Consider the following 144,179-nt stretch of genomic DNA (forward strand, 5'->3'; position numbering starts at 1 on the left):
TCTTTGGGATGATTTTATCTACATTAATGACCAAGTGTGAAGGTCCTGTATTGAGAGTAGTGACCGATGCTATGAGCCAAAATTTAGATTGGGATACCTTTAGACAAATTATGTTTAGTAAATTTGTAACGCCTATAACTGCTCATATGCTAATTAGCGAAAGGGTTTATAGAAAGCAAAGGCTAAATGAATATGTAGATAACTATGTGAAATCAACGATGATCGCGATGAAAATTTTAGGATTAACTTATGAGGAATCTCAATTAACCAAGATCATTTTAGATGGGATTAACCCTAGTGTGAAATTTAAAATGCTGAATTATTATCTTCCTTCTACTAGAGTAGAACTGTTAAATATCTCTGAAAACTTTGTTCAAAGGCATCGGGAGGAAGTAGAGTATTATAAACTAGTTGGGACTTCTAAGGGAAAACAATTTTCAGCATTGACCAGTAAGGGATCAGAACTTAAGAATGCCTTTGAAAATACTAAGGAATCAGGATATGTTAATTGTAATTGTAAATCGGGCTTAATGAACGAAGCATGTAGGGACTCGTTATTTCCAAGGAGTAATTTTAAATCTAACGATCGTCCGGTCGAGAAAAATAAACAACGTTTCAAAAAAATTCCTTCGGAGTTGGACGGCATAGTGGCAACCTTTGTGTCCGGGAAAGTTAATGACGTTTTTGCTAACATCTGTGTCGATGGTGGTTCTAGTTTCAATCTAGTGGCGAATGATTTGGTGCAACGCTGTAATGTGGAACGATTTATTCGGAAAGTTGATGAGAGGTTAGTGAAGGCTACGTCGGGGCATGAATTCATTACGAACGAAGAAACAGTTTTGAACGTGAATTTATCTGGATATTTCCAGGTAATAACTTTTCGAGTAGTGTCCAAGTTGCCATGTGATTGCTTACTGGGAATGCCTTTTCTTAAATCCAATCAAATAGTTTTGGACTATCATAACCGAATCATGATTTTGAATCAGGGTAAGAAGAGAGTTCGGCTTTTCTTTCAGCAATATTCTGTTGGAGGAAATGAAAGTAGATTAAGGTCGGGAGTTAAGGCTAACCAGCAAAGATCTCAGGACAAGAAATTAAGGATGAATCAGAATGACAAAAGAGGTGAATTTGGACAAACATCTTTATATTTTCGAGCCGATATTAATTCGTCGGGATCTTCAAGTAAAGGAGTGCAATGTGACTTCGACTTAAATCAACTAGAGGAGCAACTTTTAACGATTAACGTGCCAAGTTCAGAACAGCTTTTGGAACTTAAAAATCTAATAGAGTGTGCACCATCTAACAGTGATAGACGTAATTCCGCTCTTTCTTTCGAGAATCAAAATGAGACTTTGAATACTTCCGGTGCTCTATCCGAGATGGGGAAGAAGATAGATGATAAGGAACTCATTGTGAACAGTGGAAAATCTCATCCATCAGTAGACTTGGCCATGGTGTCAGCAATCAACTTGGATTCCCTGGAGTCGAAGGATGATGTTATCTGTAGAAGTGATCCGGTACTGGAAGAAGAATTTACTAAATCTTCAACAGATAAACCGTTACCACAGAGGAAAAGAAAGAAGAAGAATAGAACCAAGAGGGCTACAAAGGACTGCAATATTGTCGGTGTTAAAGAAGATACTAACGATGGGGCTAAGACTTTATAGAAGATACAGCATGAAAATGAAGAGAAGAAACCAATTATGAGTTGGAAAGACAGTGCTTCCGACTTAGATATTGAATCCGAGACTTGCTTCCGAGAATCCGAAGCTTCTGACGTAGATATTGAATTAGCCGAGAATTTTGATTCGTTGGTGAATAAGAACAAAAAGTATTTTGCCGTAGACTTTGCCATGCAGGAGAGCCTACAGGCAGTGATGAAAATTTTCCGGAAAATTTTCCGATTCATAAAAACTAGACTTTTTCCTACATCGTTGTTTAGTCGAGATGTAAGGTGGAATATTTTCTTCTATATTTTCCCGGAAAATTTTCCGTTCTTAACAAATATCAGTGATTAGGTAACAATTCGTCAGTATTCATAAAATTAATTGAATTCATATATAAAAACGTTAAAAAGTGAAAGATCGTCTAAAGAATTGAAAATTTTCGATTAAAAAATGATATCACTTGATTTTCACTACAACTTCTCTAGAATTTTTCAGGACCCACTGTTGCGCCATCTAAATGCTCTATAAAATGCTTTAGAATATACTATAAAAACTGCAAATTTTCAGACTCTTGCGGGGAATGAAGATGCAAATTATTTTAAAAATCATGAATGGTGTAGTCAATCTAGTCATAATGCAACTTTTGTCACCTAGTTCTATATCATTGGGGAGTTTTAAAAAAATCAGTATTTTCAAAGACAAAAAAAAATCAAATTTTCATCAAAATTGAAAACATTTAAGGCTCTTGCGGGGAATGAAGATGAAGTTCAAAAATTATGAAATAATTCACGAACTTTCAGCACCTAGTGCTATTTGATTGCACAATTTTGATTTTTTCGCTCCACCCTATTATAGTGCGCTGCTGTACGTGGAGACATTTAGACTCAGAAGCTTAGAGGGATGAAATTAGGACAAAGATAATGCAGTAAGCCATAGCAATTTAAATACTTTTTAAATGTCACCGTTCCTCAGATATAGGGTTCAATATTTTCCATACATGAATTTTTAAATTTAAACCAAATAAAGTGACTTTAACTTAAATCAACCGTGCTCGTGGGTTTTCTCGGGGTACTCCCGTTTCCTCCCACTTTCTTCATTCCACCATTTCACTCATCTCTCATTATCACCGTCTCCTTTAGCCTAACCGGCATAACCGTGGGACGTAAAACTTACAGATTTCATTTCATTTCATTTCATTTAACTTAAATCAGTGTAAATAAATGCTTTCCAGGAATCCTGGATACATCCGGTTGCTATCTTGAACAACGAATATTCCACTATATCTCGGGTATTTCTTGGAATGTTTTAACTAAACTACGGTTCGGCTCACATTGATGTCCGACTTATAATGACGGTTTTCGTGTTTTTTTGAGGAGAGAGTTACTTTGCGGCCCCATCTGGAAAAGTGAATACAGACTCATAAATTTCTTGGAAAATTTTAATACAATGAAGTCGTAGTAGTAGTAGTAGTAGTAATAGTAAGTTGACCATGTCTCTATTTTCGGGCACTGTCTCCGAAAGAACACTTTTGTAGTGGGTTGCTAATGTCCCAGTTAGTCGCCGATTTCCAGATAATAATAATAATAATAATAATAATAATAATAATAATAATAATAATAATAATAATAATAATAATAATAATGGAACTCCTTAGCTAAGGAGTTAGCTTAACCGTCTCTTGCTTGGGAGTTCCGGGTTCGATTGCCGACGGGAGTTCATGTGGTTCGAATTCCATGTTAATCAGTAGCTCCAGGTCTCATATAGCCTCGGTATTGAAGGGGACGTTAAACTCAAATCAAAATAAAACACAAAATGAAACAGAAGGCAAACTAAATTTCGGTGTTACATCATGGCGTTGCAGGATGTCTGACATCTTACAGTTTTCCGTATATCACATGCATACACTTACGTTACCTTCGTCAGCTTCCATTTGTATGTGAGATTATGACCGCCTATATTGTTTCATACGAAAAGTACGTATTGATGGAACACTTATACAGGAAGTATTATAAAACATGCGTTTTCAGTTATACGTCTGGTATACGTTCAGTCCAAAAACTACAGGAATTACGCATGTAACCTATCTTTTTAAGTACGCCACCTATGTTTTTTTTCTCAGTGTATAACCTACAAATTCTGAACGAATTGCATACCATGACTTCTGTAAATAAATTACAAAAAAAAAAAAAAATGCCCAGCTTTCAACTGAGGAAAAACTTGCAATTAAGGCTTAGAGAAAACAAGCAAAGTGCAATTCAGGAAAGTGTTCGAAAAAAAATGTTTAAATTTACAGGACATCTTATGGCAGTAATTTTGTATTCACTAGATACATTTCCACAATTTATTTTAAATCTTCCTAGATAAATTGCGAATAAAGCGTGTTCAATTTACATTTTTTTTTTATATAACACTAATCTCTGCTACGACTGAAGAGGAATTCGGATCACTGTCAGGGACTGAGCTTGCTAGAATGAATTGTTCGCAATAATCTAGAAAAAAATATTTAGTAAGCCTACAAAGCTTCTGAAATTAATATTAACTGTACCTATGGCGTCTGCAAAAGAAGAAAAGTTTTTTTTTTTTCACATCAAAAAGAATTGACCCTTTCAAGGAATTGAATGTTCCAAGAAAGGTTATCACCATTGGTTATGCTTCCCATCGAAAAAGACCTCTGTTCTTTCTCTCTCTCTTTCTCTCTCTCTCACAATGAACTACAAATTTCAATTTTTTCTTTTATGTGGAATTATTCAAAAAGTATCTCTTTTAGTTCTCACGATTTTCCAACAGAAGGAAGGTGTTGGAAAACAATACCAAACAGTAGGCCTATATATACTGTGTAATTCAATTCAAATTATACAATATATATATATATATATATATATATATATATATATATATATATATATATATATATATATATATATATATATATATATATATATTTGCTGCGAGTGCAGCACGTCTCTTGAACTAAGTCATCGAGCGGGCAGGAAGGGGGAGAGCAGTTGTGGAGCTGAAGTCCATAATTCTGTGTTGTCTTAACTGACATGCCGTCACGCTAGGACCAAACATATAATTTAACGCCTTCTGCTCAGCTGGATAAACAGAGCAATCACGTGGATTCGAAAGAAGTCGCAGATGGTGGGAGTGAATATAATGCATTTTATTAAACGTACATCGTAGATTGTTTTAGAAAGCTAAATATTGCAGAGATCTTCATGCACTAGCGGATGCAGAATGATCGTTTGCGGAAAGGAAGTCATTAGCTTCCTGGAGGATGAGCGTCACCTCAATATGACCAGAATTTTAATTTGCAAGAATAGGACGCATTTGAATCCGAGGCTGGAGTGAGGTATAAACCTGATTCCCAGTTTCCATTTTGGGACCCGAAATTTTGTGTGTGTGTGTGTGTTTCATTAAAATGAAATTATATACTTTCTGTAGATTTAAACTAAATACGTAATTCTGTTTCGGAGGCGTAGCGGTCATGATTCACTTCACTCATAGTCACCGCGATATATCAGACGCACTGTCTTGCACAATACTTGAACAAAAGAAAATACTATATTGACGATGGCGTTCATTTTAATCTACAATTTTAATCTACATTTTAATCTACAATTTATATTTTGAATAACAATTGCGGAACAACACTTGAAAAAACATGACAGGCTCGGTCTACGCAAAAACAGATAACAAAAGTATGCATGCATAAAGAATAATACCCAACGTCAAGAAAAAAAATATATATTATGACTTTCTATGTACATTTGTTGATAGCTTAAAAATATCATAATATATAAAAATATATAAAAATAAAATATAAAAATATTAAATATAATATATAATTAGTTATAATTATAAATGATGTTTAATAGTATATGGCACACAATGTTCAAGTGGGCCAAAATATAGGTAAGCAATCCTTTCATATTGCTTTCTCTTTATAACAGGACATAATTCAGCAAATTGAAAATTGAAAAAAAAAATATAATATTCAAACTGAACTACAAGGATGTTTTAGTGACTCCGTAATTATTCCCTGTAATAGTGATTACACGAATATGAATTTCGTGACTTTCCCCCGAAATAAGAATATTATGATTTTTCCCCTAAAAAAATAAAAAAAAACGCCTCTTCACTCAAGGACATAGATCTTGTACAGAAGAGTGAAATGAATACAGCTTCTAATGCATAATACTAATCATCTCTGTATTTAAACCTTGTACTGTACTACTAAGAGGAACCCGGAGCGACGAGCGGTTCGAAGATAACCTACAATAGTAACGTATAAACGCTAGCAGCACAGATAACTTGAAAACCGCTTGCTGTAAGCCTGCATTGCAAGTCGACCAAGCTTGCATCGAGTTAGATTGGAAAGCGTGCAAGCATGCTGTAAGCTGGATTCCAGTAACGAAGTTACATGGGCGCAACCTTGCATTCAGTTTTCCATTCAACCTTGACGCAAACATTTTACGCTGGCGTGATATGACGCTCTGCGAAGTGTCTAAAGCATCGTTTGCAAGTACAACAAAAGGCAGATTGTACGAAAGCATGCGTTGAAAGTGCAAGCATAGAAAGTCAAAAGCCAAACTAGCCGAAAGCTTTCTTGCTACTTAGGAAGAAATGAATTAAGAATATAAATCCTGTATGAATATAATATTTGCAGTACTCCTTATCCATATAAATCACTGGTCACTGTGAGGGTAAATGCACAATTTATTCAATAAAATACGGCAAATAATGTAATAACAAAAATATCAATACTATACTTTCTGTTACACAAATTCAATAGAAATATTGTACATGAATTAAAATTATATAGTATCAAATATAAGCCATTATAATGCATAAAGAATTAAAAAGAAAATGAAATCCACTGAACGATTAGCAAAGCATGCAATAAAATGAACGAAATATCAGACACGTAAAACCAAAGTGATGTTTGCGTTCATTACTGCACACAAACTATTTTTCCTTTAACACACCGACTGGCAATATTATTTGATAATATCAGATGTTTGCGAAAAAAAATGCTAATTAAAATTTAATTTTAAAAAATTCACATCTTTCAACGAAATTACAAATTGAGAAAAATGTACGTTCAACTAGTTTTTATTTTCATCTCAGATATAATATGGACCCTCGTTTGGCCCACTGGCTAACATACTTTGCCTTTGGTGCGCGTGATCCCGCGTTTCGATTCCCAATTGGGGTTCAGTTGAACGAAAAAAGTGGTTCAGATTCCACCATAATCTGTGGGTCCACGTCTCCTTTCGCCATCCTGGCAAAATCGTTTGACGTTAAACAAACATATCAAATATCATGTATAATAGAGTATATAACTTTAAAAAAGAAATTAAAAAAACTTTTTTGTGTTCGTCTTTCTTGATTTTGAATTCCATTTATATATCCATTTATTAGGACACAATTTTAAAATATACAATTTTAGTTCAAAGAGTGAGCCAACTTGTCCTCCTTCCTACAGCTATTCATTCAACGAATGAATCATATTATTGCTCCTTTGAGGCTTGTGGTGGCTACCTCAAAGAACTAGGGACAGAGGTATTCACAATTCAAATATGTCTGTATTAAGTACTATTAAGTACCACATATCTTATTAGACTCTGTTAGACATGTCACACAGATTGGATCGGTCGCTAAAAGACCATATTTGTATTTTCCAAAGATAAATGCTGGATGTTAAAAAAAATAGACAAATAGATCTTCGGGGAGGAGGGTTCCCGTCGGCCTCCCACGTGGATCCGCCAGGTCCTTCATGTAAGAAATTCCGGAAAGTTTCTATGTAATATATCCGATCAACTTCTTCTGACACAAACCACCTTCATTTCGTATGTTTATATATGAAAGTATCATACCACGTATGAAAATATCTTGTCAACAACCCCATGAGTAAAACTACAGGTCCTAACGACGAGCCTCTACATATGGCCGCGTACAGTTTGTGGTGCCAGCTTTGGCGGCCGAGGCGAGTCTAACTCGTTTTTGGAACAGAAACCATTTGGGAGCAAATGATTGGTTGAAATGAAATGAAACGAAATCTTTAAGTTATACGTCCCACGCTTATGCCGGCTAAGCTAAAGGAGACAGAGATGAGAAACGATTGATATGTTGGAATGAAGAAAGTGGGAGGAAATGGGAGAACCCCGAGAAAACCCACGCACACGAAGTGTCTACCACAGAGTTCACTTGGTGTGAGCTCGGATCGAACCAAGTACCTCATGCACCAGAGTTGAATGCTCTACCACTAAGCCACCGTGCCCCTTCCGATGATTGGTTGAGTGATGGTTGCTGTCACAGTGCCAACGTGGAGCTGTCCATGCCATTGCCCTGCCCTCTTGTAGTCGCCGACTTTCTCATGACACATTATGCTCTTCCAAAAATAAAGGTGAAATAAACAGTTTTCTTAGGTATAATGCCATGTCATCTGTAACCCACTGAAGCAAATGAAACTTAAAAACTACACGAAAAATGTTGCCTCCATGCCGGGCCAAGAAGCACCCACCCCAACTTCTTTCTTATTTCTAAGTTCTGCCTTACCTCTCTAACATTTTCGCAGTGAGGCAATTGAAGGACAGTGCAAACTAGTACAGCGGCATTTCAGTACAACAGGATGAAAATACTGCATTTAATGAAACAAATTCATTTGCCCACAAGTAGCTATCCAAATGCCAGTCAAAAGTAGAAAGAAGCCACCTGGATTTCTCACTAGAAATCCAATAGGACCGCCAGTTCCAAAATGGCCTCCTCTTCCAGATTTTTTTTCAGACATTTATTCAAATACCTAATTTATATCAAAATTTTAAAACTTTTTTTTCTTTATGTATTGGTAGAGAATGAAAAAAGCTCTCCAACGAATATAAATCCATGCAGATCTTTGTATACGTAACAATTATTGCCACCATTTTCTAATCCAAAGGAATAAAAACCTTTTATGAAGATTGTACATATCCAGACAGCTTCTGTAATCACATATTTGTTAATAAACACGACTAGTTTCCTTCTTCACTTTCCGCATACATTACGCACAGTCTGATACTTCCTCATTTATTGAACTCCCAAGTCATCATTTTGCAGCCAGACAAAACCACGGAGGACACATCAACTAGGGGTATTCGCCACGAAGTTTAGGAAGGTACAGGATTATCGGAGGCAAGCAGATCCTACCATTGGAGGACGACCCACTCCATGTCCCGAGAATACCATTCTGCCGGTTCATCGCCGCAGACACATTTTGAGTTTGACATCTAAGCAGTGACATAAAGGTGTAGAAGAGTATCATCGTAAAAGGTGCATCATCGCAGAGAGAACTCGACGCCCCTAGCAGTCCAGCAGGATTAAGGTCCAATTGTTGGCTGATTCCAGAACATCCAGGCTCCTTCGGGGAAAACCATCATCCAGATGACCAGAACGACACCAGTCTAATTGGCTAGTGCTCATCCTTTATCTTTTAATCATAACCTATCTCTCTCTCTCACCTATTTCCCCAACTAGTCATTTTTCAAAATTAAAACATTTGAATTTCATTTAAATTTAATCATAATTTGACAGTTAAGTATCGTGTTGTGCTTAAATCTTTTCACATATAAGTAGGTATCCAAACATGTCGTTCAAAAATTGAAATAAAGCCACTCGAATTTCTTACTAGAAATCCAAAATGGCCAGTATTTTCAAAATGACCTCCTTCCTGAGACTTCCTTCACACATTTTTGCATATAAACTAATTTACGTCAGAGTTCTCTAACGTTTCTCTCTAAGTATTGGCAAAGAATAAAAATGGCTTTCCAACGACTTGAAATCTACGTATGTATAGCCGCCATTTTCTAATATGGAGATTTAATAGAGCGGCATTCTCATATGAGAATGATAAAATACAACACTTAATAAAGCAAATACATCCTTTTGCACATAAGCAGGTAAAAAAACTCATAAGAAGTCACTCGAATTTCTCGATAGAACTGAAATATGATCGCCATTTGCAAAATGGCCCTCGACATAAGGTTGTCTTTTTCTTCTGCTGCAATTGGTTAAGAATAAAATAACGTTTCAAACGTAAACAAACCCACATATATAAGACCACGATTTCTTAAAATGGCAGTTGTTGAACTTCTTCTTTGCATACGGTTCAGACTTTAATAATTCAATCTATATGGGAATTTTGTAGAATTTTATTTTCATCATTGATAAATCATCAAATAAACTTTTAGCAAATCGAAGCGCTTAAGAGTTCTGTTAACTTTGCAAATATGGCCGTCATGTATTAAAATTGAGTCTTCATACAGCACTTACCTTTACATATTGTGAGACAATGTAACAGCTAGCCTACTTCTCTTGATTTCCAATATATTATTCAACAATAAGGAAGGGGAATGATTTTCATTTCCAAAAATATTGATATCGAGATGTCTGTCGAAGAGATAGCCGACTGTTTTGCAGACTATTTTAGTTGGATGTACATAAGAAGGAGTACAAAGAATGCATACCTATGGAAATGGGAATTAGTAATTTTGATAACTGCGTGGATAGCCTATCGGTTTCTCAGATAGATATCAGAGAGAACAGGCAATAAATAAGTCAGCGAAAAAGGTAACTGGCCCAGATTGTATACTACCGTAAGTAGTGAAAGGACCCACGAAGCTGTAAAATATCCATTACAGTAGACCAACCAAACACATTTTTTAACTTCGTGTTAATGCTTAGTGTCCGTGTTTTTCTGTATTGTTGAAATCGGTTGAATAGTTTTTTTAAAATCATATATACCTAGGTATATCATAAATCAAAAATTGCGCTTCCAGTGCCCGAGAACCCATTTTCCGGCAAAAATGTAGCTTATCATCACTGGTGTTAGACAAGTTTTCCAACAGCGAAAGAATTTTCGAAAATGGTTCATTAGTTTATGAAAATTTCTTTTATATATATTGAAACAAAAACAACGCCCCCAGCGTTAGTGGCTCATTTTTCGGAATAAAATATAGCGTATCATTACTATCATTAGGTAGGTTTTCCTTCAGCGAAACAATTTTTGAAATACGTTCAGTAGTTTCTGAAAATTTCTTACATATAACAAGCTGAAATACTCATTCTTCGCATTGGTCAGATACAATATCTATATAAACAAACTACACGACGAAAGGAAAAAAATATCGGTAATTTCCTACTGCTCTTACATATCCTGGTAAACGCTCCATGAGACCCTTGACGCATCTGGCCCCCAGCTGTTGGGAGCTATATTTGGAAGTCATCGCCTGTGGGAGTATCACCATTCACGTCAGCGACCCCTAAAACTATGGATTTGACACTAGTATCGGTCATTTTTGATTTTTACATTGTCTCGGTATCTCCCTCCTCCGGTGATCCGCGGCCCGAAGCCGAATGCAGTTAATTTGAAAGTTAATGCGGTCAGAGTTTCACGATTGATCTCAGCGACCGCGAAAACTATGTATTTGACACTAATATTCGTCATTTTGGATTATCTTTACAAGTCTCGATGACCCCTCTATTGTTGCCCCCGTTCCTTAACTGATGGAGTCTAAATTTCAAAATAAACGCGATCTTGAGTTTCACCATTGTAAGACGCTCCTTACGAGCCCCCAGTTTGTAAGTGGTGTCAACGCGTCCACTGTATTGCTAAGGCTCCCTCTACGAGCCCTCAACTGTAAAGGTTATGGACGTACCTCTCTGCGTGCGAGTGCTATTACCAGACTCCCTGTATCTAAAGTTATTACCTCACCCACCAGCTAACAGCTATCTTTTCAAAAGAATATTCCTCTGGAGGAGGATCAATAGAACCACTAATTACAAATAATTAACTTCACCAAAGGTTGTTTACGACCAGATCGGTTTAAGATTTTCCTCCCTCCCTTATTTCCTTTAACTTACTCAAGGGAGGCAGAGAGAAAAGATGGGTTAAATATCTCTTAATCCTTTAAATATCCTCGTTCAACCTTTACTGTCGACCAATTCTAAATTAACCAATTTATTCACTCTGTTTGCAAGAATCTGGGGGAGTTCTTACTACAACTAGCATACAGATTCAAATTTTTATGAAACTCATGAAATTTCCTCTTTTAGATATCTTTATTTCAATAAAGTACGAACGATAGTTGAGAAAATAGTCTACGATCTCTAGACAAAATATTTCTGTCTCTATTTGCCCTCCCGGAGACTGTGAGGGACTTAAGTATATCTTTATCCTAATCCCTAAAGAATAGGGAATTAGTCCCTACTATAATGGATCTAAGATTCCTACTTCAGTCATTAACACAAGATTACACAAATTAATACTCTAAATAATCAGGGTTCACACAGGAACCATTGTCTTACAAGCTAATGAAGTGAACCAGTTTACTGTTCTAAAGGTGCCTTCACCACTTATCCAGCACCTGGCCTAAACCTAAGCGAGAAAAAGTCCGGAACCAGACCTTCCTCAAGTAGGATTCTATCTAACAAAATTTACTAAGATTAGGTTCAGTGAGAATATAGGAATAGACCCCGATAAGAGGCCTTTCTAGATCAGCACTCAGATCTATAGGTATAGGTTAAGTTTCACCCCGTTCCAGTCCCCTAGCACTCTAGAGCGGAACTAAATGTGTTTTTCAAAATCAATCTATCGGCCTGGCCTTAAATAGCCAGACGTCGGCCGGACTCGAACCCGGAGCCCTCCAATTCAAAATCAATAAGCCTATCCAATGGACCCAATCTAGGAGCCCAGGCAAACTCTAATGTAAACTACAAACACAAAGGGTGGCGAGCACCAACCAAGAGTAAGTGAAACTAAAGTAGTAATTTATTAAAAGAGATGGAAATCGGCGACTTCTAGTCGAGAGTACTGAACTAAAGGAGTAAATTACTACAGGAGTAATTTTTTCATTTACTACAGAAGTAAATTTATTTACTCCATAACTAGTGGAGAGCACCATCAAAGAATACGCTACTAAATTAGTAACTTAAGGAGGAAATAAGGCCAAAATTTACTCCTAAGCAGTAGTAGGAGTAAAGTTAGAGAGTAAGGTGTGTTCTTTGGTTTCTGCGTGTTAATATCGAATTCGATGGATTACCTGGACTACGAAGAATATATGGAGATGGAGGAAGAGGTAGACATCCCAAGAATGAGGGTTTTAATGGAGAGAAGAGACCCATTTTCGATGTATAGCGACAATGATTTCAAAGAGCGGTTTGGGTTTCGTAAGGAATGTTTTGAGTCGCTGCTTGGTATGTTAGAGCCGTTACTGCAGCATAATTCTGACAGGAACCGTGCTTTGTCTCCTAAGCTGCAACTTCTTTGTTTATTGCGAATCTTTCGCACTGGTGCTTATCAAAGCGTAGCAGGGGATCTCATTAACATACATCGTACTACTGCTGGAAGAGCTTTCAACAGTGTTATAAACAGTTTAATTGCCTTAAAGCCACTGTATGTGTCCATGCCACAGAACCAGGAAAATATATCAAGGAACAAAAAGGGAGTTCTATCGAATTGGTAGATTCCCAAATGTCATAGGGGCCATAGATTGTGTACATATACCCATACTTTGTCCTTCTGGAGCACATGCAGAACTATACAGAAATCGTAAAAAATTCTTTTCTATCAATACACAAATCATTTGTGATGCCAATATGAAGATTTTGAACGTGGTAAGCCGTTGGCCGGGGTCTACGCATGATGCACGCATTTGGGACAATAGTAGAGTTGCTGCAGAATTCGAAAATGGACAATATGATGGGTTGCTTGTTGGAGATAGTGGATATGCTCTCTCCAAGCATCTTATGACTCCTGTGTTTCGACCCCACACGGGAGCTGAACGACGCTACAATAGAGCCCATGTTGCTACAAGGTGTGTAATTGAGCGTACATTTGGAGTTTGGAAGAAACGTTTTCAAATTCTCACTAAAACAATGCGATATAAACCAAACAAGTGCGGGAATGTTATTGTGGCTGCTGCAATTCTGCACAACTTTGGAATAGAAGTTGGAGATGTTTCACCCTGATGCTGTAGATGTGAATGACATCGACCAATATGCACTTCAGCTAGAACCAGATACTGCAGGGCAAGCTGTCAGAAGATCTATAATACTTAATTATTTTAATTAAAATTGCACCTAATTTCCTAATAAAATAACAAGTTAGTGTAAAGACCTTTCCTTTTTAAATGGATAAATAAGGCACTGGATTGTCACTTCTGCAGTGAAATGTGACCCATTTTATTTATACATAATTTTATGTATAGTTTTTTTTAAGATTTGAGTTATACTCTCTTTTTAGTTTTTTTTTTTTTTTTTTTTTTTTTGCAATTAATGGATTAACATTTAAATTTTATTTTTTTACTTCAGTACACAAGGTTACACAATAAACATGTTTTGATTATTTACAATAAAAATGTTTTGATTATTTCTAATAAAAATAAGATGTCTACTTTTATAATTTTGCAAATACAAATGAATATTATAATGTGGTAATTAGAAAAAATATATGTACTTATGCTGAAATAATAAACACAAATGTTTTGTCATGTGAAAAACAAAAACATATTAACCATTGGAAAAATATCGACAAAATAAAATATGTTTATACATATAAAAATATTTATTCACAAAAACATAAATTTCTCGAACACATTGCCTGAAGAACTGGAACCTAAAATTTGCTGCATTTCGTTCTTCAACTTATTCAAAATTTCCATTTTAAGGTTATGCTCTTCTTCCATTATTTCTCTTTGTCTTTCAATTAACAACATTTTTGCATTATATTCCTCTCGTATTAGGCGCATTTTTAATGAATGAAGCTCGCCTGCTTTCTCCAACAACTTCTTGTTCTTTTCAACAGTCGCATGTTCTCTGCCTTTCTTCATGGGTTCATCTTCTGATAAGCTTCCACCAGAGAATGCAAGCCGAGGTTCATGACTATGGGATAAAGTTTCACCTTCAGCAGTTTCATTGTCTTCTTCAGAGTATTTATCATCATCGATGCTGCTTGAAAGGACCACATTATCTTCAATTGCATCGTTGTCGTTAGCTCCAGTTATCCCCTCGAAAACTTGTGGGATCATACCAACTACCATTTGGCTTATATTGTCCATCTTCGTCTCAGCTAGTCCACCGCCAGTTTGGAATTGTTCTCGATGACATTTAGCTTTCAGTTTCTTAGCTTTCGCTTTCATGTCCTTCCAAATTACTTTAAGCTGCTCTTGTGATCTTTGTGTAATAGCTTCTGCGTTATATTCAATGTGTATTTTTTCCCAGACATCCTTTCTCCTTTTTAGGATGTTGACATCGTGCTTTCTAGACTCAATAATAGTTATGTACTTTTTCATTATTTCAGCAAACCGCTCTTTTTCAGTTTCTGGTATGTTTTTTGAACGTTTCTTAACACTTAAATTGTCCTTGACTACCTCCATGTTGCTGTTAGCTCGTATCTCAAGTTTCAAATGATGCCGCTTAAATTAACACGTGTCACCCACCAATAATGAACAGTGGTAGCTGTAGGTGGTGGGTTAAGCATTGAACAATAGATTCATACATATATTAATACCACTTTTCTTTTTATAATACACCGATCTTATAATTAATACAACAGCATTTAATTTCTCTAAATATTAATCCTTTCTAGCATAAATTACGGTAACCCGATATTATTGTCAAAAGGTGATGCAATAATGTCTGCCGACAATCAATATTTTTCGACAGGAAACGAAATGCATGTACCTGCAGTGTGCAGAAATGGCTTACTTCTTTAGTAAAAAGGCGTTACTACTTTAGTTACAACTAAAGAAGTAAATAGAAATTGAGCTCTCCAACAGTTACTAAAAGAGTATATTACTACGGAAGTAATTTATTAAAGTAGTCCAGACTAAAGAAGTAAGAGTTACTACAAGAGTAATTTATACTAGTTTGGTGTTCGCCATCCTAAATATCCTAATTAAAATGCTTAAGGAGAAATCGCAAGCTAAACATTTTCCAAAATAAAAATATAATTATTTTCTTAGATTGAGAAGTTAAACAAATAAAGCTTGAAGCTACCCCGTGGACTCCCTTGCCCATTCGCTATACTATACATGAACTTTTTGGCTTATTTCGAAGCACCGCCCGCTGGAGTCACTCTTCTCTCGCTCGCTCTCTATAAGGAGCGAGCGAGAGGAGTGACTCCAGCGGGCGGTGTTTCGAAGATACACGAACGACAGTCATCATTTAGACTGTTTTAACGAAGGAATTCCAATCCCCTGAAATGGAACCAGAGAAGGTCAAAACTGTCTCTCCCGCTATTCGAAGCACTAAATGGTTCCCCGCCTCAAGAGAATGCCTTCTATATATATATATATATATATATATATATATATATATATATATATATATATATATATATATATATATGAGAGGTTCGGAAAGATACCCAACTGTTTTCTAGCAAAACTACCTATTGACCCATATAGATGGCATAGGCGGAATAAAAGAAAACGAAAGTAAAATAAGGTCCCTGCTCCCCTCTATTTGTATCCTAAACGTTGCTGGCAACGGACAATGTTTCCAACTAACATTCATTATCTATTTAAAAGAATTTTTTTTTTTCATTTATTTGCTGCAGAAAAGTATATGCAAGATTAATATATGGATTATACATGATAAATACAATATATCTTACATGAAATACTAATAATATTAATAATATATATCACATAACCTTTTACCTTTGAAACCAGCGCTGGTTTATCTTATACCGGTACCTATATTGTAATTACAAATATACAACAATATATTCATGTTTATGTATATATATATATAGTTACCTTTAAAATATATATGAATAATAATAATTATAATAGAAATATATAAGAAACTAGCAAGTGGCCCTGAAGGGGCCCCTTGCACAATTGAACTCAGCGACTCGACGACTATGGATTTGACATTAATATAGGTCATTTTGGATTATTTTTACATGTCTCGGTATCCTGCCCGATAACCCCGCCTGCAGCCGAATGGAGTGAATTTAGAAGTTAATGCGATCGGAGTATCAGCATTTATTTCAGCAACCTCAAAAACTATGGATTTGACAATAATATCGGTCATTTTTTATTATTTTTACACGTCTCGGTATGTGCCCCCCCCAATAACCCTCTGTATGTAGCCCAATCGGGTGAATTTGGAAGTTAATGCAATCCCAGTTTTACCATTGATCTCAATCACCGCGAAAACTATGGATTTGACACTAATATCGGTCAGTTTGGATTATTTTTACATGTCTCAATATCCTCTCGGTAACCGCGTCCCGCAGCCGAATGAGATAATTGTAGAAGTTAATGCGACAGAAAAAAATGAAATCTTTAAGTTTTATGTCCCACGTTTATGCCGGTTAGGCTAAAGGAGACAATGACGATGAGAGATGAATGAAAGTGGTGGAATGAAGTAAGAGGAAGGAAACGTGAGAACTCCGAGAAAACCCACTTGCACGGTGTTTGTCCACCACAAAATCCACACGGCGCGAGGTGGGGTCGAAACAGGGACCCCAAGCACCGAGGGTAAACGCTCTACGACTGACCCACTGCGGCCCCCTTTTAATGAGATCGGAGTATCAGCATTGATCTCAGCGACCGCGAAAACTATGGACTTGAAACTAATAACGTCCATTTAGACAGGTCCCCCCCACCCAGCTTTTCAGACTCAATCGGAAATGGTCTAAATCGTTTGTACATCGTTTGTACAGAAATGTGCAGGCGAAATTTTCGTTTGTATATAATTAGGGACGCCGCCAGAACGAAAACAAAGTGGGAAGGCTCTCTAAATGGTAGCCCCCACCCCATGTCCAATTCAATCACAAATTGTTGCAATCGTTTGTACATCGTTTGTACAGTAATGCTCAGGCGAAAGTTTTGTTTCTACGCTGTCAGAGGCATCGACAGAACGAAAACGAAGGGGAGCTGTCTAAGTGGTAGCCCTACCATGTTCGATTGAACCAGAAATTTTTGCGATCTTGTATACATCGTTTGTGCATTAATGTGCAGGTGGAATTTTTGTGTGTACTAAATAATATATGGAGGTGAGTATTTTTAATATTTTACCTAGAATTGAAGAAAAGGGGTAGGGATTGCAATTATTGTAATTATGTATATATCTCGGAATTGCTCAAAGTTAGAGATATAAAAGTTGTTATTTCGACATCTCACTTCAAATGTTAAACCAGTGTATCGTGTTTTAACGTTTTCTGATACTTAACCTGGAAAGTAAGAAAGGGGGTTTACAAAAATGCTCACGAAATTCTCCATTTTGGATTTCGGATTAGTTCTATATTAAAGACTCAGGATGAAGGCAAAATATTGCGCACAGTAGCACGTTGGACCATCTGCTAGTCCTAATTATTATTATTATTATTATTATTATTATTATTATTATTATTATTATTATTATTATTATTATTATTATTATTATTATTATTATATAGTAAAAACAATCAACTTTGAAAAGTACCGGTTAGTGGAACATTAAAGAAATATGTCACATACTATGCAGTATTTACTAACAAGACTTTGTAGACACTATTGCGTCGATTGGTATGTTCACACTATCGTGTGATACATTACATTGATTTTATTCTAACGATGTTGGAATCTAAAGTTTTTTTTTGTTTTTATATTTATTTTTATACTTACAATCATTATTGCTGAGTTAATTTATCACTCCTCGGCTCTTATTATTAAACTTATTCATTATTTCTTACGAGAGCTGAATTCTTATGAGAAAAATGCAATTTTTTTCTTTCTAACTTGCACAGAAACCGTTATCCTCGTCTCGTACAGGAAATTGATAAGTGTAAGATATAACATATTCACAAAGTACACTGTTAAAGGGAAAATTATAACACAGTATCTTGTTTTATGGGAACAGCTTCATTAAACTCATTTCGCAAAAACTTGAATGCATAGTGAAGTATTTTGGTGCATTCAGCACTGTGATTTACGAGTAGCATGGCCAACTGGCCGGTATTTCACCGGCCTGGCCGGGAATATTGTTGTGATTTTGATTAAGGCCGGTGACCGGCACAAACTTATTAGCCCCCTTCTGACCGGTATTTTGGAATATGCAATCCTGAAATATAACATTGAACATCGAAAGTTTCCAACAGTGCTTTTACAAACAAATTTCCGTTGTATTATACATTATCTATATTTTTTCTAATCTATGGTACTTTGTTTATTTATTTATTTAACATAAGAAATTTGATAACACTTAGATTCCATTGTAAAATAATTTTATACATTTATTAAGAGTAGAAATTGACTTTTTAAAGCATTTTCCTTTGGTTGAAGTGTAAGTCTATAGAGTAAGTTTCATTTTCTGAATCAACAATTGTTACGTAAAGATTAATATACAGTATTATTCATCTGTTTCTATAATTTTAAAGAAGTGTCAATTGCTGGTAAATACAATAATGATCAACAGTCTTCAATTTCTCATTTGTACAGAGAATTTTGAGGGTATGCCGGTAATTTTGTTTTCCTGATTTGGCAACCTATTTACGATGTTTTGTTTCAACTCTGCTACGTAGTGGCTCCGTACTGACACTCCGCATGCAAATAGATATATAAGGCTATCATACGTCACGGTTTCTTAAAATTTGTCCCGGTGTCCAGAAAGTTTCCTTCTTGTCCTGTTTTTTTTTTAAATTTCTTTTATTAATTATATATCAAAAGCTCTGAAAAGATAATGAAATCGACTTATTCCTTTTGCTTTCGATTCCGACAATACTATAGGAACAATTTCATTGTAATCTTTATTATTATTCCAATCGCTGCTTTCCCGGATATAACATGCAAAGTTTAAATCCTCTTAACTGGCACTCTTATCACCAAAAGTAAGAATGTATACCCCGAGGTGGCGACAAATTCTTCTGACGTTGCAAACCAGCCCCGAAAACACATTTTTTTCTGCTTTAGAAAAACAGTTATGCAAATTATTTTCTTTTATTTCGCCTTATTTTAGGTTAACAAAAATAAGTCAGTCCATTGAAATTTGAAAACAACTTCATAAATCTGGATCTTTTTCTTTATACAGATGTAAAGAGCATATGAGGTGTTATGTGTAATAATATTAAAAATATAATTTTTGCCTAAATAGTGTATTTTGTATAACACTTTGTTGCGCATTGATTGCGTTTGTTGTATAACACTTCTATAATAATTTTTAGCACTGTTGATTAAGTATGGACTGTACTAATACATTATTTTAAGTTGTGTAGTAAAATTCGAGATGCAGTAGTAAAATTCGAAAGATAAAATTAATACAAAATGCAATATTTACTACTAATTTTTAAGATGTCCAGTTTTTTCTGTTTTCAAAAATATGGTAGCCCTAAAGTATGCTAAACCAAACAAAATAAATCGTACTATAAATTGTACCCTCTCTGACCCTCCTATAGGTGCTGATATGTGTGTATGCGATACTCTATTTTTTGGTAACTTCTGCTCAGATCTAAATCAAATTCGGTGAATAAGTAGCCTATCGTCTAATTAATAAAGATCGCTACATTTTGCGAACCCTCTCTGACCTCCTAGGAGTGATGGGGGTTACATGTAAAAGTAATGTGTCGAATCCGTAGTTCATTGGGTCTGAGAAGAAGAATAATACTTTTGATGCCATTTAAATACCATTTGGCCCCATCATCATGCGGGTTCAGAGGGAGAAATAATCGGAAACAGACGATATTAGTGTCTAAGGAATAGTTTCCGGGATGAGTCAGATAAATAGTGACAATATCAATGGCATTTTAATTCCAAGTTCAGCCCTTATCGACATACAGTGGCATATACAAATATTCAAATTAATGTTAAAATAGGTATAATGAGGACCCACACAGTTTGTTTAACGCTTTGTAAATCGAAAGCTTCTGAGTTCGGTTCACAGACTGTACCTCGGTTTCTACTCTTCCCAACTACGGTATCTTTTAAGTCCGTACATGTTTCACCCACTCCATTTAATACATTGACAGTAGATTCAATATTATCGGAATAGAAGACAGTGAGGACTGATGTTTTGCAATCGATTTAGCGTTCTAATAATAGGTACCATTTTCGATCTCAGCAACCGTTATTCAAACAGGTTAACGTTGATCGCTAAACAGCAAAAACAGCAGCTTTAGCCCCGCCCCTTCTTACTTTCTAGATTAAGTTTCAGAAAACGTTAAAACACGATACGCTGGTTTAACATTTGAAATGAAAAGTCGAAATAACAACTTTCATATCTCTAACTTTGAGCAAATCCTGAGATATATACATAATTATAATAATTGCAATCCCCACCCCTTTCCTTCAATTCTAGGTCAAGGGGGCGCGGTGGCTCAGTGGTAGAGCGTTCACCTCTGGTGCTTGGGGTTCCGGGTTCGATCCCAGCCCCCGCTAAGTGAACTTTGTGGTGGACAAACACCGTGCTCGTGGGTTTTCTCGGGGTTCTCCCGTTTCCTCCCACTTTCTTCATTCCACCATTTCACTCATCTCTCATTATCACCGTCTCCTTTAGCCTAACCGGCATAACCGTGGGACGTAAAACTCAAAGATTTCATTTCATTTCAATTCTAGGTCAAATATTAAAAATACTCACCTAAATATATTATTTAGTACAGACGAAAATTTCGCCTGCCCATTTCTGTACAAACGATCTACAAACGATTGGAACAATTTGTGATTGAATTGGACATGTTGGGGGCTACCATTTAGACAGCCCCCACTTTGTTTTCGTTCTAGCGGCGCCCCTAATTGGGTACAAACGAAAATTTCCACTGCACATTTCTGTAGAAAAGATTGCGACAATTTGTGCTTGACTTGAACATGGTGTGGGACCTATAATTTAGAGAGCCTCCCCACTTTGTTTTCATTCTGGCGGCGCCCCTAATTGTGTACAAACAAAATTTTCACTTGCAGATTTCTGTACAAACGATGTACAAATGATTGAGACCATTTCCGATTGAGTCTGAAAAGTTGGGGGGGGGGGGCTGTCTAAATGGACGTACACTAATATCGGTAATTTTTTGAAATTATTTTTACATTTCTTGATCCCTCTATTATGGTCCGTTTTCTTAGAAGATGGAAACTAAATTTCAAAGTACACGAGATTTTAAGTTTCACCATTGAGTTCAGCAACCTCGAAAACTTTGTCTTTCTTTATCGCGGAAGATGTCTCTCGTTAGCCTCCATTTTTGACGGCATGACGTCACGAATAACTATTAACCAACTACTTCCTGTGGAATGAGATCACAGACACGGGCTAAGGCAGATGAAGAGCGAAAAAGAAAGAAAGTAAGAAGGAGAGAAAGAGAGAGAGAGAGAATTATAGAGCACTTGTGCCTGGACAGGCTTTTATTTGGCTCTCGCTATTCCCTCCTATGAAATAATTAAATGCCGTTTCAAGCAGACAGGCAAGAGTACCAACAGTCGCATTGGTTGCCATAATGCCGCTACTATGGATTCGCTGTCTGCTATATACGTATACAGTTTCCGATCGAAACGCTACAAGCGGAATGTACTCGAACTAAAAATTTATACGTTTTTCATATTTCGTATGTTTTATGGTTACCAGTGCAATTTTTTCAAGTAAGTTTTTCTTGATAACTTGACACATGAGGAGCATGAGGAACAGAATTTAAACTGACGACCGTATAAGTTCACTGTAGACAAGCGGTGGCTGCAGTCTGAAAGATGAAGAGTAGAAAAAGCATGGATAATAATACGACGACCGTATAAAGTCGTCATAAACGGGTGGATGCCACATTAAATGTAATTTTTAAATATATGGGTTCAACAAGAATAACGGGTTGAAATATATATATATATATATATATATATATATATATATATATATATATATATATATATATATATATATATATATATATATATATTGTTTATATTTATTTGGAATATGGTTATAAGGAACGAGATGCATTTCTTTTTTGTTTTAGGTTAAATACAAATAAACAAAGATACATGTAGATTGTTATCCGTACCGTTATTAATAATTTTATTCTTTTTAAATAATTTTATATATATCCCCTTTTTTACATTCCCATACATTCTTTTAAGGTACTTTTAGCTTTTTTAAATATATATATTCCGTTTTAGGTAAATACTTATATATCGTGTATAAATAGTTGCATATACATACATATAGGAATATATCCTTTTTCAATTACATATATACATCTAGGGGAATAAAAAATGGAAAACAAGAAGAGTACACAAAAATTATTAAAAGAGATTACGGCCTTTATTGTTGACAGAGAAGAAGAAGAAGAGACGTAGTAAATAATGAGACCTAAGTTCTTTTAAGGGAAATATATGACGTAATCGGGATATAAGAAGGAGATGATCATCATAAGAGAAGGGAACGAGTCCATATGGAAGAAGATGATGACGAAAGGAAGAAGAAGAAAGGAACACATAAGGAAGAAGTAAGATTACAACGGATGCAATTGCTCAAGAAGAAGAAGAAGGAACAGATGTAGTTAATGAAATGGAAATAGCAGAAGAAGAAGAGATGATCACCAGTGCCAAAGAAGAAGAAGAAGAAGAAGAAGAAAGACATGCAGTTAATGAAATTCAAATTGCAGAAGTAGAAGAAGATGATGATGAAGAAGAACAAATAGAAATATTAGAAAGTGGATGTAATAGAATCATGACACAAGAAGAGGAAGAGGAAGCTTCAGCCTGTAATGAAGAAATTAAAAAACTGTTTCAAGAGGAACCAGAAGAAGGAGCCGTCGAAGAAAGGACAGATGAAGAAGAAAAGGAGTTGCTAAATCTTACATTTTCACAGATAATAGAAGAGATTTAGAATGAGGAAGAAAAAATAGAGAAGAAGAGTTTTGCGAAAATGAGCTACAAAATTGGCTTAACAATTTATTGCCCAATCCTATTAATGAATAGGAAGAAGAACAAGACGTCAAAGAAATGACAAATTAAGAAGAAGAGTTGCTAAATCTGATGTTTTTGCAAATAATAGAAGAAGCTTACAGTGAGGAAGAGAAGAATACAGAAGAAGAAGAGTTTTACGAAAATGAGCTACAAAATTGGCTTAATAATTCATTTCCCAATCCTGAAAAAGAAGACGAAGAAGAAGACGTCGAGGAAAGGACAAATGAGGAAGAGTTGCTAAATCTCTTTTTCGTAGATAATATGATAGTCTTAAATGAAGGAGAGAAGAAGACAGAATAAGAAGAAATTTACGAAAATGAGCTTCAAATTTGGCTTAACAATTTGTTTCCCACTCTTGGAAAAGATGAAGAGGAAAAAATATATCCATTATTTGTAGAAATATTAGGACAGACTAACACTGAACATGAAGAAATAGAAGTGGATTTAGACGAAATAGAAGAATGGATGAATTCGTGTCTGTATTTCAAGCAGAACGAAACACAAATGTACAAGTGGGATTTGAAAATAACAGCCGTAATCATGATAACAATAGATTTCATATAATACAAGAACGTAGAAGACAATACACAAGATACAACATGGAAGATAAAATGCTAAGATTCCATCTAGGCCCCGGGCGTCAAGATGAAAATCCTTGTACTGCATTTGAAACAAGTCTACGAGCTCTAATAGATTATTTGCTACGTAATGTGGATCAACAAGATTACGTAGGAATGACAATCACAAATGAGAAAGAAAAGCATGGCCCTTTTTTGTTGTCGTTCAGAGAAGCAAGAAATCTCTCAGCAGAAGTTCTATGGACAAGTTTTGAGAAAGTACTGTAAAATAATGCACCTTTTCTTATAAATGAAGATTGTATGGTGAATTATCATCATGTACGTATGCCACGAGGGCAAGCTCGTTTGAAACATGTTATGAATACCGATTAAGATATAATGGCGAAACATGGTATTGCCACAATTAAGAACACAGGTACAAGATGTTTAGAGCACGCAAACGTCGTTGGCATAGGATTAAAAAAAACTACAAGGGAGGAAATCAAATCAAATACAAAAGATATGTAAACCAATATAAATATATAATAGAAAAAGAAGCCGAAGATCTGTATGAGGCATCCGATGTAGATCTTAGTAATTTTGATGGAATTCTTCAAATTCGTAAATTTCAGGAATATTTAAAGGACTATAAAATCACAGTGTATAGGGGATTCTCAGGAAGTGGTGTCATGTTTGAAGCACCACCAAGTGATATCGAGAGAGCACCTTTAAATTTACTTTACATAGATAATTATTACAACGTAATTGAAAGCTTAACAGCACGTTTTAACTGTGGATAATATTGCCAATGCTGTCGTAAGAAATATACAACAAAGCATGAACATTTGAAAGATTGTACAGCTGTATGTTATCGTTGTCATCAGAAGCCACCATGTGACTTTAAATAAGCCCATATTACGTGCAGTGATTGTAATGGCCAGTCATGCTACGATTATTACGAGTCAGCTCCTTATCAAAATGAAAATCCTTTATGTTCCATTGTGAAATGTTGTGCCCAGTGTTTCGAAATTTATGTAGTGAAAGAAGAAGGATCTCATGTATGTGGACAAATGTGTTGCAATATTTGCTATAATACAGTACAACCTAATCATGAATGAAAGAAGAGTAAAATTAAAAACCCAACGAAAAAATCATGGAGAAGAAAGCTATGATTGTATTTTATGATATTGAATGTACACAAGATACGAAAATAAAAGAGAATGACACAAATATATATGAGCATACCTATTGTCTTGGTTAGTCAGCATGTACGTAACAGTTGTTATGAAGACAACGACATAAAAGATGATTGTATTGTTTGTGGAAAACGAGAAAAAATATTTGATGAAGAAAATATAATAGAGAACTTTCTAAACATTTACAAAAAAACACGTCAAACATTAAATCAGTAACATGCATTGCACACAACTCGAAGGGTTATAATGCACATTTCATCATTAAGGCCATGGTTGAGAAGATGAATTGAACTCCAGAAGTGATGAATGGGGCGAAAATTCTATCTCTTAAAGTAGGGAACGTAACCTTCACTGATACACTAAGTTTTCTTCTAATATCTTCCTCAATTCTTCTTCAGACGTAACGCTATACCTCCCTTACAAAATATTAGCAATTTATATCGAAAGAACGGAAAATTGTAAAGTGATGGGAGCAACGTTGGACAGTATGCACGCATAGTACTCACAAAAATAAACGATTTCAATGCAAAATAAACGAAGAGTCATTATCATGGGGAGTCATGGGGCCACGGCAGAGCCCTCTTTAGGCAAAGTGTCGATAACTTATATCGAGAGAATAGGAGGTGATAGTGGGATGGGACGAACGTTGGACACCGTGGGTCCATAAAGCGCATCGAAAAAATTAGGGGGCGGGGCGCCAGCCAGCTTTACTTATTTCCACATAATAATATAAAATTATATTGTCGAAATACACACACGAGTTAGCAAGTAATATTTCATATTATTATTATTATTATTATTATTATTATTAACAGCGTCTTTTCATTACGTGTGCATGTTTGACATGAAACCAAAGAGAAGATCCATCATTCGTAGGAAGAATAAGAATAGCCAGTTACTGTGAAGGACGGCGAAAAATACGAAAGGAGTGACTACCTATAGCGAAAAGAAACAATACTTTCTCTCAAATGGATAAAAAATCAAGCCGAAATAGATTCGAACTCGCATGGACAGCGCGAAAAGCCAGTGCTTTGTCCATTTTTTAACTGACTCACCGAACGTGTTTCAGTGACTTACTTATTGCTAATTTTACTTGCTTCACTCGTTTAACTTGCTTTTTCTAATAACTTACAAGAACAAGAACACAGAAACATCGAGGACAGATAAAAATCACAAATACTCTCACGCCGGGAATCGAACCCGGGACACCATACACCAAAGGCGTACGTGCTAGCCTCTAGACCAGCGGGGAGAGCACCGCTCAACCCCTGTGTCGTTAGGGATTACAACCACTGTATTGCCACCTATCACTTCTGTGGGTTGTATACTATTATCACATGCTCCTTCTTTGCTGGAAGAGCTAAACCTACATTCTATGTAATACATAAGGTATTTAGACCTACATGCTCTTCATGTAATGTAATAAAAGGGTAACGCTGGGAATAAGAAAAAGAACATTCCTTGGACAAAACGGAAACTATTGGCATCAGAAATATTTATCTACTAGGCATGCGCAGTAGTATAATTCAGAATAGTTACTGTTTAGTTCAGTAAAGGAAGAAAGGGGTATAAAAAAGCAAATATGTCGCATCAAGAAGATCGACCAGAGTTGAGGGAGGCGGAAGCAGATGTGTAGTAATACAACAATAAATTGATAATTCGTTGATAAATTGGTTAAATTGATAATTCGTTCTGTATCCTGTAGTAAATCGTATCGCAACTTTACGGGAGATCAGAGAAAGACTTACTAACGCTGTCATATAGTAAGCTTTCGTAACACGATCATATAGACACAAGTGGATGTAACTGTGAGTAGTACAACTTGGATTTAACGAAAGCCGTTTAGATATTCAGTTGTTTGCAGGGTTGTATAAGACACAAAGTGATAATGCACATTACAGTTCTTCATACCTCAGCTTCCGGTAGCTAGATGCATGCAATTTCTGGTTAGATACTGAAACTCCTGTCGATTTTCATACATGACGTATTGCAGGACACAAAATGCTTTGCATTACTTCGTTCTTTGTAGACAACTACTAGCTTAGTGTTCTGAAAGGTTGTGTATAAACTAGGGATGGCCAATTCCTGAAGTTTTACTTTCCGGACTCCCGAAAGTAAAACTGGACAAATTCCGGAATTGGGAAAATTCCGTTTTTTTTTCGAAATCCGGAGTTTTTCACAATTCCGGAATTTTGTAAATTCCGGATTTTTTCCGAGTTCCGGAATTCTTCTGAATTCTGGAGTTTAACTGAATTCCATAATTTTCCGAAATCCGGAAAGTGCAAGTTCCGCTTTCGAAAAATAGATTTATTTTGTTTAATATGAATCATGGCGGAAATAAGTCTTTGACCAGGTAATGGCGACTGCTTTGAAAGAAATGGAGAGTATGAGAATTCCATTTTTCATATCTGTAGTTTCGTGTGTAGGAAAAACAAACTTGTGAACCAACGGCTTAAGAACAACTCAAGTTATTAATGAAAACTTTTCCGACATCATAAGAGAAATACGAAAGACATTTTGAATCGAAGAAATATAACACACAAGTTTGCAAGCGGAAACAAAGAAACCTAACGTAACCAGACTAAAGACGAATCATTTACCGCGTAGCGATCGCGGTTCAGTGGTCAAGGTGCTTGTGCGAATCCACGTCGCATTTTTTTACTTTAGGATTTTTGATGGCAATTGATCGGCGATGACATACGTTTTATTATATTCAGATATTTGAATACTCGGATCTTTCAATACTTGAAGTATCAAATCTTCAGGAATAATAATAGTAATAATAATAAACTAATAATAATTATTATTATTAGTAGATTAAAAGCTAGGAGGTAATTGTCGCTCCGGTCCGGTAAGAAAAATTCTTGAATTCGGAAAAATCCGGAATTCAGAAAAATTCCCGGAATTCGGAAAAATTATTTTTTCTTTTTGTAATCCTAAGAATTTTGTTCAAATGCAAACGAACAAATTTTCTTTTTGTAATCCTAAGAATGTATGATGCAAGTTAAGCTGAAACTTACATCCTAAAGTATACACTACTCAATCTTCCCATGGTTAATGAGATGTAGTCCAAAAGTACGATGTACTCCTAATATTTAATTTTTGTTTTATTCTGATATTGTCCAGAGATAAGACATATATCACACTGAGATAAACAACTTGACATAATGAAGATGTTATCATACGTAGTTTTTCAGAAATTCGTGAGAAACCAATTTTTATGAAGTTAAAATATGCTTCGCTTGTTGCCAGTGTGATGCAATTAATAACTTTTATGCTGGAATATTCTTCTTCTTCTTCTTCTTCTTCTTCTTATTATTATTATTATTATTATTATTATTATTATTATTATTATTATTATTATTATTATTAATCGTTTATGTACTGTAAAAGAAAAATATGAACCGTTAAGTAGTAGATTTTAGCTGTTGTTTTTTGATATCTTCTAATAACAAACTGCTTGTAAATACGCAATGATTCAAGGACAATGGCATATAATTGTAAGGACTACTCTGCAGATTAGCAATAAACAATAAACAATAACAGATAAACAATAGTTGCAAAAAAAAAGTAACTAACTTGGGCATGTCAGAATGTTCGCGAGAATATAGGGACGCATTGAGACTAGCAAAAAGCGTGGTGTTATTATTACTCAAAGGGCCGTACGATTTAGGCATTAACGTTAATGTTAATGGCACTAATGAGCACTTACTTGCTCTAACGGTTAACCTCATGTTTGAGATGATTCTTAGAAGTGGGTGTGTTGGCATGCCGTTAGAAGACTTATATCTATTATTTAAAAAGCACACCTTATCTATGGAGTACTAACGATTTGCGTCACTATCGAAAACTAACGTAGCACTAGCGACGTTTAAAGTCGAAATTGGAGTCTGACATAAATGGCTTGTCAACTTCACGGACATTATATTTTCCTTGAATGCGAGAATTTTGCGCCCGAGAAATTTGCGCCGTATCACAAAAATAGGAAAAAATGCGCTCGCAATATACTTGCATTGGAATGTTTGCGCCCTACCTCCAAAAGAGGGGAAAATGTGCCGGCTATATATTTGCACTGGGATGTTAGCGCCCTACAATTCAACTTATTTTTGTATTGTGTAAAGTAACTTCCACTCACACTTGAACTAGGCTTGCCTCTCGTCGTCTCAGTGAGTTACTCCATCCGTTATAATATTCCGAACAAATGAAAAAAATACAATTTTAGTTCACTAAAGGGCAATCCATACAAATACAATTTTTCATTATACTACAAAATTTACAATAAAAGTATAAATGACTGATATATAATTATTAATTAATATAATCAAAGAGTATAATTTAATCTACAAAAGGCTGTTTGGCTCTACCCAGATATCTCTGTTCACAATCCTTGCGAGTTGTTTGGCTTTTCAGGACACAAAATATAGAAAAGAAAATGTAAAGTGAATGTAAAATCAGTTCAGTAATATTATCAAGAAAACTATGTACAGTGTGTTTACTTGCTGGAGTTACACTTCAAACACACAATTGCGTTCAGTCGTTCTTTCAGAAAAAATGTTCCGGGGGTCACACTTAGTATTCCGGAGGAGGGTCACTGCTGGTACTGTTCTATTCATTATTATATTGTAGACGTATTATTTTGGTCTCCTCCGAGGGGGCACTCTGAGAGCTCTGGGAGGCCAGTGTTCCCCCAAAATCATCTCTGGAAGAAGCAGTGATTGCGTTGATCCGTTGTGTTCTTTTGGCTTATATTGAAGTTTATTCTCCCCTTATATAGCCACAATGAAAATAAATCACAAATGGCATGGTTGTGGGGGGAGGATTGTTTATGCTGTAATATCAGTCCTTCCGAGCAAATACGTAAGCTCCAATAGGTTCTTTTATTTCGCAGGGCTCAAACTTCCCGGTGGAAGCACATCGCAGGCGCAATTTTCCCTGTTCTAGAGATAGGGTGCAAATTACCCAGACGCAAAATTCTCGACACCGTTCGAATGACCTCGGAAGACTATCTTTTTCAATATTTTTTATATTCTTTTACTCGAGATTTCTTCATAGCTTCTTATTAAAATAATTACTAATATATCCTCATTTTATTGTCCTAACCAATCAATATGGGTATGTTGTCAGTAAAATATTTAGATTGATCGAGCCTCTGGTGTGTAACCACAGTATTTCATATCATCCCCCCATTAGAAATCTTGGCTAAACGAACCAATATATGTTGCCAATAAAATAGTTTAGAATGATTGAGCCTCTGGTAAATAACCACAGTATTTCGTGACAGACCCCCCTTCCTATTACCATATTCTAGCTACGTGCCTGACTCAGCTAATTTTCTACACTCTTTACCAAGCACACATTTTCTAAAGCGGAAAATGCTCTCTAAATACCTAAGCTCATTATTTTCAGCAGATGCACAAATTGGGTAACATTCTATCTACATGAATGTTATATATGCCGATTACTGGAAACCGCTTCTCGCTATCTATTACCATATTTACTATATAATAATTAACGTGAAAACCGGAAACGGTTGATTTGTACCGCTTCCGGTTTGAATATTACATTCATCAGGGAACTCGATTCTTAACTATTGACTCTGTACATCATGGCCAAAATTGATTGGTAATCCATCAGATAGTTCTTGAAACTGTTTGTTTCACTGACGGACAGAATGAATAAAATTTTTGATAAACTAAATTCGTTAATGAGTGATGATGGAACAAATATAAGAAAGGGAACCAAGAGTAGGCCTACCACCGGGAAAATTTTCGAACACAAAATTAGTCATCGAAAACCCACATGTCCTGGGTTAGAATACCATAGATGAAAACTCTACCACTGAGTCATCAATCACCCGCTTATTAGTTTTATTAATTATTATATTAATATAAATTAATGAATGCCTGCTTATGTTAATTATTGAACAATTACATTGTATACTTCGTAAAGTCAAAAATTATAAATTTGTATTTACTGTACATACAGTGAGCGCAGAAAGTGTTCGTACACCTATGCTATTGAAACGAGAATGCCTGCGAAAAAGAAACAGAAAATTTAAGAAGTGTAATAACACACACAATATGAATAATGAAAACTAAGCTTTATGAATATATCAATAAAGAACCACAAAGACAAGTTTAATGGTCAGAAAGTAAATAAATTCCGTAGAAAGTGTATAGAGTAGACGCAAAAAGTGATCGTACACCTGACGTACGAATACGAAACAAAAATACCACAACTGGGGTTCACTAGTATTCACCTGAGTATACACCTCTGCATAGCATGACGAGTAACAGAATGAGTTTAGTTGTGAATAGGAGTGAAAAAACTGCACGATGGGCTGTCAAAATGGGAAGCAACCGAACAGAGAAACAAATGAGGAGACAAGAAAAGTAATTATTAAATTGTATAAGAAGGTGAAGTCTTTGAAAAAGATAGCAAACCTTGCAGACGGGCCTCGTTCAACAGTACAAACAGTAATTGCGATGTATAATGTTTGTATCACTGTGCGAAACAAAATAATAATAATAAATAAATAAATAAAAACCTGGAAGACCAAGAGTGTTGAGTGAACAAGATAAACGTTACATTATTGGGGAAAGAAAAAAGGTTCCAAAAAGTAGTGCTGTGCAATTGGCAACGGATCTGGAAACACGCGGTGTTAAAGTATCAGCCAGTACAGTGCGGAATATTTGCAGGGTGTCATGGTCGGATAGCCAGGAAAATGTTCTGGATGAACAAGACAAATCGTATAAAGAGACTAAAGTTTGAAAAAGAGTATAAAGATAAGGGATCAGGCTTCTTTATGGAATAGGGTCATATTTTCGGACGAAAGTAAATTTAATTTTGTCGAGTCCAATGGGAGGCGTATGGTATGGCGCAAGGTGAATACAGAGATGAATCCTCAAAATCTCGTCCCTAAAGTAAGACACGGAGGAGGGTCCGTGCTCGTCTGGGGTTGTATGAGTGCCTCAGGAGTGGGTCGTCTCCACCTTATCGATGGAGTGATGATTCACAAAGTGTATATTAACATATTAAAGGAAAATCTCCATACTAGTGCGCAGAAGATGGTTCTTGAAAACAATTTATTGTTCAGCAAGACAACGACTCCAAACATACAGCGGAAAATACTCGATGGTGACTACTCTATAATACAGCCTTTCTCAACCTTTTTCAACTTGCGGCACACTATAGGTGTTACTTATATTCTCGCGGCACACTTAGGCCTATAGATATTATTATTTGTAAATATAAAATACAGTGGTATTTTTTCTGTGATTATTGATCTTCTCAGAGAAGAAAGCTCTATCACTGTTTTTTTCTGTGGTAAATCATTATACTTCTTTTTCATTCTAATTTTAAAATAGAAAGTAATTGCAATGGAATATTGGACTCGGTTTTCTAACGAAACTTAAAATTGTAGATTCATAGTAGAGGTTCATAGTAATGTGAAATACAAATATGCATTTTTCGCTATGTTTTGCAATTTGATTACTATAAAATTAATAATTTTGTTAGATTGCTTCGCGGCTCACCAGTGACCCATTCACGGCACACCAGTGTGCCGCGTCACACCTGTTGGGAAACGCTGCTATAATACCTTGAAACAGCTTCGCACACCTCCCCAATCCCCAGACATGAACCCCATAGAACATGTATGGTCTGTTCTGGAGACAAGAATCAGAAGGCACAGATTCTCTACTGAAGAAGGTCTGAGAAGAGCTTTCAAGAAGAATGGGACATAATCAGTCCCGAAGCTACAGAACTACGAACTACTACAGGTGAAATCAATGCCACGAAGACTACAGACAATCATTACCGCACAGGGTAATCCCACAAAATATTAAATAACGTAATATACTTTATAAGCATTACTTCAAGCATAAGTGTACGGTGACTTTTTGCGTTTACAAAAAAGGAATTCTCTCTTTTCTTCTGAACAAAACAGTGATTGTATTTGTTTGGCCTTTCTCTTGTATATAGAAATAAAATGTATGAATGTGTAGTCTTAATTCTGGTTATATATTATATATATTTTCCACCGTTCTCATGCTAGCTATTTTCAATATAAAGTATGCACGGTGTACGAACACTTTCTGCGCTCACTGTAGGTATGTTGACAATAAGCGAATGTTATTAGAATATTTGTTGAGATTTCTTTTCCTTCACTGCCTTTCGCCTGGTTAAAAAGTAGTTTGCAGTGCTTTGGAGCAGCTGCAGGTGGGAACGCGATAATGTTTGAGACATACCGGCGACTTTTTTGTGTGTGAAAATAAGACCTTTCTCATAAAGCAATAAATAACTGCAGTAGCAATTCTCTACGTAAGTGATAAAAACATATCCAACTACAAGAAACTAATACAGTATATATATTCATTATTGTGTTTCTCTTTTAACAGCTACTAGCTAGGGATGGCCAATTCCAGAATTTTTACTTTCCGGAATCCGGAAAGTAAAATCGGAAGAATTCCGATTTTTCTGAATTCCGGATTTTTTCCGAATTCCGGAATTTTTCTGAATTCCGGAATTTTTCTGAATTCCGGAATTTTTCTGAATTCGGAATTTTTCTGAATTCCGGAATTTTTCTGAATTCCGGAAAATTTTGGCCATCCCTAGTATATACTTATAATGGTGATTACGACATCTGAGGCTGTCTCGTAATAAAAAAAAAACTCTTGTCTTCTCGTTATCCAGACGAAACGAGATACACTAAAATTGCCCCACGAGATGCACTAAAATTACGAGACGAGCCTCGAAAACAGCGACTTGGCTCGGAACTCAACTTAAGAAAATTACCTTTGACTCGACTCGAATTGAACTCGAGTCGAGTCGAATTTTGGCTCGAATCGTGCACATCCCTATTCGTATTTGTATTTTATGTTTCCACTTCAACAATGTTTACTCTTTTTCTCCGTTTACCTGCTGTTTCTGGATTTCTCTTTCGGTGTCGTCCTTTATTTACACCATGCGCTATTCTTATTTACAGCTTGTGACCCGCTTCAATGTCTTATTCAGTTTAGGCTTTTCTCCTTATCGTGACTACACATGTGATTGGTTTAATTTTCACTTTTCGCGCAGGATCAATGAAAAATTATTATTATTATTATTATTATACTATTGAACTTGCACGGCCAAATTACTGTATAATACGATATCATTTCTTTAATTTTACTCCATTGTATGTTATTTAGTTTATTAATGGGCACTAAATTGTCTCCAGATCATCGAATAAATTAACCTAGGCATGCACTTTGGTGGAAATATCATTACAGGAACATCACCGGTTCGTTCCAAACATCAGAGCTGAACTTAGCAATATTTAGCTTAGGGTGTTGCATGAGAAGACCAGAATTGAAGTGGGTCTTGTGTCAAGTGAGACATGTGGATCAAGATGTGTAAGTCGGTTACTGGGTCGTGGGTCAACAGGATGCACTAAGTAGAGTGTGTCGGTGGGTCGTAGTGGGTATGTAGGTTATGGTGGGTCACGGCGGATGGTGGGTTGCAGTGGACCATGTTCTGTTGACCCACGGCCCACGATCTACTTCATCTCTGGTGAGAGGCTTCCAATTCAGCATGGACAAGACAATATAGGCTTTGTTAAATCCGAGACGAGACGAGACGAGACAAAGCGTCTGCCTCATCTCGTTTTCCTAGACGAGACGTGACAGGTCCATGTGTGGACTCGTCGTGTTTTAAATGTTTTGGAAGCATTCCATAGCCCTCTCTTGTACGATTATCAATTCTAACTTGTAAACTTCGTTATACTTCGAAGCCGCATGGCCTCCAATTTTACTTCTATTATTATGAGGTTTACGAAAGAAAATTAGACGAAAGGAGACTAGATAACAATTTTTCTCGTTTCGGAAACACGAGATGACACCGGGATAGCCACGAGACCACTGGCGGATCTAGAATATTAAAACTTGGGGCTTCCTGAATTTATACTATATCATGACCTTACTATAAATTTTCAAAACTATATAAATAATAGCTTAAATTATTTTCATCAATTTGCAGGTGAGGGGCCTAGGCCCCCCGCCCCGGAGCTAGATCCGCCACTGCACAAGACGAAACACATGATTTTTTTTCGCTTCTCTTTAACATGACGAGACGAAACAGGCAACCATGTTGTGTCTAGCGCACAATAACCATTCCTTTTAATAAATTCTGTTTTCAACTCATTATCAAGTTATTTCTCGAAATACGACCTCGGATCATCTTTTAGTTGGCCGTCATTGTTCCCTTCACTAACTTGTGTTTATAATTGTAATTTTTTAAAAAATCATTCTATTTTCTACAGTTTTCATTCCACGGTCAGTCTACGGTTTTCATTCTACCACTTGTGAAGTGGAATTAACATATGATAGGTTATAATGGTGTTGTGAATGTTTGTTATGTGTCTAATTGTTTGAAACCAGTGTATATTTAGACAATCGATATTATGTGGGGTTAATTGCATTCATCTATTACTACTTAACCATCTATGTATGGTTTATCTATAAGTGTAGTGTTCTACGTTTCCCTTCGTAGAACAAAGTTGTTTGAAGGCTCTGGATTAAGTGTAATGTAATTGTATAATAGTCTAGCATGTAACTTTGATGGGGAAATGGAAGTTAGAACTTCAGCATGATCTTTCTTTTTTTTTTTCTCTTGAAATCTCTGTAATGCATTGCTCGTTACGTTCACTGTATCGCTATCTGTCCTCACTGCTTCCTTCAGGCGTTATTCAGCGTGCTTCGGTGGCTAGCCTCTACATAGCTCACGAGTTTAATATGCATGATTCACAGTTTAACATACTGTTTCAATAACTTCGCTTTGTCGTTAACAAATATAGTGCTTTTGCTGTCTTGAATATCAATAGAACTGGTTGTGGAAAAAATAACTGAATTTGAATCTGCTAAAAGTCTACTTATATAGTTTAATATTGTAGTCTCAATATGTTCCCTCATCCCAAAACTTGTGATTGTTTTCATTTGGGGAGACGGGAAGTTGTTTAAGTCACAATATTTTGGCATACGGGATATTAGTGATATGTTATTCGGATCTTGGAACCTTAGGTGATAACGCTTGCAATTATTGCTTTGCTGTTTTATGGCTGTTTGTATTCGGCATTCTTATTATGTATGCGTCTATTTGTCATCTCGTTGACTTGAATGGAAGCATCACACTCTCAGTTCCGGGAGAATCTCTCTCTGCGCATACGCACATTTCTGGAGAAATTTGCCTATCGTAGAGATTCACATGGGTGAAATTCGGGAAAATTTCCAGGTCACAGGTCGGGAAAATTTCCAGGTCCCTCTGATACAGTCCCTGATTAAATATACTTGCTTCCTCATTTTGATTGTCTCACTTCTCTAGTAAATGTCACCGAAATTTTTAACCCGTTTTCACTTAACATATTAAACGGGTAATACGCCCTCTTTTACCACCTTACATGTGCTGTATGTATTATTTAAAAAAATAAAAACATACTACTTGGGGCAGATTTGAGCCACCGTTCTTTGGATTTGTGATCCAGCGCTTTAACCACTACACCATGTTAGCTACTTGGTAATCGCTTAGTTGTTGGTATATTTGTTGTATTTGTATTTTATGTTTCTGGCTTTCTCTTTCTGTGTCGCCCTTTATTTACACTATGCACTATTCGTATTCACAGCTTGTGCCCCTCTGCAATGTCTTATCCAGATTAGACTTTTCTTCTTGTCCCTGAGTAAACATTTGATTGATTTAATTCTCATACTCTCCTTGGATGAAGCGCAGAAATGCCAGACTCAAAAAAACAGGTGTATATTTACTTTCCTGAATGATAATAGAAGGAAGCTTATTGAATCTTTCGGGAAGTATGTAGAAATACTAATATTTCACCATTCCATGTGCACTCCTTGTGGGGTGGGCTACGAATTTTTCAGCAGCTTTTCGTACATTTCTACTCAAAATGGTAGACGTCACCTCATTGTTTTGAAGCAATATATTTAAGGAGAGCACTAATTAATAACGATTACTAACAAAAAAATCAACATTCTGACAATACATTTTACTAGGAGTTAATCAATTTAATTTCGTACACTTACTATTATTATAATTTGCAATAAGAGAAAGCACATCTCTATATATCTCTTCCCAAAAGTAAATCCTTGTACTCGTAAATTAAGTTATTATAAGCCCATCCTATGAATATTGAATGCTGAGAATAAAGTTTCAGAGAAAAAGTATATAATCTCTAAATAAAACAAAAAACAAAATGCGCAACCGAAAATTACAAACCTCGATAAATACACCCAAGTTATTTAATGTATAAAACGATGTTGATCCAATACGAAGAAAACAAGTTAACCAACTCTGCAATTGCTATTTGTTAGACACAATGAAAGTTCCATTACCAGTTAAATCGAATATACATTGTTTCCTATTTTCAGTGCTGAAGTTAAAAAAAAAAAATATAAGAAAGAACTATAACTAAAATTTACCGGGAAAAGCGCTAAATTAGAAAACCAGATGCTCAAACAAGAAAGAGCCACATAGTAAACGCATGGATAGATCAATTTGACAATGGGATTGGGTATGATGCTGACGTCAAAAGTACCATGTGTGGAATGTAGAAGTCAGCGGAGGCAGAAGTAGTCACCTGGAGCGCTCTCCCCTTGTCTCCCCTCTGACATCGTCACTGCGTGCAATTAATTCTTCATGCACTGCATTTCTTCATACAACACTTATTATTAGAGCAACCCACATTATGCTTTATTCATTGTTTAATTATGCTTTATTTTTCCCAAATTATGCTTTATTACGCTTTATTGTTAGTTTCAATCATTGTTTTACATTACTCGTGTATGATGTAAAATATTTACTATACATTAAATATTCTATATATCTTGATCTATTTTTAAATATTTTATGCAACCAGCTTGTTTCATATTTAATGAACTTTCTACTTCATGCACTGTAACAAGATATACATTACTCGATTTAGGTTTTTAATTACTTGTGTGCGCCCTAGAGGTTCATATATACGGAAAGGAAAATTAAAAGATAGAAAGAAAAAAGTGCAGAAAGTCTCAATTTCAAGAGGTACACCTAACAATATAGTGTGGTTTTCTTTTATAATATTCATTGTTGGCGGAAAGTTTCTTCTTTTGCTTTCTTCTTTTCTCTACATTCAAGGATTACACCGAAAAGTTCACAGAAATAAAAAGAAGCTTTTCATTCTTGCATTGTTATTGTCTCAATGATTATGCATTATAAATATTGGTCTTATAAATATTAATACAGTATGCTAAACTTTCAGTTAAACAGAACTTTCCAAGAATTGTGCTATGTACTTTAAATTATGCTTTATTTTCTAAAATTACGCTTTTAAAATTGGTTTCTTCTTTATCCTTAGACAACCACAATCATCTTAAAGATACCAACAATTATTGTAAATTGCTTTTAGGCCGCGCATCCATTGCTTCCGAATGTGAATGCGAAGGCGAATGCGAATTTCCCTGTACGTGTAAATAAATATTAGTGCCTCTACCAGTTCCGACCTGCGAATTGCGAAAACCGACAAAAAGTTGTGAATGCGAACTATCCCAACGTGCTGGGATTGTTCGTCTGAATTCGTGCGAATGGAGAGTTGTCTGCAGAGGAATTTAGACCTACGTGAGACAAAAAGTTTGATTTGCGTGAAATTAGACGGCGTTACGAGTTGCGGATATTAAAATAAAATAATGTTGATAATAAATGTTTATGCTTTAATACATTGTTTTATTTTAATAAAGTTCCATTTTGGATCCAAGCTCGTGCAGATTAGAACAAACGACGCGTCGCGAACAAAACATTGGCTGATGTAAGTAAGAAAGTTGGAGTGGAATATATGTATATTTTTCTTTATTTTGTCTTTAAAATGTAAAGATTAAATTAATACAGGAACCACAACGTTTTATTCAATGTACATGTCCTTTTTGTTCCTTAAAGAATGATTTTACAAATACATGTAATAATGTAATTATTGACAAATATACTTGAAATAGCAATAACGGGTTTCTTTACACATGGAGAAAATATAGTATTTTGATTCTGTAATCTCTAATTTTATTTAGTTAATTTATTTTAAAGTTAAAATAGTAGCGTTTACCACTGAAGCATAATAATAACGGGAGCGAAATTCACTCTATTTTGCACACAAAAGAAATTAATAGATGTTATTATTAATTAAGCTCTGAAGACTTTAAGTTACGTACTTTCATGCAAAAGTATTTCACATTGGAGCTTTGAAAAAGACATTGAACTTGATTCGCACTCACAAAGCTTTGGGAGTAATAGAGGCACATGAATTCGCAGTTCACGTTCGCATTCGAATTCAGCATCTCATTCAGAAGCATTGGAGGCTCGACCTTTTGCTTTTTATGCTTTTGGATTGCTCTACTTATTATAATTTTATTGTTAATAATTATAACATGGAAAATGTAAATTATGACAATGAATTAATGTTTGCAATTTTTATTATTATTGTCTGTTTTACTTGTGTAAATACAAAAGTAAATATATAAATAACGTGTCCACTTAAAATGCATTGTAATACAGTACAGAATGTAAGAAAAATGGACGAAGGTAACGACAATACAATACAAAACAGTATCATAATTTGCATCCAGTGTTGTGGGTAATGTACTTTGTAAGAACAAGATTGAATGGAAAAGTAAAAAATATAAGCATAGAAGCATAGAAGGAATCAATGAAACAACTTTAGTTGGTAGTTCAAGTAAAAAAAAAAAGAAAAAAAAAGCTTATCACCATATTTCTAAAAGCTAGGGAAAATTTTGTGACAGCCGAGGGAAGTTTTCTAACGGGCATCTACTAGCACTGAATAAGGTTCGTAGAAGCAAACAACGAAGGGGAGATCGACAGTGGCTGTGGTAGTGAGTGCTTTGTGGCTGCAGGTTCTCCGTGAGGAAGGAGATTAAGTGGGCCCTGTGATACACCAACACTACACTTACACTTTCTGTTACATTTACACTTATATACATCCCCTTTTTCTTACACTCTTTCTATTTTCATTTTATACTTCCCACTTTCCTCTACATTTTTGCCTTTTCATCTTGCCTTTTTGCCCTCCTTCCCTGTCTGAACTTCCTTCCCGATTTTGACTTTTTCCTGATTTTGACTCTTTTCCTGACTTGTGTCCTTTTCCCAATTGTGTCCTGTATTTTATTCTATTTTGCTTTTGAATCCTAAATCCCCTGTTTGATGTACACATTTGACCATTTTTGTAATACTAGCACATATAACTAGTGAGCCGGTGCACCTACCTATTTGACCGATAATGGTCTACGACAAGACAAAAGGCGTTCAAACATTTTGTTTTCAAAGAGCAATTATTATGTATTTTATTAAAATCTGACTGTATGTTTGATTGCAAGTATAAAGCTGCTTCTGTGAACTTGTTGTAAGTCATTTCATTAACATTGGCAGCATAAAATAAAATGAAAATATCATGTACAGTTGCAAATTGGTACGTATTATATGTTAAGTCATAATGGCTAGTGAGGCGTCTGTTAAGTTGGAATTTTTGTGCAAAGAAGAAATTGATAATGGATTTCCTCAGGAAGATCCACTCGAAGGGAAGGGGTGGACATACGAACTGATGACTGATAGCAAAGAATTAATATTATCTATCTCGGAAGGAGAGCAAACAATGGAGAAGTATGTAGCTGTGTATTCTTCGGATGTGAAATTAAACATTGAAGCGCTGAAATCAGAATTTGCAGTAAAAGATCATGCATTTGAAAATAATATGGAAACACGAAGAAAAGTAGAGGTTCAAGTGACCTCTACGTCGTACTCTGGTGACTATAAACAATTAACGGCAAGTGGTTCAAATTCAGTTGGGCAAGAAAGGTAATGTTAAATTTTATATATATTAATTGGTTCAGATTGCTAATCCAGTTACATGGGTTGGGACATTTTATAGTGAAAAGCAATGGTTGGTGAGAAATAGGAATGGGAGATAGGTCTACATCAAACCTAAGTTAATAATCTACGGTTTGGAAGTGGAACAACAGACGTAGTCTAGTTGTACGCAAACACACGTGAGTACAGCCACACCGGTACAAATAAGGGCCTATGTTTAGCAGAAGGGGTCCAGCTCTTTTCTCTAAAAAATGTTACAATTTTGGTGATTTCTGTTCACATTCGGTTAGTTTAGGGTAGGGTTGGTTAATTTAGTTAGGTTAGGCTAGTTTAGGTTACGTTAGGTTAGTTTAGTTTATGTTATATTAGTGTAGGAGTCCCGCATAATTTTCCAATATATGATAGAATTTCGCTTATTTATACTAATATTACGTTAGTTTAGGTTAGTTCAGGTTAGCTTACGTTAGTTTATGTTAGGTTAGGTTAGATTTGGTTACGTTATGTTACGTCTAAGTACTTGCAACATTCATTTCTCCTGTAAATTTTGTGTTTTTTACGTGCATCTGGACCCCTTGTACTAAACATATCCCCAAATAAGTAATGATTACTATTGATTACACATTTTTCACGAACTCTTGTAAATATTTGAACTGTGGGTGACTTGTGATAATGTTTCATATCTAAAGACTTGTGATAAAGAAAAGGTATGACTAAAGGGGATCCGAAAATTTCAGAAATGCAAACGTAATATTTGTTATAGTGGAGTTTTTTTTCTCTCTCTCTTTTTTTTTTTTTTTTTTTTTTTTTTTTTTTTTATAAATAAATATCCGACTCTTGTGAGTTTGCACAGAATTCGTGTCAAATATGTCCAGCCACACTTTTCCGAAGGACTTCGAAAAACAGGAAACCGTAACACAAGAGATAATTCTTATGTCTGCAAACTGTAGATTTGCCAAAAATTGGTGCCGATTTATTGTAAGAAGCCATAAATAAATACTTACCATATGTAATTCTTTCTCAGAAACTCGACCTTTTGTGTTCTCAACAATCGTTTCTGGAGAACTGACTTGTACATACACGAGAGGGATTGATATACAGAAAGCATTAACAAACTTTTGCGTGGTGATCACTAGAGACTTAAGTACTATTTATATCAGAGCAGGAGCGCAACATAGAGCAGGCGATTGATGCGTCGGTTGGGGACAGGTGTGTCAGCAAACTTCAATATAAATATAAACGAATATAGCACAAAACAATATTTGGCTTAAAGTTACTTATCTTTTGTGTTAAATTATGTATTGTATACTCGTAAATACGTTATAGGTAACATTCAAATACGTTTTCTTCGCTTATATAAGTCTGTATCGAAATAACACGGTTACTAAAGTATATTTCCCAATTATGAGGATCCCTTAATTCTGGGCACTTCTGTAGTAGCGGTACATTTACTTTAGATACTTCACTTCTTTCACTTACAATGGTTACTAGCTACTTTGTCGGGAAATCCGTGTATAACAGGTTTGACCTTCATTAATTAGTTTTTACAGTGGTAAGAATCTGACGGGCAAGAACACAAATATTTGAAATATCTACTAGTAGTCTATTAAATATTATTTCAGATTTGTTACGTATATTATACAGTAAATCTGCACCAGTTAGTGCTAGCGTCTTTGTTTCCTGTGGTATAAAAATTTATGCCGTAGAGTTTGAATACTTCGAAGTAGTTTATCGAAGAGAACATAGTTTAGATGAAATCGTAGGATATATCGACGGGTTACTGTCAAAGAAATGTATCTAGAAAAATTGTTTGTTTGAGGTACGAATATATCTGACATTATAGATGCTCGAATGTTTCTCCGTGTAAAAGATTATAAGTCAAACCTTCCTTGTAAAAAATAGTTGATCACATAAAAACCATTGTGCATTATCGAACACTAAAATCAAATATGAAAAAAACAATTTCTTTTTGCAATTATGAAACCTAATTTTTTGTCGATACATGCCTATGACACTAAGGCGTCGATATATAAAATTTTTGTTTCTTTTAAATGAAGGGAAGAAAGCATCAAAATAGAAAACGGGTGAAAATTTACCCCATTTCTCATATGTATATAAATATATATATATATATATATAAAGTCAATCACATTAGAGAGATAAAAATCAGTTCGTAAACTGATTTCCAAAAACAAGTTGACATACACATTTAAATTAGAATGTGAAGAAGGGCATTATTAAGGTGTGAGACTCCTAGGGTTTCGAAAGAGGGGAGATGTGAAAATTATCCAGAAGATCCACTATTAGTGTCGAATCCGTAGTCTTTAAGGTGACTTAGTTGATGGCAGACTCAATAACACTAAGCCCAAACTAAGTCAAGAACAATTCTCATTTTGCCTAGGAGTTGCCCATTCATATTTATTTTGATCAGTTATAATAATAGTAATAATAATAATAATGATAATATAAATCAATCGTAATTGTACTGGAGTAGGTACAGAGAACACAGAAACATTGCTCTTATTTATCCTCAATATTTTATTTCAAAATAATTTGCATAACCATATTATTTTCCATAGAAGTGCTGGTGTTTGAACTGTCACATGATGAAATGCAAGTTTGTGCAGAATTACAATAATAATTTCTTTAAAAATATCGGGTTTCCACGCTACAAAGCGGAATTTTCGAAATTTAAGTTGAAATTATGAAGTTAGAAGCAGGGTTGGCAAAAACCATGATTTTTATTGAAAAAACAAAAAAACCGGTTTTTATGGTTTAAACCAGGTTTTTTTTTGTTTAAACCAGGTTTATTTGGTTTAAATAATTTACTCTATATATTCATATCATATATGGACAGAAATAAGTTTGTTTCGTCTTGATGTTATTACGGAACAGCCGGGTTATGCTGGAAGGGGTCACATAAGCTTAAAGCGGAATAAAAACTGCTTTTCGAGTTACATCCGAGAGAAATTGTCCTCCATTTGAACACGGAACCGGGACTAATTAGCCGCAAATGTGATAGGTCTGCCGACTCACTCACGAAGGAATCCTAATAAAAATACGTTGTACTTATCTTTATATGCTTCTTAATACAACTGTCAAGAGTCATTTCAGATGGACAAACAGATAAACAGTTGCACAAGTGAAACCATTATACAGAATTACATATGGACAATTTCAAAGTACTACGAAGTACAGAAGAACTAATTTAGTTCAAGTTAGTTAACAACGACTTTGATTGGCCCAAGTTAAGGAAATACGACGGCTGAATTTGCATATCAGAAAGAAAAGTGAATAAAGATACGAATTATTTGAGTCCACTGTGGCTCAGACGCATTTATACATAAAAAGATACTTCTCATTTCACTAAATGCCTCTCGTGGTGTCTCTATGACCCCCCCCCCACACACACAACAAAGTACGTCATTTCGATGTATTTTGTCAATAGTAAACATTGAAACGAAACAATATTTAGAATTTTTCTTTGATTGTAATTACATATTAATAAAAACTACAAAAAAATTACGAAACATACATTTATAAACTTATATTTAAAAAAAAAGTTGCTTTTGTAGTATAATCTTTTTGAGTAATAAATGGGGAATTTAGGTCTGAATATAATACGAATAATATAAGGGAGTGAAACGTGATAACCCACAAATGTGTGTTCATTAAGATTTTACAAACACACACTTTTACGAACAATTTTCGTTTTTTGGTTTAAACCAGTCGTTTTTTTTTAAAAAAAAAACAGCTGGTTTAAACCAGCCAACCCTGGTTAGAAGCACGATACTTTCCAAATTTGCTGTTTGGTTTTCTCGGCAACCCAATGTAAAATTTCAAAATGGCTATTATTTGTTTTCAAACCATCAGTGAATAGAAAATTGTTGCAAGTTTTGACAATAATAATCTCGAAATAGAAATTACATTTTAACACTTTTACCCCACAGACATTGAAATATCTCGAAAAAAAAAAAAAGAAACTAAAAACACCGAATGAAGGCCAAAAATTCCAGAGAAAACCCATATATGCCCGTTCTTCTTAAACAAATCTTTTTTTTTTTTTTTTTCAAACCCTGGTATTTTTACACTATTCCAGGTTCCAGAAAATAATAACTCAATTTATTTCGCTCATCAAGTGCCGACAACATAATTTCAAACGAAACACTTCCACGTTAGTTTCCCAGAGCGGTATATATAAGACTTCAAATTTTAGAATAAGTGAAAAATAAAAGGTATTAATAAGTTTTCGTTGGTGGTATCTGCGGACATTTTTACATGTTTTATATTCCATAAAATAGTAACAATTGATTTCACTCACCTAACCGTGATGACATAATTTCAAATTGTATCCTTTGCGTTGAAAAGAAGAAAAGCTACAATAGCCAATTCTAAGTTCCACAACATTTCAAATAGAATTACTGGTAACTTATTCGTAACATGATCTGGACTTGTACTTTTTAATTGCACCCATTCTACTTCAAATTTCGGAATGTGCAATTTGAGATCTCGTCATTTTCCTTAGGTAAGTGTAGTAAATTACTAGTTTTAGTTCCCGAACTTTAGAGAATTGAGAGAATATCCCTATCTATAAGCCTCGAAAAAAATTGTATTTGTTCTATTACAAACTTATTCCGAATTTGAATCTCTTGGTTGCGGCTCACTCGAACCTATCGTGGAAGTATGAATTTTGCGTCATGCTAACTCTACTGACAAGCAATGAGAAAATTTCTCGATCGTTTTATTTAAACTTGTTGGAAACTTGGTAATCTGAACGGCTAGTTTCTGCTTCTAAGTGCGGATTTTACAATATCAGGTTGTGTCGTTTCTGCGACAAGTGACGTAAATTGATATCGCATTTTGAAAATTTGGTACAACAAAAAAAATATCCCTAAGTACAAGCCGTGAGAATATATTTCCAACTTGAACCAGCTGCTTTATTGCGATTATTTTTGCTTCTAACTGCAGAGAATAACCTCAGGTCAGGTGGGTGAATAAATCAAACTTTGCATTTTGTAGAAATGTTTCTTCTGTGCTTTATTGGAAAGCAGCTTGTAAAATCAAGGATTTTTTTTAATTTCATTTCTGTCCTTTATTCAAATATTGTGTATATTTTTATTTTATTATACTCGACTGATACTTGTTTTCATTTCATGTAGTAGTGTATTATAATGCTATTTTTGTTAAAAACTTTGTTGTGAACTAATCTGAACCGATACCCTTAAGAATTGCGGCCTGCTAGGTTTTACACATATCGTCAGTAACATCACCAACGCAAGATTTTGCATAGGTATGTATTCTTCCACCCTTATACAACAAAGGTAGCGAGTTTTTCAAGCTACTAATTAACTATATGATGTAATTTGTATATCTTTAACTAATGAAATGTTGCATATATTTATCTACAATTATATATTGAATGTTATGTACAGGAGATTAAAAGTATAATTTCCAATACATAATAACTGTATAGAGCAGCGTTTTCCAACTGGTGTGCCGCGAGAAATCGAAACAAAATTATTAATTTTATAGCAATCAAATTGTAAAACGTAGGGAAAAATGTATATTTGTATTCCACACTACTATGAATCTCTACTATGGATCTACAATTTTAAGTTTCATACCGTGTTACTGTTTCGTATATTTCTAATGTTGAAAAAAGTATTTGTTGTCATTGTGATGACCATTATTGCTTTTTTGTTGTTGCAAACAATTCGCAACTTGAAATATCATTCAATCCTTTCGAAAAAATACCTACATGTGTGTTTTAAAAGTGAAAGAAATTTGTTCATTCGTTATGTAGTGATCTTCCTTCTAAGTAAAAGGTTGAATACAGTTTTTTTTTAAAAAAAAAGCGTATTTTTAAAAATTGAGTCCAATATTTTATTGCAATTGTTTTCTATTTTTAAATTAGAATGAAAAATAAGCATTATGAATTAACAAGGGGAAAAAACAGTGTACGAGCTTTCTTCGCTGTGAGAAGGAGATCGATAATCACAGAAAAAAACACTGTGTTTAAAAATAATATCTGTAAGTGTGCCGCGAGAATCCAAGTAACACCCGTAGTGTGTCGCAAGTTGGGGAACGCTGGTATAGAGTATATTTTCGAAAACAATAGACTGTTAATATATTTTATTTTAAATGTGGCTTATTCAGGACGTTGGCTTCTTCTGTGAAGGATTTCTTTAACGAAAAATGATCATAATGTCTATAAATCAATTCGTAAGCTGCGTTAGTTTCAGTCTTTATTAAGGACAATAACATTTTCTTAGAAAATATGATTCTAGTACATTCCAAAATTGTATCTTATGAGCAATGTTGCATTACTCTGTGCAGAATCCTTTAGGGCGACTTGCTCGTTATCATTATTATTATAAGTTGATTTCAGAGCGAAGTTTTCTGAATTTTCATTGTCGGCCACTAATATTTTATCATAAAATAACAGCATGAAAAATAGCACCTGCTAACCGTCTTCGCAATTTTGAGTGCAGGTTTACATTAGGAAAGCACAATGATTGCTATAAATAGAAGGTTTTATGAAAGTAGTTAGATGTAAAATACTTTCTAGAAAGGTAGTATCCTCTTTTATTATGTGTCTTGCACGGAGGAACTCATTGCATGGTATAGTGGAAATCGTATGAAGATGAGAGTAAAAGCAACTCAGAGAGACAATTAGGTTATGGTTCAAAGGCACTATTTTTAGTTTACTTATATATCAGTTTTCCAACTTATATATTAATTTTATATATCAGACTACTTTGTGCACGTGAAGTTGAATGCAGTGAGCTATTCCATGTTAATTTAAAAATGTTGGGAGATGAACCCTTACAAATTATATTTCACATTCGAAATAATATGGTCAGTATGTAAAATTGGAAATCTCAGGTTGATTTCTAAGCCACTTTTGTAATTACAATAATTCCAAATATACTCATAATCTAACAATAAATTGCATGCATGACATTTCTCCGATTGTCATTTGCAGCTAGATTACAGGACATAATGTACAGGTTTTGGTGCCACTTTAAAGCGTATGAGTCACCGGTGGCAAAGATTCCATTATCAGGTGTATGATTTTTTAATTATATTTTCTTTTTTTTTTTTTGTAGTTTGTATTTTTACCTCTCTTGTCTTGGTCGATTTCTTACGGTCTTATCTATGGTAACTTGTCTCATGCCGTTTTTCTTTTCCCTTGTGCTTCTTTATTTCCTTTGTCTTCCTTTTTCACATGATTAGTTATAATTCAGCATGTTGAGGCATTCTGGAGTTTTATTGTTATCTGAAACTTTAACTCATGTCCTTTCTCCCTATTTTTTTACGTTATTTTTAATTTAAAAAAGTGCAATATGTATTTATTTCAAACATGAAAAACATATAATAGTTTGGAGCTAACATCTATCTATCTATCTATCTATATATCTTCGGTAAAAATAATATTTGCATGAATTCTTCGTGATTAGTTCCCAATTAGTATCGTCTTAAAATAAATATTATAAAATGTGACCTAAATCGTAATTAAAACAAGGAGATAGTGCTTTCAATCAACAAGGATATTTTCAAAAAGTTTGTTGTTGGTTTTGTATTCTTTGTTTCAAACACCATTTAGTTATGTTTTTTTCTTTTTTCCATTTCACTTGTTGCCACACTAAAGACAAACATCTTCAATCACACATATATATTATAACGAACATTAATACAAAAAACTGAGGTTTAACTGTTCCAGTCTATTTCCAGGAAAGTTTATTTTGTTTGTAACATACTTCCTTCTTCATCTCTAAGCTTTGTCCTAGTCCGTGTTAAAGTAATATATAACTTTCTTCTCGACCTTCTGTATTCTTCCTCTCGACATATTCTGCAGTATCTGTTTAGGTAAGATTCGAAATTTATTAGATCTTACTTTTTTCTTATTATGTTTGCTTTTTCTTACGTTTTAGCTTGTTTCTAATATCCTTACTGTTTTCATTTCTTCCTTCGTGTAATCTAGACTGCAGTAATATATTTGATTATATTCCATACTTAATCTTTTAATATTTGGTTTAAAGGGACCATGACCTGTAACAACTTGCATTTTTTCCTTGTTTAATTCTCTTGTATCCTTTTTTAATTGACCGAATATATTATTTCAATTCCTCTTTCGTTGAATTTTCGCAACTTATTTTTCACTTTCCTGTGATGACTGCGTCCAGCTTCAGTTTGCTAATCGAAATTTTTGCAATTATTTCTTTGTTTTGTAAATCCTTTGTTTTAATCGAAGTTTTAATTACTGGTTCTAGTACAACTAACGAAAGAAATTTCTGGGGGTTGGAGTTCCAAGAAAAAGTAGCTTTGTCCATCAGTTTAATTACTTCAGTGTACGCCTTATAGCTGGAGATCCAACATCACGGTACAGACATGCTCTAAAACATGACACGCCTGGATATTCGTCCATTTGAAGCAAAAAAGAATGAATTGATCAGTATTTAGAGAACCATTTGATAGATATTTCGTTAATAATTTATGTTAAATTAGTGACAATGTGGTTTGGAGGTTAGGTGTCGCGATGTATTGTTACACTTTTCTTTCTTTCGACAGTAGATTATTCTTCTTACCGGGATGTGATTTTTAATGTTATGATGTGTATAACACTCAGGATCTTTTACTAACTAATTGACTGGCTTTGACACCATCTTGCTCCAATTTCGCCTCTTTTTTCTCTAAGTACAATGGACAGACCAATATTTGTAAGGTCGTGTCGCTGGCGTGATGATTGTAGCGTTGGTATCTGGAATGAAGAGACGGTCGCCTCACGGCAGTTGTTACTTTTCCACTTGCAAAATATATTTCTATATGTTCATATATATTATTACTATTATTGTTATTATTATTATTCGCTTTCTTGCATGTTTTGTACATTGTATTAGATTATGCTACGGTGGGTTAGAGTAGATTACGTAAAGTCACGTTTGTCCTTTCTTTCTTTCAAAATACATCCTGTCTGTTTATATTTATTTATAATAAGTTGCGTCTTTCATGTTTACTGGGCATGCGTTAACGCTAGGTAAGGTTACGTTCGCAGAAATAGGAAACCACCGGACATTTTCTTTACACAGCAGTTGGTTGTATTTTCTTTCGCACTGGAAGTTACTATTTTCAGCCACTCGTAGTGTGTCAGTAGCTGTGTTACACTGCATTATAATCCCGATAAAAAATGGAAAGTATGTGTGTTAAATTTTGTACTGGTTTTATCTGAACACCCAACAAATTGTTTAGGGTACATATAATATTAAAGCGGATGTATCACTACTGGTTTCGAATCTGGGATAATATCACGATAATGTTTTTAACTGTATACAGAAGTCTTTTTCGGTAAATTTTTGTTCATAATGTGCAATTAACCAAATACAGCGTTTTAGACTTAACCTATTGTGCGCATAAGTGTCAGAAGTCTTGTAGAATGGTTTGTCTGTTCGTCCGTCTGCAAACAGCTATCAACAAAATTCTTTTAAAAAAATCGAGAAACGGATTTTTGCAAGCGGTTAGGCGTCCGAAGAATAGGTTTCATCTCCTCTGTTTATTCTATTCAAATCTGAAGTGGTTCAAATTTTTCATTTCTAATTGCAACGTTTTTTTTTTTTTTTTTTTTTTTGCCACAGCTCGAAAATTTTAATATAGCGAGAAGCTGACATTTGTTAACGATTCAGCAATTTAGCACAACATTCAAGGCTATCCAGAGTATTCTACCGAAGCTGAAGGTAGTTCAAATTTACTATTACGTCCTGTTTCAAAATTGATCTCGGTACAAGATAAACAGTCAACGCTTTCAAGATGAAGTTTCTTATAAGTATTTCAGTATCTCGTGAATAGGTTCCATTTCGTCCCATAACCCTGTTTCCGAACCAAATATTATTCAACTTAGTTATTTTAATTTCAACATTTATTACCTTAGAAGGAAAGTGTAACACACAACGGGAAGCGATTGTTTGCAAACGATCCAGTATCTATGGATAACATACGAGTACGAATCATGACTATGTGTAACTGCCAAAACAGGCTGTTGTTAAAAATCACTGTTACCTCCGGTTTAACATTTTCTGTCTACTTCTATTGAAACCGGAGCAATTGAAACAGAGCACTAGGTATTAAGGTTTAAATATTTGTCACCATAGAATGGAAACCGTAACAGATAGCTACAAATGTTTTTTTTATATTTAGTTCAGGGTCCAAAGAGGACATACAAGAACCCACAGCACGCTAGCAAGTGCTTGAAATATAATAGTATCTAGTTCCTGAAAAATAAACACACTGCTGAACAAGACTGCACTTATTTAATATAAAAACACATTTGCACGTGACCCTACCATCTTCTAGCCAAGGTCCTCATCAGACTTACACTGAGTGATACAAAAACTACTCAAGAATATATACGCAATTCATCTCCCTATCTGCTCTCTCATTGGCCCGTTCAAACAACCAATCAGAAGCGTGGAAATCTATTTGAACTGACCAATGGGACAACATAACATTCTACCTTAAAGAAACAAGGAGCAAGCAACCATTGAATACATTAATTCATATATACATTTTTCTGTATTTATCAATTATGTTTGTCCATTCTTTATTAATGCTGATACCTTTGGTCCAATTCATTGAGTTTACATCCCCTTCCTTTTCTATCCACCGGGCCTCTTTCCACTTTCTCGTCCACAATCTTTCTTCCCGTTCCAGCACAATAACCTGTTCCCAGTCCACATCATGTCCTTTTTCTTTTATGTGATTAAAGATTGCGTTAGTTTCTCTACCATATTTCACATCACTTTTATGTTGTTTAATTTTTTCTTTCAATAATTTCCCCGTTTCCCCAATATTTCATATCACAATCCTTACAATTTATACAATAAATGACACCTTGCTGATGACTTTTTTCTTTTTCTTCCCCCCCTTTGCTGCTTTTGACCATGTCCAACAACGTTCTGCTACCTTTTCTAGACACCTTGACTCCTTGCTTTGTTAACATATTTTTCAAATCTCGGTATCTTCTCCTAGCCCTTCAATGCCTTTCCATACTCTCTCATTGTCTTCCCCATTTTTACCTTTCCCAGAGACCACAGATGCTTTAACGATACCCTTTTTACTATAACCATTCTCATACAGCTGTCCTTTAAAGATTTTTACATTCTCTTCTAAATTTTTGTTACAAAATTTTGTTAATTCTTTCTAACATATTTTTTATGAAATTAACTTTTGTGCTTCTTTCTACATTACTTTTCTTATTACAATAAATACCAGCACTACAATATTTTTGATACCATTGAGTCTTAATGCTCTTCCTTTCCTTACTCATTAAAATGACAAGATAACATAATACACCTCCCTGCTCTGTCTCTAGTTTCAATTCTATTCCCTTCTCCTTATCTACTAAACTACCAACGAACTCTATCAACTCTTCTTTTTATCTTTCCCATATCCCAAAACAATCATCAACGTATCTACATGAAAATCGAATCTTTTCTTTCTCCTTTTCCATCACATCCTTCTCCCACACATTCATAATGATATCAGACAATATCAGACTTATCTTAGATCCTATACTGAAACCATCTTTAATCTTATATGTCATTCTTAACTGTACAGAACCAAACTCCCATATTAAGTTGAGGGCTTTTCTAACTTTCTCCCATTTCCAGCCTTTAACACATTCTCCCCCCATAACTCTCTCAATTATATCAAGTATAGCACTTCTCTTTAGACTAGAGCACATGGCTTTAACATCTAAACTAAACAAAATACAATTACTTCTCTATAGTATTTAACTGCCAAAGTCTTTTATCTGTGTCTTACCCACTCTAACACTGGTTTCAATTCACTTTCTAGCGGCTCCAAATAATTATTCCTAAAGTTTCTATACTGACTTCTGTACACAAAGACAGAAAGAGATATTGTTATATGGTTTCCTCTAATCGATTCAGCTTGCAATTAATAGGTTCAATCTCCTCCGGTAAATCACTATTCAATCCGCAAATTGTTCAAATGACGTTTTCTAGTTTCAGCATTTATCATTTCTGATCGAAAAAAAAACACCATGTGCTTTAGTTTTTTCGTCGTTTTCGCTTTTTTTTTCATTTCACCATTTCATTCTTTCTCATCATGTCTTTGTCCTTATGCCTAGCCGGCATATTCCTGGGACGTAAGAGAAAAGATTTTATTTCATTTTATTTTGAATGAAAAGGGGTCAGTGTTTAAATGTTACCTCTGGTACATGGGGTCCGTGGTACGATCCCAGCTGGAGCCAATTGAGCTTTGTGGTGGACAAACATCGTGTGCGTGGGTATCCTCGGAGTTTTCCGATTTTCTTCATTTCACCATTCATTCATTTATCCTCACTGTCTCGTTTGGTCTAATCGCTATAACTGTGGGATATAAAACTTCTATTTCCTTTCGTTTCTTACTTCTAAACGAAAATTTTTACTGGTGAAACGCGGCTTTCTGTAAAATATTCATCATTTATTGCAACATATCATGACTACCCACATCATTCTACCGAACCGGACATGGTTAAAATTTACTATTATTTCTAGTTTCTTCATATTTTAGTACTGTTATTGTCATAGAACAAAAACGGTTGAGCATAAAGAAAAGCTGTTTCCTGTTAAGGATTTAGCATCTCAATTCCATATATATTGATTATCCTCAACAATCTCAAAATAGGAAGTGGGACCGCGCTGCCTCTGTTGTAGAGCTTTTCCGTCTGGTGCATGGGGTCCTTGGTTCAGTCAAGTGAGCTTTGTGGTGGACAAACACCATGTGTGTGGGTTTTCTAGGGTTTCCTCCTTTTTTCGACGTTCTTCATTCCACCAGTTCTTTCATTTCTCATCATCATAGTCTCTTTTAGGATAGCCGGCGTATGCATGGGACGGAAAAATTAATGAACTTCAAAATGGAAAATCGTTCACATTTACGATTACGTCCAATTTCAGAACTGATATTCCTAGTGCAAAAACGCTAAAAGATGCTAATTTGCGGTTTGTTGCAATCGATTCGACATTGAAAGTATATGTTCATTTTCTCCGTTGAAATTCAATTCAAACTGGAAGTGATTAAAATTAACCATATGTAGTTTCAACATATATCGCCAAAGAGCAAACACGTTAATAGATAGCGAGAAGTGTTGTTTTTTAAATGATTCAACATTTGGAAATATGACTACAGCACTATATGATGACCGGAAGTCTTAGATTTACCATTAAGATTTGAACTTTATTTCCGTAGAGTGAAAATGTTAATAGATATGAATGTTTTTAGTCGAGATATCTTGCCAAGAAAACGTTCCATCTTCCTCGTTGAAGCTCTATTCAAATAAGAGGTGGTTAAAATTATCAGTTTCCTGTTTCAACTTTTATCGACTTAAAACGAAAATTTTTACAAATAGCGTGGAATTATTTTATTTACAAATACTTCAGCCATTTTCAGCGTCTCAAGACAAGTTGGCATTTACCGACAAGAATCTACCAAAACAGAAAGTGGTACAAGCTTACTAATATTACTAGTTTTAATACTTATTTCTATAGAACAACAACGATAAAAAATATCTATGAGTTTTCTCAATTCATATAGCTTGCCAAGAATCGGTTCTATATTTTAAGTTAATCCTAAGTTCAAACCGAAAGATGTCCAAATTATTCATTTCTGGCTTCAAAAGTTATCACTATAGAACACAAATGGTAATAGATATCGACAAATAATATTTGAAATGGATACACCTTCTCTTTCGTATATATATCGCCACAACCTGCAGTACCGTATCGAAAACGGAAGTCGTTGAATTTATTAATATTTCTGGCATTAGATTTTCATGGAGAAAAACTGTAAAAGATTTAGAGAAATGCTTTATTCTGACCTATTCAGCGTCCCAAGTGTAGCTTCTATTTCATCCCTTAAACCTCTATTCGAATTGGAAATGCTTGAATTTTACGATTGTTTTCAAATTTATTTGCATTGAATTAAAAGTGTAAAGTGTAGCTAGTAACGGCTTATTGAAATGGACCCAGAGTCCAAGGAAGAACTTCTATCTAGGACCTTATTCTCTAATTCAGCTAGTATTAACAGATGTATTATCCCCAGTTCGAATATTGAATTCGCTTCGTTTGGAAGTCTTAGCTTCCCACTTCGTAACGATTTTCATTTGTTTAACTTAAGCCGTGTCCAAAAGATACAAGTGTGCATTCGAAGTACGCTTATTTCCGGAATTGACGTCACCTAGTGTGCGTCAAAGGATCCAAGTTCACAAGTTTGCGAGTGCATAGTACGTAGTGTGCGAGGATGTACAATACCTTAGCACACTTGTGTACTTAAGATGGGAGTTCTTCGTAGTAGAAACAACAATAATGTCAAAGTAACTTAAAATTTTAAAAGAAATATTTTTAATATATATATACATATTTTTTTTTTTTTTTTTGAGGTGAAAATCTTGTGGGCTGATCTAATAATAATTTACTTGATAAATATACAGATTAGTGATTTTACAAGTGGAATATAAAAATGTTACGGCGAGCCGTCAGCGATTGAAGGCAGGTTAGAGGCTCGCGGGGCACATTCTTTTCAGTCTCAGTTACGAATCGATTCATTGAATGATATGACCAAAGTAAATATTTGCCTTCCTTTTAATTCATATAATCTCATTACGCTACCGTTTGTGAATTGATTATGAACAAATAATTCCTTCCGTATAGTTGAGCAATGAGAGCCACTTCATTGCATAATGTATTTTTCATAAAACTCTCTTAATTTTCAAAAAATTATTATTAGACTAATAGTTTTCTATGGTTATATTTAGACGAGGGGATCTGTTTCGTTAATGAGTAGTCAAACCATTTCCGTAGTGGGAAGTATGTAGGAGAGACAGCGGGTATATTTCAAGAAAGATGTAGGCGCCGAAAGCATAGTGAAATGCACGCAAATGTTGAAGATAGTAATCTTATATATATTAGGGTGGTCCAAAAACATATGAAAAACTAAAGTTTTGAATTCACTAATGGGTCACTTGTTATTTTATTTCTACCAGTCACATGCATTCACGAGGAAAAACTTACCAATGATGGACTATTTAGAGGTCGTTTAATCTTGCACAATATTTAACCGCTTAATTTAAACCACGAATATAGTCGTGAAAGGGAAAAAGATTTGAATGTGGTTATAAATTGAAACGACGATTCCTTACGTTGCGCTCTATGCATCTGAATACATGGGTGTCCGCTAGGTGTGAGTAACGTTCATTTAGCTAGTTTTGGCTAGTATTTTGTGTTGGAGGCCATTACTTATTAACAGAGTGATGCTTTTTCTATGTGAAATAATAGCATTTTTTGCAAAAAGAATACAATAAATCGCAATTGATTGAATGGAATATTTACTTATAATGTAAATTTCTGGTCTCGAAGGGGGTGTTTCCGGACACCTCCCCCCTTTGCTATGTGCCTGATCATAACGAAAAATTTATGAATGCAGCCTTTGCGGCGATGAAAAGGCAGTTATTGGTATCTGTCTGAATACCTAATTCCTCTTTCACTTTTTGATCCCCGCGTGTCAGATTCAACAAAGCAAGCGATAGCCAACAATATGGTAGTCAAACCTGAAAAGAAAAAAGATATGAGAAGAGCAGATGGGAACAATTTGACGACGGCAGCTCAGCTGGAGTCCTATGCTACAAGGCGCTCCACCATATTCTTCAATGTATTTCTGAACGATGGTGAAGAACAGGCAAAATCTTCCCTTCAAAAATATCCTTCGTCTTAGATAACAAATGAAGTATACCAAAAAATGAATATAAGTGTTGGAAACCTGGCTGTCGTAAATGATTGTGCTGAAAGAGCTGTTGCCCTTATTCAAGCTTACAACAGTTCTATAACGAAAGATGAGATGAGGCCCAGAAACAATATTTGTTTCGTGTTGTTGCTCTACACCGTAAGAAAATCAAAGACTTTAAGAAGGCCACACACACACAATATATATATATATATATATATATATATATATATATATAATATTAAATTATGAACAAAAACATTTTTAGATGTGATTTAATAACGAACAGATGCAGTATGAAAATGAATATAGAATATGATATAATTTTATTACGTTGTAACGAATATTAGCTAGGTACATTAAAAATTGCCAACTTTGAGCGAGTACTTAAACATATGGTAGAGCCTTAATATTTTGCAGTTTCGTTTGTTGATGTCATAGGAATAAAGGAAGGAATGACCCAGATTAAAATTCGTAAGTTGATTATTTTGGACCACCCTAATATATATATTACTTTAATTAGGGTTATCCATCTTGAGTACACGAGATCCTTATAAATTGGTATTTCATAGTGACATAATAGCTTTTTCCTGTAAATTTTGGTCCTCATGATGTTCAACTCCACCACTTCTTTCCCTGTCATCCTTGTAAGTATTAACCTTTGGTGTAGATTAAGAATATGGAGGCGCTATTTTGAAGATTTATGGGTAAAATCTATAGATTTCACAAAGAGTAACATATAAGGAACTCCAACATTAGCACACTATAGTAGAAATAGTCTAATCAGTATGCCTGTAACTGAAGCAATACAGTAGAACGATGACAATCATAGTGTTATTGTTGTGTATCTACCGTACATAAAGGAGTTATACGCAATATGAACTCTCTCCTAAAGTAGTTTTTAGCCACATTATTGCGAATAGCGCTCCCCTCGGTACGTTCGGTGTCCTAACACTCTTGTAAATTGCCTACTTTCACCTGCAATAAAATTTTTAAGCTACTTCGCAACAGTGTCATCTGCGCCCTAACCAGCAGTGCTATTTTTCTCCCGGGGGATTAAGAAATATTCCCTCGTGCAAGTATGCCTAATAAAATAGAACATCGCCAATAGTTTAGTTGTTCTTATGCTGATAAATATATGCAGATACGGCAAAGCTGAAGCTGTTGGCATACATGAAAGAAAGTCTTAAGTCATTTTATGTTTACCCCATATTGTCAATCTGTACGATATATTTATCTTTAATATAACTGGAAAGTCATTCATCTTAAAAAAAAAATAGAGCACGTTAATTTATCTTTTGTTATCAATGTTCCTTCTTTTGTTATCAGTGTTCTATTTTCCACCACGATGAGGCGCTGTAAACAAGTGTGGATCAAAAGCTAATTTGACGAAGTGTACACTATATAGTGTGCACTCCATTTGTAGACTTCGAGTGTGCATCCTCGAAGTGTGCACTATGCACTTTTGGACACGGCCTTAGGTAATTGTACTGATGTAACAGATTTCACCGGGTTGACTCTTAGTCATAGAATTAAAAATTGTAGCAATGTATCAGATATTTGGCAGAAGTTTTGTGTATATATATATATATTTTTTTTTAGCAAGATGTCTCCTTCACCCCTTTTCCTCCAGTACCACCAACTTAATCCTTTCTTGTTATTGTAACTATTATCCTAGAACTAAAGCAATGCTATTATTTGGTTTGCCGTTGAAACAATAATATATATGTGTGCCACATCGGATTTTTACCAGTTCAACATATATCTTGTGTATCACACACATTCCGCTAACATCCTATACTTATTAAATCAAATATAAGCAGTTTTTAAACTCGTTCAATTTTACCATGGCAGTTCTTTCACTGTAAAAAAATGGTTCGGTGATATTTTTAAGCACTTCTTTTATTTCCTCATTTTCATATGTACGAAATACGTTGTCCGTTTCTATCTCTCTGCTAACTGTCTTCTAAATAATTGCTAAAAATATTGGGCACTATGCGTTCTGAGGCGTCATTAGTGCCATGCTAAAGTCTTCGACCAACATATGTTTCCTTCTCTAGTCAATCCTGTAGTAAGACGCTGATCATATGTCAAAACGATTCTGCGTACGGCCCATTAGCTTGCGGTAAAGTGCCGGACTTACATGCGTAAGGTCGTGAGTTCGATTGTAATTTGGATCACACTTTTTTGGTATCTAATGATATATTCGTTAGTGCATCAATAATTATATAAATGAAGTTTCGTCCCCTATTATATTCATATGTGTGCTACCGAAGTTTACTATCTTCTTAAATTCCAAAGCTTAATACCAGTGCTGTGTTGTAAGAGAAATTTACTTCGGATGTATCATAATTTATGTGAGTTATAGTTGTTGTAATCATGGACATAAATGCAGTTATTTGTATAGGCCAGTCACACAGCTACAATTTTGTTTTTTTTTTTTTTTTTTTTTTTTTTGACATAAGACGTATAAACATTACTTGCAACCGAGTGGATGGGAGAAACTTTCTGTTGCCCCCACGATATGTCAACTGTAAACAATGCACATGAAATACTACGTTGAGAAAAAGATCGTTTTCCACACTATCTTGCTTTTAATTAAGCTGAGTAACATCACATTGTGCAATAAATTGTATTATATAGTTGGTTAATAAGACGCAGGAAAGAAGACTTATGAATTTTCAAAGCAAAGATTTGAATAAGTTATATAAAACTTTATGTGAAATAAATGAAAATTTACATCGCTAAAGATATAGCTGATGTTTACAACAGGAAGAGATAACATTTATATACAAAAGTATAGAGTTCGAAATGACTAAGCTATTGGTTCAGTTTGCTCGCGTCAGTAATACACATGGGAATTGTAATTTTTTTTGTTAAAGAATAAAATTATATAGGCAGGTTTGTAGGTGAGAAACGATAAGAGAATATTATGAAACATAATCCTATTAAAAATAGGTGAATACAATCTTTAGTTGCTTTGTCTAATCTTGGATATATCCGGTAGAGAATTTTTTTCTGAGGCCATGAGCCTTCGGGTTCAGTTAATCGCAAGTAGAATGTATTTTGTATATTACCGAATGTATACGAAAGTCTACCGTTGAAGAGTATATTTAATTTTCATCAGTGTTTCACATATCCTGCTATAATTGTACAGTGAAAGTTACTAACAGAACTTCAAATGGAGGTCAGGTCTGTTGCAAATATTTAACTCGTTTACGTCTTCATTCATAGTTTCGTGAACGTATGCACAATAAGTTCTTCGTCTGCTTGTAGCCAGCGAAACATGCATCTGCTCGCGAGGTGACACCTCTACAACAGTATGCCCAGAAAACCAATGCTTAACTTCATCTTCTGAATTTAACTGGTAAATACAGCCGAGGTGGGTTTATGTCTAAGTTTATTGTACCTTGATTAAGGATCTTTGCGTTCTCGATCTTACTTTTTGGTGGAATGAAATATTGACCATTTAAACACACATTTCTACTAAGAAAATGGACTTTAACTAATATATATATATATATATATATATATATATATATATATATATATATATATATATAAATGACATGTGTATTTTTTTCAGAATGCATTGGTGAAGGCAGGGCAAAAGATATTTTCTAAATTTTTATTTTAAATGTGTACTTCTTTTTCGGAGTTGGAATGATTTATAAACGTTGAGTGTTCATCACAATATTAAGAATATTGTATCATAATTTTTACTTCCTCAATCAAATTAAGTAGATATACAGTGAAACCTCTCTAAAGCGGACAGCCGTGGGGAATCAAAATTTGTCCGCTATAGAGAGGTGTCCGTCTTAGAGAGGTTTCGTTATTTTCTTACGTAAATTAGTAAATAAGGTGATATGTAATTACAAACTATTGAAGGTAATTTATCAAACCGTTCTATGACTGTGGGCATGTCGACATCTGCGGATTCTCCACAAATCGCCTTGAAAGAAATTTTGTGTCTAATCCGAAACTTCTCTAACCACTCGTTCGAGACCTTGAAATCTGAAACATTCATTTCTGTTACTACCTCCAAATTCTTAGGTTTTAGCATCGACCCTAACGCAGGAATTTTTTTCGTTCCGCACTCTATAAAAACATTCACTTGCACACCAACTTTGTTCAAAGCGATAAGACACTATTTTCATTGTCATTTTCACACCACAACTTTATTAACTTGTCTTGGTTTATATTATTTCAGGTGCTTGTGTTTTACCGATACAAACATTTTCAGCTATCCTTCGAACACCTCAGTATTGTTCGAAAATTCAATCAATTCGATTTTAACATTAGCGCTTCTCGTGGCATTTCGAAAGCCCACACTAACTTACACATTATTGCTTATTCGATGCAGAATGACTTAAAAAGATTTCCGTCTACAAATAGAGGCACTAAGACAATATGCGAATACGCGGACAAAAAATACAAAACATGTCTTCTGCTTGATTCCAGCGGAACAGTAGAATGACGTGTCATCCCAAATGGCAGGCAACTGTCAATTACTTTTGATTCTAAAACAGGTTGGGTGGGAGTGAAATGCAAGCAAAGGATATGAGGGTGTTGTTACACAAAGACGCTTCATCTGAGTTTCTGAACAGTCAGTTGACGAGGAAAAATGTTATTACAATGCTTCCTTGGTGATACATGTATGCATTTCTGAAAATGTTTTTTTTTTTTTTTTTTTTTTTTTACTTTTCAACTTGTTTCTAGAGAAAGTGTCCGTAGTATGGATGTAAATAATACCTATAAGAGACAGAAAAGATTGCCCGTGTCCGTACTAGAGAGTGTCCGCTTTAGAGAGGTTTGTCAACATGATTTTTTCCTATTACAGTGTTTGGGGATTACAAAATATGTCCGCTTTACAGAGGTGTCCGTTAGTGGAGGTTTCACTGTACTTTAAAAAAAATTCTCCAGAAAGTGTTCTCGCGTGAACATTGTTGTGTAATAGCTCGGGAACGAAACAGGTAATATGAACGGGAATCACGCACGAAGAAATTGTCATTTACATATTTTTGGCAGGAGGTTGAACACTTCACATAAATAAACTTGGAATTGCATTATTTCGAAGAAAAATGATGACAATACTTTGTTTGTCCGAAAAAGATTATTAAACCTTATGCCAGATGACCTTCTGCAGTTTTAGACGTTACACAAGTTAGAATATCGAAACTAGTCCATAAGATGCATGGGATCACAGTTGAATAGGATTTCATGACATTCGCATGAAAACGTCGATTTCCTAAAAATTTCTTGTATTGTAGCAAAGCTGCGATCACTGAACTGCATCAGATGATGCGTGGTGGAGGTTTGTACAATCGATATTATTACGAGGGCAGGTCGGAAAGTAATGCACAATATTGTTATTTTTTTTTCAAAAAAGTTAATAAGTACCAAAACCAGACAATGCACAAACGAACTTACATTATTGTCCTACTTTTCTACATTGTCACCAAGTTTCTCAACACATTTCTACCAGCGTATTACCAATTTCAAGATGCTCTGTTCATAGCAGTCCGCTTCAGTTCCGCATCCGTCGCGAAGTTTTGACCAGCCTGAAATTTCTTCCTGGGACCAAAGAGATGAAAGTCCAACAATGCCAGGTCTGGTCTGTACGAAACACCTCCCACCCAAATTTGTTGAGTTTTTCACGGATAGGAGCATCAACGTGTGAACGGGCAATCATGAAAATATTTTATCTGTACAGCATTAATGTTACGGCGTTTGTTGCGAAGGGCGCGACGCAATTTAACCATAGTTTTCATGTAGGCTGGAGCATTTACACTGGTCCCGTGTTCAGGAAAATTCACCAATAACACACCAAGCATGTCCCAGAACACTGTCACAAACAGTTCCCCCGCAGATTGATTCAGCTTAAATTGTTTTCATAGTGGGGAATCAGCATGTTTCGTCTCCGTAGAGACCTGCTTGGTTTCGGGCGTGTAGTAATACGCTTACGACTCACCACTAGTGACGATTCCTTACAGAAAGTCATGCCCTTCTGTGGCGTAACGCGTTAGGTGTTCCAAACTTGTCATCGTTCGCTCTCTCTTTTAACTGTCATGTATTTACGAGAAAACGGTCTTAAGTGTAAACAACTGATTTGGCTGAGGTCCGGATATGTGTTACGGGAGACCAAAGTAGGAGACACGTATTTTGGCGTTTGGGCCCATACGCAGAGATTTCCGAAATACGGGACCACAAAGTGGCCCTACATGCTATAACTAGGAAGCGAATGACGTTACTTGTACACAACCGATTTGGCTGGAGTCCGGATGTGTGTTACGGGAGACCAAGGTAGGAGACACGTAATTTGGCGTTTGGGCCCATACGCAGAGATTTCCGAAATACGGGACCACAAAGTGGCCCTACATGCTATAACTAGGAAGCGAATGACGTTACTTGTACACAACCGATTTGGCTGGGGTCCGGATATGTGTTACGGGAGACCAAAGTAGAAGGTACGGGGTATTTTGGCGTTTGGCCCCATACACAGAAATTTCCGAAATACGGGGCACCAAAGTAGTCCTTCATGCTGTAACTAGGAAGCGAATGACGTTACTTGTACACAACCGATTTGGCTGCGGTCCGGATGTGTTACGGAAGACAAAAGTAGGAGGCACGTATTTTGGCGTTTGGGCCCATACGCAGAGATTTCCGAAATACGGGACCACAAAGTGGCCCTACATGCTATAAGTAGGAAGCGAATGACGTTACTTGTACACAACCGATTTGGCTGGAGTCCGGATGTGTGTTACGGGAGACCAAGGTAGGAGACACGTAATTTGGCGTTTGGGCCCATACGCAGAAGTTTCCGAAATACGGGACCCCAAAGTGGTAATACATGCCATAACTAGGAAGCGAATGACGTTACTTGTACACAACCGATTTAGCTTGGGTCAGGATGTGTGTTAAGGGAGACCAAGGTAGGAGACACGTATTTTAGCGTTTGGGCCCATACGCAGATATTTCCGAAGTACGGGGATCCAAAGGGGCCATACATGCAATAACTAGGAAGCGAATGACATTACTTGTACACAACCGATTTGGCTGGGGTCCGGATGTGTGTTAAGGGAGACCAAAGTAGGAGACACGTAATTTGGCGTTTTGGCCCATACGCAGAAATTTCAGACATACGGGGCCGCAAAGTGGCGCTGCATACCATACCTAGGAAGCGAATGACGTTGCTGGTACAGAAGGTTGGCTTCGGTTGGAATATATTATAATATATCCAAAAGTATGAGACTTGTGTTTATTGTTAGGTCCCACAAAAATAATGTCGAATATACAGGGTCCGATATTGGTAGATTTTCAATAAGGCCATGAAGTTGGCGTATGTGGTACCCATGCAATTCTGAACAGATGTTCAGCTGGCACGAGCCGTCGAGAAAGATCTGCTGACCACGAGGGTTTCAACGGAGCGAAAGAATGCTTACGTGTCTCGCTTGTATTTCTATGGCTAGGATGTGTGAAAACTGGAAGGTACACTTTTGTGCAAGAGCGTGAACATTAATATTTAATCGATACGGCGTGTGTTGTCAGAAAACCGGGCACAGTGGCGGTAGTAAATTTGCCGCCCTATCAGGTTTGGTCGGAAGAAAAACTACATATCTTCAACTTGGGCTTATAACAGCCATATCCGGACCCCAGAAAAATCGATTGTGTACAAGTAACGTCATTCGCTTCCTAGTTATAGCATTTAGGGCCACTTTGGGGCCCCGTGTTTCGGAAATTTCTGCGTATGGGCCCAAATGCCAAAATACGTGTCTCCTACTTTCGTCTTCCGTAACACATATCTGGACCCCAGCCAAATCGGTTGTGCACAAGTGAGGTCATTCGCTTCCTAGTTATAGCATGTAGGGGCACTTTGGGGTCCCTTATTTCTGACATTTCTGCATATGGGCTCAAACGCCAAAATACGCCGTATCTCCTACATTGGTCTTCGGTAACACATATCCGGATCCCAGCCAAATCGGTTGTGTGTAAGTAACGTCATTCGGTTCCTAGTTATAGCATGTAGGGCCACCTTGTGGCCCCCTATTTCGGAAGTTTCGGCGTATGGGCCCAAACGCCAAAATACGTGTCTCCCACTTTGGTCTTCCGTAACACATATCTTAACCCCAGCTAAATCAGTTGTGTACAAGTAACGTCATTCGCTTCATAGTTATAGCATGTACGGGCACTTTGGGGTCCCGTATTTCTGAAATTTCTGCGTATGTGCCCAAACGCTAAAATACCCGTATTTCCTACTTTGGTGTCCCGTAACACATATCCGGACCCCAGCCAAATCGGTTGTGTACAAGTAACGTCATTCGCTTCGTAGTTGTAGCATGTAGGGCCACTTTGCGGCCCCTTTCGGAAATTTCTGCGTATGTGCCCAAACGCCAAAATAGTTTTCTCCTACTTTGGTCTTCCATAACACATATCCGGACCCCAGCGAAATCGATTGTGTACAAGTAACGTCATTCGCTTCCTAGTTATAGCATGTAGGGCCACTTTGCGGCCCCATATTTCGGAAATTTATGCGTATGGGCCCAAACGCCAAAATACGTGTCTCCTACTTTGGTCTTCCGTAACACATATCAGGACCCCAGCCAAATCGCTTGAGTACAAGTAGTGATGGGTAAATTCCCGGGAAGATATTTTTCGGGAATATTCCCGGGAAGATTCCCAAAAGGGAATTTATCCGGGAGTTTATGTTCAATCAGAAAGAAAATTGCATTCTATTACTATATTATGATTTCAAAGTTGAATTAGTTTTTATATCACAGCATATTATTACTTTTGTCCACAGAGGATTCTTTAAAATGTATATTCTGAAAGGTACCATGTTACTTTATTATATTTAGAAAGTACGAATAAATGTATATTTATTTACAATATGTTCTATCAATTAGATATGTGTGAAAAATTAAATAGTAACAGTTTAAAATTATATGTATGTGGATTAGTTCAACTTGACTCTATTGCTGATATTATAAACACATTTAATTTATAAATGTTATAAACTAATTAGATTGGGTAAATGCTAGAAGATACATGTCTCACCAATTTATCAACATTTGCGCCAAATGTTCACAAAATTTGCAAGATACTTATCTTTATATTTTAGCACGTAACATTACCATACACGACCTTTCATTCTACCTATTTCTCGAAATTCCATACGTTAATTCACATGTAAAAGAAGTCCGAGTTCTTCTTCAGAAATTCGAGTCAGAGAGAGGAGACAGACCAACGTCTATTACTAATGGTGGTTCAGGGTTTATTAATAGTACTTCATCTCTATTTGTACATAATTCTAAATTACTTTACAAAATGGTTCATCATTTGTAAATTAGTACTTTTCTAATTTTGCCTGTCCTTTAGCATTGGGGGCCAGATTTGCACCTACTTCTTTGCGATATTCTATTTCGATGCGTTTGTTTTATGGTTGCATACGTTAAACTACGTTACCAACATTAAATTCAGACAGCTTTGCAGAGCGAGCGTTAGCGACTGAAGGTGGGTTAGAGCCCCGCATGGCACGTTGTTTTCTATCTTCGTTACCAACAATTCATTTTCTTTTCTCACATAAATCACTTCTACTTACCTTTCCGTTTTGTATAAATTCCCTACATCCCTAAAAACATGAGTTCGATACCTTCTTGACTACTGGAACATAGCTATCAACTCATTTCTTCCGTAAATCATCCTAATTTTTGCTAGTTTTGGCCCCCCAATTCTAAACAATTACCTTACTTTTTAGTGTAAATGAAACTAGAACAAAAAATATATTATTAGTTATATAAAGTACAGTCAAATATTTTAAATTTTTTATACTCCAAATTCTTTAAAACCTAGAATTAAATCATAATATATTAAAACAAAGTTATTAGTCATAATGTTCTTATAATTTGGAAGATAAAGTAAAGAAATGGAAATAAATTCCTTCCCGGGAATTTATAGGCCAGGGAAAAAACCCGGGAATATTCCCATTTTTAAATTCCTTCCCATCGGGAATATTCCCACTGCCCATCACTATGTACAAGTAACGTCATTCGCTTCCTAGTTATAGCATGTAGGACCATTTTGGGGCCCCGTATTTCGGAAATTTCTGCGTATGGGCCCAAACGCCAAAATACGTGTAATCTACTTTGGTCCCTCGTAACACATATCCAGACCTCAGCCAGATCGGTTGTTTACACTTAAAACCGTTTCCGCGTTAGTAACCCAGCAAGCACTAACTTTAAGGAGTTGCAACATTTCCTGAACAATTTCGTACACCACATAATAGGAAATGTTGAACTTCTGCGATAACGTTCGCAGGTACACACGCCTGTCGTTGAAAATTGCTGGCTTAATGACGCAGATACTTACTCTTAGAATTAAGTTTACACTATATATGTATTTGCTGCTTATTAGTTCCTGCTATGTGAGCTGCATTAAATTTAAATGAAATATATACATATTTTTGTGTGTTTGTGAAACCTAATATGAAATGCTGCTTTTTGTAGTAGGGGTAGGATGGGGATTCTGCGCCACTTCATTTCCAATAACAATCTAGCACACCATCAATAATAATAGCGCACCCCTAATAACAATAGCGCATCCCCCTACCTCCAAATAACTTCTAAACTACCCCTAATAATTTCTACCGCACTCCCTACTTCCCAAATAACTTCTATCACATCTCAAATAACTTCTTACTCATAATAACTTCTAATGCATTCTATCACTAAATCTAGTTACAAAAAATCACTAAATATGGTTACAAAAAAGTCACTAAATCTAGTTACAAAATCACTAAATCTGGTTACAAAATCTAGTTATAACCGGTTTTGACCTTAAAAATCACTAAATCTAGTTATAAAATCTGGTTATAACCGCTTTTGACTTCAAAAAATCACTAAATTTGGTTACAAAAAATCATTAAATCTAGTTACAAAAACAAAAAATCACTAAATCTAACAACATTTAACAAGAATGAACAATTGCGTTTTAAACTCTGATACATACTCTTTTAAATGCCGTTTGAATTATCAAAATCGGATAAAAAATAACGAATTTAGCATTTTGCCGGCTGTATTTATACAACCCAACACAACACACTCGCACACATTTACAATTCAGTTTCCTTTTTTTTTTTTTAAATTTAGCATTTATTTATTTTAAAACATTTTTCTGACCAGAACAAAAGATTCAGTTTCCTTCTCTCCTTCTTCTGAGTATGTAATAATAACAACACCATAACTGTCCGTCCTGGCTGTCTGTCCAGGCTGTCTGTCCTAGGTGTCACGGCTTCTTGTCAGTCCCGCTTTTTTCGATTCACAATCATCACTTTGAAGAAAATTCTTGAAACAAAATCTGTCCGCAACTCTCTAGCTTTTATTACTCTGAAACATACTACATGCCACACCATCTATTGAGTAGGTGAATAACTTATTGATCATAGTCACCTAGGTGGTAAATATAGCTAAAACATTAATGTTCAAAAAAGAAAAAGTCAGTGTATCCAACTCCATATATTTTTTCGGAACGTTCCAGGATTTTAATTTTTCAAGATATCGCTTTAAAACACATAGGGATGAATTTACCCCACTACTAATAAATATGATAATTGTTAAAAGTGAGTTGGCAACACTTACAGTGCCACCCCCAAATAACGTTATTAATTAATTCCTCGGCTCCTAATTAACCGATTTCAAAAATTCAAACGGTAAATGAATACTAATAACATAACCAATTTTTTAAAATGCATAAATGGTTGCATAACCCAAAGGATACTTTTCCCTTTTTCAATATCTCCACAAAATTTTAACAAATCGAAAAAATAAAAATACTACCATAATTAGAATAAAATTTTAAGACTTTTTTAAAGAATAACATTTTACCGAAAACTCAAAAATAAACCCGTAAAAAATTCCCGAAATTTTGAACTTGCTGTAACTTCATCAAATATTAACCAATTTTCAAAATTCAAACGGTAAATGGGTTCTATTTTCTTATAATTTTTTTCTAATACGTTACTGGTTGCCTATGTCTAAGGATAAAATTACAAAAACAACTTTTATGACTTAAAAATATAAATTTTATCTAAAACTAAACTATACATAAAAGTTAATTAAATATGACCTAAAACTAAACTAAACTATACATAAAAGTTAATTAAATATGACCTAAAACTAAACTATACATAAAAGTTAATTAAATATGACCTAAAACTAAACTAAACTATACATAAAAGTTAATTAAATATGACCTAAAACTAAACTACACTACACATAAAAGTTAATTAAATTTTATCTAAAACTAAACTATACATAAAAGTTAATTAAATATGACCTAAAACTAAACTATACATAAAAGTTAATTAAATATGACCTAAAACTAAACTATACATAAAAGTTAATTAAATATGACCTAAAACTAAACTATACATAAGTTAATTAAATATGACCTAAAACTAAACTATACATAAAAGTTAATTAAATATGACCTAAAACTAAACTATACATAAGAGTTAATTAAATATGACCTAAAACTAAACTACACATAAATACATTTTAACTATATCTTATAATGCCCCCAAGCTAATGTACTTACACCACCCTCTAATATATATCTTTTATCATCATTCGAATCTAAAGCTAATTTATTTACAGTTATGGTATATACATCATGCTTACAACTTCGAATTAGATTTATATTTTTGTATGTTTTCACATCATTGAATAGGGTTTCCTTATAATCATCAAATTGTAACTCTTTTGATACTACACATTTTGTTATTCCTTTTGCTTTTTTCTCCTCTTTATTTTCAACTTTAAAGGCATACATTTTCGACCTTAACCCAATAAATTGTCATTATTTTACCATTGTTTTCATCCTTCATCTTTCCTAATACTTTTTTGTTTACTAATGGTATTCCATATTGATTATCCTTTCCATAATCGCTTGTATCAAATAAATCAACCATTTCTTTTAAGTCTTTGTAGAAATCATCTGTATTAATTTCATATATAAAACTATCAGTATCCATATAACATAACCCTATATCAATATCATATTTAGGTTTCATAATATTGTAATGAAAGTCATACATTAATAGTTTTGACAAATCTAGCACACTCATACCAACATATATAGGTTTGTTGAAGGTCAATTTTTCTTTTTTCATATGTATCGCACACAAATCTTCAGTAAATATTGTTCTATAATCAAAGTTCGGTTTCGCTATTAACTTTTCCACCCTCATTGGATCACATTCTAAAGTAATTGATGGCCTCTTTCTAATGTTTTCCATTGTTTTACCAAATACACTATTATTCATTAACTTGTAAAAATCTTTCTCGAAATTATTCTTAGCTTGCGTTCTCATATTTGTATTTAGATCAATATATTCCTTTAACCAGTTTGATTGCTTGAACTCCAATATTCTATGAATTTTCTTTAATATCATCCCAAGTGACATATATAATTTTAAATTTCTATAGTGAATAACATATCTTTCTTTATTGTAAAGCGTTGTTAATAATTTTGATTGTTTCGATCCTGGTGGGCACATATTTTATGGAGCTAATGGTAGATCTGTATGTTTATCATGTAAGTATTCTGGATATTCTAAATCAACTTCTAATATGTAGCCAGTTTCTGAATCATCTGGAATATTCATTATGTTTATGTAAGGTTGAACCCATTTAAAGTCTTTGTAAGGCATGTATTGACTCATTGCCCATCCATATAAATTACTTGCATCTAGATAAGTTAAATACTTTGAAAGTTCATCTTTATTATAACTTTTCATATACTTATTATTTGCTTTTACATACCTCTTACTACATTGTGAAATTCCACCTCTTATACCTTTTTCAATCATTAATATTTTGTCATAGTCAGTTAACATTTCTAGTTCGATTTTAGTCACCTTTAACATTGAATCCCACGATAAACCAGGAGCAGTGAAATACCAAGCAGGATCTAAACCATATGCCTTTAAACACACATCTCTAAAATTTTCAAATACATCGGCTAATATTAATACATCTGTCCTGTTATAAAGTTCTGTATATTCACCTAGATTTTTAATATTGAATGACTTCCAAACATTTTTCGCATGTTCATAATCTTCATCACTGATGTGGGTGTTAGTAAGTTTATTAAAGAACATTTCTTTTGAAGGTAGTTTTGTTTCTTCTAATCTTTCAATTGAGTCAATATAATCATATGGGTACACACTTTTTTAATTGCTAAATCTAATAAATCATTAGTGAAATACTTTGACGTTTCTCTATATTGTTCTTTTGTAAGGTTATTTGCTAGTTCTGCTAAACCCCTTGACATAAACCTAAATGAATCTAGAAATCGTAAATTAATTCCATTCTTTTTATCAACCTTCACATATTTTGAGTATGTTATATATTTTTCCTCATTATTTGCAATTAGTTTTATTTCATTCTTATCATAAGCAAGTTCTTTAACAAACAGGTGAGTATCATAACCACTTAAATTGTGAATAAATACTGGAATAAAATTAGGATTTCGATAGCTTAAGTTACAATAACTGTGGGCTGCACCTCTAAACTTCCCAGTTAAATGATCATGATCTCTTACTTTTGCTTTATTTATATTTATATTTTTCAAACATTTACCTAATTCATGTTTCCATTCTTCTAATTTTTCAACCATGCTATCATTATTTTTAGCGAATTTTATTTTCTTATTTAACATATTTATTTGTTTTTCAATTGCTGGTGGTAAATCATTCAAGTTTCTCTCACATATATGACAACTATTGGAATTATTATATCTATTTTCCTCATCTTTAGTTAGGTCAATCATTTCAACTGTTTTGTTATATATTTTCTTTATTTCTATTGCTTCTTGTTTTAAATTCTCCACAAACACCTTTGCAGCATCTAAACCAATATAACTAACAGGCCTTTTATACACACCATTTGAGTATTTGATGTAATAACAGAAACTCATTGGTAAATGTTTTTGATACTTCACAGTTTTAGAACAATTATGGTCTACATCCATTTTACATAACAAGCATTCAAAATCGGCATATATCGCAAATGGTACCCTCAATGATCTATTATAATTTTGAAATTGTATTTGATTGTTATATGGTTTTGGAAGTTCTATTCTAACAGATTCATGCTCCTTACAATATAGTTCATGTTCTTGTAATTGTATCTCATTTCTAAAATGTCTTGTTAAACACCTATCACAAAAGTATAATTTTTCCTTATGCTTTGTTACTTGACTTCTTATTAATCTTGATAAATCCTTTATCCAACAAAAGTGATCATTATTTTCATCTATTACATATAATAAATTGATGTGTTTATCCTGCTTATTTTTTGTGATTTGAAGTGGGTATATATTATATTCATCATCATAGGTATACACGTTAATGGATATGTTACTTCTTTTTTCAAACTTTACTATATCTTTTAATTGTACAGGAAATTCAATACCCTTACAATATTTCTCTTGTAATTCATCCACAATTTCTGTATAGTTTGAAGGCCGTTGAGGATGTGATTGGTGATCTATAGGTTTTAAATAACATGCAATAGGATATAAGAAACATTTATTATCTTTATTTTGAACATTAATCACTGCTTTTTTATCTTTAATTGGTTTAGGAAGGTCAATATAGGAAGAAGCTCGTAATGGTACATATTTATTTAATCTGATTTCTAAATATTTAATTTGATGTAATGACCAACCTGAACCTCTTCCTTGAAATTCCTCCATCTCTCTACATAGTTTTTGTTTAGCATTAGTTATATATTCATCTAAGTCAGTTGATTGTAATATTCTTTCATTCATAGTTTTAAAATTGCGTTCTTGTACTTCTTTATCTTTAATATAATCACAAATGAATACAAGGTTGACTTTTAATGGGTGATGCTTTAATTCTTCCTTGATTTTATTAATAACTACTTTCCCACTTAGTTTTAAAAACTTCACCGGATCCTTATATCCTCCTGTGTTTTCGATTGTGATAGCTTGTAATCGTTTCTGTATTGCTGTTTCCTTTGTTTGTACTTTAATTGGTATTCGTTGTGGTTTGGATTCTTCAAAAACATCTTGTTTAAATGGAAATATGTTTCTAATTTGTGATCTGTTTTGTTCATCTTCATATTTTATAATACGATCAATAAGTTCAGCCTTTCTTAATTTAGAATAACCTTTTATCCCCTTCCTTTTACAATGGTTTTTTAGTTCATCAACTTTCATTGTGTATATAACTTTCAATTCATCTGGTTCATTTTGGTATTGTTCGATTTTTTTGATTAATTCACTCTTATTTAAATAACTATAGCCGCGGATTTTCTTGACTTTACATATTTGTTTTAGTTTTGTAATTGACATCTCCTTCATCTCCTCACCAGTAAAATTAACATTATTCATACTCATTTTATATGGAAAAACACTGTATCGTAATTTTATATTCACCAGATTTTTTAATTCATTTTCATAATATTTTTTATGTTTAAACAAATTAAATTACATTACAACATTTATAATATTATATTATTTTTATTTATTTAATTATTATGCAAATTATTTATTTAATTATTAATACAAATTATTTATTTAATTATTATGCAAATTATTAAACCCTAACCATTTAATAAACACTTTATTACCTTTTATGAAAATATTTATAAAAGTTAAACACATTAAATTACACTATAACATTTATAATATTATATTATGCAAATTATTAAACCCTAACCATTTAATAAACTCTAATTATTTAATTATTATGCAAATTATTTATTTAATTATTAATACAAATTATTTATTTAATTATTATGCAAATTATTTATTTAATTATTATGCAAATTACTAACCCTAACCATTTAATAAACACTTTATTACCTTTTATGAAAATATTTATAAAAGTTAAACACATTAAATTACACTATAACATTTATAATATTATATTATGCAAATTATTAAACCCTAACCATTTAATAAACTCTAATTATTTAATTATTATGCAAATTATTTATTTAATTATTAATGCAAATTATTTAATTATTATGTAAATTATTAAACCCTAACCATTTAATAAACCCTAATTATTTAATTATTATATAAATTATTAAACCCTAATTATTTAATTATTATGTAAATTATTAAACCCTAACCATTTAATAAACCCTAATTATTGAACAAACACTTTATTACCTTGTATGAAAATATTCATAAAAGTTAAACACATTAAATTTACACTACAACATTTTCTTTATCTATCCAACTATTATGTGAATTATCAAACCCTAACCATTTAACAAACACTTTATTACCTTTCTTTCTCAATATTTTTTCAACCAAATACTCATCCTTATATTTAGTTTTCAATAATTCTGGTTCATAAAATCTTCCTTTAACTTCTTCATTGTTTAAATCTTTAATTTTATATTTTGGTGGATTAGATGGTATAACCTCATTAATAACAAACACTTCTGCTGACCAATTTGGTGTATAACCTTTTTCAAACAAACCTTTAATTTTACTTATACGAACATAATCACCAATCTTATACTTTAACTTAACAGACTTATATTCTTTCTTATACACTTTTTTCAATATCACATGCTCATTTTTCTTATTCACTTCTACAGGTTTCACACCAATTGTTCTATGTACTTTATTATTATATTCATCAACCAAACCTTGCAATATTTTTAACCATTTATAATTACCTTGAACAGTAAATTTTTTCCACATATTTTGTTTGTGTTTTGTTAAATCTTTCAACAACAGAAGCTTTTTTACCACTATATGTTGAGTAATGATTGATATTGTTTTTTCCCATCAAATCTTCAAATTCTTTATTATAAAACCCTTTACCTTGATCAGTTTGTAAATTGTTGGGTTTTCTTACTTTTAACACTGATTCAAATGCTTCTGTAACATTTTTCCCACTCTTATCTTTAACAGGAACAGTAAACGCATATTTTGAAAACACATCTATAATTGTTAGTAAATACTTATAACCTTTATTTAATTTTGAAACACCTTTTAACACACCACTATCCATTTCCACAAGATCAGCTTGCCATAAATCATCTATACCTTTAACAATAACACTTAACCTAGCATAATTTTTTCTAGATGGTTTATGAATTTCTTCTATAATATCTTCTCTAATACCTTCACCTTCATATAGTCAATCGGGCTTTTTAATGAATTGGGATTTATTACTACCACATAAAACACATATACCTTTCTTAATATATATTCCATTATTTGTTTGTTCTATTCTAATGTTATCTATTTTTGTATCTGTTGATTTCTTACACTTAACACAATACATCATACTATTTATTATATGGAAAATTATTAACCTCAATTTATAATTCAAACACTATATCAACTAACAACATAATTCTAAAGATCGGCCTAATTCAAACTATAATTCAAACTATAATTCAAGCATATGTTTGTTTGATGCTGTTGCCGATATTTGATGATTAATACTATAATTAACGGGTGTCGATATTTGATGTTTAATACTATAATTAATGTGGGTTGTTGATTAATACTATAATTAATGCTGTTGTTGGTATTTGTTGATTAATACTATAATTGATCATGAACTTCAATCTATAATTCAATTTATAATCAATCTATATAATAACTTCTACAATTCAAACACTGTTCATCTATATAATTTAATCAATATAACATTCTATAACTTAGTCTATAATTCAAACAATAATTCAATCTATATAACAATTTATAATTCATCTGTATAATTCAATTTAGAATGTTGTTATATAGATTGAATTAAAATGTTATATATATATGGATTGAATTAGAATGTTGTTATATAGATTGAATATAGCAAATGGTTTTATGAAAGTTCTCTTTCTATATACATAATAACTTGCAATGGTTGCCCTTCTTCCATAGCTGAATTCTTATTTGCTTGAAACATAATTATATCACCCTTTTTAATGTTTACAGGTAAATTTTCAATCAAAGTATCACCTAAATATATTTCTAGAAAGTATTTATCCAAACTTAATTCCATGTGCATTATTTTCCCATTATATAGAAATTTGTAACCATTAAAGAGATTAAATATTCTAAAGATTGGTTCCTTAACATTTTTAACTCTCAATCGACATATTAGGGGTATAGTTTCTTTCTGCATAATCAATTTAGTAGTATCCATTCTAATCTTTTGAAAATCATCTTTCTTTATATATGTGTCTTGTAATGTTTTTAATACATCTTCAAATTTGTTTCTATCACCTTCCAATTGACTATTAACATTACTATTTATTGAATCTAGCTGTTTTAAAGTTACTACATCTTGTTGGTCAATTGCCTGACTTACATTAACAAGTCTTTTGTTTTTGAAATCAACCCATGTTATATTTGATGTAAAAACTTCATTTACATGATTGAGGTTTGTAGTCCTCGTTTTAGTATTACCAAATATATCCATATTTATTATATAACAATTCAAATTATTTAACAGCAAGTAAAACAGTTATACGAGCTCCACCAAAATCAATCAAATCGCCATTTTCATCTTTAATTGAAACTTTCAAATTATTAAATTTATTGTGATGTATTAGGAAAAATATCTTTTCATTAGGTTCATATATAATTGGTTCTCTAAACTCTGCATTTGTTCTAAATGTTGCAATTAAGTCTGTTTCGTTGTGTGTTGTATCATTGTGTTTTAAAATCATACCTTCTGCTAAATCACAATGAATATTTATAGTATCAAATGGATGAAACCTTGGTGGTTTATCTCCGATATGTTCTATGTTATTAGCCAAGTTTTTATCACTAAAACCTAATACAGTGTTAATGGTATCTAAGGTTATATCACAAACCTCACTAAATATTTTAACTATTTCTTTTCCTGTCTTCTGTAATTTCAAAAGTATCTTTGAATTCATCAGTGTAGAATGGAAGGTTTGATTTAATATATTCTTCTAATTCTTTTGAACTATATTGACCAGATTGAACTATGGCTTGTCTTGTAACTTCAGGTTCTTCAGTGCAAAACGTTAATTTATTGTTCTTTTCTGTAATGTTTGGTGTTAAGTATGTTGTGTAAAATCCTGCAACAGCTACTTCTAAATCGTTTTCAAATGGGTAATGCAATGACGTTTAATACAGATGAATAACCATTTAAATTAAATACTTTCATTTATTATATAATAAATAATTAAAATGGATAATTGGGATATTAAAGTAAGGTTAACAGAAGAAACGGCGAAGAGTAAGAGGAATGGAGAGTTGTTACCTGATGATATAAGATGTTTAATAGTTGGGCCTAGTGGATGTGGTAAAAAAACGTTAATGATTGATAATTTTTTGTTGGCACCTAAATGGTTAAAATATGCAAATGTTTATATATATTCTAAAAGTTTAAATCAACCTAAATACCAACACTTACTACAACTTTTTCGAGATATAGAACGTAATATTAAAGACACAATAGCAATAATAAAAGGAAACAATGAAGAGATTATTCCATTAGATGAATGTGAGGACTATTCTGTGGTAGTATTTGATGATTTCATATTAGAAGAACAAAATCACGTTAGAGAATATTTTACTCGAGGGCGTCATAAGGGTTTGAACTGTTTCTATCTTGGACAAACATATTCTAAAGTGCCAAAACAATTAATTAGGGACAACTTAAACTTTCTTTGTATATTTAGACAGGACAATGTAAATTTAAAACATATATATGATGAATTTGTTGCATCTGATATGTCGTTTGAAAAATTACAATCATTATGTAGCAAGTGTTGGAGTGAAGAACATGGTTTCTTAACAATAGATATGACTAGGAAGGTGAATAATGGTAAATATAGAAATAAAATTAAAGAATTTCTAAAAGTGTAAACTAAACGTATATGAATGCAGGTGAACGTATATGTTATGTTATGTTATGTTATGTTTTTATTTTTTTCTTTATATAATAAATGGATGTTAATAAAGCTAAGAAGTATATTAAGTTAAAAGAAGAACTTATTAAAAGATTTAAGGAAATTAAACAAAGTAATCGAAGTAAGTATGAAAAATTTAAAGAACAAGATCAGCCTGTTATTGATGCAATTAAAGATTTAGGGCAAGATATATCAAAAGTAGCAGAAGAAAATAAAAATCTAATTCAAGAGTTAGTTCCAGTTGTACATAAAAGTGCTAGAGTGGATTCAAGCTTATTAGAAACACCGCCTATGTATGATAGTTCTATAAATGAAAGTGATACGCCTATAACAGAAGAAATAAAACACATGAAAAAACAAATTAAATATAAAGTAGAAGGAATATAATCTTTAGCAACAACTCATTTGGGTAAAATTGCCTCAAGATATTATGCAACTAGAGATGATAAAAGTTTTGGAATGCAACCATATGAGGAAGATGGGAAAATTATACATATGATAGGAAATGCAGAAGTTAAAATTCATGGTGACGATTTAGTTATTAATAATCGACATTATACAGGAACAGAAGGTTTATGGGAATTATTGACAAAACATAATCCAACAAATTATAATGATGATGATCTAGAAAAATATAAACAAATAGTAATTGATTCTAGTGTTGCATTTCATAATAATGATCCGAATACAAGAAAACAAAAGTCTAGTAAAGGTAAAAAATATAAAGAAATTATCAAACCTATTTGGGATGAATATATAAAACCAACAACACCTTCAAAAAATACACCAAAATCTGGAGAAGGAATAAAGGTATATAACGAATTATCAAAAGATTACATATGGATGGATGATGTGAGAAAACTGATCGCTTGATTGTTATTGATGGGGAAGAAAAATCTGGAAATGATAACTTTTATAATGAGTAGGTATTATGGATATGATTAATTCTAAACTTGCACAATTTATACCTAATGATCCAAAAGGTATAGGTTATTTGATTAAGATATTGAATACGCTTCCACCAAAATTTTGGAATAGTGAAAAGTATGGAAAAGGATTAGTAAATGATTTGATTAATAAACTTCCATTTGAGTTGCATATTCCAGGATTTAGATTTTGCGGGCCTGGGACTAAGTTAGAAGAAAGATTAGAAAGAGGTGATGGAGGTATTAACAAATTAGATGAGGCTTGTAAAGAACATAATATATACTATAGGGATAATAAAGATACAGAATCAAGACATATTGCAGATAAGGAATTAGAAAATAAAGCTTGGGAAAGAGTTTTAGCTAAAGATGCTAATTTAATAACTGAAAAATTGCCTGCTCTTGGGACTGCTTTAATGATGAATACAAAAGTAAGATTTGGTTTAGGTTTATAAGTGTTTTAGTATAGGTTTATAAGTGTTTTTAATTTAGATTTATATGTACTTTTTATGTAAATTTTTTTCATAAAATGCTTTTAATTATATAATAAATATGCAGTTAAAAGGTTTTACTTTTACGATTCCTATTCAGGAACTTAAACAATTAAATATAGATCACATTTTAACTAACAAACAACTCAAACAAAAACAAGCAAAACTAAGTAAAGGACAATGTATGTCTCTATCTCTTTCTATACCACAATTTAAGAAAATAAACAAAGAAATGAAGACAAATGATAATAAGGTTCATTATGGTGGTTTTATATTTACTATTCCAACGATTTTAGCTTTAATAGGTGCTTTAGGTTCTGTTGCTGGAGGTGCGGCTGCTATTGTTAAGACTGTAGATGATGCAAAAAAGAATAAAATGGAATTAGAGGAACAAAAGCGACATAACTTAGCAATGGAAGAAAAACAAGGTGGTAAGATTTCAAAAAACGTAAACTCCAAAACAGTAAAGAAAAAGAAGAAATTAAACCTTTAAATAATTTAGACCTAATACAACTTGTTAAAAAACTTAAGATAAGAAACTTTAGAGGTGTATTTATGAGTGATGAATTGCCTAAACATCTAAGGAAGAATGAGTGTGGTATTGTTAATTTTGATACGTCTAATAATATAGGAACGCATTGGATTTGTTATTGGAAAAATGGAAATAGAAAGTATGTGTTTGATTCATTTGGAGGTAATCCGCCAAAAACACTCGTAAAATATCTTGGTCATAATATAGAGTACAATAGCAGCCGTATACAACATTTTAACGAGATAATTTGTGGACATTTATGCATTATAGTGTTAAAAATGTTTACAGATGGGTATAGTTTTTCAGAAATTATTAGTCAGGTGAATAGGAATAAGGATATTTGGAGAAGTTATATTTAAGTTTTTATGGGTTTAATTCATATGACGATTACAAATATTTTTTTAATAATAAATATGGATAAGATAGAATCATATGAATTACAATCCTTTAAACCTAATCAAAAAACAATCGAGAATTTAAATAAGCCAAACAGGTTTATTGAATTTGATATTGACGTGGGTGATGGCTTTATACATCCTTATTATGCCGATATTTATGTAACTTTTGAAATTAGAGGTAGAGATGGTGATGGAGAATATACTACTGGTCAAAATATTAGACTTATTAATAATTTCTTCCCACATTTGTTTTCTCAAATTCAAATTAGTAAGCATGGACAGATATTGGATATTATTGATTATCCTGGTTTAACTTCAACAGCTGTAAACACATGTACGATTTCAAAACCAGAGGCAAATCACTATGATGAATGTGGATGGGAAGGAATTACGTGGGCAAGAACAGATGAAGAAATAGTGTTTTTGCTAAGACTTTTGCCAGGATTTTGTTCAGATTTTAAAGCTATTATGTGGAAGGGAGGTTTGAAATATACATTTAAAAGAAGTGGTTCTGATGATAATGCATTTGCTATTTGGAAAACAGAAAAGCAGGATGGAACATATGAGAATGATCAACCACATCCAGGTAAAATTAAGATTACAAATATGGAGTTAAGAATGCCTATTGTTAATTATGAACCTAACTATGCCACCTTGTTAAGATCTAATATGTTAAAAGAAGGTAAGATTCCTATTTCATTTAACACGTATCAATGTTTACAGAAATCAGTTAGTGGTAAATATTTAGAATTCGATTTAACCACACAATTTAACTCAAGTGAATTTGATATGCCTAATTTTGTAATTGCCTTTTTCCAAACTGATAGAAATGATAATCAAGAAAGAGATTCAAGCTATTTTGATCATTGTAAAGTTCAGAATATCCATTTTCGTAATTCTAGAAATGAATCTTTCCCATTAGAATCTTTAAACTTAGATTTTGCAAAACATAAGTATTTGAAAGTTTATGAAATGTATACGGTATATAAGCGAGCTACAATTGGAAATACTGAGATGTTTTATTATCCTAAGGAATTTTTAGAAAATAGGCCGATGTTCGTAATTAATACTAGCAAACATAAATCAGTAACTGTAAGTGATAGAACTAATTTGAAACTGACTGTTAATTTTGAAAGCGATGTACCAGATAAAACAATTTGCTATGTTGTTATGATTGGTAAGAAAAATTTAGAGTATGATGTTGAGAAAGAAAAAATAATTGAGAAGATATAAATCAATTATATGTTTATTAGATTTGTTTAGTTTGTAAGTGTTTTTATGATAATATCATAAAAACTTATTTAATAAAATGACTATTCCAGATAACATTCCACGTGAGAATTTAATTGTGTTAATTGAAGATACTATATTAAATCTTTAGAAGTTATTAATGAAAAACAAAAGGAAGTTCAAGAGAATAAAATGTGTTTATATTACTCTTATTACGTTATCAATTCTATTATCAGCTTCTACAGGGTTCATCAATGTATTTATTCCTGTTACAGTGTATTCAATTATTACAACTGCATTTGCTTCGGCTTCTGCTGTTATAACTGGTTTATCTACACGGTTTAATATAGCTTCAAAGAAAGAATATTATAAAAATATGGTGAATCGAATTCGGCTGTTTAAAGATGAGCTTAATGTAATTAAGCTCATGAATGGTGAATTAACAGATGAAAATGTAAGAGATATTGTTAACAGAATCAATGACATACTTAACGAAATTCGAGGCTATTAGAAACTGATTTTTAAAAAGTTTTAATATAATAAATACGATGGCGAGTCATATTTAACTTTTAAATAAACTTGGAAGTCTTGAACAAAAACAGGTTATTGGATTAAGAGAATTAGAATTAAATACAGAATATAAGATTGTGAAAATGGAAAAGATTAAAACTAAGTTTGGAAAGAGCATTTTAGTTGAATGTGAAGAGTTTAAGGTATTTCTTCCACCTAGATTTACAAAACACTTAACAGATAAAATGATTGATGAGATCGTTAAAGATGGAATAAAAATCAAATACACTGGTTTAAAAGATAATTATCCAACTGTTGAGTTCTGTATGTAAATCCAAAAATGATAAAAAATATGTCGTCAGAAGTAAAAAGTGGAGTGGAAAGAATGGATCCTCAAAAGAAATTTATACTTACTAATAATTTCAATGTAATTGTGAAAAATGTGCAAACCGAAGTTCAAGTTGTTTTTGATATTAACGGTTGTCTATTCAGCTTGAATTATGATCAGTGGACAGAGTTTAAGAAGTCATTGTTTCCTATTGAGAACGAGGTTAGCAGAATATTCCATTATCAATATCCGAACTTGTAACTATCAATATACTAATTTGTAACTATTATGTAATTATGTAGAATTTAGTTAACTTTTATGGTAAAATCATAAAAGTGTTTTGTAATTTTATTTTACTAAATTTAGTGATTTTTATAACTAGATTTAGTGATTTTTTTTTGCTTTTGTAACTTGATTTAATGATTTTTTGTAACTAGATTTAGTGATTTTTTGTAACCAGATTTAATTTTTATAACTAGATTTAGTGATAGAATGCATTAGAAGTTATTATGAGTAAGATAGAAGTTATTTGATATGGTGATAGAAGTTATTTGGGAAATAGGGAGTGCGGTAGAAATTATTAGGAGTAGTTTAGAAGTTATTTGAAGGTAGGGGGATGCGCTATTGTTATTAGGGGTGCGCTATTATTATTGATGGTGTGCTAGATTGTTATTGGAAATGATGAAGTGGCGCAGAATCCCCACCCCACCCCTACTTTTTGTGTTTGTATGTCAAATTTTGGCGTTATATCAAATGTACACTATTACAGTGTTGATTATTTTATTATTTGAAAATTCCAGATAATATATAAGAAATGTGTCCAAAAGTGTGAGTATCGGTAACGGTAGTGTCGGCCTCTTCAGTATCGGATCGGATATCGGTGAAAAAGTGATATCGGTTCATCCCTACAATACATACAAATACAAGGCGAGCAAGTAATATTATGGGAACAATTTTCCCATATGTACGAAATGTAGCAAAGAACTTGCAAAGTTGTTCAGAATGTTTCCAGTTATTTCTTGCTGTCGAGACACTTGGGAAAATCGTACACAACACGAACAAATTCATAGACAGTGCGTCCCAAAACTATAGTATAAAGAATAAGAATAAAATAAAAGATATATTATTATTAGAATTGAAAGATTGATTTCTCCTTTGTATATAGCTGATGCTTACAGAGCAAACAAAGTAAATGTAAATGATTTGTGGCCGAGAAATTTTATAGGAAAGGGTTACAATGGCTGCAACGCTCCCGATTCTCACACACTTGTCTGTATTCCGACGACAAATCTACAGCAGCTGAGGGATAAACTTGCATAAGTAAGAATCTTTTAAATTTTTGTTTAGTAGTGTAAAGTACTTAACTCTCTCGAAGATAATGCACCAATAGACAAGAAACTCATAGATTGGTGTCCCTTTCTGCAATATTTACCCAACAAAGCAGACAATTTTTTGCAATTAGGATTTTTGATCTTGTAAATTCAAGAATCTTCCCTTCGCAAAACCTTGCAACATATGGTAATAAAGAACCTGATCGATCGCTCATGATCAGCAATTCTCCGGAATCTGTGCCAAAGCGAAGGCGTCACCAGTAACATGTTCTGGATGAATCGCCATGATACTTAATGGTACACCAACATGCCGCTGGTCAACAAACTATTGATAGATCATAACCTGACCTTACATAATACAGTAACTAAAAACAAGAGAGAGATATCAACTGCGCTAACTGAAAATACACAACAAAGAGTGAACAGAAGTGCCTTTCGTTTCGCCAAATATATGACGTTTGTTTCATACTATCCCCCCCAAAAATAAGATTGCACCTGTTTTCTATTATGCATCATAACAACAGAATTGACGAAACAATAAGTGACCTTTGAAAATCACAAAAGATCACCATGCATGTGTGGTGCTGATACTGTGGATGAAATTTGTGGCACGTTTTATGTTTCTAGAAATTACTTATTGTCATTTTACTGTATGTTACATTGTGTGCAACACTTTTGGCGTCAAATCTCGTCTAATGAAATCGTTTAGTCAAGTGATAAATTTGGCAACATAGTGTTAACACATGTAGCTCAGAAACTTCGAAGTGTGGGAGAAAGTATTTAGTCTAAAGTTAAATTTGGCAATGCATATGTTAACAGTTACAAGTGATACGCATAACTTGTGTCAAGACGATACGAAGAAAATTAATGAAAGATGAAAATTTTTTCACGCAAGTAGCACATAAAAGTAACATGCTTTGATGTGAGGAATGTTTGATGGGACTTATTGTAAAGTCAGTTTCGAAAGATCCATTTTAAGATAAAGGAGCTGGTAACTGGAAAGCAATATAAGTATAAACCACATATTTATACGTGTTCGGTAAAATTTCCTATGTATGCAGCAGTTTGTTCATGTTGTTTCTACTCTGGCTTTCCTTGTCAAAGACTTTCGTCAAAGGCTAGAATGTGTGCTTGCGAATTACTTCTGGGCAAGCTACTAGCAAACGGACTAGCGTCTCTGGGTTTTCAGTGGTGCCACTTGTATCTCCATTTACTTTGAAATAGCATTCAGGTGTTCGTGAGCGTGCTCCAGAGCGATGGCCGAAAAGGGTTTTTGGGTCTTCCTTGACACAAGTTTGACTTCCCGAATTGGAACCGGACATCTAGGTTTCTCCTCTCCAATAAAAGCATAATTATGGGGAATTTATACCAAAACTGAAACTGAACTGTTCTTATAGATTCAAATGGCTGAATGATAATCTGAAATTTACTTTTCAGTAGCCTTATTATAAAGTCATTTTCAGTCTAACACACTCTGATGCACGACCCACTGTTATCCACTCTGACACACCAGGCCCTACTATAAACGATTGGCAAAGGAAAAGAGTGGTACTTTTTCATAGCAGATATGTTTGAGTTGAATTATATGTCGTGAAAGGAAGTTTTAACACAAATTATACAGGATAACTATATTGCGCTCTTGTACGTGGAAACATTTCAACTCAGAAGCCATAATACGTAGAGAAGTGAAATTAGGACAAAGATAATCCAGTCAACTACATCAATTTGAATACATTTTAAATTGCTCTGTTTCTGAGATGCATTCGTTGTTTTCCATACGAAATACATGAATTTTTAACATTTAACCAAATAAGCTGAATTCAACTGAGATAAGGCAAATAAATACTTTTCTGGAATTCTCGATACTTCCAGTCGCTATCTTATAAAAACGAATATTTTCCAATATCTCGAGTATTTCTTGGAATGTTTTAAGTAAAGTAAATAAAGTTCGGCTCATATTTAACTTGAAATAACGATTTTTCCTGTTTTTCGAGGGGAGGCCTACTTAACAGTTCCATCTTTCAAAGTAGATACTCCACTATATATCGGATATTCCTTAGAGTATTTTAGTACAATGAAGCAGTAGTAGTATTGGAAATAATAATAGTAATAGCAAATTGGTCTTTTTTCTCGTTGTACCGGCATTATCTCCGAAATAACACAGGTTTGCTTATGTACAAGTTAGTTCGCAATTTCTCCCTCAAGAAATGTGGACAAGACATTTGCCATCATGTTCTTTCTACCTCCATATTCATTTGAAATATAAAAGGCGGAGTGGGCAATCAATACATTCTCACATGTTGATAAGAGTGAACGCAGTACTGTATAATGCATTCTACTAATTTGTTCTGCCTGTGCAAATGATGTAAGCTCAATCTAACACGTGGATATTCCTATTTATTTACTCTCCTTTCATAATAAACATAATTTTAAGTGGGTCGCTTTATTTTAAGATAATTAGTTCTCAAAGTTACACTAGCTGATTCCACTTTGTTGTCCAAAGATTTACGTCATTGGAACTGTCACTAATAAGATTAGCCTACTTGAAAACTTTGGAATTAACTCGGTCATTTTGGACATTTTACTTGTATTTGTACCAACTTGTCGATGTTAAACAAACTTGAATTTAAAGGCATTGAGAACTAAATATTCATCTCAGTGAGGCTGAAAACTATGGATTTCGCAGTAATATCGGTCTTTTTGATGATTTTTGTTCGTTACTATTCTTTTTACTCTTATTTCGAATGCTGAGGCGACTAAATCACAGCATTAGAAATATCGGTCTTTTTCGATCATTTTTGTTCGTTACTGTTTTCTTACTCTTATTTCCAATGCTGAAACCACGTAAATCATAGCATCAGAAATGCCAATATTTATCTTCGCGACCTTTAAGCTATGATTTGACGGTAATATTCGTCGTTTTCAATGTTGCATGCCATCCACTTTCATCCCCGTCTCTTAACCCCTAAGCCCAGGAGGCTAACTTTGGATTTAAATGGCATCGGAAACGTCACTATTGACCTCAGCGCTCCCGTTAACTATAAATTCGACAACAATATCGGGTCTAGATTATTTTACATTTTCCTCCCCCGAAACTAGTGGTAAGGATGCACACACACAAAAAAGTTTTTTTCCAGGTTGTAATTTATATGCGTACTAAATTTGGTTGAAATTGCTCGAAGACTTCAAAAGTTATGATGGAACATTCGCATGTTTTGTATAGATAGATAAAATGAAATTCAAAAGTATAAATGCTTTTTTACGTAAACTGACAGTATAAACCTTTTATCGTGCAATATATTAGTAACTAAGGAATATAAATATTTTCGGAGTTATCATTCTTGTTGTTGTTTTCGTGTTCAAACAAATACACATTTATATATCATTTTTAATCTGAGGCTCTGAGGTTGATCTCCAAGAGACACTATAGGTCTTGGCAGTATTTTGATGCTTTACAAACCATTTGCTCATTCAATATTTGTTTGAAGGGCCTATTTCCACTACGGGCCAAAATAAAGGCGAAAAACGGGTAGTCAGATATAACTTATTCTATAAGTAATTATAATATTTTATTTGAGTGTATGATTTAAATAAAAATACCCCAACGTCATATATTACCCAGAACCCAGAACATCTGTTCTCTCTCTCTCTCTCTCTCTGTCTCTGTCGCAATGAACTACAAAGTTTCCTGCTATGTTTCTTTTTCCTCTTATGTGGAGTTGTTCTAAAAACATTCCTTTTAGTTCTCATAATTCTCCAACAGAAAAGAGGTGTTGGAAAACACTACCAAACAATAGGCGTATAAATACGATATTGTCAAGAGATCTTAGTAATTTATTTTCATTAATTTAAAATATTTTTCATTTTTATTTTCTGTTGTAAAAATCTCAAAAATTATTTGTCTTGGGTGTGGTATGTGTAACGTCAGAAAGTCTACAAATGTGAATGGTGTAAATTGCCTGAAATGATGTTATATCAATATGGTCTTTTTGTAATTTTTTGTGCCGTTATGTATTTAGCGTTGTAACAGCAACACATTGCAATGGACAGTTTTATTGAAGTAATATGGAATGCAGAGTGCTGACATGACACTCCAATTTAAGAGGAATTGGTTAACGAAGATTTCTTCAGAGAAATCTTATACGCAAGTGTTCTAATGATTTTGACCCGAATTTTGGAAGCCACTTGCTTGGTTGCATAAATACTTGAGTCTATTTGGTCAGGAAAGGAGATAGCAGGAAGAATAGAGCAAATAGGATCCAGTAGTTAATTCACGAAGCTTAGAAAACAAGTTGAAAGTAGTGTCTTCGACAAGTGATAGTTATGAACAAATGAGCCTACAGTCTTAAATAGATTATAATCTTCGTTACGTGATTCAAGTATACATGAAGTTATTACAAATAGACTGGTGTTAATTGTGAATATTCCAAAGATTGCGGCATTTTGCATAATGGAACTTTTAAGATTTGGTGGTAATCACTGGCGCAAATCCCTGGGGGGAGGGGACATATCCCCTCAAATATTGATACTGGGGGATTGCCCCTCTGAATAATATGATTTCAAATGTGTTTGGACGAGAAATGTCATGATTTGTGTTGGATTACCACAAAGATGAAATTGAAATCCCCCAGTGAGTCTCAAAACTGCCCGTCTCCCAATGACAAAATTAACTCTACTCCCTGATTCTCGACAGCTTTTTGTTTCAAGTTCATACATATTTTGAACATCGCTTAAAGATAAGATTATGGAAGAGGTCTTACCCGCCCCCCCCCCCAATGTTGAAGGCAGATTTGCGCCGCTGGTGGTCATCTTCATCAGTGTTGCAAGTATGAACCCGTTCACCTTTTTCATCTTTTACATTGAGAACCATTCATACACTTGGAGTCGCTCGAAAACACACTAATAACTTAAATATGATACAAAATACATGACATCTTATGTTATAGAAGTTTCTGTTATTTGCGTCTACGGTTCTATTTTGCCGACTCAAAACAGTGGTGGAGAATCCTTAAAAGTACCTCATAAGCATCTCATAGGTGCAATGTTTAAAACTTAGTAAAAAGGTACCTTGAGCTAATGCCAACAATCTGGGTTGACTCTAAGTGCTCTATCAGCTATAATGCTACATTCCAGACACAATTTAAAGGAGTACCAACCCAGGTTGGCATAGCGGCCATGCTGCGAGTTTTACGCGTTTGTTACGATCCCAAAATCTCTAAATGTTTGACAAGTGTCGAATGACATGTTTGAAATACTAAATATGGCTTACGACTATAATACAGCTTAATTACAAAAAATCAAAACTTTCAAAAATTTGTAGATCTCATGTTATTCAATTGTCAAGTAATTCCCACACAGCCTCCCAGCCTGATTAGGTTGAGTAATAAGATTTGATACAATTAAGATATAAAGTTATATGTAACGGTAAATTAGTGTTAAGTAAATTTTGGGATAAGTATTTAACGTTTTATTATTCAATGTCATGACAGAAGATCGTATTAACTCGTGCACATTAAACATTAGAAGGAATTGATATAGGAATAGATAACACTTTTAAAATTGCTACACCTCCTAGAGTAGAAAAACAAGAAATAAGAAAGGTCGAATAATCAAATAGAAGAAATTAGTAAATGTTTAGAACAGAATATAGAGGAATTAGAAAAATCAGAGTTTAAATTAGGTAGTTCTGAAGAACTCCCACCGGTAATGGTAGATTTTCCTAAAATTAACAATAATCAGTTAGATAATACAAACAAAACAAAGGTGTAAACATGGCGGAATCTAAAAGGAAAGTTGCTGTGTGTTTACAAATATTGGTAGGCCTCCGTGTTTTGAGATAAAAAAATAACAATGACATGGTTTAATTTTTTGCTGACTTTAATGGTGCATGCGGAATTCCAGGTTACGATCTGGGAAAACGAAAAGCATTATTAATATCAGCGTTCAAAGGCACAAGTAGACGATGGGTTAAATTGTTATTAAAAGGAAAGATTTAGACATTAGTCATAAGGATTTACAGAAGGAATTAATTGACTAATTCCCAAGTTCCAATTTTAATTTAGATTCAGAAGATAGAATTAGGGACATATTACAGAAAGAGGACGAACCGATTATTAACTTTGCATATGATATTTTAACCCTAGCTGAACGGTTAGATGACAAGATGTCAGATAAGAAGAAAATTCGTTTAATTGCATGAGGCTTGTTACCAGAGAAAAAGTAGGGACAAATACGTATGCGAGGTTAGATGAATTTCTAGAAGATTTGCAGAAGATAGAGGAAAACAAGTTCAAAATTAAAAGAAGACAGAAAAGACGAGGCGAAAAGAAAGTTACACTTAGAGATTTAATGAAGAAATTGACGCATCAAGACAGTGAAGGTAATGAATTAGAATTAGGGAAATTGTTGTGTAAGAAAGATAGTTAGTACGAAGAAGAGAAAGAAATTAAAGAAGAACCCGTAAGCATGTCCCAGACAGCTAAATTGGAAAAGAAGTTAGATGGTTTGCGAGTTTCGTTAGCTAGTGAATATGAAAGTCAAAACAAAGCTAATGAGGAGTCACAACAACATCAGAATGGAAATTATATTAACGATAGACAGAAACAATTTCGAGGAAGGAATTATACGAATCAAGTTAATAGAGGGAACTATACTGATAGTAATAACAGAGAAAAGTATGGAATTAGAGGTAATTTTGGAAGAAGAGGGAATTAAAATAGAAACAAAGGTTCAGGTCGTGGTAGATTTCAGACAAGAATTAGAAGGAATTGGCAGTATAACAATTCTGGTAATACATTCCAAATGGTAGATATATGCTTTAGCACTGCATTAGAAAAAGAAAATAGCATAAAATTATATTAATTAAACAATGCATTACGAGCAACTACATAATTTATACCATTTACGTACCATTTGCCTACCATCTACGAGGGTCGGGTGGAAAGGTTATGCAATCAGAACGGAAGAACATAGGAACGCTTTCAAAATTTTAACTAGAAATTCAATCACGAGTGATTTGAAGTGGGGCAGGAGCAATTGTTCCTACTTGAAATTGAGTGATACAAATATTTTAATTAGTTATATACTAATGTACTAATAAAAAATTTGAAACTCCTACATCGATAGGAAATCTTGACCTCCCACCCCAAACAAAATTCCAAATTACGCTGATGTCGGAAAAGACCGTTAGGGAATCTTATACGGAGATGGAAGGTCCATATTGAGAGGAATCTCGCAGAAATATGAATATTATGTAGAAATTGGATCCAATTGTCTAAGGACAGAGAAAGCCAATTAAGGCCGTTTGTGAATGGGACTTTGGTCATTGGGTTAGCCCAATAATGTCAGTTTCAAGAGGAAATAATTAGATTTTAACTTTAAATAGCGAAGGCTTCAGTAAATGAAAATATATTTTGCTTCCAAGAAAATAAATCTTCTTTTCTGTTTGTTCGTGTATGTTTGATTATGTATACGATGTTCGAAATCATATGGGGTCTCAGATTGGCCCCTGACAGCAATAAGTGTGGAAACAGAACTGTGCACGACAGGAATATGATATTGTATAACATTTCCTACTCAAATTTTATTTTACAACTATTGTGTAACAAGGAACTGCTAAAGATGTTTAATACTAAGATATTTTTAAAATTTTCCCAAAATTTCAATTTTTCCTGTCTTTCAAAAAACCTTTTATATCATATTTTAAAGTGCATTTTCTTCGACCTTTCACACCAGTAAACCTTTTGCGTGATTCCTATGGGACATTTCTGAGGTCTTTGCGACATAATCACAGGAATGCGTTTGGATATCGAAATACTGTATTGTCGTTGGCATATATCAATTAAAATTCAAGGTTGTGTCTTACATATTTCCATTGTCTCTAAAATTTCTACTGCTGCAGGCGCATCTCATATAATTCAAGGGAAATGCCGTGGATATTTCCAGTACGCTTAAAGTTTATACAATAACACGTCCATCCCATTGAAATCCTAGCGAAATTCCGTGTGTGTTCCCATTATCCTTAAAGTTTCTATTGTAGCAGGCATATCTCACTAAACTGAAGGGAAGTCTAGGATATTTTCATTACTTTTAAGGGGTCCAATACCTGTGGTCAATGTTATTGAGACGCTGTACTCCTTCACGTAGATTTATGAGAGGTTAAGTCGGACACAACTTCATCCTTATTTTTGATTATGCGCGACTGCGTCGTATCAGGTGGCGGGGAGCTCGAAACGAAAATGTATTCAATAATGGACAAGTCTGCTATTTCCCCGACTAGAATCACGTTCAGCCCGTTTAGGGTGCTTCTTTGACAGCACATTTAGATGGACTAAGAACCTTTCAGCAGTTGTTAAAAACGCTGATGGGATATTTTAACTCAGTACTACAACAATTCATTACCAACTGTGTGAGCAGCATGGAAGCACGTTGCAGAGCATGTTTCCACAACAGTCCTGAAAGGGATATTGGACTTATTCAGCAATGTGAGGAGGGCACGATGATCGCAGCGCTTTCAGTGTAAGTTATTGCTTCTGTGTAAAAGTCAATAACTTCTTGTAATCACGTGACTTTGTCATTTCCTGTATTATACCATAAAATTATTTGCTATGTATGGTTTGAGTTACATTGATCAATGGAAGCCGCGGTTGCACATCGCCAGATATGGAAGAGCTGATAAGAAAGACGTTCTTGAAAAGAATCATAATTAATAGTTCATTAATTTATCATATCGCTTAAAGCATAAAAGGAAACTATGATACAGTTTAGTAGAACTATTTGCTACCCCACAAATTATATGCTCGCCTAGAGTTGCCTACACGCGCGCATATTATCTTGAGGTTAGGACGAGGCAGTACAGTTAGTGACAAGTATTAGCTTGACTTGGACTTATTAGGCTGACTTGAATTATTAGCCAGACTTGAACCATTGACTTAGCTTGTACTGTTAGCCTGCCCTGGACTGTTAGCTTGTCTCTGAACTATTAGTGTAACTTGGACTATTAGTTTGACTGCGAACTACTAGTCTGATTTGGACTTAGCTTGACTTTGCACTGTTTGCCTGACTGGATATTAGCTTAACTTGGTCTATTAGTCTCAATTGGTCTATCAGCCTGACTGGTCTATTAGCCTGATTCGGACTATTATAATGACTATGAACTATTAGAAGCATGGCTAACAGACTGATGCGTCTTACATTTATAATGAAGATAACAAGTACACAGAAAAATATATATGTAATACTACTAGTAATAATAATTATTAGGTCCATTTTAAGAGAATGGTGAACATGATGGCTACCGGAAAGCTAATATACTAATATACTCTTATATTAGAAACCCGCTTAACGACAACTCTTGTACAAATGCGAATTTTTGAATTCCGTTTCTTGTGGTAGACAACTAGAGCTATCTCGAAAGAGTTTGCTAATGAATACCATCCGTTAACATGTTCAAAATGAAATGAAATCTTTGAGTTTTACATCCCACGGTTATGTCGGTTAAGCTAAAGGAGACGGTGATGATGAGTAATGAGTGAAATGATGGAATGAAGAAAGTGGGAGGAAACGGTAGAACCCCGAGAAAACCGACGCACACGGTGTTTTCCACCACAAAGTTCACTTGGCAGGGGCTGTGATCGAACCTGGGACCCCTAGCACCAGAGGTGAAAGCTCTACCACTGAGCCACCGCGACCCCTCGTTAACATGTTCAACGGTAACGGTGACTTTAAAAGTGGGTAGTCATATCACGTTTAAAAACTATAACATTCCTTAGCGTCTGTGCAACCTGGACGGTAGCAAAGAAATGTTGGTTGCTTATAATAAATTGATATATAGCTTTTCTTACTGCAGTTATCTTGACTGGATTGTTACTGAAGATAATCCGCTAACAAAAGGATATATAGTTTTTCTTTCTTCAATTATCTTGAACGAAATCGTTAATTAACAGAATTCGTTACCATAATCACGGGTAACGATGACTTTAATGATGGCTATCCATATCGAATTCTCTATTATTGAAACAAAGGTCGTAAAAGGTCTGCATCTTGCAACTAGATTGCAGCAAACATCCTGCAGCGGTTGACATCTACCGGAGGAAATTGAAACTTCGATATAGAAATATATATTTCGTGTGATCCTGTTTAGTCATCAAACGGTTTATTCTTAGTTTTAGAGAAAACAAATCAAATCCCACGACTCCACTTGGACAACTCAAAATTGACGTCGCGCTAATATTATAAAAAAGTACTGTATGATTTATTTACAAAATGCTACAAAGAAGGTTACATTAAGAACTTTAATGTAGTTTAGTTAAATGTCGTTTTCAAAACGTTAAAGAAAATGTTGAGCAGAACTTAGGATTGAACCTCGTTTTATTAGTTGCGGCTTTCTCACATTTATGGAAATAACGTTAAAATTGATTTGGTGCACCGGATTTTTTTCTCCAGCGATGATTACTAAAGATAGGAATGATCGTTCATTTTCCAAGTTGAATACCTAGATAACTAGAAATGAATTGGAAATTTACGTGGCACATTCCAAACTGATCACCTTAAGTTAAATGAGCATTCAACATGAACTTTTACAAAAATGTTAACTTAAATGTCTTAAACATGATTTTAACGTATCATAATGTAGGATAATCGGGTGGAAAAGTAAGGAGACTTCCAGGAACATCTATAGCGATCCTCTCTTCCCCCCCCCAAAAAAAATACAAGGGGCAAAAAGATGGGCATGAGGTACGGTGTGACGTCATGTGTTCCTCTACCGTTTCAGATCCACTTTTAACCCTGAGAATGATCATTTTCAAAATTAGATTTAATAAGGAGGTAGCTTGTAGCTAGAAATGAATGAAATTTTGTATTATTATTATTACTATCATTATTATTATTTTTGCTGTTATATGAACCTGCGGTCTTTACACAGCACAGTGTTCACATATGAACATGAATCTCCTGGTATTCCTCACAGCATATGTACACCTTGTCTCATAAAGCTTGGCCGCCCTGAGGAAAAAAATTCTAAGTCCAACTTCGGGTATCTCCGGAGAAAGGTAAACAATTTTCGAACCTCAAAGCCAACCTTTGCAATCGGGAAAAATTTTGCAGATGTGTTTTGCTTTATTTAAATATAATGAGATTTGTTACCAAGTGTAGAGAAAAACAACATTGATTGAAATACTTAATGATACAATATTTGGAAAGCTTGTATTAATGTCAGAACCGGCTTATTTGTAATTTAGCTCTCCATACGTGTTAAAACATAGAACATAATTCTTGCCTGAGTACTAAAATAAAAGTTAAAGTAGAACGAAAACAACACTTGCAGCGTATAAGAATGTCATTGTCTTGAGAGCTTGTCATACGTCGCTTAAATCATGCTACAAAGAGTGCTTGTGCCAGCTCTGTGGTAAACTGTTACATTTCAAATCTTAAGGTTGTGAGTTCGATCCCCATGTCGTCAATGCCTTTCTTATGAAATTCTGGTTCCCACAATGCATGAACAATTATATAAAATAATTTCATTAAAATACATCAGTTATATATATATAACATATAATCATTACAGAATATATTAATTTTGTTTAAAATATAACATCTGAGATAGGTGTTGAAAGTACGTTGGTATTCTATACATGAATGTTAAATACAAATTAAGAAAATATCTTATTTGAAAGGTAAAGGGAATATACCGGTATAAACAGAAATTATACAAACTCGAATCTTGGTTCCAGACAAAACTAACGAACCCTAAAACCACGTAAACAGGAAATTACGAACGCCAAGTCATGTCTAAGAGACTTATTTATAGTTTGAAAGAATGCTGGATAGAACTTATATCCAAAGGATTTGAGTTTAAAAATCTGCAATGCTTTTGTATATGGAAGTGGTCTCTTTCTTTCTTCCTTAAATATATATCGCTTCTTCGGATGGCGCTTCTTCTGTCTCATTTCTCTTTTCTTCTTCCTCGTACATGAAACTGTGTTTGTGATAGCTACTCGGATAAAAATACCGTTTTGAGGAGTTTTAAACTAATCTTGCAAGAAAAAAAAAACAAAGATGCGTGTTGTTTCAAGGTCTGTAGTATATTTGGTACACCCTCTTCCTTTTTCTCAGTAAAGATGAAGGGGAAGATTTTATTTTCTAGCTTACCACTGAAACTCGGAGCACCGGATATCTATATACCAATAATGCGTTCTTCTTCCGCCGACAAGAAAAGAAACAATTGAGGTACGAGCAAAAGCAGAAGTGGACCAGAGTTTTCCTCTTTCCAATGCATCACATTACAGAAGGAAGAAATACTTATTGTTCTTGCGGTCAACATGAGTTTGAAGTTTTGGATCCTACAGCCTCCCCATCCAAAGGCAAGAATGAATACAAGTATGTGCTGTCATCTGCAGTAGCCTTTTTTAAAATAGCTAATAAAGAACTAGAACTGGGAAATTTGTTCTCAGGAAAAAAAAAACTGGAAACCTACCACTAGAATAGAATGGTTGTTGAGAAGGAATAAAGGCAACGGGGAAGATATAGAGGAAATTCAAGTTAGTATACATTCGCGCTTGCGGGGTCAATGTCATATATGTTTTTCTTCTGCGGCTGTCGCCTTCAGATCTCTTTAGGACAACAAGTTTTATTGCTCATTGGGCGTAGGAAAACATAGATGCTCCTCTATTGGTCGTAGCCACATAGGGGCCGCCGTTAAATTGACAACAATAAACCACTTTGTTTAATTTCGATTTTCAAATAATCGAAGAGTTATATAGGTTTCATTTGGCTTTAAAGAAAAAGAAAAAATAGGGCAAGGACTTACGAGTTTTTCACAGCAAGTTAGGTGTGGATGAGCCTCTTAGTGTTCTCTCGTTTAGAGTTGATGGTAGTTGTTGAAGTCAATAAATTGATGGTTGGTCTGGCAACACTAGCTCACAGAGGACAAATGGTGGAGTTACAAGAGAGAGATAGTTTGTGTTGCTGTTAATGCTTGTTGTGTTCCATGTAAGTTTTTTTAGAGGTTTTCTTTATAGCATATATTACGTTAAATATATTAAACTTCATCCACTGCTATTTTTTCACTGCATAAACCACACGCTCTGCGATCTTAAATGGTAGAAAAGGTTATGGGCCCAAACCCATATAAGAGACTGAAATTGTAAAATTAAAAGCTTGCAATAAAACACAGTGGTGGCTTAAAAGGAACACAGAAAAGGAAGTTTTGGTTGTAAGGAAAAGGAGGAAGCAGAAGTATTGATCTTTTGATCTAGAGCATCAGATAAGAAGATTTAGTGTGAAGAGAAACTTCAAATTCTTCTAGTGAATCTGTACCGGACATTTCCTATCGTGAGTGTAAAAGCAGGAACATGGCCGAACTCAAAGCGAAAACTGATAAACTCAGTGGATCCGAAATATGGAATAAATGGAAGTGGGAACTCAAAATCATGTTTACCCAATACAATTCAACAAAATATATAGACGGTACTTGTCCTTGTCCTGAATTGAAAAGTGATAGTAGTGCAATTCAAAAACAAAGGCACGCGGAATGGTGTCGGGAAAATGCAAAAGCAGCTTCGTTAATTGCGAGTTCATTAACACCACAAGTGGCGAACTATGTTTTAATTTACACTAATGCAAAAGACATCTGGGACAAGCTAGTCAGTGTTTACGAACAATCAAGTGTTCATAGATTAAGTTTTCTGATGTCAAAATTTTTTAACATTAGGTGGGAACCGCATGATTCAATTGCCGCCTATGCAGCCAAAGTTGAAAAGCTGTTTGCAGATATGAATACCAAGTTGCGCGCGCGAGGTTCACATGATATTCCGGTTGAGTTGTTACACGGACAGTTGCTATCAACGGTGGGATCGGAATTTCAAGAATTTATAAACGTGTTGGAGGCTAGGTACGAAAGTAAACGAACCACACAGTGTTTAGTGAAAAACTTTGCACTATAGAAAAACGTTTACAAGGTATTGATGCAAATTCGGATTTAAGTGCTTTTTCAGCCAGAACTAAAAATAACCGGAAAATGAAACTCGTATCGAATGCAAATTCGGTAGAAAAGCGTGGAAAATCAAGAAAGCACCAAATACAGTGTTATAAATGTGGAATGTACGGGCATTATAAGTCTCAGTGTTTACGTAAGAAAAACGTTAAATTCAAAAGTGATTCGAAATCTAGTGATTCACCTCAAGCAAGCACAGCAGTGAATAAAAGTTCAGCATTTACTGTTTCAAGTGAGTGCTGTACAGAGGATTTTATTTGTGATTCAGGCGCTAGTTGGCATATGACGAATAATAAATATTATTTTGTCACATACACTCCTTTTGTAAACCCTACACCAGTTACGGTAGCAGACAATAAGAAAATATCAGCATTAGGGTCCGGTCGCATTAACATCAAAGCGTATGTGAATGAAAATGGACAGATGTTCATACGAATAATGTATGATATGTACCAGCATTGGCAAGAAACTTGTCCTCAGTGCACAGCGCAATAAATCATAAAAATAGTGTCTGTATTAAATATGACAGTGTTATCATTCGTAAGAAATATCAAATCGTAGCAACGGGTAAGTGGAAATCCGAAGCTTACGTAATGAACTTCCGTGTCGTGAAGCCAGCAATCCCAGCTGTTGTAAATGTTGCAACTTCCGAAAATAGCTTGCAATTATTGCATGAGAGACTAGGACACCAAAATAAACGTCATGTCGAGGAAATACTCCGAAGTATGAATATACCTGTAAAGTGGTCAGAGAAAGAAGACTGTTGTGATGGTTGCGCGTTAGGAAAATCACATAGAAAGTCATATAAATCTAGGGTTGACAGACAAACGTAGTCGGCGAAGTGATAAACGCAGATGTAAATGCACCTATGTCTCAGTTGTCGTGCAATGGTGAAAGGTACTTTGTGTGTTTTAAGGACGATTTTAGTAAATTTAGAAGAATTTTCTACATTAAACACAAAAATGAGGTCAGCAAATGCCTTAAAATATTTCTGAACGAAGCAGGCCCAAGCCCATGCTTGTGATACGGCTGTTTACTTGTTGAATTACACAGGTTCAACACCTATCGCAGGTAAATCACCAAGTGAGTTATGGAATAATATTAAGTTACATAGCTTGAAACATCTAAAAATGTTTGGAACAAAATGTTTTGTTCACATTCCGAAACAATTTCGTAAGAAATTTGACAATAAAATTGTCTTTGGTTATATGGTCGGATAGTTGAACCGGTGCGATGGATATCAACTTTATGTGCCTTCTTTAAATGAAGTGATAAAATCCCATGACGTGTTGTTTAAAGCAGAGCAGCTGAGTGATGTAGAACGCGTGGGGAAAGAAACACAACATGCTAACTTCCCAGAAGTACAGATGCCACTTAAGGAGGAAGACGAAGAGAAGCCAATCTCCAGTGCGAGTGACCTTGAAGACGAAGTTGTACGTGACAGCAACGTGTGTACACAAAGTGAAGGCCAGTCAAATGAATCAACAGACAATACGTCATATCAGGGAATTCAAAGAGAAAAGAAACAGCCCAGCTGGATGACAAGTGGTGTTTTTTTTTATTGGTCTTGCATATTCTGCATTAAGTACTGCGGATGATCCTGTTACTTATGAGCAAGCGATTAATTCGGAAAATAAATCTGAATGGATTTCAGCTATGAAAGAAGAGATAAATGCCCTTAATAAAAATAAAACGTGGGATTTATTTGAACGTCCTAACAATGTGAAAATAATTGATAATCTGTGGGTTTTTCGCACAAAGCTAAATGATGATGGGACAGTAGCTCGTTTTCGTGCAAGACTTGTTGCCGGGGGTCACGTTCAAGAAAAAGGTATTGATTTCGATTAAACATTTAGTCCTGTTGTGCGTTATGAAACTGTAAGAACTCTCTTCGCGGTTGCAGCTAAAGACAATTTGTTTGTTTACAATTTTGATGTAAAGACTGCGTTATTATATGGTGACATTTACTGACAAAGTGTGTAAACTAAATCGTAGCTTGTACAGTTTAAAACAGGCCCCAAGATGCTGGAAGAAGAAATTTACGGATTTTTTTAAAGAAACAAGGATTATTAGTGAGCACATCTGACCCGTGTTTGCTTATTCGAAACAAAAGTGGTCGAAAGTTATTTGCTATTTTGTTCGTAGATTATGGACTAATTGTAGGTTCAGATAAAGAAGAAATTGAAACATTTCTAAACGAATTACAGAAGAATTTTAAAATCACAGCCGGTATTCCAAACTCCTATTTGTTAATACAAATCGAAAGAAAAGATGAAGGAATTTATATTCACCAATTAGCGTACATAAGAATTCTCCAACGTTTCAAACCGTGTGATCGCAATCAAACTAGTGATAGTAAACTTTTGAAAAACCCAACCAAATATAGAGAAGTCTTAGGTTCTCTAATGTATTTGATGGTGATTACCTGACCTGATATAACATTTTCAGTTTCAAAAGCTGCTAGAGTGATGCAAAAACCCAGCGAAGCGGATCGGAAAACAATAAAGATTTTACGATATCTAAAGGGAACATTGAACTATGGCATTTTATACAAAAGAAGCAATGAGAAAGATACAACTCTGAATGGATACAGTAACGCTGATTACGCAGGTGATGTTAAAAGCAGAAGATCTACCAGTGGCGTACTGATTATTTTTGCTGGTGCAGCAATTTCGTGGAAAAGCAAGCTTCAATCAACTGTAGCACTATCAACAACTGAAGCTGACTTTGTAGCTTCATCACAGACAGCAGAAGAAATTTTGTGGTTATCAAGATTATTAAGTGAGTTAAGAGCAATCAGAAAAGATGATATACCTGTAATTAGAGTGGATAACGTTAGTGCCATAAAACTCGCAAAAAATCCCGAATTTCATAAGCGAAGCAAGCACATTGAAATCAAACTGTGTTTTGTGCGTCACTGTTGTGAAGAAAAGAAAGTGCAAGTGTTATATATTGAATCTGAAAAGCAAATTCCTGATATATTAACAAAGCCGCTTGAAAAGTCCAGATTTATCATACTCCGTCAGAATATGTGTGTTTGTATGTAAAAAAATAATAAAAAAATAAATATCAATTTATTCGTTTGAAGGAAGTGTTGAAGTGAAAAGAATAAATTGATGGTTGGTTTGGCAACACTAGTTCACAGAGGACAAATGGCGGAGTTAAAAGAGAGACAGTTTGTGTTGCTGTTAATGCTTCTTGTGTTCAGTGTAAGATTTTGTAGAGTTTTCTTCATAACATATATTACGTTAAATATATTAAACTTCATCCACTGCTATTTTTTCACTGCATAAACCACACACTGCGATCTTAAATGGTATAAAAGTAGGTTTACGTTCGTTTTTGCGCGGACTGCAATTTACACCGGTTCAAACCGAGTATCTACTTATATCGATTAATATTCTGGTAGTTTCTTATATGGAATCATAAATCTATGAGTGTGTATAATTTATGAACATTTTTGTTCGTGTAGCTAATCTTAAAAAGTAAAGTGCGTGTCTGTAGTACCATTTACGTACAGCCGTCATAATGGAGAAACAACTAATTATATTGTCATTTTATGGTTCCATTACGAAACAACAGGAGCAGAGCCCGCCAAATATAACTGCAAATGAAGGCACTTCAATCGGGTAAGGTAAATCTTTCTGATGATGTGAATACCGATATATGAGTTCAACAGAAAAACGTGCTAAATGTGACGCTAATAGTTTTGTTTTCACAGAGTCGGGAAACGGGAGTAGTGCAAATGTCGGTGATTGTGTTAAATTATCTCGTTTCAATAACTGGAAGTGCAGACCATATTTGGCAATAAACAAAATTAAATTAATTATTTGTTCCGTGTGCAGTGAAATTCGATCTCTTAACGTAGATAGTATGGAACGCGTACGTATCGACAATGCGTTTATAGACGATGTATCTGCAAATAATCTCAAGAAACTTTATGACAAATTTGGCAATCTTGGAAGATGCAAGTCCCACCTCAAGTGCATGGAAATAATGGATAATCGGAAGAAACAGCACATTGAGGAACCCATAAAAAAAGCACGAGTGCATGGCACCTTCAAAGTGAAGAAAAAATTACAACAGAAGCAGCACTCATGCGTATTCCATATATGATTGCTAAAGAAAATTTCTCTTTCTTCACACATGCTTCGTTCGTTGAACTTCAGAGATTAAATGGGGTTTCCGTGGGAAATATGTTATACTCCGTTCATGCGTGCAAAAACATGATAATGTTTATAGCTGAGGAGGTAAAAAAAAAGCTTGCTAAGTTTATTGTGGAGTCAGGAGAAAAATTTAGTATTTTAATTGATGATAGCACGACAACATCTAATAAATCTTGTATGATAATTAATTTTCGTGTAGTTTTTAAAGGTGTTGCTTGTAGCTATTTTTTTCAAATTGTCGAGCTTGACAACACTACAGCAGAAGCTATATTTTGAAGTTGTTAGAGATTTTATCTAACCGTAGCATAACGGAAAACGTTCTGAAGATTCACCTTGTTGGCTTAGCAACAGATTGCGCCACAGTGATGCAGAATTGTTACAGTGGAGTTGCAAAAATATTAGATGAACTTTTGACCAACGACCTAATTGTAGTTCTTTGTATGAATCATAACCTTGAGCTTACAGCTCAAGGTGGGATTAAATGTGTCTCTGATATGTATCATATGCAAGCATTTATGGATGTTTTATATTCAGTGTTTTCTCATAGCCCAAGAAACCAGAGACTACTTAAACAATTATTAGAAGAACTGTCAACAGATATTCAGAAATTAGGTCGCGTGTTTGGAGTACGTTGAATTTCATCTTCATTCAATTCTGTGCCGCCACTGTGGGAAAGTTACATTGCATTGTGCAGTCTTTTGGTTAAATGTAGTAGAGATACATCCCATCCGATGCGTGAGAGATGGAAATTCGAGGGTTAATAAAGAAGCCAACCAGCTGATTATTTGTAAGGGAAGTTATATTAATCTTTGATGTTCTTTAAGTTTTGAGAGGTCTTGCAGAACAAAAGTGCCTCTGCAGTTGAAGCCAAACGAGAAAACGATTTGGTATATCAATCAATTTGCGCGTTAATGACTGTTGATCCCGAGATCAAGAAATGCTCTTAATGAATTAGAGCAAAGAAATAGACATTCAAAGGAACGTCCATCACTAAGCCTACTGCTAGTGATAGAACAGAATTTGACACTTTCCGATTGAAATTTCTTCAATCCCGTTTAGACAACATAAACTTCTGTTTTCCAAGTAAGGAGTTTTTCGTTGATGCTTCAGTGTTAAATTCTGCTTCTTGACCTGTTGATCAAAATGAACTAGTGTTCTTCGGAGATGATGCAATCCATCGATTATCCAAATTGTTGAAACAGTCAATGAATGGTGTTTCATTCGTAGTGAAAGAATTTCGTTTGTACAAGAACAATCCTTCATATATGTCTCCAGCTGTTTAGGAATTTAAGAAAGCTGTAGAAGTAATACCGATTTCAACTGCAGAATGTGGACGTGAGTTTAGCGCTATGAATCAAACATTGAATAATCTGGGGAATAGTATGCAGATTGTAACATTTAGCACGCTCCTTTTTGTATATGTAAATGGTCCACCTTTGCGTTTCTTTAATACCGAAAAATATGCAACGATGTAGATAAAATTGAAGTGTCACAGTACTACAGATAATCGTACCAAGAAAGCAAGAAATGCAGAAAAATGTTCACATGCATCTCACCTTTTCAACTAAAACGTAAGTAATGTTTTTCATTAACCCTCTCCGGATCCTGGCATTTTGGGCTATTTTTTAGACTTTCAGTCAAGCAGCTACTGCATCGTCACTATTTATCCTAGGATCATGGTTCATACCTCATTCTCTTCAGAATAGAGCAGGCTTTCAAATGGTATCACTTCTACGCCCATACCATATACCAGGAGAGGGAAAATTGATGTCAAAGGGAAAATTTTGATGGGAATTTTTGTCCAAATTTGGGCCCCATGCCCCCCCCCTGTGTGAACGTAGAGACCTCTAAAACATCTGATGAATAGTACTTTGTAAACTAAATGCGTGTACCAAATTTCAAGTTTCTATCTTGAATAGTAAGAGCGGGAGAAATTTTATCGAGAATTCCCACCATGCCCAAAACGACCGCAAAACACCATGATCTCAGGGAAAAAATTTTTTTGAGACATCTCTAATTACCCTAGGGTCATGTTTCGCCCATCATTCTCTTCAGAACAGAACTGCCTTTCAGACGGTATGACTCACGTGGTCCTATCATGTATGTGAGGCGGGAAAATGACGAAAAACGGGATTTTTGGGGTAAAAATATCCCTTTTTTTAACCCTTTGCCCTTCTGCCCCCCCCCCCCCTGTTTTAACACTGACATCGGAACAAAAAAATCTGGTAAATACTACTTGGTGGACTGAATGTTTGTGCAAAATTTCAATCCTCTACGTTCAAAAATATATATACCGCCAAAAGTATATATACCGACAATGCCCCATTTTTTCCCTATATAGAAGTATATTTTTAAAAATTCCTTGAGACATCCCTAATTACCCTACGATAATAATTCGACCGTCATTCTCTTCAGAATGGAACTGCATTTCAGACGGTATGACTCACGTGGTCCTATCATGTATGTAAGGCGGGAAAATGACGAAAAACGGGATTTTGTGGGTAAAAAATCCCTTTTATTTACACCTTTGCCTCTCTGGTTCCCCCCTGTTTTACCACTGACATCGGAACAAAAAATCTGGTAAATACTACTCGGTGGACTGAATGTTTGTGCAAAACTTCAATCTTCTACGTAGAAAAATAAGCCCGTCAAAAAATATTGAACGTAGGCTTAGAAAATGAGAAAAGAAATTTTTGACTTATGACGTCATCACCTTCTATGTCTGGACGCAGGACGGTCTGAAACCATACGTAATGTCTTCTACAAGGCCTCTGGACTTGGAAAACAAAAAAAACCCGGACGAAAAAGCTCAAATAGAAGAGAAATAACGCAATGTACCATGAAAAACGCGTATGGGCCAAATTGTACCATGGATCCGGAAAGGGTTAAAGAAAGACAGCTTTTGTTTGTTCTAAGTACGTACTTTTTATATTACTCTACCTTTACTATATTTTCTGTTATTGTTTCATTACTTTTGATAATTGAATGTTTTGTTTAGCTAAATTTTGAATTTGAACATAAACTATTACTCTGATTAGAGAAGTTTCCAGGAAATATTTTTGGGCATCTCAAAACTTTGAATCTCCACTGCCCCTAATGTATATGCAAATGCACTACACATTGTGATCTTCCTACCCCCACTGGTAAATTAAGAAATCGAACGCTGGTATGTACCATCATAATTTTAGCATGCCTGGAGTAATTTTAAACCAACCTCCTATATCCTACTTCCAGTCTAAAAAAGAGTGCTGTCGAGTAAGCTATTGGGAGTTGGAGGTATATATATATATATATATATATATATATATATATATATATATATATACAGTGAAAGCGATCGATATTTGTGTCGAATTGACAGTTCTCATTGTTGCAGATAATAATTACAACTCCGATAGCGTTAAGATCCAAATTCAGCTCTCATCGTACAGCTTCTTTGCATATATAACCTCAATAGGATTTTAGCGAATTATTTGTTTCATCAGTTTAACCCATATGGAAGGGACAAAGCCGTGATTTTTGATCGCTTCTTCTTTTCTATATGCCTAAAAAATTTCTGCTAATGGGCATGAAAGATGTCCTGGAATGGAGAAATATAAATAAATACACTGAAAACAGACTTACGATATATCAGCCAACAAGTTGCAGCCGAAGCGCAGATGCAGTCCAGAATGCCCTATTGTCGAAATAGATATGGAATAAGATTGTTCCGTTAGATCTACACCTATTCCTGATGCGGAACGTGTACCTTGACTATCACTCGCTGCTACATGTAGCTCCTAACTCCCTCACATAAATGAACACACAAGAGGCGGTATATTCAGAGCCATTGTCTTCAGATAAACATTAACTTGTGACATCGTTACTCGAATCTTTGTCGGCGTCAGCCATCTTTTCACTATGTAGCAAGCGCTCTGGCAGAAAAGTAGCAGCGCCGCTCGTAGAGCAGACGCGGAACGAATTTGACTTAACATCTGCTTCCAAATATGGACTTAACAACTTTTCTTCTGAAAATCACACTTCCTTCCTAAGGGCAGGTATGTGATTTGAACGATTTAATGCCGCCTAATTCCTTTAATATTTAACAATAATGTAGACCTGTTTTGCCGGATATTTATCGTGGACTTAAATTTCTTCTAAAACTTAACAACTTCTGATTCTGAATTCGTCAATTATATAATCTGTCAAATGATTTTAAATATCTTACATTTTGTACTAGATTTTTGAGTCTCACAATGTGTATTTCTTTTCGTAATTTTCTTCCTTGCAATTGGCAAAAACATTTATGAGGTGTCTTTTGCAAGTAAACTGCTTACATTCAGCACATCGGATGATGGTTTTGTGTCCTTGTTTTGTTACATATCTGGCATTGTCCAGCCCTCCGGTTGGTACGTTCTGGCGGCATTGCCACTGGGACACCAATTGACTGTTTTCATCAGTCTTTAATTCCTCTTCAAACAGATGTACTCTGTGTGTCTTCCGTTAATGTAAAAAGTAAGAATTATCTTGTTAAGTTGGTCTGAATACCAGAGTAGATACAAGTTCGTAGATTATGTATGGGTATGATGCGCAATTGTTCAAACTTGCGTATTAAGTTCAAGGGAGCCATTTTCTTATCTTTCTGCTATATGAGTACTGAACAGGCATTTGCTTGAATATATCAACTCCTCATTTGGTGCATTTGTAGAAATGGATAATTTCTTACAAAATAGTATCTCCCTGAAAGGTACACGCTTGATCCATGTTCGATAGAAGAAGTACAATCGTATTTTTCATTGACGCATAAGAGACCATTATCATTTGTTTCTTATATAAAAACCACGAAATTTCACCAGATTTATTTCTTAGGATTTCATGTGAAATCTGACGTTTACTCTAGTTGAAATCACGTCTGACATAAAATATCTTCCAGAAAGTCTGCCTCATTTTCACTTTCATATATTTCCGCCGATTTATCCGGCTCATAAGAACGTTCATTCCACTATTTCTTTCCCTTCTCATTATTCCCTTTTCCTTTATCCCAGCTGTCATAATCGATTGACGTATAATTAAAGATTTCATTTCATTTTGATGAAAACGGGACAGTGATTGAATATTCACCTCTGGTACACAGGGTCAATGGTGCGATCCCAGATCGCTCAAATCGAGCTTTGTGGTAGACAAACACCGTGTGCGTAACTGGCTTCGAGGTTCTCCCATTTTATTTTCACCATTTTACTCATATCTCGTCATTACTGTCTGGTTTAGCCTTGTTGGCTTAGCCGTGGGACATACATATTAGATTTCATTAAATTTTCATATCAAAATGAAAACGGTAGCAGATAACGAAACGCGGCTATCTGGAAACAATAGAGCGTCTAATTGCAACGTATCATGTATACCCACAGCAATGTACCAGATCCGGACGTTGTTTATATATACTATTATTTCCGGTTTCTGATATTTTTGAACTATTATTGCCATAGAACAAAAACTGTAACGCAAAACGATCAGAGACTGTTTTCTGCGAAGGATTCAACATCTCAATACAATATATAATGACTATCGTCAACAATCTCGAAGTAGGAAGTGGGGCCGCTGTGGCTCAGTTGTAGAGTGTTCCCCTCTGGAGCATGGGAATGTTGGTTTGACCTCAGCCAGACTGAACTTTGTGGAGGAGAAACAACTTGTGCGTAGTTTTTCTCGGTATTCTCCCTTTCCTCCCACGTCCTTCATTCCACCATTTTTTCATTTCTCATCATAAGTGTCCCTTTAGTCTAGCTTGCTGAACCGTAGGATGTAAAACTAAAGAATTTCAAAATTTCAAGTTTTTCACATTTACAATTACGTCCAATTAGAGAAATGTTTTTTTTAAGTGCAAAAATGCTTTAATCTGTTAACTTGCCGTTTCTTGTGATAGATACGGCATTCAAAGAATATGTTTATTTCCTCCGTCGAAATTGAATTCAAACTGAAATTGATTAGAATTACCCATATGTGGTTTCAACAATTATTCCCACAGAAAAAAAAAACACGGTAATAGATATCGAGAAGTCTTTTCTTCAGAGGTTTTTACTTTCGAAAGCAGCATGACTATTTACAGCACTATACGAGAACGGGAAGTCTTAGATTTACAATTCCAGCCTGAAAACTTATTTCCTTATAGCGAATACGTAAAGAAATATGGGTGTGTTCTTTTCTAGTCGACTTAATTTGCCAAGAAAATGTTCCATCTTTCCCGTTTAAGATCTATTGAAGCAAGAAGTTGTTAAAATGACTGGTTTCCGGTTTCAAGTTGTATTGACGCAAAACTAAAAATGTGTCAATTGGCGTGGAATTATTTTATTTACGAAGACTTCAGCGTCTCAAGACAAATTTGCGTAACTATCGACAACACTAGCAAACCTGAAAGTGGTTCAAACTTACTATTATTACGAGTTTCGATATTCATTTCTATAGAACAACAACGATAAATATATTTCAGACAAGCTGGATGTTAACTATAAGTACAGAGAAATATTGATCTGCTTCTTTATATCTGTTTTAAATACAGAAATGTTCAATACACCTGTGCATGAGAACGTTTATGTTACATAATAAGCTTATGTGTTAAATTTTCTTTATGTAATATCAGAAACAATTGATGATAATTTTTGACGTACATTTCTAAGTCTCCTTCTCTCCTTTTGATACCAATTTCAATTAAACTAACATGACAAAACTCCGTTAAAGATAGGCAATCAACATATTGGATAATTTATTTCAAATAGTTGAACTTCCTTTTTTTTATAATCAAATCTGTTTCTTTCAATTTCTTAATATTCAGAGTGTAGCATCTGAAATGATTAGCCATTTCTCAAAATATTTAGTGTGGGAAGAGTGTCTTTTTCTTAGAGATATATATCGATAGACAACTGCTTCGTAATGGGATTAAAAATTTATCCCAGAGCATTCAAATAATTTCATAAACACTATTACAGATTATTATACTGCTTGATATAATGTATTTTCTGCAAAATTTTAAAAATCTTTATAGCGTTATCCTATTTCTTCGTTATATGTAATTGGAAAAGTGTTTGGTTAGTATAATTGCAAAAATCCCTCGCAATTACTAAATTTTCTACCACTAATGATATAGACCCTAAGAACTTAGTGACTGTCTGGCACGATTTTCACCTATAATTATCATATCTTTATTCCATAGTGTAACATATGTACCTTGGTATGTATTTGAATTAAATCTGGTAGCTGATATATAAATGTAGATACAATTTGAGATAGTAAAGGAAAGGACATCCTCGTGTGTGGAGAATAGAAATGGTACTAAAACATCTCAATAGTTCCTATTTCCTTATATTTATTAGATCTCATGTAATAGAACACTAATATGAAACATCAGTTTATCAATTTTTTTATTGTATTTTTCAAGCAAGCTTCTGTATTTCTTTGGTGTTTGGTATATGTAGCTGGATTTTCACTTTCATCTTTATTCAATTTTTTTTTTTCATGGTTCATGGACATATTCTCTGCACTGAACCGTCTATATTTATTAGACAAAAGAAAACAATTTCTCATTCAGATGAGAAATCACAGGCTTTCAAGGAGTTTAGCAAAGGATTTACTCAATCCCATTTAGGAAGACATACCTTAGCACATGAAAGTGCTCAATATTATACTTACCTAAATAGTAAAAAGGCAGTTTGCGGATATTCAACTTCGACTAGTCACATGGTAAACCATACTGTTGACGAATCTCTCACATGCCAAGAGCGTGCTAAGGGATTCAAGAAACGTACAAATTTGGCGACACATATGATGATGCCTTCAGATAAAAGAAAACGGACATGCCAAGTGTGTGGGAAGATACTTGGTCGACGTTCGAAACTACCTAGACACATGTTAATACATACAGGTGAAATGCCTCACAAATGCAAAGATTGTGAAAAGGGATTTGGCGATATTTCAAATTTAGCTACACACAAGTTAATACATAAAAGTAAAAAGCCTCACAAATGCCAAGTGTGTGGAAGGGGATTTAGTCAACGTTCCAATTTAAGTGGACACATGTTAATACATACAGGTGAAAAGCCTCACAAATGCCAAGAGTGTGGGAAGGGGTTTAGTCGACGATCCCATTTAGGTAGACACATCTTAATACATACAGGTGAAAAGCCTCACAAATGCAAAGAGTGTGAAAAGGGATTTATCGATCGTTCAAGTTTAGCTAAACACATGGTAATACATAGAGGTGAAAAGCCTCACAAATGCCAAGAGTGCGGAAAGGGATTCAGTCAACGTTCCAGTTTAGGTACACATATGTTGATAAATACAGGTTTAATTTATTACACATGTGAAATGTGCGGCAAGAAATTTAGTAAACGTTTCAATTTAGCTACACACATGTTAATACATACAGGTGAAAAACCATACAAGTGCCAAGAGTGTGGTAAGGGATTTAGACAAAGTTCTGAATTAGATAAACACATTTTAATACATACAGGTGAAAAGCCTTACATATGTCAAGAGTGTGGAAAGGGATTCAGTCAACGTTCCAGTATAGGTAGACACATGTTAATACATACAGGTGAAAAGCCTCACAAATGCAAAGAGTGTGAAAAGGGATCTAGCGATCGTTCAAGTTTAGCTAAACACATGGTAATACATACAGGTGAAAAGCCTCACAAATGCCAAGAGTGCGGAAAGGGATTCAGTCAACGTTCCAGTTTAGGTACACATATGATAATACATACAGATGTAAATTATTACACATGTGAAACGTGCGGCAAGAAATTTAGTAGACGTTTCAATTTAGCTACACACATGTTAGCACATACAGGTGAAATGCCTCAAAAGTTCCAAGAGTGTGGTAAGTGATTTAGAGAAAGTTCCGATTAAGCTAAACACATTTTAATACCCACTGGTGAAAAGCCACACAAACGCCAAAAGTGTGAAAAGCGATTTAGGCAACATTCCGATTTAGCTAAACACATGTAATTTCTAAACTGCTCCGGAAACTGGTTCAGAGAAATCGGTTGCAGTGTCTGGGTGAAAGAAAATCTTGCCCGAATTTTTTATATATTGCCTACATTTTTGTGATTTTGCAGTAAATCTGTAAAAATGAATGTTTGCGTGCCGATTCTTTTGGTATAGAAATTCACAGAGTAGTGTGAATACTTTAAAGTAATTGTATCGAAAACATCATAGTTTGGAAGAAATCTTAGCCTTTATATAAATGTTTGGTTGAAAGCTTTAAGTGGAGACAAGGAAGCATCAAAGAAGTAAGGTTAATTCAAAATTTTCAGACACCCACATATGTACATAAAAACATCATTTAATGATTATGAAACCAAACACAATTTGACGCTTTCTTGCACCCTCTTGAAAACGTGAAGTACATTAATATTTATTTGCATATATTGTTATTGTAGACTGTTCCCATAATGCCCACCGACTCCGATTTTACAAAATTTAACAAATAAATTTCACTTTGTGCTCAATTTGAAAGCTTTCCTTTATGCTACCATTAAGAAACCCATATACATAATATTATGAATCAATCATTATGGAACAATTTCATGTGTTACACGTAGCAGAAATGCCAATCTTTGAAAGTTTCATTTACAACATTTATTTAATGATTTTGTGAGTAATTGTGCATTCAGTATAAAGATACAATCAGATTCTCTCTCTCTCCCCCTGCGTGTGTGTTTCTAGTTTCCGGCGTAAGCTTGTCGATATTACCAGGTATGCTTCCGTGTGTACATCTGCAAGTGTGTGTGTATGGCGGGGGTATATGAACTACTAATTGGTATCGTGTAGTGGAACTTATCAATATTAATACCCACATACGTGCGGCCATTACTTCACACGATAACTTTGAAAGAATGCGAATAGTGCTTTTTGCAGTAAATAAGTAGAGTGATTCCTCTGAAAGGAGTGCTAGAAGGTAGACGTGCTAGAAGATACATGTCTCACCAATTTATCAACATTTGCGCATACACATTTATGTTCACAAAATTTGCAAGATACTTATCTTTATATTTTAGCACGTGTCATTGCCATACACTAGCTTTCATTCTACCTATTTCTCGAAATTCCATACGTTAATTCACATGTAAAAGACGCAGAGCCAGAGCGAGGGGGGTCGAACCGTGCCAACGCCCAGGGCGGCAAAATTTGAAAAGAAAAACAATACTATCAAAATATAATGCTTCGTAATGGGCCCACATGGAAAAATAAAGATGTGTTCATCTTAGAATATAATTGAAGTTCCTTCAATCACATTTAAGAAATACTCAGGAAATTCAGAGTATTTTTAATTATCAAACAGGTATCGTTCAATATTTCCCTTGCAGCGAAGTAGATAAGATTTTCAGCTAGGGTGGATAAGATTATCAAGGTATATTTTATATGTTTTTCTATTCAACAATGTTCTAACGCTCCACTCCAAGTATGCAAAAGTTACACTCCCACTTGAGACCCATGGGAGGAACAAATAAATACCACCATTACTTAGGAAAGATGTCCAAACTGGAATCTTTCAGATTCTTAGTTAACAAATAAAATGTAGAATGCTCTCTTTGTTGAGAGTTCCAAAATATTATAGTATAATACTAGACTGTACGCCAGATATTTCTGGTCCGCTCAAATGACAATAATCGGTTATGTACAAATTACATACAGTAATAGAGAATGCCCTGTAAAAATTTGAGAAAACGCTTGTTTCGTAGCGGTAACAGACATCAATAGTCTAGGAATAACAGAAGTAATAATTAAACATATAAAGGAAATTAACATTCCTATCGAAAACATAAGGGGCTAAGGATATGACAATGATTCCAATATGAAAATCAAACATTCAGGTATTCAGAATAGAATTTTAGAAATAAATTCCCGAGTCTTCTATGTTCTTTATAATAGTCATTGACTAAACCTTGTCGTTAATGATGCAGCCACAACATTTCAATACGCAGTTCCATTTTTTGTATAGCTAAAAAAATTAGATTTTTTTTCTACATCGGTTCAACATTGGGCCATACTAATTAACATATTAGCAGTCTCAGTTTAAAACCATTGAGCACCACAAGATGCTAGAGCCGAGTTGATGCTCTGACTCAATTCAAATGCGAGTCCCTCGTATCAAACAGGGAAAGTTTATGATGCCTTACTTCTAGTAAGTAATGGTAATAGAACAGATGGAACGGTCACCGTCGATGCTCTGTGTATAGCAAACCAACTGCATAACTTTCCTTTCCTTTACTCACTAGTTATTTCATATGATTTTTTACTCCACTTAAACATAGTAATTAAAAGTCTGCAAAGCATTGATTCTCGTGTGTTGGATCCAGTTGGGGTTTCTTGACAATATATCTGAATACTTTCTTAGGAGCAGAAATGAAGCAAAGTTTCAATTTTACTTAGTTGATATGATGGAGTTGTCATCAGCATTAGACATAGATGACCCACGGATAGGTAATACAGTACAAGCTCGAAGTAGAAAGAGGAAGAGAATTTCAGTACGAGGCAGAGGATGAAGCAAGTGAAGATCCACGAACAAGATACAAGAGCGATTTTTATTACAAAGTTCTGGACGTGATTGTGTTAGCTTTAAGAGAAAAGTTTGAGCAACTTAAACATCACATCGAGTATTTCGATTTTCATTACGATATAAATAATCTTAAAGATATGTCACCTGAACTTTTGTCTGAAAAGATACTAACTTGCCAGCATTTTAACACACGAAGAATCGAAAGATATTAACCTCAGTGATTTGAAAACGAACTAGAAGTGTTATTCGCTATAGTTAAGCGTAAAAGTTCAACAAAAGAAACTTTAACATGAATTAGGGAACATGACTTTACTCCCAATGTTAGTGTTACACTTAGGATTTTGATAACCTTACCGGTAAGCGTGGCAAGTGCAGAGAGGTTTTCGAAACTTAAGCTTATTAAAAACTATCTACGTCTTATATGTCTGAAACACGCTTGAGTGGACTAGCGATGATATCAATACAACACGAATTGGCTGAAACATTGCATTACGCGAATGTCATACAGAAATTTGCTCATATCAAAGCAAGAAAAGTTTCTTTTAATTAAGGTTAAATTCATGTACTAGTATTGTGTACTAGTACATCATTAGGATTATTGTTGGAACACATGATAAAGAACACTGCAAACCACTATTTATCAGGCTTAAGATAATGACAGTAGTTAATGTATATATTTATCAAGTGCTACTCTACACTAAGCAAAACCTGGCAAATATGACACTCAGAGATGAAGTACATACATATAATACTAGATTGTGTAAGGAAATTGATATACCCTTCACTAGATTATCGAAGATCAAAAATAGTTATTTAGTTATAGGACCAAAGCTATTTAATAAACTAACATCCTCCATACAACAGCTGCCATTTAAGATTTTTAAGAAAAAGTTATATGACTGGTTAATAACGAATCCATTTTACTCGATTCAAGAATTTACTGAATGTCAAGACATTGTGTCCTAGTTTGCAGTATCACCTTATTTCAAATATTATTAGGTTGACTCATAATAATATTAACCAATAACTGATTGTCTGTATGTAAGGATTATTTTATATATATATATATATATATATATATATATATATATATATATATATATATATCTGTATCTATATGTATATTTCATTCGGACGTTGTCTATTGCTTGTAAAGCTTAATGACAATAAAATATTCTATTCTATTCTATCATAAGGCTTAGTCCAATCACTTAGTTTTACCGTAACAGCTGATTCACTAATTTCATGCTCCATACTCTATTGCAAACACTTTTGGCGTGGGAGACCTGGGTTCGATTCCTGGCGGGAGCTCATGTGGTTCGGATTCCACTTTAATCAGTAGGTCAACGTCTGATATAGCCTCGCTGGCAAAAGGGACGCTAAACTAAAATAAATTCAATCAATCAACTTTATTGGAAACATCTTTTGATATAAAATAAGTTGAAAAATTAAAATTCTTAGTTGTGACTAAACCACTTTTGTTTTTTAAATTTTATTTTCTGTATGCGCTCCTGTATATCACAGGTATACAGCGAAATGAAGCATACTGAATATTGTGTTATATATGGAGTCATTTAAATACTGCGTAATCATTCGAGAGAGGTAGTTCAATTTTTTGCTTACTTTTCCATTTCATACGTTTTTAAACGGGGCATCCTACTTTTTTGTGACACTTGAACGTTTTATGTCAAAATAAGATTGCGGGTTAAAGGGACGGCATGTGAAAGTACCGCACAGGGCGGCAAAACTGCTAGCGCCGGCCCTGAAAAGAAGTCCGAGTACTTCAGAAATTCGAGTCAGAGATAGGAGACACACCGACGTCTATTACTAATGGTGGTTCATTCTTTATCAATAGTATTTCATCTCTATTTCTACATAATTCTAAATTACTTTACAAAATGGTTCCTTTTCATAATTTGTAAATTAGTACTTTGCTAATTTTGGCTGTTCTTTAGCATTGGAGGCTAGATTTGGACCTACTTTTTTGCGATATTCTATTCCGATGCGTTTGTTTTATCGTTTCATACATTAAATCACGTTACCAACACTAAATTCAGACAGCGTTGCAGAGCGAGCGTTAGCTAATGAAGGTGGGTTAAAGCCCAGCATGGCACGTTGTTTTCAATTTTGTTGCCAACAATTCACTTTCTTTTCTCACTTAAATCACTTCCACTTACCTTTCCGTTTTGTATAAATCCCCTACTGACCTAAAAAAAAAAAAGGTGTTCGATACTTTCTTGACTACTTGATCATCACTATCAACTCATTGCTTCCGTAAATCATCCTAATTTTTGCTAGTTTTGGCAACCCTATTCTAAACAATCACCTTACTTTTTAGTGCAAATGAAAATGGAACAAAAAATTATTAATTATATAAAGCACAGTCAAAGAATTTTAAATTACATAATCTCCAATTTCTTTAAAACCTACAATTAAATCATAATATATTAAAATAAAGTAATTAGTCATATTGTTCTTATAATTTGGAAGATAAAGAAATGGAAATAAATTCCTTCCCGGGAATTTATAGGCCAGGGAAAAAACCCGGGAATATTCCCATTTTTTAAATTCCTTTTCACCGGGAATATTCCCACTGCCCATCACTAGTAACATTGCCATACATGACCTTTCATTCTATCTATTTCTCGAAATTCCATAGGGTATTTAACATGTAAAAGAAGTCCGAGTACTTCCTCAGAAATTCGAGTAAGAGAGAGGAGACACACCGACATCAATTACTAATGGTGGTGCAGGGTTTATTAATAGTACTTCATCTCTATTTCTACATAACTCTAAGTTACTTTACAAAATCGTTCCTTTTCATCATTTGTAAATTAGTAGGCCTACTTTGCTAATTTTGGCTGTTCTTAAGCATTGGGGCCCAGCTTTCGTACCTACTTTTTTTTGCAATATTCTATTCCGATGCGGTTGTTTTATGGTTACATACGTTAAATTACATTACCAACATTAAATTCAGACAGTATTACAAAGCGAGCGTTAGCGAATGAAGGCGGCTTAGAGCCCCTCATGACACGTTGTTTTCTATCTTCCTTACCAAGAATTCACTTTCTTTTCTGACATAAACCACTTCCATTTACCTTTCCATTTTGTATAAGCGTTCACCTCTGGTGCTTGGGGTCCCGGGTTCGATCCCATCCCCCGCCAAGTGAATTTTGTGGTGGACAAACACCGTGTGCGTGGGTTTTCTCGGGGTCTTCCCGTTTCCTCCCACTTTCTTCATTCCACCATTTCATTCATTATTCATCATCACCGTCTACTTTAGCCTAACCGGCATAAGCGTGGGACGTTGGAAATTTCTAAGCTACATGAAGAAATTGAAACACTCCGTGGAATTGTGATGTTATTAAGGGAAGATATGTGTACACTAATGAACAAAGACCAGAAGTGCCTGAAATCAACAGTGTGTGAAAAGCAACATCAAACTACTTGGAGTGACGTTGACAGAAAGTGTACGAACACAAACAGTATTAAAAATAATCCTCCGACGCTAATCAAATCATCGCCTCAAGATAATCAGGAAAGACAAAGTAAACCAGCTCGTGTAGGGAAACCGTCCGGGAACCAGAAGGTTAATCCAGTGTGCGACAGAAGAAATATTTCTACTCAAGAATGTTGTACAGTAGTGCAAGGTTTAAACAATAAGTGGTCTACAGTCAGATCAAAAACTTCAACTAATAAATCTGTTAATACCTCTGAACAGAAAATTGCTTATCAACAGTATCAAGTAAGTACCCAAAACAAATTTAGTGTATTGAATTCTGATGACTTTAATGCATCAGTTAAGCATTCGGATACTACATTAACGAAATCTCAGTGCAAGGTGCAGAGGAACAGTTTAGGTAGGTACAAGGGAACTCAAAACAAGAACTTTAGGTTAAAATCCTGTACGCCTGGTAAAACTATTATTGTAGCTGACAGTCATGGTCGTGGTGTGGCTTCATATTTAAATGAAGAGTTAACCAATGTAACTGGGTTTGTGAAACCAAATGCCAAGCTGAATGAGGTAGCATCCTCCTATTTAAAAGTAGCAAAGAAATGACGTACAAGGATACAATGGTAGTGATTGGTGGTACTAATGATGTGGCAAGAAATGAAGCGGAAGATGTAACTAGAACATTGCGTGAAATCCTCCCGATGTTATTACATACAAATGTTATTGTAGTCACAATATCCTTTCGCCATGATCTGAACAATCTGTCTTGTGTAAATTTAGCACTACGCGATACTAACAGTAAGATATTTAACTTATGTAAACATTTCCATAATGTAAAAGTTTTGGATATTCAGAATATTCCTAGAAGTTATCATACAAAACATGGGCTACATTTAAATGGTACAGGGAAAGAGTATTTGTGTAGTAAGTTAAAGGAAATGTTAACTGCAAATGTAGCTTATAGTATAAATTCCAATGCAATTCCGTTTTCATATAAAATAGATGATCTAACCAATGTGCAAAGTAATGTAGACAATGTAGTGTACATAGGTGCCGAAGGTAATGTAAACCGTTATGATGAAAGACTCAACTATGTGGACAGAATTTGTTTAATACAGAAGGCAGATCATAAGGTTGATTACAAAGCTGATGATTCTAATAATGACGTTTTAGTGCAAGGACAGATTAGCAGTAATGTTAGTAATATGAATTATCCGGTAATAGAACTAATTGAAAAAACGAAGGTTGATACATATAAGACACGTACTGTAAATAATTGCGAAATACCATGTCCAATACGACAATTAAACAGAATTAGAAATCCTCCTTCTAAACTCAGTAATGGTGATTTTTTATGTGCAACATTGCACAAATAGATGGTAAATATCAGAATCAGGGTATAACTTCGAACAAATTAAAACTTAATTTAAACACTAGAAATCAACAAAACACGTCAATATGTGAAAATATGGATCAGCCTCCAAAGAAACACGATAATAAAATTCCTACTAATAAAAATAACCCACTTACACTCTTCCATCAAAATACACAAGGTTTTAATAGAGATAAACAACTCCAATTAACAGTACAGTTACATGATTTGCACAGAGATGTTGATATTATATGTATAACAGAACATTGGCATAGAGATGATGAGATTGACTATATTGTAATTCCAAACTTTACCTGTGCAGCAAGATATTGTAGAACTAACTTATCAAGAGGTGGATCATGTATTTTTGTTAAGAATGAAATGAAAGTAAAAAAGTGTATTATGTTTGAAAAACTTAATGAAGAAAAACAGTTTGAATGTTGTATAATAGAGATACCTTTGCAAAAAATATGTATTATTTGTGTGTATAGGACGCTCGACAGTAACATTGAAATATTTATCAATAACATGGATAAAATTTTGGCGTATTTTTATGTTAAAAAATACTTTCCAATTATTGTAGGTGATTTGAATGTAAATTTTCTAAGTGAAAAACTCAATGAAAGCTTCGAATCTTTACTTCAAACATACAACTTAAATCCCACAATTAAATTACCTACAAGAATAACAAAAAACTCAATATCTAACATTGACCAGATTTTAGTAAATCCATTCGTCATGAATTATGATTCAGAAGTTATAAATACAGGTTTTTCAGATCATGAAGCGCAAATTGTAAAAGTAAACATTTTAAAACAAACACCTGCAACTATAGAGAAACCCAATGAAACACCTATAGTAACGAGATGTTTTAGTTCAAATAATATTAGTTATTTTGTTTATTTGCTTAGCTTGGAGACGTGGGATGATATTTATGAACTAACCGACGTGAAGGACGTATATGAGAAAATATATGATACTGTAAAACATAGTTTTGAAGTAGCATTTCCATTAAAAAATAATTTTAGTAAAATAAAGAAGAAAAAAATAAAATGGATTACACCTGAAATCTTAAAAGCAAACATGGTAAACATACAACTAAATAAAACTAGGAAGCGTTACCCTACCGGGATGAATGAATTAATTTACAGACAACACAAAACTAGTTATAATAAATTGTTGAAGATAGCGAAACAAAATTATAAAAGTAGGAAAATTCTTCAATCACACAATAAAACAAAGGCAATGTGGAAAATAATTAAAGAAGAGCTCAACATGCAAATACGTAGTACCCATATAAATAGCATAATTTATGAGGACGTGAACATGACAAATCCAAAGGACATACCAACGTCTTTTAATAAATATTTCACAAATGTAGGGCGAACTGTTATTAAAAACAAAGGAACTAGTAAAACTAACTTATCGGAACTTAAAATTAAAAAATGTGATAAATCTATATTCTTGAAACCAGTAACAGAGAGTGAAATAATCATCATAATAAAACAAATGAAAAATTCGAATTCGGCTGGGTTGGACGAATTATATCTAACAATTTAGTAAAAAGTTGTTACAAATATATAGTTAAACCATTATGTTATCTCTCAAATATTTCAATCGCCACAGGAACCTTTCCTGATAAACTAAAGATTGCTAAAGTTAAACCTTTGCACAAAAAAGGTAAACTCAATGAACTAGACAACTATAGACCGATATCATTGCTACCCATCATAGGTAAAATTCTGAAAAAAATAATGTTCAATCGGGTTATGGATTTCATTAATAAATATTCTATTATAACCAACACACAACATGGTTTCTTGAAAGGTAAATCTACTGAGACAGCAATTTTTCATTTTCTAGAAAACTGGAGAAAGTTACTGGATGAGAAAAAATTATCTATAGGAATATTTTTAGATCTAAGAAAAGCCTTCGATTTAGTAAATCATCATATATTGCTAGAAAAACTTAGATGCTATGGTATTAGAGGCTTAGCAAATAAATGGTTTGAATCATATCTTAAAGATCGGAAACAAGTAACTGAAATCACAGGAATAGTTAAAAATAAAATTCAAAAATGTGTGTCAAGTGAAGAAACTATTAATCGTGCAGTACCACAAGGATCAATTCTAGGACCACTTCTCTTTCTTCTTTTTATAAATGATCTTTCTGAAAATATTAATAGTTCAAGTGTGACTTTATATGCAGATGATACAAACATAATTGTTAGTGGGAAAGATGAATGCGAATTAGCTTCAAACTGCCAAACGGCAATGAACCAACTTTCAAGTTGGATGAATAAAAATGACCTAATCATTAATGTAAATAAAACATGTGCCTTAAATTTTAACAATGGTAAAAGTAATCAAGCCAATGCAATAATAAAACAGTTAAATATGTAGAAACTGCTACCTTTCTTGGAGTTAAAATATCTAATAATTTCAACTGGGAACCACATATAGAACAGGTAAGAAGTAAGCTAAGCAAACTATGCTATGCAATTAGATGTGTAAGAGATAAGATTAATGTAAAAATAGCTAAGTGTATATATTACTCAAATTTTCATTCTACAATAAAATATGGCTTGATGTTCTGGGGAAATGCACCTAAAAGTATTGCTATCTTTAGGCTACAGAAGAAAGTAGTAAGAATACTTGCAGGAGTAAAATGGAACTCTTCTTGCAGAAATATTTTTAAGGAACTTGGAATAATGACTCTTCCCTCAATGTATTTGTTCGAAATATTAATGTATTTGAAAAAACATAGTAGTGAATTTATTGTTAACAAAGACATTCACAGTTATAACACAAGAAGTAAAGACGACATTCACTTGCATGCACATAGGACAAATATATACAATAAATCAGTTACGCACAAAGGTACTCTATTATACAATCTACTTCCATCATGTATAAAAAGTCAGGTCTCTGTCAATAGCTTTAGATCCAAACTTAAAAGGTACTTGATAGAACATTGCTTTTACTTGGTTGAAGAATATGTAGAAAATAATTCGTATACGTAAAATTAAATGTATAGTAAGTAAATTAGTGAAACTATAAGAATCTATATGTAATAATAGTATGTATGTTTATGTATACTGGTATATATATATAAATGACATGTCCAATTTCGTTGTATGACGATGAACGGATGCAATAAATTATGATTATGATTACGTAAACCTCAAAATTTCATTTCATTTTATTTCATTTTTCCATTTTGTATAATTCCTTTACTGCCCTAAAAAAAATTGTGCTCGATACTTTCTTGACTACTTGAACATCACTATCAACTCATTTCTTCCGTAAATCATCCTACTTTTTACTAGTTTTGGCCTCCCAATACTAAACATTTACCTTACTTTTTTAGTACAAATGCAAATGGAACTTAAAAACTGATATTATTAGTTATATAAAGTAACGTCAAATAATATTAAATTTTTTAACCTATGAATTCTTTAAAACCTAGAAGTAAATCATAATATATTAAAATAAGGTAATTAGTCATATGGTTCTTGTAATTTGGAAGATAAAGTAGAGAAATGGAAATAAATTCCTTCCCGGGAATTTATAGGCCAGGGAAAAAACCGGGAATATTCCCATTTTTTAAAAATTCTTTCCCAGCGGGAATATTCCCGCCTGTAAAAATGAAAGTATATGAAACACGAATTCCGAACCGAAATGTTAGAATAGAATAGAATAGAATATTTTATCGTCATTGAGCTTTACAAGCAATAGACAACATCCGAATGAGATATACATAGATACAGATATATAAAAAAATAATCATTGCATACAGACAATCAGTTATTGGTTAATTTTATAATGAACAACCTAATAATATTTTAAATAAAGTGCCACTGCAAATTAGGACACAATGTCTTGACATTCACTAAACTCTTGAATCGAGTAAAATGGATTCGTTACTAACCAATCATATAACCTTTTCTTATAGACATTAAATGGCAGCTGTTGCACGGAGGATGTTAGTTTATTAAACAGCTTTGGTCCTATAACTAAATAACTATTTTTGATTTTCGATAATCTAGTAAACGGTGTATCAATTTTCTTACACAATCTCGTATTGTATGTATGTACTTCATCCCTGAGTGTCATATTTGCGAGGTTTTGCTTAGTGTAAAGAAGCACTTTATAAATATATACATTAACTACTATCATTATCTTAAGCCTGATAAATAGTGGTTTACAGTGTTCTTTATCATGTGTTCCAACAATAATCCTGATAGCTTTCTTTTGCAAAACTAGATCATCATGTGCTTAGCTACTGTTACCCCAAAGCTAAATCCCTTACGCAATTATGCTTTGAAAAAATGCAAAATATGAATTCCTCAGATACTCATAGGGAACTGTATCTTTCAATTTTCTTAACAGAAAGAGCACTCGAGAGAGCTTTGTACATACATATTTGACATGTTCCCAGGTTAGTTGGCTCTCTATACGTATACCAAGAAATTTAACCTCAGATACATCATAGTTTCGTCTATCATTGCAGTGATTGAGACTGAGGTTACTTTTTTTGTTTTATCTTGATTTAGCACAAAACCATTTCTTTTAAACCAGGTCGCTGCCTCTCTTAATGCAGCTTGAGCTTCTATATGCACTTCTTCAAAGCTTCTATTTATGTTAAGAAGGGAAGTGTCATCCGCGTATAAAATTGATTTCGTATTAGTATTTAGCGGCAAGTCATTTATCATTATTAAAAATAGTACCGGACCCTGAACAGAACCCTGCGGTACCCCATATTTCAGTTCTAAGATGTTTGAATGCATTTTGCTAACAGGATCTATTTACGTTCATTTAAATAGTTATTTGGTTAGCAGTTATTTGGTCATCTTACACTCTGGAATTTATTCTTAGGTACATAAAGCGATTACTTCAGCATACTGTTAATAGGTTTTTCTGATTATCACTGCATTGTTTCAGAAACTCTAAACTGACATACAGGGGAACGTGTCTGTACACCTGCAGCCATGTGTATAATACAAATCCGTATTACTTTCTCACAATCCAACCATGCGGTAACCTTGCGCCAAACACTTCGATTCCCAAATAGTTCCATGTTTAGAACCACTTTATTGAGCTGAGCGAGCGAAGCTCTTATACTCGGGTTAGCCGTTTGGTTGTCCGCGAACTTCTCCTAGACCGTTTGGCCAATCTCAACCAAACTTAGCACGCTGTTAGAGTATGTCGTGCTGAGTGACAACATAGGTCGAAATCAAAAATCCGATGTACCATCGAGGAATAATCACCGAAAAACGCTTCCATAGACTTAACATGGGGAAAAAGTTCAGAGACCGTTTGGCCGATCTCAACCAAACTTATAATTGATAAGTTTTTGGCTTGTGAATAGAATAATAATAAATGTGGATATTTATTTCCCCTTTTGCACATTCGAGAATGGGACGAGGCTTATCTTTAAAAATATTTGTTAATGGTATAAAATTTCAAAATTTAATGAACTGCTGAGAATCAAATAAAAAATTCTTTTAATCCCTGTTTGTTTTGTGCAGATGTGACATAATAGTTAGACATATAAATTTATTATTTGTCTTTTGGTTTAGCCCGTGTAACGTGGGTTCCTGTCACCACGGCATGGCGCGTCCTCAGGTTGCGAATCGAGGAGAAGGCCTCTAGATATAGAGGTTAGCTGCGAATAGACTGAATAAGCAGTCGCGGACAGCAGACTAGGAGTGGTCCTCCAGCTTGGGGGTTTGGGTAGAGCTAACAACCTCATCCTGTAAAAAAAAAAAAAAAAAGCACTTGTTCAGAAATATTCACAAAAGCCTCGGACAAGGACAGATAACTTGGCACGACCTCAGCAAAAGAAAATGGACTTGAGATTTGGAACATGAAATATTAGGAGTCTTTATAGGGCAGGTGCATTAAAATCCGTAACGAGTGAGTTAGAGAAATACAGGATGGACGTAACAGGAGTTCAGGAAGTTAGGTGGGAAGGAAATGGATCTGTCAATTCCGGAAATTTTACGTTCTTTTACGGGGAAGGGAACAAAAATCACCAGTTAGGAACAGGATTTTTCGTTCATAAACGTATATTACCAGCAATTAAACGGGTTGAATTTGTTACTGATATACTTTCTTTTATTACTCTTAAGGAACGGTGGTGTGATATTATTGTTTTAAATGTACATGCCCCAACTGAAGATAAGGATGACGATATAAAAGACAGTTTTTACGAAGAAGTGGAACGGATATTTGACCAACTCCCGCGATAGCATATGAAAATTCTATTAGGGGATTTCAATGCGAAGGTAGGACGAGAGGATATTTTCAAACCGATTATAGGGAACGAAAGTTTGCATAAGAAAAGTAATGACAACGGTGTTAGACTCGTGAACTTTGCAACATCCAAAAACCTAATCGTGAAGAGTACAAAATTCCCACATCGCGACGTTCATAAGTACACTTGGACATCACCAGACGGAAAAACACATAATCAAATTGATCACGTTTTAGTAGATAGAAGATGGCAATCTAGCATGATTGATGTCCGGTCGTTTAGAGGGTCTGATTGAGACACTGACCACTACCTGGTAGTAGCGATAATTCGAGAGAGGTTATCGTTGAATAAAGGTAATATTCATTGTCCGAAAACGGAGAGATTCAATTTAAAGAAATTAGAAGAGAGCCAGGTAAGAGAGAAATACCAGATTGAAGTTTCGAATAGATTCTCGGCTTTAGAAGATTCGGAGTGCACTAGTGTTGAGGATACCTGTATTGAAATTAGAGATAGCATTAAAATTTCAGCAAAAGAAAAATTGGGGCACGCGGAAATACGTAGGAACAAACCATGGTTCGACCAGGAATGCATAAAACTAGCAGGGAGGAGAAAACAGGCAAAATTACGGTGGCTACAAAATCCGAATGAAAAAACTACACAAAATTTCGCAGATATCAGGCGGGAAACTTCGAAAACTTTTAGAACAAAGAAACGCGATTTTCTGAAAACTAAAATTAAGGAACTTGAAGATAATAGTAAAAATAAAAACATCCGGGACATGTATAAGGGAATCAACGAAATTAAGAAAGTTTATCAACCTCGTGCTTATATATTAAAGAAATCTGACGGCACAGTTCTCACTGACACGGATAGCATCTTAAATAGAGGGGAAGATTTCTTTGACGATTTGCTTAACACGCAACCAATAACTAGTGTGCATGGAGAAAAGGAGATACACACCGCAAAACCGTATATTCCAGAACCCAGCCGAATAGAAGTAGAAACTGCTATAAAGAAATTAAAGAAACACAAATCTCCGGGTGTAGATGAAATTCCGGCTGAGTTAATTTTAGCTGGAGGCGAAAAATTGTGGAATAAGATACACAAACTCATTCTCCTTATCTGGAACAAGGAAGAATTGCCACAAGAATGGAAAGAATCAATCATTGTTCCAATTCACAAGAAAGGCGACAAAACTGACTGTAATAATTATCGAGGCATTTCTCTTCTGTCAACATCCTATAAAATCCTTTCAAATATTCTATTAGCAAGACTGACCCCATACGCAGATGACATTATTGGAGATTATCAGTGCGGATTTGGACGAAATCGATCAACTATCGACCAAATATTTACCATTCGCCAAATACTCGAAAAAAAGTGGGAATAGAATACCCCGGTACATCAACTATTTATTAATTTTAGAAAGGCGTACGACTCTGTTAGGAGAGAAACATTATACAACGTTCTCACAGAACTTGGAATACCGAGAAGGCTAATTATTTTAATTAAGATATGTTTAAATGTATCCCAAAGTAAAGTCTGGGTAGGAAAATTTTTGTCCACGATTTTTCACGTCGAAAATGGCCTGAAACAAGGAGATGCGTTGTCGCCATTATTATTTAACTTCGTTCTGGAATACGCTATAATTAAAATCCAAGATAGCAACCAGGGCCTAGAGTTGAACGGTATTCACCAGGTTATGGCATATGCTGATGATATAAATTTAATAGGGTATGATAGGAGAACAATAGAAAGAAATGAAGAGATCTTATTAAACGCTTGCAGGGACATGGGTTTAGAAGTAAATGCCGAGAAAACTAAATACATCGAAGTGCGTCGGGACCGGAATACAGCAAATTATGGATGCGTTAAAATATTATATAATACTTTTGATAAAGTGGATAGTTTTAAATATCTAGGATCAATATTAACAGAGAAAAATCATATTCACGAAGAAATTAAATGTCGACCAGAAGCAGGGAATTCGTGTTACATTCGGTTCAAAATCTCCTGTCGTCGCGAATTCTGTCGAGGAATTTGAAGCTTAAAATATACCAAACGATAATCATGCCTGTTGTTTTGTATGGCTGCGAAACATGATCACTTACTCTGAGGGAAGAACATAGACTGAAAGTATTTGAGAACAAGATCCTGAGACGAATATTCGGACCCAAGAGGAACGGGAATGGGGAATGGCGGAAACTTCATAACGAGGAACTACATAATTTATATGGTTTACCCAACATTGTTAGGGTCGTCAAATCTAGGAGGCTTAGGTGGGCGGATCATGTAGCTAGAATGGAGGAAAGTAGAAACGCTTTCGAAGTCTTGACTGGAAGACCAATCGGAAAACGACCATTAGGAAGACCTAGGCGCAGATGGGAGGATAATATTAAGATGGATCTCGCAGAGATTGGAATACAAAGTAGAAACTGGATGCAGTTAGCTAAGGATATAAGTCAGTGGAGAGCTTTTGTGAACGCGGCATTGAACCTCCGGGTTCCATAGGCCATAGAGTGAGTGAGTGAGTGTGTGAGTCTTTTGGTTTAGCCTTGATAACTGCTGAGTTTGGTAGAAATAAACTCAGAATATCAATGTCTTTATTTTTATGATTGAAGAGAGAAGAATGACATTTTCTGTTACACTTACGAGTAGATTTATTATGTATACTGTTTAGAAATTATCCCAACTCGATAAAATTTTGCAAAATTTATTTCCTTGATGTCCTAAAAGTAAAAATTATTTTTACCTTCTTTTGCTTCCCTTTTTGCGAGAGGGGAGCTTGTTTATTTCAGAGTATCAGAAGATGACCTTACTTGCTTACTTTTGTACTTCTTTTTGTGAGATGAGGAAGAGTGTTTCCACTTCTTTCTCTTTAGTTTCAGGATAATATACATAGGTCCAACATTCGTGCAACGTTACCACATGAGGAAAAAGTTTTCTTCATCTTGCTCCAAAATTTTCAAGGAATGACTCGACATGTCACTGCGGAGTTTTTGTCTGAAGCGAAGTATGTAATCTCTTTACCCAATGTTACGTTGGACATGTGCAATTTTCCATTAATTATTTTCCATACACTACAATAACTGAGTCCCCCTGAGTCCATTATGCTGTATAGTGTTGTGGATGGATTATCATTAGTTGATCTTCCAGGATCAGCTCTTCAATTTTCCTCAATGCAGTGGCTGTGCCGGTTGTTGATAGGCATCGAGTCCTTGGTTCATTTGTAAGGGGCCTGTGGCCTGTTCTGAAATTCTTGCCTCTCTCATGACAGTCTCAGAGGATAGACAATCAATACCATAGATAAAATTAATTCATCATGAATTTTCTGGGCCCTACAATCCTTCAAATTCACAAAGTTAATCAAGCTACAAGTTTCTGTCTTCCTTGGTTGCAGTTTACAGACAACTAGCATTAGGTGTAGAGAAAGTAAATATCATACGTGAATAATTTTCACTTAATGATACATGTAAGATTTACTGTCTACACAGGCCGAGTTACATCAAAATCTCTCAATAATTTCTGGGAGATAATTAAAATTTTCTCACACTGTGGATCAACGTAAATCGCTCAACGCAAGATGAATGATAATGGAATTAGTAGCAAACTGGAATGATCTGAATGTGTATGGAATTTATTGTGAGATATTGGAGCAAAGGTAAAAGAATCTCTAATACAACAACATTTGCAAACTTTTTTCTTAATTCGCTTTTTTTCGTCTATCTTACACGTTAGAATAATCGCCATTTATCCATATTTAAACTGAATTTATATGAGACATATATGTAGAAAACTGTGAATAAAATTCAAGAAATAAAACCTCTTTCTTTTGTAATGAAGAAGGAGTCAGAAAATTAATGTAACGAACAAATTTTAAAGGAAAAAAGTTTGTAAGAAACTTGTGTGCATATATGTATGATTTTTATGAGTGTGTATGTGTGTAAAGAACAAACTCGAAAACTTTGAAAATTTTGATCTTGATATACCGGTAGTTTCGTTTTCACTTTCTATAAATAGTTGATTTGGAATTTAGAGTCCCCTTCAACACCTAGGCTATATCAGATGTGGATCTACAGTTTAGAGTGGAACCCGAACCAACGTAATGCGTTCAAATTTCAAAATTCTATAGCCGGAAATTAAACCCGAGATCCTATGTACCAAAGCCGCACATGGTAACTATTAGTCTAGTGGGGAGAGTGTTTTTTTTTTTAATTTTTATTTGTGTTTATTATCATCCACTACAACTAAAAGTAGAATTTATTTATTTTAGAAATCCATGTGAGAAGTACGGAAGTGAACAATTGAGTGTTCATTTCGCAAGATAGCAAAAGATATAAATAAGAATTGATATAGAATCTCGTTTCTAAATGCATAGACGACACGATACATGAACTAAACAAATTTAAGATTGAAATACTTACTCAGTGACTTCTCGAGGGTGATGACAGGAATTATGTATTTCATTGAAATGGGAATGATTTCAGTTTTATTAAAATTTTGAATCTGCGAAATTTTGTGTAGTTTTTTCATTCGGATTTTGTAGCCACCGTAATTTTGCCTGTTTTCTCCTCCCTGCTAGTTTTATGCATTCCTGGTCGAACCATGGTTTGTTCCTACGTATTTCCGCGTGCCCCAATTTTTCTTTTGCTGAAATTTTAATGCTATCTCTAATTTCAATACAGGTATCCTCAACACTAGTGCACTCCGAATCTTCTAAAGCCGAGAATCTATTCGAAACTTCAATCTGGTATTTCTCTCTTACCTGGCTCTCTTCTAATTTCTTTAAATTGAATCTCTCCGTTTTCGGACAATGAATATTACCTTTATTCAACGATAACCTCTCTCGAATTATCGCTACTACCAGGTAGTGGTCAGTGTCTCAATCAGACCCTCTAAACGACCGGACATCAATCATGCTAGATTGCCATCTTCTATCTACTAAAACGTGATCAATTTGATTATGTGTTTTTCCGTCTGGTGATGTCCAAGTGTACTTATGAACGTCGCGATGTGGGAATTTTGTACTCTTCACGATTAGGTTTTTGGATGTTGCAAAGTTCACGAGTCTAACACCGTTGTCATTACTTTTCTTATGCAAACTTTCGTTCCCTATAATCGGTTTGAAAATATCCTCTCGTCCTACCTTCGCATTGAAATCCCCTAATAGAATTTTCATATGCTATCGCGGGAGTTGGTCAAATATCCGTTCCACTTCTTCGTAAAAACTGTCTTTTATATCGTCATCCTTATCTTCAGTTGGGGCATGTACATTTAAAACAATAATATCACACCACCGTTCCTTAAGAGTAATAAAAGAAAGTATATCAGTAACAAATTCAACCCGTTTAATTGCTGGTAATATACGTTTATGAACGAAAAATCCTGTTCCTAACTGGTGATTTTTGTTCCCTTCCCCGTAAAAGAACGTAAAATTTCCGGAATTGACAGATCCATTTCCTTCCCACCTAACTTCCTGAACTCCTGTTACGTCCATCCTGTATTTCTCTAACTCACTCGTTACGGATTTTAATGCACCTGCCCTATAAAGACTCCTAATATTTCATGTTCCAAATCTCAAGTCCATTTTCTTTTGCTGAGGTCGTGCCAAGTTATCTGTCCTTGTCCGAGGCTTTTGTGAATATTTCTGAACAAGTGCTTTTTTTTTTTTTTTTTTTTTTTTTTTTTTTTTTTTACAGGATGAGGTTGTTAGCTCTACCCAAACCCCCAAGCTGGAGGACCACTCCTAGTCTGCTGTCCGCGACTGCTTATTCAGTCTATTCGCAGCTAACCTCTATATCTAGAGGCCTTCTCCTCGATTCGCCACCTGAGGACGCGCCATGCCGTGGTGACAGGAACCCACGTTACACGGGCTAAACCAAAAGACAGATAATAAATTTATATGTCTAACTATTATGTCACATCTGCACAAAACAAACAGGGATTAAAAGAATTTTTTATTTGATTCTCAGCAGTTCATTAAATTTTGAAATTTTATACCATTAACAAATATTTTTAAAGATAAGCCTCGTCCCATTCTCGAATGTGCAAAAGGGGAAATAAATATCCACATTTATTATTATTCTATTCACAAGCCAAAAACTTATCAATTATACAAGCTTTCTTCAGCCGCGTAAATCCATCTAGGCTAAAAACAAGACCGAATAACAGGATTTTATAACAGGATATGCACCCTCTGCTCCCGCAAATACACAAGAGAAGAAATTTCAAAAAAATATTTCTGTCTTCAATACGTCAACCTGACTAACATTTATGAGTTTTGTGCTATGTAAAATTTTTTACGGCTTTGCAACCCATCCCCCCTTTGAATTTGCAAATGGAAAATTTAATTTTTTCGGGGTTGTATTGCTGTCTGATGGGATATAAATCCTGTAAGTTTCGTTTCAGTCGATCAGCACCTTTCACCCTAGAACGAAGAGAAAAATCATAGGCTTTTATGGACGAATATGCCCCCTCCTCTCAATCCAATTAATGGTAGAAAATTTCAAAAATAAAATAATTTCTGTCTTCAGTACGTTACTCTGATTAATATTTATGCGCTTTGTGCCATTTGGATAATGTTTTAGGGTTTTGCCTCAAGCCCCCTTCAATTTGCAAAAGGAAGATTTAATTTTTTCACGGACTTACTGGTCTCCAGTAGGCTATTAATCCTGCAAGTTTCGTTGAAATCGCTCAGCTCCTTCTAGGCTAGAGCCAAGAGTCGGACCATAGGATTCTATGGAGGATTATGCCCCCCTGCTCCCTTCAAATAGCAGCAGAAAAATTTTAAAAATTATTTTTGTCTTCAGTGCCGTACTCTAATTAACATTTATGAGTCTTGTGTCATTTCGATAATTTTTAGGGTTTTGCCCCCCGTCCCCCCTTTGTATTTGCAAATGGAAAATTTAGTTTTTTTTCGCGGTTTGGTTGTTGTCCAATGGGCTATTAATCCTGCAAGTTTTGTTCTAATCACTCAGCTACTTCTAGGCTAGACCCAAGAGCCGAACCATAGGATTCTATGGAGGAATATGCGCCCCCCCCCCTACTCCCTTCAAAGAGCAGTAGAAAAATTTTGAAAATTATTTTTTTCTTTAGTCCTCTACTCTGATAAATATTAATGAGTTTCGTGCCATTTGGATATTTTTTATGGGTTTTTCCCCCGGGCCCCCTTTGTATTTGCAAATGGAAAATTTAGTTTTTTCGCGGTTTGGTTGCTGTTCAATGGGCTATTAATCCTGCAAGTTTCGTTCCAATCGCTCAGCTCCTTCTAGGCTAGACCCAAGAGCCGATCCATAGGATTCTATGGATGAATATGCCCCCTCTGTTACCTTCAAATAGCAGTAGAATAATTTTAAAAATTATTTTTGTCTTCAGTGCCGTACTCTGATAAACATTTTTGAGTCTTGTGCCATTTCGATAATTTTTTAGGGTTTTGCCCCCCGTCCCCCCTTTCTATTTGCAAATGGAGAATTTAGTTTTTTCGCGGTTTAGTTTCTGTCCAATGGGCTATTAATCCTGCAAGTTTGGTTCCAATCACTCTGATCCTTCGAGGCTAGACCCAAGAGCCGAACCATAGGATTCTATGGAGGAATATGCCCCGTCTGCTCACTTCAAATAGCAGTAGAGAAATTTTAAAAATTATTTTTGTCTTCAGTGCCGTACTCAGAACAATATTTATGAGCTTTGTGCCATTTGGATAATGTTTTAGGGTTTTGCCCCAAGCCCCCTTCAATTTCCAAAAGGAAAATTTAATTTTTTCACGTACTTGTTGGTCTCCAATAGGCTATTAATCCTGCAAGTTTCGCTGAAATCGCTCAGCTCCTTCTAGGCTAGAGCCAAGAGCCGGACCATAGGATTCTATGGAGGAATATGCCCCCCGGCTCCCTTCAAATAGCAGCAGAAAAATTTTAAAATTTATTTTTGTCTTTAGTGCCGTACTCTGATTAATATTTATGAGTTTTGTGCCATTTCGATAATTTTTAGGGATTTGCCTCACGTCCCCCTTTTGTATTTGCAAATGGAAAATTTAGTTTTTTCGCGGTTTGGTAGTTGTCCAATGGGCTATTAATCCTGTAAGTTTCGTTACAATCGCTTAGTTCCTTCTAGGATAGATCAAAGAGCCGAACCATGGGATTCTATGGAGGAATATGCCCCCTCTGCTCCCTTCAAATACCAGTAGAATAATTTTAAAAATTACTTTTGTCTTCAGTGCCGTACTCTGATTAATATTTATGAGCTTTGTGCTATTCGGATAATTTTTTAGGGTTTTGCCCCCCGCCCCACTTTTTATTTGCAAATGGAAAATTTAGTTTTTTCGCGGTTTGCTTGCTGTACAATGGGCTATTAATCCTGCAAGTTTCGTTCCAATCGCGCAGCTCCTTCTAGGCTAGACCCAAGAGCCGAACCATAGGATTTTATGGATGAGTATGCCCCCTCTGCTCCCTTCAAATAGCAGTAGAAAAATTTTAAAAATTATTTTTGTCTTCACTGCCGTACTCTCATGAAAATTCGTGAGTTTTGTTACATTTGGATAAATTTTAGGGTTTTGCCCCCGTCCCCCTTTGTATTTGCAAATGGAAAATTTATTTTTTTCGCGGTTTGGTTGTTGTCCAATCGGCTATTAATGCTGCAAGTTTCGTTCCAATCGCTCAGCTCCTTCTAGGCTAGAACCAAGAGCCGGATCATAGGATGCTATGGAGGAATATGCCCCCTCTGCTCCCTTCAAATAGCAGTAGAAAAATTTTAAAAATTATTTTTGTCTTCAGTGCCGTACTCTGAATAATATTTATGAGTTTTGTGTCATTTCGATAATTTTCTAGGGTTTTGTCCCCCGTCCCCCCTTTGTATTTGCAAATGAAAAATTTAGTTTTTTCGTGGTTTGGTTGTTGTCCAATGGGCTATTAATCCTGCAAGTTTCGTTCCAATCGCTCAGCTCCTTCTAGGCTAGACCCAAGAGCCGGACCATAGGATTCTATGGAGGAATATGCCCCTTCCGCTCCTTCAAATAGCAGTAGAAAAATTTTAAAAATTATTTTTGTCTTCAGTGCCGTACTGTGATGAACATTTATGAGTTTTGTTACATTTGGATAATTTTTTTAGGGTTTTGCCCCCCGTCCGCTCTTTGTATTTGCAAATGGAATATTTAGTTTTTTTGCGGTTTGGTTGTTGTCCAATGGGCAATTAATCCTGCAAGTTTCGTTCCAATCGCTCAGCTCCTTCTAGGCTAGACCCAAGAGCCGTACCATAGGATTCTATGGAGGAATATGCCCCCTCTGCTCCCTTCAAATAGCAGTAGAAAAATTTTAAAAATTATTTTTGTCTTCACTGCCGTACTCTGATTAATATTTATGAGTTTTGTGCTATTTGGATGATTTTTCAGGGTTTTGCCCCCGTCACCTTTTTGGTATTTGCAAACGAAAAATTTGGTTTTTTCGTGGTTTGGTTGTTGTCCAATGGGCTATTAATCCTGAAAGTTTCGTTCCAATCGCTCAGCTTCTTCTAGGCTAGACCCAAGAGCCGAACCATAGGATTCTATGATGGAATATGCCCCCTCTGCACCCTTCAAATAGCAGTAGAAAAACATAAAATATCATTTTTGTCTTCAGTGCCGTACTCTGAATAACATTTATGAGTTTTGTGCCATTTAGATAATTTTTTAGGGTTTTGCCCCCCGTCCCCTCTATGTATTTGCAAACGGAAAATTTAGTTTTTTGGCGGTTTGGTTGTTGTCCAATGGGCTATTCATCCTGCAAGTTTCGTTCCAATCGCTCAGCTCCTTCTAGGCTACACCCAAGAGCCGAACCATAGGATTCTATGGAAAAATATGCCCCTTCTGCTCACTTCAAATAACAGTAGAAAAATTTTAGAAATTATTTTTGTCTTCAGTGCCGTACTCTGATGAACATTTATGAGTTTTGTTACATTTTGATAATTTTTTAGGGTTTTGCCCCCCGTCCCCTCTTTGTATTTGCAAATGGAAGATTTAGTTTTTTTGCGGTTTGGTTGTTGTCCAATGGGCTATTAATCCTGCAAGTTTCGTTCCAATCGCTCAGCTCCTTCTAGGCTAGACCCAAGAGCCGAACCATAGGATTCTATGGAGGAATATGCCCCCTCTGCTCCCTTCAAATAGCAGTAGAAAAATTTTAAAAAATATTTTTGTCTTCACTGCAGTACTCTGAATAATATTTATGAGTCTTTTGTCATTTGGATAATTTTCTAGGGTTTTGTCCTCCGTCACCCCGTCCCCCCTTTTTATTTGCAAATGCAAAATTTAGTTTTTTCGTGGTTTGGTTGTTGTCCAAGGGGCTATTAATCCTGCAAGTTTCGTTCCAATCGCTCAGATCCTTCTAGGCTAGACCCAGGAGCAGGACCATAGGATTCTATGGAGGAATATGCCCCCTCTGCTCCCCTCAAATAGCAGTAGAAAAATTTAAAAAATTATTTTTGTCTTCACTGCCGTATTGTGATTAATATTTATGAGTTTTGTGCCATTTAGATAATTTTTTAGGGTTTTGCTCCCCGTCCCCCCTTTGTATTTGCAAATGGAAAATTTAGTTTTTTCGCCGTTTGGTTGCTGTCCAATAAGCTATTCATCCTGTAAGTTTCGTTCCAATCTCTCAGCTCCTTCTAGGCTAGACCCAAGAGCCGAACCATAGGATTCTATGGAGGAATATGCCCCCTCTGCTCCCTTCAAATAGCAGTAGAGAAATTTTAAAAGTTATTTTTGTCTTTAGTGCCGTACTCTGATTAACATTTATGAATTTTGTGCCATTTGAATAATGTTTTAGGGTTTTGCCCCAAGCCCCCTTCAATTTGCAAAAGGAAAATTTAATTTTTTCACGGACTTGCTGGTCTCCAATAGGCTATTAATCCTGCAAGTTTCGTTGAAATCGCTCAGTTCCTTCTAGGCTGAGCCAAGAGCCGGACCATAGGATTCTATGGAGGAATATGCCCCCTCTGCTAACTTCAAATAACAGTAGAAAAATTTTAGAAATTATTTTTGTCATCAGTGCCGTACTATGATGAACATTTATGAGGTTTGTTACATTAGGATATTTTTTTAGGGTTTTGCCCCCCGGCCCCTCTTTGTATTTGAAAACGGAAGATTTAGTTTTTTTCCGGTTTGGTTGTTGTCCAATGGGCTATTAATCCTGCAAGTTTCGTTCCAATCGCTGAGCTCTTTCTAGGCTAGACCCAAGTTCCGAACCATAGGATTCTATGGAGGAATATGCCCCCCCTTCTCCCTTCAAATAACGGTACAAAAATGTTATAAATTATTTTTGTCTTCAGTGACCTACTCTGTTTAATATTTTTGAGTTTTGTGTCATTTGAATAATTTTTTTGGGTTTTGCCCCCCGTTCGTCCTTTGTATTTGCAAATGGAAAATTTAGTTTTTTCGCGGTTTGGTTGTTGTCCAATCGGCTATTAATCCTGCAAGTTTCGTTCCAATCGCTCAGTTCCTTCTAGGCTAGACCCAAGAGCCGAACCATGGGATTCTATGGATGAATATGCCCCTTCTGCTCCCTTCAAATAACAGTACAAAAATTTTAGAAATTATTTTTGTCTCTTGTGATGTACTCTGATGAACATTTATGAGTTTTGTTATATTTGGATAATTTTTTAAGGTTTTGCCCCCCGTCCCCTCTTCGTATTTGCAAATGGAGGATTTAGTTTTTTTGCGGTTTGTTTGTTGTCCAATGGGCTATTAATCCTGCAAGTTTCGTTCCAATCGCTCAGCTCCTTCTAGGCTAGACCCAAGAGCCGAACCATAGGATTCTATGGAGGAATATGCCCCCTCTGCTCCCTTCAAATAGCAGTAGAAAAATTTTAAATATTATTTTTGCCTTCAGTGCCGTACTCTGATGAACATTTATGAGTTTTTTGTCATTTGGATAATTTTCTAGGGTTTTGTCCTCCGTCACCCCGTCCCCAATTTTTATTTGCAAATGCAAAATTTAGTTTTTTCGTGGTTTGGTTGTTGTCCAATGGGGTATTAATCCTGCAAGTTTCGTTCCCATCGCTCAGCTCCTTCTAGGCTAGACCCAAGAGCCGTACCATAGGATTCTATGGAGGAATATGCCCCCTCTGCTCCCTTTAAATAGCAGTAGAAAAATTTTAAAAATTATTTTTTTCTTCACTGCCGTACTCTGATTAATATTTATGAGTTTTGTGCTATTTGGATAATTTTTCAGGGTTTTGCCCCTCCTCAACTTTTTGGTATTTGCAAACGAAAAATTTGGTTTTTTCGTGGTTTGGTTGTTGTCCAATGGGCTATTAATGCTGGAAGTTTCGTTCCAATCGCTCAGCTTTTAGGCTAAACCCAAGAGCCGAACCAAAGGATTCTATGGAGGAATATGCCCCCTCTGCTCCCTTCAAATAGCAGTAGAAAAATTTTAAAAATTATTTTTGTCTTCACTGCCGTACTGTGATTTATATTTATGAGTTTTGTGCCATTTAGATAATTTTTTAGGGTTTTGCCCCCCGTCCCCCCTTTGTATTTGCAAATGGAAAATTTAGTTTTTTCGCCGTTTGTTTGTTGTCCAATGGGCTATTCATCCTGCAAGTTTCGTTCCAATCGCTCAGCTCCTTCTAGGCTAGACCCAAGAGCCGAACCATAGGATTCTATGAAGGAATATGCCCCCTCTGCTCCCTTTAAATAGCAGTAGAATAATTTTAAAAATTATTTTTGTCTTCAGTGCCGCACTCTGATAAACATTTATGAGTTTTGTGCCATTTAGATAATTTTTTAGGGTTTAGCCCCCCGTCCCCCCTTTGTATTTGCAAACGGAAAATTTAGTTTTCTCGTGGTTTGGTTGTTGTCCAATGGGCTTTTCATCCTGGAAGTTTCGTTATAATCGCTCAGCTCCTTCTAGGCTAGACCCAAGAGCCGAAACATAGGATTCTATGGAGGAATATGCCCCTTCTGCTATCTTCAAATAACAGTAGAAAAATTTTAGAAATTATTTTTGTCTTCAGTGCCGTACTCTGATGAACATTTATGAGTTTTGTTACATTTGGATAATTTTTTAGGGTTTTTTCCCCCGTCCCCTCTTTGTATTTGAAAATGGAAGATTTAGTTTTTTGCGATTTGGTTGTTCTCCAATGGGCTATTAATCCAGCAAGTTTCGTTCCAATCGCTGAGCTCTTTCTAGGCTAGACCCAAGTTCCGAACCATAGGTTTCTATGGAGGAATATGCCCCCCTTCTCCCTTCAAATAACAGTACAAAATTTTGTAAATTATTTTTGTCTTCAGTGACCTACTCTGTTTAATATTTTTGAGTTTTGTGTCATTTGGATAATTTTTTAGGGTTTTGCCCCCCGTTCGTCCTTTGTATTTGCAAATGGAAAATTTAGTTTTTTCGCGGTTTGGTTGTTGTCCAATGGGCTATTAATCCTGCAAGTTTCGTTCCAATCGCTCAGTTCCTTCTAGGCTAGACCCAAGAGCCGAACCATGGGATTCTATGGAGGAATATGCCCCCTCTGCTCCCTTCAAATACCAGTAGAATAATTTTAAACATTATTTTTGTCTTCAGTGCCTTACTCTGACTAATATTTATGAGTTTTTTGCTATTTGGATAATTTCTTAGGGTTTTGCTTCCGGTCCCCTTTTTGTATTTGCAAATGGAAAATTTAGTTTTTTCGCGGTTTGGTTGTTGTCCAATGGGCTATTAATCCTGCAAGTTCCGTTCCAATCGCTCAGCTCCTTCTAGACTAGATCCAAGAGCCGAACCATAGGATTCTATGGAGGAATATGAACCCTCTGCTCCCTTCAAATAGCACTAGAAAAATTTTAGAAATTATTTTTGTCTTCAGTGCCGTACTCTGATGAACATTTATGAGTTTTGTTACATTTGGATAATTTTTTACGGTTTTGCCCCCCGTCCCCTCTTTGTATTTGCAAAAGGAAAATTTAGTTTTTTCGTGGTTTGGTTGTTGTCCAATGGGCTATTAATCCTGCAAGTTTCGTTCCAATCGCTTAACTCCTTCTAGGCTAGACCCAAGAGCCGAACCATAGGATTCTATGTAGGAATATGCCCCCTCTGCTCCCTTCAAATAGCAGCAGAAAAATTTTAAAAATCATTTTTGTCTTCAGTGCCGTACGCTGATTTATATTTATGAGTTGTGTGCCATTTGGATAATTTTTTAGGATTCTGCCCCCCGTCCCCCCTTTGTGTTTGGAAATGGAAAATTTAGTTTTTCGCGGTTTGGTTGTTGTCCAATGGGCTATTAATCCTGCAAGTTTCGTTCCAATCGCTCAGCTCCTTCTATTCTAGACCCAATAGCCGAACCATAGGATTCTATGGAGGAATATCAACCCTCTGCTCCCTTCAAATAACAGTAGAAAAATTTTAAAAATTATTTTTGTCTTCAGTGCCGTACTCTGATTAATATTTATGAGTTTTGTGTCATTTGGATAAATTTTAGCGTTTTGCTCCCGTCCCCCCTTTGTATTTGCAAATGGAAAATTTATTTTTTTCGCAGTTTGGTTGTAGTCCAATCGGCTATTAATGCTGCAAGTTTCGTTCCAATCGCTCAGCTCCTTCTAGGCTAGACCAAAGAGCCGGACTATAGGATTCTATGGAGGAATACGCCCCTTCTGCTCCTTTCAAATAGCAGTAGAAAAATTTTAAAAATTATTTTTGTCTTCAGTGCCGTACTCTGATGAACATTTATGAGTTTTGTGTCATTTGGATAATTTTCTAGGGTTTTGTCCCCCGTCCCCCCTTTGTATTTGCAAATGGAAAATTTAGTTTTTTGTGGTTTGGTTGCTGTCCAATGGGCTATTAATCCTGCAAGTTTCGTTCCAATCGCTCAGCTCCTTCTAGGCTAGACCCAAGAGCCGGACCATAGGATTCTATGGAAGAATATGCCCCCTCTGCTCCCTTCAAAAAGCAGTCGAAAAATTATAAAAATTATTTTTGTCCTCAGTGCCGTACTCTTATTAATATTTATGAGTTTTGCGCTATTTGGATAATTTTTCAGGGTTTTGCCCCCCGTCACATTTTGGTATTTGGAAACGAAAAATTTGTTTTTTTTTTCGTGGTTTGGTTGTTGTCCAATGTGCTATTAATTCTGAAAGTTTCGTTCCAATCGCTCAGCTTCTTCTAGGCTAGACCCAAGAGCCGAACCATAGGATTCTATGTAGGAATATGCCCCCTCTGCTCCCTTCAAAAAGCAGTAGAAAAATTTTAAAAATTATTTTTGTCTTCAGTGCCGTACTCTTATTAATATTTATGAGTTTTGCGCTATTTGGATAATTTTTCAGGGTTACCCCCCGTCACCTTTTTGGTATTTGGAAACGAATAATTTGTTTTTTTTTTCGTGGTTTGGTTGTTGACCAATGTGCTATTAATTCTGAAAGTTTCGTTCCAATCGCTCAGCTTCTTCTAGGCTAGACCCAAGAGCCGAACCATAGGATTCTATGATGGAATATGCCCCCTCTGCTCCCTTCAAATAGCAGTAGAAAAATTTAAAACATCATTTTCGTCTTCAGTGCCATACTCTGAATCATATTCATGAGTTTTGTGCCATTTAGATAATTTTTTTGGGTTTTGCCCCCCGTCCCCCCTTTGTATTTGCAAATGGAAAATTTAGTTTTCTCGCGGTTTTGTTGCTGTCCAATGGGCTATTCATCCTGCAAGTTTCGTTCCAATCGCTCAGCTCCTTCTAGGCTAGACCCAAGAGCCGAACCATATGATTCTATGGAGAAATATGCCCCTTCTGCTCCCTTCAAATAACAGTAGAAAAAATTTAGAAATTATTTTTGTTTTCAGTTCCGTACTCTGATGAACATTTATGAGTTTTGTTACATTTGGATAATTTTTTAGGGTTTTGCCCCCCGTCCCCTCTTTGTATTTGCAAATGAGGCGTATAGTTTCTAAATCCGCCATCTCCAATTTTCAAAAAAAATGAGCTAAGTAGATTTACTGGTATTCCTTTCCATGCCCTACATGATGGTGAAAAGAATTGTTTGAAATGTCGCCACCTCCACCCTCAATTACTGCTTTAAAGTTCAGGGTATTCTTCAAAAACCGCCATCTACACTCAGCAGTGTGTTTCTAAGCCCCATCATCTCGATTCGATTCTATTCTATGCTATAGTAGTAATCGCCCCACTTGAGGCAAATTTTACCGCCCCCTGGAGCGAGGCGCCCGCCGCCGCCGCCAAATTTTGCGCCCCGGGTGCTCGGCGCCCATTTTGGGGTTAAGTGGCCCGGGGTCAATGACCTAGGGGGCGCCCCCGCCGCCAAAATTTTGCGCCCCGGGCGCCCGGCGCCCATTTTTTGGCTTACGTGACCGGGGTCAATGACCTAAGGGGCGCCCCCGCCGCCAAAATTTTGCGCCCCGGGCGCCCGGCGCCCATTTTTTGGCATACGTGACCGGGGTCAATGACCTAAGGGGCGCCCCCGCCGCCAAAATTTTGCGCCCCCGGGCCCCCGGCGCCCATTTTTGGGGTTACGTGGCCCGGGGTCAATGACCTAGGGGGCGCCCGCCGCAGCCAAAATTTTGCGCCCCCGGGCGCCCGGCGCGCATTTTTGGGTTACGTGGCCTGGGGTCAATGACTTAGGGGTACCTTGGCCCACCCCTAAATTTGGCAGGGGTACATAGGACCACCCCCCTTAAATTTTGAAAATTGCCAAATCTAAAAATTGGGTGTGGTAGCCTAGGACCATAGTATGTACCTCTATTAGTATTGGGTGTCTATGTCGTTCCCTTTTATGGGTAAAAAAATTGCCAAAAATTCAAATTTCAGAGGTTTTTGACCTAATTTATTCCCTTTGATGAGATGTTAATACCTTATATAGTTATATGGGCGTATACAAGGGTTAATTCCCTTTCATAATATATGGGTATATAAATGCACCCCTTGAAAAATTTGGGAAGGGTACCTTGGCCCACCCCTTAAATTTTGGAAATTGACCAATTTAAACATTGGATATTATAGTATAGGACCCTAATATGTATTATAATAAATTTGGGTGGTCCACCTCGTTCCCTTTTAGGGGTACAAAATTGCCAAAAATATAAACGTAAGCAATACGTTGTACCACGTGTTTGCTTTTTGGTCCATTTTATCCCCCTTTGATGAGGTCCTATTACCTTATATAGTTATATGGTCATGTATAGGGGTCCATTACCTATCATAAGACATGGGTATATTGGTGCACCCTCTAGATTTTGGCAGGGGTACATAGGACCACCCCTTAAATTTTGAAAATTGCCAAATCTAAAAAATTTGGTGTGGTAACCTGGGACCATAGTATGTACCTCTATCCGTATTGGGGGGTCTATGTCGTTCCCTTTTATGGGTAAAAAATTGCCAAAAAGTCAAATTTCGGGGTTTTTGACCTAATTTATCCCCTTTGATGAGGTGTTATCACCCTATATGGTTATATGGACGTATACAGGGGTCCATTCCCTTTTATAAGACATGGGTATATTAATGCACCCCTTGAAAAATTTGGGAGGGGTACTTTGGCCCACCCCTTAAATTTTGGAAATTGACCAATTTAAACATTGGGTATTATAGTACAGGACACTAATATGTATTATGATAAATTTGGGTGGTTCACCTCGTTCCCTTCTAGGGGTACAAAATTGCCAAAATATAAACGTAAGCAATACGTAGTACCATGTGTTTGGTTTTTGGTCGATTTTATCCCCTTTGATGAGATGTTATTATCCTATATAGTTATATGGTCATGTATAGGGGTCCATTACCTTTCATAAGATATGGGTATATTTGTGCACCCCGGGAGGGGTACTTTGGCCCACCCCTTAAATTTTGGAAATTGCCCAATTTAAACATTGGGTATTATAGTACTGCACCCTAACATGTATTATAATAAATTTGGGTGGTCCACCTCGTTCCCTTTTAGGGGTACAAAATTGCCAAAATATAAACGTAAGCAATACGTTGTACCACGTGTTTGGTCTTGGCCTAAGTTATCCCCTTGGATGAGGTCCTATTACCTTATATGGTTATATGGTTATGTATAGGGGTCTATTCTTTATCATAAGACATAGGTACATTTGTGCACTCTTTTAAAATTTTGGGAAGGGTACCTTGGCCCACCCCTTAAATTTTAGAAATTACTCATTTTATATATTTGGTATTATAGTACTGGATCCTAATATGTATTATGATAAATTTGGGTGGTCCACCTCGTTCCCTTTTAGGGGTACAAATTTGCCAAAATATAAACGTAAGCAATACGTTGTACCACGTGTTTGTTCTTTTGGCCCAATTTATTTCCTTGGATGAGGTCCTATTACCTTATATGGTTATATGGTTATGTATAGGGGTCTATTCCCTATCATAAGACATAGGTACATTTGTGCACCCCTTGAAAAATTTGGGAGGGGTACCTTGGCCCACTCCTTTAATTTTGGAAATTGACCAATTTAAACATTGGGTATTATAGTACAGGATCCTAAGATGTATTATGATAAATTTGGGTGGTCCACCTCGTTCCCTTCTAGGTGTAAAAAATTGCCAAAATATAAACGTAAGCAATACGTTATACCACGTGTTTTGTTTTGGCCCAATTTCTCCCCTTGCATGAGGTTTTATTACCCTATATGGTTATATGGTCATGTATATGGGTTCATTTCCTATCATAAGACATGGGTATATTAATGCACCCCTTGAAAAATTTGGGATGTGTAGGCCTACCTTGGCCCACCCCTTAAATTTTGGAAATTGACCAATTTAAACATTGGGTATTATAGTACAGGATCCTAATATGTATTATGATAAATTTGGGTGGTCCACCTCGTTCCCTTCTAGGGGTACAAAATTGCCAAAATATAAACGTAAGCAATACGTTATACCACGTGTTTTGTTTTGGCCCAATTTCTCCCTTTGATGAGGTTCTATTACCCTATATGGTTATATGGTCATGTATATGGGTTCATTTCCTATCATAAGACATGGGTACATTGATGCACCCCTTGAAAAAAATTGGGATGGGTACCTTGGCCCACCCCTTAAATTTTGGAAATTGACCAATTTAAACACTGGGTATTATAGTACAGGATCCTAATATGTATTATAATAAATTTGGGGTGGTCCACCCCGTTCCCTTTTATGGGTAAAGAACTACCAAAAATTAAATTTCGGAGGTTATTGACCCCTTTGATAAGGATTTAACATGTTATATGGGTATGTACAGAGGTTTATTACCTTCATATGTTTATGTGCCCTTTTAAATTTGGGAATTATCAAATAACAAAATTCGGTAAACCTTTTCTAGGACCCATTGGTGTTCCTCTTATGGCCAAATATTCAAAATTTAAAGGTTATTGACCGGCTTTATTATTGAATAACTACAGGATTTATTACTTTTTCATAAGACACAGGTGTATTTGTGTACCAATCTTTAATTTTGGGAGGGGTACATTTCTTATTGTCATATCAATAATTGGTAATTGGATAGTATCTCATTCATTGGGTAAATCATTGTCAAATATGAGTATGATCACGTGATCAGTTATTGACCTATGATGGGATTAGGAGTCCAGTACATTGGTACATTTAAACTTTGTAGGATAATTTGAGAATGCGTCATTGGTTTCGATTATTCCAGCCAAATATAAACGTAAGCAATACGATGTACCACGTGATTGACCTTGATGAGGTAGTGTACAGGGATACATAGCTAACCTTATTGAAACTTATGACTCATAGTCTTAAGGGAATACATGCTACAACACTGGCAAAGTTATTGTTGATGCAATT

At 34.7% G+C, this 144,179-nt stretch overlaps 1 protein-coding gene across 1 annotated transcript; it reads left to right on the forward strand.

The window, feature by feature from the left end:
• The first annotated feature begins 40,250 nt into the window (after positions 1-40,250).
• Positions 40,251-111,304, forward strand: LOC145680271 (uncharacterized). The gene is made up of 2 exons (XM_081750618.1): positions 40,251-41,207; positions 109,361-111,304. The coding sequence occupies exons 1-2, from the start codon at positions 40,846-40,848 to the stop codon at positions 110,679-110,681; spliced, it is 1,683 nt and encodes a 560-aa protein (XP_081606744.1). The 5' UTR covers positions 40,251-40,845; the 3' UTR covers positions 110,682-111,304.
• Positions 111,305-144,179: the final 32,875 nt, after the last annotated feature.

This window comes from Thermobia domestica, chromosome 3 (assembly GCF_964235325.1).
Source record: "Thermobia domestica chromosome 3, izTheDome1.hap1.1, whole genome shotgun sequence".
Classification (NCBI taxonomy): domain Eukaryota; kingdom Metazoa; phylum Arthropoda; class Insecta; order Zygentoma; family Lepismatidae; genus Thermobia; species Thermobia domestica.

Excerpts from the sequence above, each read along its gene's own strand:
- LOC145680271 (XM_081750618.1), top strand. The coding sequence starts at position 40,846 with ATGGCTAGTGAGGCGTCTGTTAAGTTGGAATTTTTGTGCAAAGAAGAA. Across the intron at positions 41,208-109,360 it reads AATTCAGTTGGGCAAGAAAG|ACAAAAGAAAACAATTTCTC; the intron begins GTAATGTTAAAT and ends TATATTTATTAG.